This window comes from Xenopus laevis, chromosome 3S, assembly GCF_017654675.1.
Source record: "Xenopus laevis strain J_2021 chromosome 3S, Xenopus_laevis_v10.1, whole genome shotgun sequence".
NCBI lineage: Eukaryota > Metazoa > Chordata > Amphibia > Anura > Pipidae > Xenopus > Xenopus laevis.
In genome coordinates this window covers 15,448,280-15,592,458 of record NC_054376.1, presented here as the reverse complement: position 1 = coordinate 15,592,458, position 144,179 = coordinate 15,448,280, and the positions used below count along the sequence as shown (strand labels likewise).

The 144,179-nt window shown below is 41.6% G+C and overlaps 2 protein-coding genes across 8 annotated transcripts; both read right to left on the bottom strand.

The window, feature by feature from the left end:
* Positions 1 to 6,339: 6,339 nt before the first annotated feature.
* On the bottom strand, positions 6,340 to 21,542 carry rps14.S (ribosomal protein S14 S homeolog). Of its 6 annotated transcripts, none has more exons than XM_041588032.1 (5): positions 21,524 to 21,542; positions 11,245 to 11,395; positions 10,916 to 11,077; positions 7,181 to 7,257; positions 6,340 to 6,451 (listed from the first exon to the last, which is right to left on the bottom strand). In XM_041588032.1, exons 2-5 carry the CDS (start codon positions 11,391 to 11,393, stop codon positions 6,384 to 6,386), a joined length of 456 nt encoding a protein of 151 aa, XP_041443966.1. In that variant the 5' UTR covers positions 11,394 to 11,395; positions 21,524 to 21,542; the 3' UTR covers positions 6,340 to 6,383. The 6 variants fall into 6 exon arrangements, with proteins under 6 accessions (XP_041443966.1, XP_041443965.1, XP_041443961.1 ...); XM_041588031.1 differs by having other exon boundaries at positions 21,517 to 21,535; XM_041588027.1 differs by lacking the exon at positions 21,524 to 21,542 and adding an exon at positions 12,578 to 12,730.
* Positions 21,543 to 41,583: 20,041 nt separating this feature from the next.
* Positions 41,584 to 109,401, bottom strand: ndst1.S (N-deacetylase/N-sulfotransferase (heparan glucosaminyl) 1 S homeolog). 2 transcript variants are annotated; one of them, XM_018254240.2, is made up of 15 exons: positions 109,209 to 109,401; positions 89,181 to 89,974; positions 70,345 to 70,827; positions 69,587 to 69,674; positions 68,803 to 68,957; positions 67,591 to 67,776; positions 65,791 to 65,919; positions 61,982 to 62,164; positions 61,157 to 61,253; positions 55,417 to 55,540; positions 47,271 to 47,445; positions 46,505 to 46,675; positions 45,032 to 45,141; positions 43,592 to 43,694; positions 41,584 to 43,260 (listed from the first exon to the last, which is right to left on the bottom strand). In XM_018254240.2, the coding sequence occupies exons 2-15, from the start codon at positions 89,691 to 89,693 to the stop codon at positions 43,141 to 43,143; spliced, it is 2,637 nt and encodes an 878-aa protein (XP_018109729.1). In that variant the 5' UTR covers positions 89,694 to 89,974; positions 109,209 to 109,401; the 3' UTR covers positions 41,584 to 43,140.
* Between the last annotated feature and the right edge of the window lie 34,778 nt (positions 109,402 to 144,179).

Sequence of the window (144,179 nt, the reverse complement as noted above, 5' to 3'; positions counted from 1 at the left end):
TTGTGTTGTAGGATTTGGTTGTCTTTTCAAGGCAACCTGGTCATATCTTTTCTGTCTATGTATGGATGTGCATAGTCTGGAATTTCTTGTGTGTACATGCTCCCTCTTGTTCCGCTGGCTTCTACAAGTTCTATGATACATTTCAAGCCCCCTAACCCCCTCGATGATGCACACCTTTCTCTTAGCCTGGATAGCTGTTCCTGTAATGATTTCCATTATATACACATACTATATAAAAGCATTTCAGTGTTGTTTTGCGGTTATATATACTTATGGACCCAGGGATTTGTCTTATTGCAATATAATTTATATATAATTTATTTTAGCTTTAGTCCAAAAATGATAATGTATATGTTTTTAATTACTTAAATGACTCTGAGAGATCTGGCCAAGTCTCCAAATAGCTTTGCCAATTGTCTATTAACCCAATAAGGGGATTGGTATTATAACTCTCATAAGGCTACTGTAGCTCTGCCTTACAAATACTTCTTTGGAAATTAGTTTTCCCACTAGGAACTAAACTTACACCAGGCGATCAGTAAAAGGTGCCATTCCCAGGAGCTGGTATACTGATAATTTTACATCATAAAAATAAATAATGTATCGGTAATTTATTCCTATTTATCAATTTCTAGGATTTTTTTTCTTTTTATTTCAGAGTTCCACCAGAAAGATCTTCGGGAACTATATTGTCATTTATCCACCTCTGCTCCTTGAACCCCTTTCTGTCCTCCTTCCCAATTCTTGCAAGCATCTGTTGTCTACCTACCCTTGCTCCCACCCCCCCTACTCTTGCGACCCAATCTCACACCCCACCTACCTTTTCACCCACCCAACCTTCCCTTGTAACCACTTCAATTCCACCAACCCTTGCACCCACCTACCCTTGTAACCTCCCTCCCCATATACCCTTGCACCTACCCAATCTACTGTTGCAACCACACTCCCTTCTCTTACAAGCCCCACCTACCCTTGCACCAACCCACCCCACCTACCTTTTTACCCATCCTTCCACACTCCTTTCCCTTGCAACCATCAACCTTTCCATCCCACCAACCTACCCTTGCACCCGCCCCACCTACTCTTGCAAACCCCACCTTGCACCCACCCCAACTATGCTTGCACCAACCAACCCTGTCTGAACTGGTCTGCTGGAAGGGTTTCTTGATAATAATCCTAATCTTTTGTTTCTAAAATTAGGTGTATTGCTCACCTTCATCTATACTGACTGGAGTAACTGTTGGTCAGTCTGATAATGGTAATGTCCCAATGTTCTGTTCCCCAATAATCTTCATCTCTGACTGGTTTTGGATAGCTTTCTTTCCATCACCATCATTCTTTAAGATCCAGGCATGAATAAGCACATAATGTGGTGGGACCTCCAGTAACAGAGAAGGTGAACCCTCAAGTGCTCTGTTGCTGCTGACAGAGCTGTGGGGAGTCAACACAAGAGCCTCTAAATGTGTTTCTGACATGGAGTCAGAACTACAATAATCATTGACTCCATCTTTATCTGTGTGCATGCATTAAATAACATACAGAATGATACATATAGATTTACCTTTCCCGACACCAAGGACTTTACGTTTTATTCTGGGGCACATCGAACACATTCCAGACTTGATTACTTCTTTTTGGCTGAATCCCAAATTTCTAACATCTTAGACGTCGCAATAGGCAATATAGCTGTTACTGACCACGCCCCAGTCACTTTGACTTTGAAACAGGTAATTTCCAAAACGGCATCACATAACTGGCGGTTTCCTTCCTATCTGACTGAAAATACCGATTTCCAAATTTACCTTAAGCAGCATTGGGCGAACTACCTGGATGATAATTTGCCGCACTGGGACGATCATAACCTACTTTGGGCAGCTTCCAAGCCTGTTCTGAGAGGCCATATCACGGCATACTTAATAAAACAGAAAATATGCTTCAAAGACAGGTATACGTCTTTGCAGAAAGAACTTACCACACACTATAAAGCCTTCAAACGCACAAATTCCGAAGACGACAAGAAAAAATACACAGATACAAAGGCTTTGTTTAACACTTTATTACATGACAGTGCACACTACAAAATTTCTCATACAAATAACAGGTTTTATAGATGGGGAAACAAACCAGGCAGGCTTTTGGCTAGATTGACCAAGCTTAACACCACGTCCCATTTCATTAAGAAACTGAAGACAGGGGGGGTTGGGCCTGAGATAATGAAACCATTGTAGCGGAACTTGAATCTTACTTTAAACAGTTTTACGAAGAAAACCAGGATCATCCGGAGGAAGGTCTATCTTTCCTGCGTGATGCTCAACTCTCTAAGCTTTCAGTACAAGATAGGGAGATCCTAGACGCTCCTGTAACTGAACGAGAAATCATGTCTACAATAAAACATCTAAAAAATGGAAAATCCCCAGGCCCTGATGGTCTGAGTGCGGAATATTATAAAATCCTCCTGCCAGAGTTCGCCCCTTTACTCACCACGCTCTTTAATGATATTCTACAAGGCCATCCCCTATGGAATGAGGCGAATGAGGCGCGGATCATATTAATCCCAAAAGAGGGCAAGGACCCCACTCTCCCATCCTCATATAGACCCATATCTCTATTAAACCAGGACTTAAAAATTTTGACTAAAATCATGGCAGATAGGCTACAGCTCATTCTCCCACACATACTTACCACCCATCAAGTAGGATTCCCAGTCCAAGCTCTCCGGACGGCAATAGCTACTATGTATCAATGCAACCTGGAAAAGAGAAAACACGGCATACTGATCAATCTAGACGCTGACAAGGCTTTCGACAGAATAACTCACACTCACATCAAACAACTGCTTAAATTCCAACATTTTGGCATCCATATGCTCAACCTATTTAGAACCTTATATTCCCAATCCTACACTCATGTCACGGCAAATGGATTGAATTCGCATATATTTCTGATACGGAGAGGCACTAGACAGGGCTGCCCCCTTTCACCATTGCTCTTTAATTTAGCTCTGGACCCCTTACTGAGACACCTACTTAACACTGACACCTTTCAATGCATTCAAGTAGGCACACAACAGATAAAACTGATAGCGTACGCGGATGATATTCTCCTTTTTTTACATAAACCCCGTACTGAATTGCCAGTAACTTACAAAAGATCGATACCTTTGGCACTATAGCTGGATTCAAAATCAACCTGGGGAAATCTGAGGCCCTACGCCTACAACATACCACTCCGTCAGATTGGACTAGTCCGTTCCCATTTACAAAAGCCAAAAACCATATAAAATTCCTGGGCATCCATCTCACGCAACACCACAAAGACATGTACAAATCTAACATTAGACACACTATTGACCAAATTGAACAAGACACTCGGAAGTGGTTACACACGAACCTCACTTTTTCGGGACGGATTCATCTAATAAAGATGACTTTATTCCCTAAATTACTTTACAAGTTACAGATGTTACCCTATCGTATCTCCACGACTGATTGCAAAAGACTTCAACACATTTTAAGGACTTTTATATGGAATAAGAAACGTCCGCGTATAAAATTTACCACACTTCAATACCAGAAACATGACGGTGGCCTCAACCTCCCCAACATAATGGAATATAATGATGCTGCCCTTCTTAGATATGTCGGTGACTGGCTCCACCACCGGAATATTTATACCAAAATATCTTTAGATACTGCCCTGTCTGACGGATTGTCGCTTAACTCGCTTTTGCACACTCCACTCCCGGACATCCCCAAAAACATGCAGGAAAATCCTCTTTTCATCCACACATATAAAACCTGGCACTCCATTCGGAAAAAAGCGAACTTATCTCCTTTTAACTCTGTAAATCTCACCTGGCTTAAATCTCACCTGGCTCAACAATACAACGTTTTCTCCGGGCTTAAACAGCTTGGTTTTCCGAGTTTGGCAAACTGAAAGCTTACAAAATATTAAAGACGTGATTACCCCTACCAACACAGTCCTACCCGTTTCGGCCTTACTTCAAAAGTACCCATTCCTGCAGATGCACCAATTTTCACTGCTCCAGCTCTTACATTTCGTCACACGACAATGGGCCCAGCTAACGGACATTGATAAGAATAACACAATTGACTTGTTATGGCCAAAACATGATACTATCAGATCCACCGCACATATTTACAAACTAATCAGGACTGTCGATCCGGATAATACCACTATGGCCTTTACGAAATGGAAACTTATCATCCCACAGGCTGACAACACGGACATTCTTCGGCATCACACACGGATGATGAAACTTTTGCCGGCTAGTACATACCAGGAAATGTCCCTGCAATTGCTACACCATGCTTACCTTACACCCCTGAAAAGGTTTCATATAGGCACAACACACTCAGATAGCTGCCTGAAGTGCGAGGCACCCAGAGCCGATATGATACATTGTCTATGGTCATGCCCTCTTATACAACAGTTCTGGAAGGAAATCGCCAGTTATTGGGAAACCCTATCGGGGAAATCGTTTACCGTTAATGCCACGTGGGCTATATTTAGCAAATTGCAATCTACCCCAAACATCTCCAAGCCGGAGAGAGCCTTAGCGGAGAGACTGGCGGCGGCAGCCAGGAAGGCTATCTTGCATACCTGGCTGTCCCGACTTCCTCCGCCTCTATCTTTGGTGCGCCAGAAACTGCATCACATATTTCATTTAGACTGGATTGAAACCCTGACGAATAAGGAGAAAAACACTGAACGTTTTTTTTGACACTTGGTTGACTTACATTAACACCTTCACTCCATCCGCAAAACTGCTCACTATCCAAACTTTTCAAACCACCACGTGGTATGAGCGGGAGCTGTTGCTGGGGTCCGATCTTGTCCGTGGGAATTCCGCAACAATCAGCTGTTATGGGACCCCCCAGGAGTCATCATCTCAACCGACTGTTTACTGCCGCCCTATGCTCTGTCTCATGGTCTACAGGTAATACACAGTGCGTAACTTTCAATATCTACAACTAGGAGTGTACCTATCCATTTCCCCCTTTTCCTGATCACTTGACTAGTTTTTGGATTATTATTGTCTATCCTGCTTTATCACATTTAAATCTGTACTTGACTGTTTACCTTATTTTATTTTCCTTTCTGTTCCTTTTTTTTTTCCTTATATGCATATTAAAAAATAAATAAAAACATTTGTGGAAAAAAAAAAAAAAATAACATACAGAACCATTACAAAATGTTTGTTCATTACATAGGTGAAACAACCATGAATGGGAACATATTTATTCATGATACTGGGGAAGGCAGAGATATATACTCCAATATATACATTAGGTGCATTGGGTTTGAGTGAAACGTCTGCACTTGAGGAGACTCTCGAAAATGTTATAAACCAAGAGGAGAGGGGCAGCTAGCAGATTAGCCCTATGTCTGATTAGGGAGTGAGAAGTCCACCCACCTTATTTGAACTTAGTATGCACTTAGTAGCTTCAATTCGTCTAAGAATACCACTCCCTAAAGCAGGGGTCCCCGACCTATTTTACCCGTGAGCCACATTAAAATGTAAAAAGAGTTGGGGAGCAACGCAAGCGTGAAAAAGTCCTTTGGGGTGCCAAATGAGAGCTCTGATTGGCTACTTGGTAGCCCCTAAATGAACTGGCAGTCTACAGGAGGCTCTAATTTGCACTATACTTAGTTTTCATGCAACCAAAACTTGCTTCCAAGCCTGGCATTCAAAAATTGGCACCCGCTTTGAGGATACGGAGAGCAACATCTAAGGGGTTGGAGAGCAACATGTTGCTCACGAGCTACTGGTTGGGGATCACTGCCCTAAAGCATTAAATCTAGCACTGTGCAACAGGATAAGGCAGATGTACCTTAAGTATGCACATGTGGTCACAAAATATTTCAAAAACCATCTGGCTATCTAGCGACCAGCTAACTTCTCCCACTTGTATGAGATCAGTGGTGCCAAATCATGCAATATCCAACCCGTGGGTTGACTGGTCACCACATGGTTTGCTTTAATAGATTACAATGCATCTGCCATCTTACCAGGTTCTCTGTCTCACACTGTTCCCCAGGACAGTATAAGTTTTCTCGTTATAGGAGCACTAGCCTGGGGAACAGACCTTGTGATTCTATTCACTGGATGGTGCCCAACATTTTGGCACCCCCTCAATGAACAGAGTTGTCCAAAGTTATTTGTTGTCCTTTAAGGATGCTTTCTCCCAGAAAGGCTTTTTTAACAAAAAAATAAAAATAAAGCTTTTTTCCTTCAATGGATACTTCACGCACATCGATGCATCAACCCACAGCCTGCGCAGACTGGGCAACATTATGAACCACACAAAAAAGAAATTGGTCTGAAATTTTATTAACAACCGAAAGACAAAAGGTAGAATCTATAGACGACGACCACGGCGACCGCCCTTTCTGCGGGTACTGTCTGAAGGGATGGGGGTGACATCCTCTGTAAAATAAAATACATATTATATTGACTTCATCGAATCAAAACAATGTGTTCATCGGAAATCATATTACAGATGCCTAGAAGTGCATTATCGTTCAAGTTTAAGATACTCATCCATCAAGGTCTGTGTTTATTAGTGGGACTGTAGCCTAAGGAGGAGCTCTCTCTAAAAAGTTAAAGAACTAAACTCACCTCTCCAACATAGAAAAGCCCCATTCAACTGCCCTCTCCACACAGTCTATCACATGGAAAAGTATCAGTTTGTAAAACAGAGAAAAAGTGTCAGTTCACAGGTGCCATCTTAGTCCCTCTTCATTTCTTTTTAGTTGCATGGAACACGGAGAGCTGACTAGCTCTAAATAGGAACACTTTTCTATCCAATAGACTGTGTCGAGAGTGCAGTGAGGGGGCAATGGAGAGCAGTTAAGCAGGGGTTAATGCTTTCCCTGCAAGTTTTCTTCAATCTTGCCATTAAAAGTAAATTTGCCAACATTTTCGGAGCACCCTGTGCCTGCTGTTTGCACTTAGCTTCCAAGCAGTCCAATTTTGAAACAAAGACCACAGAAATACACTGAACCAGTGTATACCAGTGTATATTGGCTAAATAAAAAATCAGTTTGAGAAATGTATTGTACAGAGAATGTTGAAATTCAAGCAATAGTGGAATGCTGAGATTTCAGAAAACTTTGCTCAGTAAAATCTTCACAAATAAAGGAAAGTTCAACTTACCAATGCGACCAATTTTCATGCCTGAACGAGCCAGAGCTCTGAGGGCAGACTGGGCACCAGGTCCTGGTGTTTTAGTCCTAAAAGATAAGACATTGAGGAAAATAAGTTACAAAAGCTGGTACAGTAAAGTGGTAAAATAATACGGAAGTTTCAGGAAAAATTCAATGAGACGAGGGAAACCTTTTGTAGTATGGTTCTGATCCTCAAAAGGAAAAATGGATATTCTCTCTCCATACTGGGAATTCAGGTCGACACACTGGGCATTTTAACCAACATTGCACTACTAGGAAGACAACTGAACTCAATTCCTATGAAAAAAACGGTCTATAACAAAAACAGTACTGAGAGGGGCACTGCTTGGAAACACAGGGGAGTATAAAAGTAGTGCTAAACTGTCCACGCAAGTGCCTGCCAAAGGCAAAAGACTTGCAAGCTTCTACGGAAGTGACAACAGGGTATTTTATAAAAAGATATCTGGGAGTATTTTTCGGGAGAGATGAAGTGTTGACATGCGCAAACAACCCTGGTGTGAATGGTCACATGTTTACTGCAGCTAGAAATAAAAACTTATTAGATCGGTCGGCTAAATACATTTCTGAATTGCATACAAAGAGCAATGTAAAACGTGAAATTTGTTCCATCTCTATAAAGCAATCAGAAAGTCTCACTCACTGCCCTGCTGTTTGAAACAAAACATTCACAACTGTTATAGGTTATTAGCCCTGAAGTATACTGCCACAGTGCCTATTCACTATCTGAGTTTGTATCCTTCACCTTTAGATTTTAATCGCTACTGGGGCGGGCACTAATGTGAATAAAAATCTCTAATGCAATGCAGAACATACAGCCATTATATTAAGTTTTGTGATATTCCATTTACTTATATCCATATTGGATACACCTAAAATTGACTAGTCTCCCAGGCTCTTCAAGGAGAATTCAAGTTCCACAGCACAGATCTATAAACAAAAAGTTAAGCACGTTACTGTATCAGTACTGGGAGATGCATTCTTATAACAACACGTGGCAGTACCCATTTCAACCACCCAGTTTATGGGCAGCACAAGATATGTATTGCTCTACCTTCACAATGAATAAAGATGAAGATAATTTAGGGCTCATCTAAATAAGGATGCTGGAGGAGGGGAATAATCACACAGAAAACTAAACATAAACCAAACAGTCGTCAGTAATGAGGTTGAAATCTTGAAAACAGGTCTCGTGAACAAATCTACACATGGACTCAGGTCCGGACTGAGAATTAAAATAGGCCCTGGCATTTCAGGTACACAGAGGCACAATCAGCCCACATTTACGTCCAAACAACCTCCACCAGCCCTGACTTTCTATGGGACCTTATAGCAGTTCCTCTGGCATTTGCCAGAACTCACAGATTGCCAGTCCGGGCATGCATGGACTTCATTCATAGGGTTACAACCACCCATGCTCTGCTACATGATTTATGCTCCAACTTTCTTTAAAAGAAAAAGCTGATCCTAAAATGGACAGCAATACAACTGCATCAGCAGCCTAGACAAATCTCTTGGAGACACAGCAAGCAATCAAACCTTCCATTAGGACTAAACTACACAGGAGAATTTGTTGGGAGTAGGAGCAACTGATCTCATTCAACAAGTCAGACCTAGATCCTGAAAACTGAAAAATTTGGCATGCAAACTACAGAACGTGAATGCCAAACGGGGTTGCAAATCAGCAGGACGATGATCAACCCCTATGCTGGCATTAGCCTCCTGCCTGAATCCAGAACCATTGTCGGGCTGGGTGCAGACACACGCAGTGGTGATCAAAATCGTGTGTGGGTCAGGCCTTGGCTTCAAGGTTTATACAAACTTACGAAGTGAATTTTTTGTATTAAACAATAGAGCCTTAAAGAGATACTGACACCAGAAATTAAACCATTTTTACATCTATCATAATATTGTCTTTGCAAGTTTTTTGTAATTTTGCCATAAAAGTATTTGCCAGATGCTTTTACATTACCTTTCTTACCCCCATGTTCTTCTCTGAGGGGGCTGCCATATTTGAGCTTCAGCAGTCTGTTAGCATTAGAAGCTCTAACTGACATTGAGACAGGTTGGCAAAACAGTCAGGTTTAGGAACTTCAATTAACAATTACTTACAAAAGCAACCCTATCAGTGAAAAATGATCAACATGAACCATAAGTAACATTTGATGTACATTAATATTTTGAATAATAATTAGTGTCAGTATCACTTTAAAGGAACAGTTCAGTGTAAAAATAAAAACTGGGTAAATAGGCTGTGCAAAATAGAAAAGGTTTATAATATAGTTAGCCAAAAATGTAATCTATGGAGTGAGCGGATGTCTAACATAACGTCCTGCTTTGCAACTATGGGTTCGTCAGAAAGTTTAAAGGAACACTTCAGTTTGAAAATAAAAACTTTTTAAATAGGCTGTGCAAAATAAAAAATGTTTAATATAGTTAGCCAAAAATGTAATGTATAAAGACTGGAGTGACTGGATGTGTAACATAATAGCCAGAACACTACTTCCTGCTTTTCAGCTTTCTAACTCTGAGCTAGTCAGCAACTTGAAGGGGGGCCACATGGTACATATCTGTTCAGTAAGTTTGCAATTGATCCTCAGCATTCAGCTCAGATTCAAAAGCAACAGATATGATTCATGTGGCCCCCCTCAAGTCTCTGGTTACGGCCTGGTAACCAGTGTAAACCAAGAGCTGAAAAGCAGGAAGTAGTGTTCTGGCTATTATGTTACACATACAGTCACTCCAGCCTTTATACATTACTTTTTCGGCTAACTATATTAGAAACATTTTTTATTTTGCACAGCCTATTTACCCAGTTTTTATTTTTACACCTTTAGAGGGGCCCAGATGGGACATAACTGTTCAATAAGTTTACAATTGGTCCTAAGCATTCAGCTCAGATTCAAAATCAAACAGTTATGACCCATATGCCCCCCTCCCTCAAGTCACTGATAGGTAATCAGTAGAAACCAAGATATCTGCAAAGCAGGAAGTAGTGTTCTGGCTATTATGTTAGACATCCAGTTACATTTTTGGCAAACTATATTAACTATATTGAGAAATGTTTTTTATTTTGCACAGCCTATTTACCCAGTTTTTATAATGAACAATTCATTTAAAAGGGGGACAATCTCGAAAATGAAACTTTAATATTAGCTTCAGCATACTGAAAAACATTCAAGTTAAAAATTCTGTACCGTTTCTGAAATAATCAAGTTTATCTTTACTATCCCTCTCTCAGCATCTGTTTCTTCTTATTCTGTCTTAATTCAGGAGTTGGGTGTCAGATGAATTATCCAATGTAACTTATAGGGGGGGGCTCCTTTTGCCTTTATGTATTAGAGCTCACTCACCAGAAATACTGTACAGTCTCTGTACATGCAGGATTTGTGCAAAAGGCAATTATTTTGTTAGATTATGTTTGTACTGGAATCAGTTATTTGAGTGAGCTCTAATACATCTGCTAGGAAAGGAAGCTCCCCTATAAGACATATTGGATGATTCATCCGACACCCAACTGCTGCATGAAGATAGAATGAGGAGAAACAAATGTAGCGAAGGGAGGAATAGTGAACATAAACAAACTTGATTATTTCAGAAACAAAGCAGAATATTTATTTAGAAAGTTTCTTATTTCAGTATGAAGCTTATATGTTCCCCTTTAATTAAGTGTTTACAAGCAGAACCCAAACACACTGCATTATACCTGTTTCCACCAGTAGCACGCAGCTTGATATGAAGGGCTGTGATGCCCAACTCCTTGCACCTCTGGGCAACATCTTGTGCAGCCAACATAGCGGCATATGGAGAGGACTCATCTCTGTCGGCCTTCACCTTCATGCCACCGGTTACACGGCAGATGGTTTCTCTGAAAGAGGCAAGTTGTGGTTAGCAGTAGCAAAAATGGTCAAATCAGCTAGTACAATAATTTGAAGGAATCAAACATTAAAACTTCTGTTATACAAAGGCAATAACCCTCAGTCTAACCCACAAGCCAAAGCCTAGTACACAATTTGCCGGGGCAACATCACTTACTTGCCAGACAGGTCAGTCACATGGACAAAGGTGTCATTGAAGGAGGCAAAGATGTGGCAAACTCCAAATACATTTTCACCTTCAGCCACTTGAGGCCCCAAGCTGATGACCTGCTCTTCCTTCTTTTCCTTACCCTTACGTGGAGCCATTTCTGCAAGAAAAAAATACAAACATTTTAGGGACAAGCATAAGTAGCACCTCTAAACAGATCCGAACCACCCGATATTGATCGGGAAGGTTTAATTTTAACCCGACACGTCTGAACCCCTTGGCGTATCGTAATCCAATCGTTCGACCATACAGCCGAACGTTCGGATCACCCCCGATATAGCCATGCCGTTTTAGTGGCATATCGGGGGAAAATCCGCTTGTTTGACGACGGATCTTTGAGTCTATGGCCAGCTTTAGGCTGCTGGAGGGGGGGGGAAGATATCACTCCAACTTGCAGTACAGCAGTAAAGAGTGACTGAAGTTTATCAGAGCACAAGTCACATGACTAGGGGCAGCTGGGAAACTGACAATATATTTAGTCCCATGTCAGATTTCAAAATTGAATATAAAAAATATCTCTGCTCTTTTGAAAAATGGATTTCAGTTCAGAATTCTGCTGCAGCAGCACTATTAACTGATGTGTTTTGAAAAAAAAAAAAAAAAAGATTTTCCCTTTAAACACTGCTGCCAGCATCACAAATGACAAGCTGGAAGCCACTACACGTTATAATCCAAAATAAATCCAGTTATGCAGCAGGGCCCTGTCAATGCAAGCCTTCAGGGGTTCGTCTTCTCCATTAGTATTGCCACTTTAATTTATTTTTAAAATCCAGTTTATAAGATATGCAAAGCTCCTGAACTACAACACCCTTCACCCCCCTCCAGACACAATTAAACAGTAACACCAAAAACTGACACTGCATCAAAGTAATTAAAATATAACGTACTGTTGCTCTGCACATGGTAAAGCTGGGGTGTTTTGTTACAGAAAGACAATTATAGTTTATATCAGCTATAGTGTATTACCGTTTCTTTAAAAAGTAATGCAACACAGACAAGTCGCACGTACACACAATCGCACTGCAGCTCTACACGTCACACACTATAGGGTAAAAGTGCTACGCATATACCGAATAGTAGCGCTCTGGTTTCCGACTACTGCGCGCAAGGTCCGACCCCCAATCAAATATAACTTCAACTTCCACCTAATCGGTAAATATTCCGAGACCCAAATGCCGCTATTCAAACAGGAGAAACCCTCGTATACACCGGAGGGGAGCGCGGGGCAGCACGGTGGCAGATTTTGGAAGGATTACAACAGATTGATATCGGAGGCCCTTACCTACTTCTGTCTTTTCTCGTGGAGCCGCTACAGGAAAGGAAAGAGCATGCGCAGAAGGGGCATAGGTCACTGTCTCTACCGGAAGTAATACCCGAACCTTCAGGCACACCGTACTTATAATAAAGATTGCCTTGCGCCTGTAAGCAGTTTTAGGAGACGCTACGACTACGATTTACTTTATTTAGCGGCCTTTTAGTTGCCGCACGATTGTGTTTCGGAGATAGTAGCGAAGTGTCCGTGCTTAAACGTTCAATGTTGAAATGGTTTACCCACAACAAATATGGAGCCAATTGCGCAAGGTTGATTTTCGCTCTCAAACCATTTTACCGCTGTGATGAATGGTATTTGACCAAGGGATACTGTAATGTTGCTTGTTGAACGGGTACTTCAATATCAGATCTCGTTTGCTTTATTGAAGTCTAACTGTACCACTTATTCAATAGAATTAAAATGCTATAGGGATTGTTTTCTTTTAAGTTAGCTTTTTTAACCTTTTCTGGAAAAAATACCGGCCTTCTTATCTTATATTTACCTTTTTTCCCTATTAATAACATTGGGATGAACCATCATTTTTACCGGCTAGGCTGGTAAAATACTGGCCAGGTGGCAACCCTACTTTTATCATAATGTAGAGATTGATAATCGGAGACAATTTGCAATTGGCTTTCATCTTTTATTATTTGTGGTTTTTGAGTTATTTACCTTTCCTGGTCATCCCTGGCAGCATATTACTAACGATCGGGTAATTGTCTCTACCGCTGGGTAATCAGAAGAAACAAACACGCCCCCTACACCATAAGTACCTCCTCTCCCATACCTCCTTGTCTTTTGTTTCTTCTGGGTAAGTAGAAATGCAGGCTCGGCCCTCACGGGTCATTGATCCGATTACCGGGTGCAGTTTTTTTGCGGCTCTCTCCACCTGAAGCTCTGCCGACTCTACAGTGCAGAGACCCTTACAGCCGGGGGGTTTTCTGGCGCTTTGCGCTTCCCTCAATGCGCTCCTCGATGACGTCAGTTGTGCGTCTGGTGCATATTAACCATGCGGTTTTGGCGTCCTATGCCCTATTCTGCCTGAATATTGGAATGGAGCCGGCTGCCAGTAAGCGTCCTGCTTCTAAGTCTGGGTGAGTGCCTTGCCAGCATTTAATGTTTTTATTTTTAGTGTGTCTTCGAAAAGAGCTGCTAATATTGGGTACTCTCAATTTTTTAGTGACCCTGTGCCTGTGGAAGAATCTGCTTCTAAGAAGCGTCATAGGAGAGAAGAGAGTACTGATTTGAAATCATGTAAAGCATGTGACAACCCTGCAGTTAGACACAAGAGGCTGTGTCAAGCCTGTCTTCAGGATTGTGCTGTTCGTGATAGTGGAAGGGAACCTTCATTGGCTTCTACCTCAGCCTTTAATCAAGAGTCAGTTATGCAATGGATTAAGGAAGCAGTTGCTGATTCTTTTAGGCAGACTGAGGGTTCTAGGGATCCACTTCCAAGTACATCTGTTGTATTACATTCTTCATCTTCAGATTCTGATGGATCTCATTCTTCTGAGGACGAATTGGAGAATGCTGAAGTTTTTGACTCTAAGATGATTCCTTCACTTATCAAGGCGGTTAGACGCACCCTGAGTCTGGAAGAGAGTCGGCCTGAGCCATCTTCTTCCTCCTTATTTTCTAAAAAGAAGAAAAACTTTTTTCCTGTGCATGCTGAAATTAAAGATATATTAGATCAAGAGTGGGCTAAGGGTCCTAGAAAGGTTCCAGTGGAGAATAAGTTTGAGAATCTATATCCTTTTTCTCAGGATTATTTGGAAATTTGGGAGAACCCACCTACAGTTGATGCCCCAGTAGCCCGTCTGTCAAAAAAGACTGCTCTACCAATTGACGATATTTCGGCTCTTAAACATCCTATGGATAGGCGAATGGAGACAGAATTGAAGAAAGCTTATTTGACAGCAGGAGCTGCTTGTAAACCAGCGATTGCTGCTGTTTCTGTCTCAAAAGCTATGACGGTCTGGGCAGATAATATTGAGGAAGCTTTTTTGGAGAACTCTCCTAAGGAAGCAATTTGTGAAGCTATTACAGATTTAAAAAGAGCAGCAGAGTTTTGCTTGGAGGCTACTGTGGATTTATCAAGAATGGCAGCACGCAATATGGCATATACTACGGCTGCCAGGAGGGCCTTGTGGCTGCGTACTTGGTATGCGGATACAGCCTCAAAAAATACACTGTGTAAGCTGCCCATTGAGGGCAGGAGGCTTTTTGGAAAGTCCTTGGATGACATTATTGCCAAGTCTTCTGGTGGTAAGAGCACCTTTCTGCCTCAAACTAAGCGGCCCCAAGAAAGGAGGCAGTGGGATAGATTTGCCTATAGACGCAAAGAAGAGGCTAAAGCCTACAGACCGGGTAAAGACTTTAGAAGTTCTTGGCGGTCTGGTCAGTCTGGGTTTTTTCGGGCCACAAAGGCTAGAAACCCCAAATCCCCAAGGAATCAGCAAAGACCTCAATGATATGAGGCTGGCCCTGCCAATTCCTGTAGGAGCAAGGCTTCTGGAGTTTCGAGAGGTATGGGCCAGAGAGATCCAAGATCAATGGGTCCTTTCGGTAGTCACCAGAGGATACCGCTTAGAATTTCTACAAAAACCTCAAAAGAATTTTTTCATTTCCTCAAAGATGACGGGGAAAAAAGAAGACCATTTAATCTTTCAGGGCTACATTTCCCAGCTGAGGGCAAAAAAGGCGATAGTGGCAGTTTCGCCTCAGGAGCGAGGTCTAGGGTTTTATTCTCCATTGTTCCTGGTTCCAAAAGCCTCAGGAGAGCTTCGCCCAATCCTAGACCTAAGAAGATTGAACAAGTGTTTAAAGTACCAGAGATTCAAAATGGAGTCTCTCTCCACTATAAAGTCAGTGATACACACAGGAGATTGGCTAGCCTCCCTCGATCTAAAAGATGCGTATCTGCACGTCCCAGTGGCGGAAGAGCATCAACGTTTTCTAAGATTTGCATGGGGAGATCTCCATTTTCAATTTCGCTGCCTGCCTTTCGGCCTCTCTACCTCACCAAGAACCTTCACCAAGATGCTGGTAGTGCTTATCGCCAATTTGAGAAGGGAAGGAGTGGAAGTCTATCATTATTTAGACGATCTTCTAATTGTTGGAAGAAATCCACAATCCCTCAGGGATCAAGTACAGTTGGTGAGGAGGACGCTTATGCGTTTCGGCTGGATTCTAAACGAAGAGAAGAGTCAGCCAGTTCCAACACAAAGAATGATATATCTCGGGGCACTCTTCGATACCAGGCTGGGGTTAGTTTCCTTGCCCCTTCAGAAGATTTCACGTATTACGGAGGAAGCGAGACTTCTTCAGAACCGCAGCAGTCTACCAGCCAGGGAACTCATGAGCTTTCTGGGCCTCCTAACTTCTTCTATCGAGTTAGTGAAATGGGCGAGGTGGAGAATGAGACCAGTGCAGAGTTGGTTTCTGACTCATTGGAATCGTCATTACAGATGTTGGTCGCAGATTATCAATCTGTCTCCAGCCTTCAAAACTCACCTCTCTTGGTGGCAGAAACCGGTGAATCTTCGCATAGGGTTTGCTCTAGAGGAGCCTCAGTGGACAGAAGTTTTTACCGATGCATCCGGCACAGGTTGGGGAGCCCATGTGGGCAGTATAGAGGTCCACGGAAAGTGGAACAAAGATCTGTCGCATCTACCTTCGAATGTGTTGGAGTTGAGGGCGATCCAGAAGGCGCTGTCAGCTCTCAAGCCAGTCCTTTTAGGCCTGTCTGTGAAGATCAGATCGGACAATGCTTCAGCAGTATCGTATGTGAGGAGACAGGGGGGCACAGGGAGTTTCAAACTCATGAGGGAGACCATCCCAATCATGACCTGGGCACAGACCTATTTACAGAACATCACAGCCATTCATATCCTGGGCAGTCTGAATCATCGAGCAGATGCCTTGAGTCGCTATTCGGTAGACAAAACAGAATGGGGATTGAATCCGAAGATTTTCCTGTGGGTGGTGGCTCAGTGGGGCCTTCCCCAAATAGATCTAATGGCCTCGGAGAGCAATGCCAAGATCAAGACTTTCTTCTCCAAAATTCCCTCAGCGACAGCAGTGGCAGTGGATGCACTGGCACAAGATTGGGAGAATCTTTGGGCGTACATTTTTCCTCCATTTCCGTTAATCTTCAGAGTGCTGAGGAAGATCTTAGTTTCACGTATGGATGTAATAGCTGTTCTTCCAGATTGGCCACGCAGGCCATGGTATCCCCTGCTGAGACGCCTGTCGATTCAATTACCCCTGAGACTGCCGCTGTTGGAAGATCTATTAATTCAGGGTCCCTTTCTACATCCGAATCCAGGGGCCCTCAATTTAGCGGTCTGGAGGTTGAGAAGCTACGATTAAAACAGCAAGGTTGTTCAGATCAGGTGGTTGAAACGCTCATTAAGGCCAGAAAACCTGGGACGATTTCTACGTACCATAAGATCTGGGATCGTTTTTCTGTCTGGTCAGAGTCCCAGGGATATAACCCCTTGAACCCGTCAACTTCTGAAATTTTAGGGTTCCTACAATCTGGTCTAGATTACGGATTGAGCCTCAGCTCATTGAAAGTGCAGGTGTCTGCCTTGTCTGCAGTGTTGGGTAAAAGATAGGCTGAGGAGCCATTAGTGGATCAGTTCTTTCAAGCAGTCTTAAGGATTAAGCCTCCGCTGAGGAAGTTGGCGCCGCCGTGGGATCTGCCGTTAGTCCTTCGTGCCTTATCTACTCCCCCATTTGAGCCTATTTTGGAGATTCCTTTATGGCCTTTGTCTTTAAAAACCGTCCTTTTAGTGGCCCTTACATCGGCTAGAAGGGTGAGTGAACTGCAGGCGTTGTCTATTGACCCACCTTATACAGTCTTCCATGAGGAAAAAGTTATTTTGAGGCCAGTTCCATCATTTCTGCCCAAGGTGGTTTCTAACTTCCATTTGAATGAACCAATTATACTTCCTTCTATGCCGTCAGATGACGGAGACAGTCCTTTGGATGTTCGGAGATGTCTGAAGGCCTATATTCAAAAGACTGAAGGAATTAGGAAGTCTAGAATGCTTTTTGTTGTTCCAGCCGGTGCAAGAAAAGGAGAATCTGCATCAAAGAGAACACTGGGTAGCTGGATTGCCAAAGCTATTTCCAAAGCCTATTCGGTACAGGGCAGGCCATCACCACCGGTTTTGAGAGCACATTCGACTCGGAGTGTGGCAACTTCATGGGCAGCAGAAGCAGGAGTTCCGCCAGAGTCTATTTGCAAGGCAGCAACTTGGGCTTCGTCTAATACTTTTGTCAAGCATTATAAATTAGATTTATTGTTTTCTTCAGACGTTCATTTTGGGCAGTCGGTCCTCGCTGCCTCTGTCTATTAAAATTATCAGCATATATTTCCCTCCCTGGTTTTATTGCTTGGGTATTACCCGATCGTTAGTAATATGCTGCCAGGGATGACCAGGAAAGGGGAAAATTGTTTCATACTTACCGTAATTTTCCTTTCCTGGTCATCCCTAGGGCAGCATACCCTCCCTATGTTTTTGTATGTGCTTAGTACAAAGACAAGGAGGTATGGGAGAGGAGGTACTTATGGTGTAGGGGGCGTGTTTGTTTCTTCTGATTACCCAGCGGTAGAGACAATTACCCGATCGTTAGTAATATGCTGCCCTAGGGATGACCAGGAAAGGAAAATTACGGTAAGTATGAAACAATTTTCCCCTTTTCATTCAACAGATCTCTAGTTTGCAATTTCAGCATTCTGGTTGCTAGGCAATCAGGGTTGCCAGGTCTCCTCTTCAAAACCGGCCAAAGTCAGCTACAAAACCAGCCTAAAACTTGCCAAGAGGCACTTCAAATGTAGCCCAAAGTAACACATGTGCAATCAAAAAATACTAAAAAAATAAATGAATATATGTGAAAATGCGCCTTTTTCAATTTTCACTCATTTGCAAATTATTCTGTGAAGCAAAAAGGGAAAGATTTCCCTCCTTCACCAGAGGCATAAGTACAGAGGGGGCCCAGGAGGTATAGGGGCCCCATGAGGCTAGGGTTGCCACCTTTTCCGGAAAAAAATACCGGCCTTCCTATATAATTTTTCCTATTAATAACAGTGGGATCAACCATCATTTTTTTGTGGTCCCACCAATATTTAATGCATAATACATTTCACTGACTTTACACAATTTTTCTGGTCCATTTTCTTACATATGACAAGAGAATATCCTCTATTATGAAGTGTGTGAGAGAGGTAGTGTGGGGGTGTGTGTGAGAGAGAGAGTGTGTGTGTGAGAGAGAGGGAGTGTGTGTGAGAGAGAGGGAGTGTGTGTGAGTGTGTGTGAGAGTGTGTGTGTGTGAGAGGGAGTGTGTGTGAGAGGGACTGTGAGAGAGAGGGAGGGAGTGTGTGTTTGTGAGAGAGGGAGAGTGTGTGTGAGAGGGAGTGTGTGTGTTTGTGAGAGGGAGTGTGTGTGGAAATATGCAACAAACAATTTGTTTTTCTCTCAGTCCTCATTAAAGGAAGCACTGCATGCAAACACTGTCCTTGTCAGATTTAATTAGAAGGAGAATGCCTTCCTCAGCACCTGCTACAGTATTGTACATACAAAATATCTGCGTTTTCCAGAAACTGCTTCTACTGTAGGAGCCGTGTTATCTCTTGGAGAGGACAGGGGCGTATTTATATTAAGGCACCCGAGGGCCTGTGCCTAAGGCGGCAGGTTTTGGGGGGCGGCCTTTGGGTGCCTATGAATTTATTTTCTAAATTAAAAAAATAAAAAATATTCCCCAGCCTCTGCCACGGATTTCCATGTGACGGAGCTGCGGGGGGGATGGTGAGGGATTAGGGTGCATGGCATAGGGGAATGTTTAGGCCCTTGCTGGGTCTGCTGCACCCTACTAAAGCATATTTGTTGGGTGCAGCTCTAGTCTCAGTCTCTATAGACAAGTGACAATAGGCTGCAAGCTTCAAGGGATACTATACCTTTCTACAGGGCTGATCCTGTCAAATGTGGGGCCCAATTGGGACCATGTTGGCGGCAGGGCCGGACTGGGATTAAAAAGCAGCCCGGGCAAAAAAATCAAAGCAGCCCACATGTAAACATGCATTGGTCTTGTACTCATCCACTCATATATTGGGGTAAAACTGCAAAAAATTATGTGCATAAAGAGCTGCCTTTCTCACACACTTAAGTTTAATTAAGTGTAATTAATGTAAAGTATGTTAAAGATTCTACAGCCTTGAGCCTTTATATGGTCACGGAAACCCCTCAGTGACTTCTAATATCCTTATCATTTACTGTAGGGGGTACATTATCCCTTATAATACATCAGCGATACTCAGAGTTCCCTGTATAACGCAGCCTGCAGCCTTGTGCCTTTATATGGTCACAGAACAACCCCTCAGTGACTTCTAATATCCTTATCATTTACAGTAGGGGGTACATTATCCCTTATAATGCATCAGCGATACTCAGAGTTCCCTGTATAACACAGCCTGCAGCCTTGTGCCTTTATATGGTCACAGAACAACCCCTCAGTGACTTCTAATATCCTTATCATTTACAGTAGGGGGTACATTATCCCTTATAATACATGAGTGATACTCAGAGTTCCCTGTATAACTCAGCCTGCAGCCTTGTGCCTTTATATGGTCACAGAACCCTCAGTGACTTCTAATATCCTTATCATTTACAGTAGGGGGTACATTATCCCTTATAATACATGAGTGATACTCAGAGTTCCCTGTATAACTCAGCCTGTAGCCCTGTGTTTCTATATGGTACACTGTAGTAGTTAAGTACATATTCTCAGCATCCAAAAGGGCACTCAGAATAATAAAAACAGCAGTACTTACATATTAATGTATGTGCTAAAATGGATCAGTGCAGTTGCTTATAAAAATCAGTCAACAGTTTGAAAATTAAAGTGAAGGTCTAAGTGGCTGTTATGGGGAACTGCTCCGGAGCAATTTAGCATTATTTAGTAAATCACCCCCAGTTTATTTATTAAAGGCAAGATGCCAAAGACAATTCCAACAATAAGGTACAGTATGTCCATAATTCCATAGAGAATAATTCATGAGTAATCATACAGAATAATTCATTAAAAAATCAACTGGTCATTATTCATTATTTGTGGTTTTTCAGTTATATATTTTTTTTGTTCAGCAGCTGGTTGCTAGGGTCTTATTTACCCTAGAAACCAGGCAGTGGCTTGAAAGTTGCTATAGGATTTTTAAAGGCATATTTATCAAAGGGTGAACTTACGAATCCCATAGAAATGAATCGAGAGAGGCGGAATTTCACACTAGTGGACTGTGGTGATCTCTAACTTCACTCTTTGATAAATATACCCCTATGAATAGCAATACATGAGTTACTTAATAACAATTCATTTGTAGCCTTTCAGAGCAATAGTAAGTGACCACCATTTGAATGCAGAAATAGGTAGCAAATAATTAAAAATAAAACATGAAGACCAATTGCAAAGTTGCTATAAATAGGACATTCTATAACACACTCCACCAAAACTGTGCAGCCTCCATGTCACACTTATGACTACAACATTAGGCTAATATCATGTTTATCACAGCTTCTTCCTGATAATAAAACCGAGCTCCCAACCTCTCCGTCTAAATTACAGTCAAACCATAATTTTACATATCTGCTTTACATTTTCTTTTTTTGCTTTTTTCTGTTCCACTGGAAAATGAAAAATCAAGCTTTGTCTGTATGGCAAAAGCTGTGGCCACAACACAAGTGAACAGTATAATTCAATGCACCCCCTACCCACCAAATAATTTGAAATACTGGTCACTTGAGAGACTTTGCTGCTGTTTTTTCAGACTGCTGAGACACTGCTGGCCCACTCTCCAATCCACAGGCCCACTTTCAGCACCAGCTCTGCTTTGCCCCAGAAATAAATACCTCTCACCAGCTTCCCAGAAGAATAATTCAGCTCTCCTGTTTGTTTGTAAAGAAAGCAGCCTGTCGTGACATCACACAGGTGTCCTGTCCACTAATTCAAAGTTTCTGCAGTCCTCCTCCCTCTCTCTCTCTGCTCTGTTACATTACACTGCTATATGGAGGTGGGAGGAGGCTGCAAACTTGAGCGTCTTGCTGCCATTCCAGAGAGTGGGGGAGGAACACGGAGACAGAGCAGAGGGATGATTACATGAAGCAGACGCTGCTCACGGATTAGTAAACTAATTAGGTGGCCGCGCTGGACAGATCAGGTACTGACGCTGGCGGCTTTGATTAATAGCATAGTGAAGCAGTGCGCCCCCGCATCTTGTCAGACAGCGAGCGGCCCACTAAAACACACAACAGAGCAGCCCCTCGGGCAAATGCCCGAGTAGACAGATTATCAGTCCGGGCCTGGTTGGCGGGGCCCCTAGACAAAGTGTTGCTGGCTACTGACACACCAAGTATTTAGGAAAATAAGGGCATACAGACACAAAATAGAAAGAAAAGGGGCAGACAAGGTAAGAGAGTGAGAGGGATGAAATAGGGGCACATAATAGGGGCAGACAGGGTAAGAGAGAGAGGGAGGAAATAGGAGAGTGGACTGGGCCAATTAGTTTGGGGCAGGCTGGGCCGATTCAGCTTGGAAGCAGGCTTGGTTGGATTGGGGGCAGGCAGGGCCTATCAAGGTTGGAGGAAAGCTGGGCCTATGAGAGTTGGGGGCAGGCTAGACCTATGGAGTTGGGGGATAGGCTGGTTTAGCAGAGTTGGGGGTAGGCTGGACCTATGGATTTGGGGATGGGCTGGACTCTCAAAGTTGGGGGCAGGCCAGGCAGCAGCATGTGCTGAGGGAAATATTATCTGTGGTGCGGGGCCCCCACAGGTGCGGGGCCCTATTGGGCCCAATTGGTCCAATAGGCCTAAGGCCGGCCCTGCCTTTCTATATCTATTTAAGCCTCTGCCTGGTTGCTAGGGAGGTAGAACATTTGAAACAAGAAAACCATTCCAATTCAAACATAAAGAGCTGCAAAAGAGTAAAGTGAAAAAACATATTCCCGACAGAATACTACAGTCTGCCTCAGTGATCCCATACCAGTATCTCTCTAGCCACTGCTAAACTACAATTCCCAACATTCAAAGCCAGAACCAGTAGCAGACTTGTAGCTGATGTGCTAAGAGAGGAGATCTAAGCAGGACCTTCATTCATTGGGCATGGGAGAGTCCAGTCAGGGACCAGTGAGTTCTGATGGTGGCCCTGGTTCTATGACTGCTTATGTTTGATGTCTATTTGTTGTATTTTCATAAATGCACATGTGTGTGACTGATGTGATTGGCTGGCAATTACTGGTATATCATGCCTTACTTGAGGATGACATCACTCCCAGCTCAGCACTGAAGGTGACTTAAAGGAAAAATATACCCCCAAAATGAACACTTAAGCAACAGATAGTTCATATCATATTAAGTGGCATATTAAAGAATCTTACCAAACTGGAATATATATTTAAGTAAATATTGCCCTTTTACATCTCTTGCCTTGAGCCACCATTTTGTGATGGTCTCTGTGCTGTCTCAGAGATCACCTGACCAGAAATACTACAACTCTAACTGTAACAGGAAGAAGTGTGGAAGCAAAAGACACAACTCTGTCTGTTAATTGGCTCATGTGACCTAACATGTATGGTTTGTTGGTATGTTTGTGAGTACAGTGAATCCTATGATCCCAGGGGGCGGCCCTTATTTTTTAAAATGGCAATTTTCTATTTATGATTACCCAATGGCACATACTACTAGAAAAGTATATTATTATGAAAATGGTTTATTTACATGAAGCAGGATTTTACATATTAGCTGTTTTATGCAATTTTTTTTTATATAGACCTAGATTGTTTGGGGGGTATAGTTTTCCTTTAACGGCTCAAGCACAAGTGACAGGTATTTCATTTCTGGATTCAGAGGTTAGTGGAGCAGACTTTATGATACAATGGGATAGTTTGGGCAGTGTGGCTTCCATGAGTTATAGTAGTTCAGGGACTAGAGCCAGGCCCGGACTGGCAATCTGTGGGTTCTGGCAAATGCCAAAGGGAGTGCAGTGAGGGCCTCTGTGTGTCTCAAATGTCTTTAAATCCCAGTCCGGACTTTAGTCTAGAGCCAAAGCTCCCAAAATTGCCCCACCATTGCCTGCTATTGTAATTGTCTGGGAAGGTGCTTGTCATGAAATTGTCCATTGGAGATATCAGTTTGTCTTTACAGTTCCATCTTTTCCAATTTCATTGGAAAAGGCGGGGGGGGGCCATAAAGTGAAATACGAGCAATTCCTAGTGATTCTCAGCGATTCCTAGTGACTCAGCGATTCTCAGTGATTCCCAGGAGCAGAAGGAGATAAAGAAGAAACAAAAGACTATCAACTTTCATCAGGAGCAGAAGAAAAACTTGCCCAACCCATTGTGGGTTATTTGGAGGAAGGTAAGGGTCCTGCATTTTCCCATCCAGGGCTGTCATCAGGGGGAGACAGGGGGGACAAGTGTCCTGGGCCCGGGCATGAAGGGGCGCCCAGCATTGCTGCACTTTTGAAAGAGCCGGGACCCCCTTGATAGCGCCCGAGCCGTGCAGCCATTTTTCAAGTCCCGAACAGCCGAAAAGCCGACCCGCCAAAGGACCCGAAGTCACGAAAACAGCCGAAGCCGAACTCCCGAAGCGCTGAAAAGACCTGAAGTCTACCGAACACCAATTTGTGTGTGTGTGTGTTTTTTTTAATCCCCTGGCCACCAATGTATTATTTTAATATTCTATAGGCCCCTGCCACCAATGTTTTTTTTTAACAATTTTTTTTAACTTGTAAGGGGGCCCTGGAGCCAATGTTTTTTTTAAAAAAAATATTCTTTGGGGCCCCAATTTTTTTTTACTTGTAAGGGGGGCCCTGACACCAATGCTTTTAAAAAAACTTTTATGGGGGGCCCTGGCGCCAATGTTACTTATAAGGGGGCCCTGACCATCAATAGCTTTTTATAACTTGTGTGTGGGGGGGTTACTTTTTTAGCACTGATGTCTGTGTGGTCTTTTAACTGTGATGAGTGGGTGAGGCTCGGGCCCAAGTGTGGGCAGTGCCCACGGGGCCCCGAAAATTTTGTTCTATGCGGCCCTGTGATTTCTAATGGCGGCCCTGTTCCCATCTGTAATATGTATTACACCAGGAGTGCCATACTCTATTACGCGAGGTCTGCTTTTAGTGATGTTGTCCCATTATGATCTACATCCATAAAAGCATTGTAAGCATTATTTTCCATGGACAATATTACTTATTAATATTGATTTATGAGAAAATGATTATTGCTATATTTAACAAACAACTATTTCTAATGTAACCTTAACATATAAATAAATATCTGAATGAAAAGAATGAAACAAGAAGGTGATATAGACAAGCTGTTTGTTGACAGTGTCTTGAGATCTACTGATCACCAGCTAAAGGTCTACTGGTAGATACCGATCTACCTTTTGGGCAACCCTGTAATACACAGTAGATGAGGCTGAAAAAAGACACACGTCCATCAAGCATACCTCCCAACTGTCCCTTTTTCGGAGGGACAGTCCCTCTTTTGACAGCTCAACCCGCAGTCCCTCATTTGTACTGGAAAGTCCCTCTTTTCTCTGCACTGAAGAGCCAGAAAAAGAAACAAAGTTTCTCATTTAATTGGCTTTTAGCAGAGAGCACAGAACAGCTAACAGGTGCAAATAAGATACTTTGTAACAATTTTGAGACACAAAAACACAGTTTAGATAAGGAGAAATTTTTCAAACTTTCATAACCTGCCAAATTTTGTAAAACAAACATGGTAATTAGGGGGTGTGGCCACAGAAAGGGGTGTGGCCAAAAAAAATGGCTGCGCTATGTGCTGAAAAAATTTTTTGGCCCTCTTTTTACTTCCAAAATGTTGGGAGGTATGCATCAAGGTCTACCTTTTTGTGTAACTGCTGATCCAGAGGAAAGTAGGGCCCTGACAGAAATAATGGGCTGATTTGTGGACCAAATAAAATGGGATGATATTGTCTTAAAATGAGGACATGAGGAGCTGGTGGGGAGGGGTATTCTATATACATAAGTAAGCATTTGTTTCTAATTGGAACCATATTAAAACCATAGTTTCTGAATGAAAAGGGTTCTTATTAAATAAGGTGTAAATGTGCTGCTGTTTTTACCTCTGCTCTTTATTGTGTTTATTTACAACTTTACGTTAACTCTAACCTTCCCTAATCTCTATTTTATATTACAGGAACATCAAAGATGGGCATGAGTGCAAGTAGCCGGCTTTACTACCAGTGGCGCTATGAAAAGGTAAAGGTGCTCACACCTAATTTCCTCATTTTATTTTCTGACTGCTGAGAAAGGTATCCAAGGGGTTAAAGGAGGGGCTAACCCAATGCTAAACATGGCATATCTTCTGTGTAAATACAATGAAACAGAAATTTGACAGGGTTTAGCATAGTGTGTGTCCTGATCTCAATGTTTTCTTGCTTCTTACATTTTTCTAGCACTCGTGGTGGATCTCGTCTGATCTGGACATCTTTGAGATCAGGGATTTTGAGGATCCACTCCCGGACCCTTATCTCGAGTGCATCAGGGACAAGATCACCTATGACATCAGGTTTGCACTCTATGATCTGTGGATGGGCAAGGACTGTGTGAAGATTACAAAATGGTGGAAATTACACCTTAAGAACGAGTTCTGGCAGGACTACAGATACATAGGCCCACGTAAAACACCTCTACAAAGAACTAGAGAAGATCAACAAGGCCATACTGATTAAGAACAATGAGAGATGTTCAGGTGCAGTATATAATCCATCCTTTTCTTTCCCACACTTGGTCAATAATTTCATTTTGCTTAATCACCTGATTTGTGCTTAATGTGCTCCTAAATATTACAGGTGTGGTTATCTGGAAACCCATTATCCAAGAAACTCAGAATTACGGAAAGTCCATCTCCCATAGACTTCATTTTATTCAACTAATCCAATTTTTTCAAAAATGATTTCCTTTTTCTCTGTAATACTAAAACAGTTTCATGTACTTGATTCAAACTAAGATATAGTTATTGGAAGCAAAACCACCCTATTGGGTTTATTTAATGTTTACATGATTTTCTAGTAGACGAGGTATGAAGATCCAAATTACAGAAAGATCCATTATCCAGAAAACCCCAGGTCCCAAGCATTCTGGATAATAGGTCCCATACCCGTATAAGGATTTTACAGGGATATCACTTGCTAAGGTAAAAAAATACATAGTCTTATCTTGTTTGGTTTTACAGGTGGTCCTCGGAACAACTCACAAATGGCACATGATACCAGCACCACCAGCAGTTTCCTCGGTACCAAATACCGATGCACCTCAGTCTAGGCACCACATCCTCAGGAAACAGCAGTAAGTATGGGGCATCTCAATTCCACCAGTGATGCCCCCCTTTCATCCACTGCACTTTCACCAGTGGTGCTTTCAGCCACCGTAGTTCCTCCAGTGGTTCCTCCCCTTTATCCAAAATATGGTGTTATACACAGGAACTCCTTTAAGCCACTTGATAGACCCTGCATTCCTTTTTATTCCATCCCTCAGACTGCAAATGCCGGGGTCTGCAGGCTGCCCGGGGTTCAATGGAATGGATAGGAATGCAGCATTCATCGTGCGGCTTAAATGTGCCCATGTTTATGCTGCCATATTCCCTTCTCTTTCTCATCCTTTCACCGCAGTCCTTTACCTCACCATATTCCCCCCTCCTCTTCCCTTGATTCAATGTGGCGCATTGATCTTGGGAGCAAATCCGGTCGCCTTTAAGGGGTCAGGAAGGAATTTTTCCCTCTAGTAAAGGAAATTCGCTTTTCAGAGGTTTTTTGCCTTCCTTGCGATCAAAAAGCGCAGTTGATCTAATTATTAATAAAGCTGTGGATTACACAGATTAACAACAAAGTCATTGTGTGTATCTTTATTGTGGGTATTGGGCTAGGGATTCGGCAGGGATAACATATTGAGGGGGAGGGAGAGAAGTTAGAATAAGGCTCTTATAGAGCAGGAAATGGTCGCATTGGTTATGTTTCTCCTTCGTTCCTAACAATGAAACTGAAACAACATATAACTGCTGTGTCAGTCCTACTATCCTCCATAGGACTTATAGGAACCTATGTAATACAGAGAGCCAATAGACATCCTTACCAAATCCCAAAACTGGCCTTTGGACAACTCTCCACTTTGGGCCTTTGGAAAAGGGCCGGCCCCACAGTTTAGAAGGGCCCTGATGGTCTGTGCTGGTTTAAGGAAGCCATGGAAATGGAATATTTAGAGAGAAAAACAGTTACATGCAGATCTGCAACCAAATTCTGTTTTAGAATCATCATCTCATACTCTTTTACCTTAGTTGTCTAAAATTCCCTGGAATTAGGGAGGAATCTACTAATCTATCTTCTTCAGTAGATAATAACAAAGGCAAGTTATACTGGGTTACAGCTGGATTAAGTGGGATATTTATATAGATTTGACAATGCCCAGCCTTTATCACACCCATTTATTAGTGTAAGGTATCGTCTATAGAGGTTTTATGAAACATATGTTGAGAATCAGACTCCTGGAATGAACACAGGGTTGAACATAGCTAGCTGTACTGTATGGAGGAAGGTTATACAAGCTAAAAGTGCATTACACAATTCCCTCTGTAAAAAGCTGATAAAGCAACAGGGTAATACTGAGACTGTGGGTGGTTAAATGACAGCAAGAGCAGCAGTTTAGACATACAGTATGAATGAGGGTATTATAGATAAAGGGATCATGCAGGCAATTGGTTGGCGGAAGTGATGTCATGCGCACAGTGTAGGGGGCGTGTTTAGGTCAGGTGTCTAGGGTGGCATCAGACTTATATACAGCCCTAGGAGAGAAATAAATTACCTGAAATTAAATGTTAGTACCTTAAAATATTCAATATCATGAAATCTTTATGAGTAGTAAAGGGAACCAACAGCACTGCTTGTGGTATTTATTTCAGAACATGGAATAGTATATTAGCTCTGATCTCTGTTTGCAAGTGATATCTATTGTTAATGTGGTTACACTTTCGAACAAGTTAAGCCTATTGTGTGTGTATGTCAGAGCACTGAAATGAAATACCTGTACTTGGATCCTTTCCTGGCACATCTAGATAAGTACACCAAAAGGGATTCTATACAATTACATATTACAGCAGAGTTCTGGTAAGCCCAGAGGAATGCCCAAGATGACAGTTTTATGGTATTCCTCATCACCAAAATGCACCAATTCAGGGGCCCCTAACTACTCAAAAGTGCTGCACATTATACTTCATGTTTGTAACTTAACACAATACCTACGTTATATAAATACGTGAAGTCATATGGTGTCTGAGCAGCAAATAACATTTTCACAGGCAACACAAAGACAAAGGAGGTATGATATGTAGAAACTGGGGGGGATATATTGTAGATGACCGGTATATATCCCCATTCTTTAGGTTTTAAAACTACCTCTTTAAGAGACACCATGGGGTTAACCAGCCAGAGGTGGGCTGGACATCCAAGGGGTGTTTAATGGAGGTGAGCAGCAGGTGAAAGTGTGTGGAAGTTTTTCACAAGTGGTAACTCACTGCTGAGTTGAACAGAGAATGCTGTCTCTCTAAAGACTGGATGTTATATGTTTGGCAAGTAAGCTATTCTTATTTTGGCCTTATATACTGCTGAAGTGAAGCTGTTTTGTTTTCTGTACCACTGCTTACTGCTGAAAGCTTAACTTGAGTTGAGAAAAATAAACAAGACTGTTTACCTTCAATCTGGAGTGGCCTGCATGTCTGGTGGAAAACCCCTCTGTGATCCCCCAAACTTCACAGATAATAAAAATGTTTTCACCAGGTGTAATTACCTAGAGTCAGTGTCGACTGGCCCAACGGAATACCAGGAGAACTCTTGGTGGCCCAGGTGTCAGTGGGCCCTCATGCTGCTAAACATTTGGCATATTTCATGGTCATTCCCTATTTCTATGAAAACAAAAAGACTAAATAGATGGAATAATAGTTGATATTATATTATGTAAAGAAAAAAGACTAGGAGAATAGCGGTTGAGCGAGGAGAGGAAGAATAATAGTACTGAGAGTGGGCCCCTGATCTAAGGTTTTTGGTTTGGTCCCTGGTGTCCCAGTCTGATACCGATGATCGTGTGGCAGGGCAAGTGCCTTCTCCCTCAGGGTCCTGGGCTGTGCCATTACAGATGCACATGGGCAAGATAGGCATGAAGTACAAGTCCAGGGGGGTCCCTATATGTGGACGCTCATGCCAATTCTGTACATTAGCTAGTTTGTACTTTCAAAACCCACCTGGACTTTACATTAGTAGCCCAATTTGGCTGGAATCAAGCCAACCTGGCAAACCTGTAGGCAATGTTCCCTCTAAACTGTGAGCTTGAGCGCGCACACAAATTTTTAGGCCAGCGCACAAAAAATTGTGGTGCGCATGAATTTTTGTGTGAAAATACCAAATTTTGCATTTATTCTGTGCGCACTAATTTTTTAAACAAATGCACACACAAGTTTAAAATGTGCGCACCAAATAATTTTTTGTGCACATAGCCTAGCAGGCATTAGAGGGAACATTGTTGCTAGGGTCCAAATTACCATAACAACCATGCATTGCTTTAAATAAGAGACTGGAATGTGAGCAGGAGAGGGCTTGAAGATCATTCATTAAAAGTATCAATAACGATACATTTGTAGAATTATCATTTGAAAGCTGGAAAAAGTCAGAATACAAAGGCAAATAATTAAAAAACTATAAAGTTGAAAAAATGAGGGCCATTTAAAAGGTTACTTAGAATTAGCCATTTTATAACATACTAAAAGTTAACTTAAAGGGATTCTGTCATGATTTTTATGGTGTAGTTTTTATTTCTAAATTACACTGTTTACACTGCAAATAATTCACTCTACAATGTAAAATTTCATTAATAACCCAGCAAATGTATTTTTTTTAGTTATAATATTGTGCTTTCAGAAAGAACTAGCACTTTAGGATGGAACTGCTTTCTGACAGGCTATTATTTCTCCTACTCAATGTAAATGAAGGAGTTGCAGTGGGACATGGATTTTTACCTTTTGAGTGCAGTTCTTATATCTACCAGGGAGCTGAGGGAGAAGGGAGGGGGTGATATCACTCCAACTTGCAGTGCAGCAGTAAAGATTGACCGAAGTTTATCAGAGCACAAATCAAAAATCACTTAACTGGGGGCACCTGGGAAACTGACAATATGTCAAGCCCCATGTCAGATAAAAAAAATGATAATAATAAAAGGTAGCAATAACTATAAATTTGTAGCCTTATAGGGCATTTGTATTCTAGATAGGGTCAGTGACCCCCCCCCCCCCATTACAGAGCTGGAAAGAGTCAGAAGAAGAAGAATGCAAATAATTCAAAAACTATAAAAACAAATAAATAATAAAGACCAATTAAAATGTTGCTTAGAATTAGCTATTCTATAACTAAAAGTAAACTTAAAGGTGAACCACTCCTTTAATCAAGAAAATCCAAGGGCTGAACTGATTGCATGTTTTACAGAGTTATGCTGCTTTTGGCTCCCTATCTCCTTCAGCCTAGCTACCTGCTCTTTGTAATTTGCACCCAAATTACCTTAACACCTACTCTAAAAAGGCATACCATGTACCCAGGCATACCATGTACCCAGTTACCTTAGACAGCAGTGATGTATTGGTGTATGCCACTGCCACCATGTGTTTTACTAAAACCGTACTGTGCATGTGCCAAGCCAGCACCAGCAGCAAAATCCAATGGTGGGCTGAGGGCACATTTATAAAAAAAGAAAAGCAAAATATTTTTTTTATATAGCATACATGTGCTGCACCTGAAGCTGTCTTTCAAGGTATTTATATATATATATATATATATATATATATATATATATATATATATATATATATATATATATATATATATATATATATATATATATATATATATAGCACTACTTATCGACGCAGCACTGTACAGCAGAATAATACATCAATAGAACAAACAGGGGGTCAGAGTCAAATAAATACAATAATAAATAATTCTACAATAATTCTGTTAAAGCAGGAGAGTGTTCGGTCAAGAGTGTTTAAAGGGGCAGTATATTTCCATGTTGAATAGAGATTATAATTAGATAATCACTGCATAAAAATATCTACAGTTCTACACCAATGGGTAGAGGGAATGGGATACATACTGGTGTAGGGAACTTATAAATGCATCCCAACTCATAGTTCATAGTGCAATCCCCTAAGGATTGGTCACCAAAGGGACCCTTAATTAATACAGGGAGTAATTCCTCCCTTCCTGGGTGTTTAACATGACTCACAGCTATCCCGCATTTGGCCACATGGTGGCAGAGAGCCCTAACATAAAAAGGTGAGCCATGCAGCTCTAGGGACTTTTTGCCAGTAGCTTCCCCAAGGGAGAAGAGGGAAGGAGTGGAACAGGAGAAAATAGGGTTAAGTGAACAGGGTCGGACTGGGCTGGCAGGACACCAGGAAAAAAACCCGGTAGGCCCCTGGCTCTTGTGGGCCCGCTGGCCCAGATCCCAGTTCCGATGGCTTCTTTCCTGCTGTGACCTCCCTTTTTCAAGCTTTCGTGGCAAAAACATAGTGCGTGCGCACATGTGCGGTGGCTAGGGCTGCCACGTCTGAAAACTGGGAAAGCCTGTTACCTGCTTCCCAGGTGTTGTGGCCAATCACGGGCTGCCACATCACATGCTCACATCACTGGCCGTTGCCCTGATTCCGATTGTAGGAAAAGTAGCAACCCTATCTGCGGCATGGAGGTGCAGTGGAGGGGGCCCTGGGACAGCAGTCCCAGTGGGCCCCGGGCCCCCTAGTCCGACAATGTAAGTGAGTGTCAGTTAGACCCTTTAATAGTCTCCCTAGGAGAACCAGTCAGGAGTAAGGCTTCCTAGATGGAGCAGCTCTGGGCTCCACCGAGGGTACGATCGGGCATTTGAGTCCCAAGGGCATTGCGGCCTAGATAGGGAACAAGAGACGGTTATAGGGATTTAGCTAGATTCCCACTTGGGTTCCACATTAGAGGTAGAGTTGCTACGTTTTCTGAAAAAAATACTGACCTTCCTATATATTTATCTTTTTTCACAGATTTGTACATCTGAATTTATTAATCACTGTAATGACATGCACACAGCATCTCAATGAGCTCATTATATGATAGAACTAGAGTTAATTATTTTTTGTATTGTATCCTTCACCTGTATGTCTATTCTTTTGCTACATTGTGCATTGTATTCTTTTTAAGTCTAATAATCTTGTTACATATACAGGTACCATACAATCGCCTTGCAAATACAAAATGAAGGTTGGCGCAAGACCTAAATCACATTCCCAGGCACTGAGTGCTGCAATGAAGAGAAAGGGGGTGCAAATGTGATGAAAATCTATTCTAAGTCAAGTAAGTCAACTAAACATTTATTCACCAAATCTTTATTAGCAAAAACATAGGTGGATTTTGTTGTATAGAACTAGCCAGTTTCCATAGTCCATTAAGAACAACATTTCAAAAAATATGACCAGGTTCTGCCTGTTTCTAATTATGTAAAACAATGGAACAATATACTAAAATGTAGTAGGGAAAGGTTACTGTCAGCACCAAAAATCAACACATTTATGTCATAGAATGATGTAGGGCTCAAAGACATCACATTGATATCTATACAGATTATATACTTTGCATTTACTGTAAGTGCAGCATCTTTAGTTAACACTGTAAACTGGATTTATAATAGAAGTATAGGATCCATTATTCGGAAACCGGTTATCCAGAAAGTTCCAAATTACAGGAAGGCAGACTCCCATAGGGTAGGACTTCACAGACGATTTCCGCATCATCCAACACGCTGCGCAAAAACGCAGGCGTCATGTCGGATGCGACAGAAATAAGGTAAGTAATGGAAATGTCGGATGAAGTTGCAGCATCTGCATCCGACATACGCGTCGCTTTGGATCAATGCTGCGACACCATCCGACAATACTATTACTTACCTTATTTCTGTCGCATCCGACGTGACACCTGCGTTTTTGCGCAGCGCGTCAGATCATGCAGAAATTGTCCGTGAAGTCCATAGACTCTATTTATCCAAATTTGTTAAAATTATTTCCTTTTTCTCTGTAATAATAAAGCAGTACCTTGTACAAGTATGGGACCTGTTATCCAGAATGCTCGGGACCTGGGGTTTTCCGAAAAACAGATCTTTCCATAATATGGATCTTCATACCTTTAGGGGCACATTTACTAGGCTCGAGTGAAGGATTCAAGGTAAAAAAAACGTTGAATTTCAAAGTATTTTTTTGGGTACTTCGACCATCGAATAGGCTACTACGACCTTTGACTACGACTGATTCGAACTAAAAATCGTTCGACTATTCGACCATTCGATAGTCGAAGTATTGTCTCTTTAAAAAATACTTCCACTACATACTTAGCCAGTTTAAACCTATCGAGGTACAATGTTAGCCTATGGGGACCTTCCCCATCAGTTTTCTAAGGTTTTTTTGATCGAAGAAAAATCCTTCGAATCGTTCAATTCGAAGGATTTTTCCTTAGATTGATCGATCGATCGTGGGATTTGCGGTACGGTTTTACTTCGAGGGTCGAATTCGAGGGTTTATTAACCCTCAATATTCGACCCTTAGTAAATGTGCCCCCACGTCTACTGTCTACTAGAAAATCATGTACACATTAAATAAACCAAATATGCTGGTTCATCTTCCAATAAGGATCAATTATATTATAGTTTGGATCAAGTACAAACTACTGTTTTATTATTATTACAGAGAAAAAGGAAATCATATTTAAAAATTTTGATTATTTGATTATAAAGGAGTCTATGGGAGACGGCCTTTCCGTAATTTGAAGCTATCTGAATAACACGTTTCCTGATAATGGATCCCATACCTGTACTTGATCCAAAATAAGATATTAACCCTTATTGGAGGCAAAACCAGCCTATTGCGTTTATTTAATATTTAAATGACTTTTTAGTAGACTTAAGGTAGGAAGATCCAAATTACAAGATTACATTAAGATCTGTTGTCTGGAAAACCCCATGTGTCTAGCATTCTGGATAACAGATCACATTCATGTAGTCATTATTGCTGTGCCATCAGATTGTTCTGTTATTAGCATATTGGCCCCTTTCCTTTTATTGCAGCCCATTGTCATCAATATGGCCTATTCTTTAAAGTTTTTTTAAATACATTGTGAGATTGTTGACAGCGCTGTTTACTTATGTCTATTTGTTATATATAGGTACATATAAGTACAACCATGTTTGCTAAAAAATCGGGGCACGGTATAGAATAGGGTTATATGCAAATAATTTAAATCCCATATTTAATTGCAAATATTGCAAAGACAACATATGAAATTTTAAAAGTGAGAAATTGTATTGCTTTCTAAAAACTATATGCTCATTTCAAATTTAAAGCGGACCTGTCACCCATTGTATTGTATTGTATAATAAAAGTCCTTTTCAAATTACACATGAAATTCAAATTCTTTTTTTATTAAAGCATTCATGCATTAATAACAGTGCCCACAAAATGGCTCCTGCCTGCTTGCTATAATTATGAATTCTCAGATCAAAGGAAACAAGATTCAAATAATTTATATACTGTAATTAAAGTTCATTTTGCTTGATTAATGTGATAAAATAGGATTTGGTAAAATTGTTTTGGGTGACAGGTCATCTTTCATGGCTGAAACACATTTAAAAAAGCCAGGATGGGGCAAAAAAAACTTGCAAAGTTGCTTAATGGCAAAAAAACACCCAGTGGAACATCTCGTGGGTTTAGTAGCAAACGCAGGCAGGTAGGCTGTTGTGTTGCGGGTCTGCTTCAGTGCTGCCAGGAGGTTTCTCATTGGTGGTTCAGCAGCAGCAGCAAGGAAACCGAGTAGCGTAATTTTCTCAGCAGCGCAGGCTTACACTCTTTCCTCATCAAGCCGGTAGAGCAGTGATCCCCAACCAGTAGCTCGCGAGCAACATATTACTCACCAACCCTTTGGATGTTGCTGTCATTGGCCTCAAAGCAGGTGCTTATTTTTAAATTCCTGGCTTGAAATAACTTACAGAAACTCCGCTTGTGCTCCTCTTCAGAAAAGGCGACACTGTGTCAATCCATCATGATCCATCATCTCCTATAAGGAAAGCATGGTGGAGAAACCTAGTGCCGCATGATGGCTCACCGGATCGCCGGAAGAGGAGCGCAAGCGGAGTTTCGGTAAGTTATTTCTTAATAAAGACTTAAAAAGTTTAATATGTCTGTTTTTTTTTCATTCTATACTAACGAATTTTTTTTAAAATAAATTGATGTTACTGGTCCTTTAAGAAATAACTTACTGAAACTCAGCTTGCGCTCCTCTTCAGAAAGCGATCAGGCCTTCCTTAATAGCAAGGGAGGATTAATTGAGCGCCACACAATGGATCGTCGCCTTTTCTGAAGAGGAGCGAAGCAGAGTTTCGTTAAGTTATTTCTTATTAAAGGCTTTGCAATTTTAAAGTTTAATTTGTCTTGGTGTTTTTTTTCCGATGTATACCAACAAATTTTTTTTAAAAACCTTTTTTTTTTGATGTTACTGGTCCTTTAAGTGCTGCATGTTACAGTGGATAACACTGGGAAATAAATGGCAGTTCTAAATTCAGGTTTTATTAAGCAAGTTATTTCAGTGGCAAATGCACTGGGGCAGGTTTATTAGATGGTATGTTATCTCAGACAGGTCCTCTTTACCTCTTGTATCAGTAATTGGTTGCTTTGTATGTAAATCTATATGTTCAAAATATATGCCCAATTATTGTACAGCTGTGAAAATTATGTTGGTGCTTTGTAAATACCTGTTAATAATAATATTATTAAGAGAGATTGGTGCCTATAGTAGCAGTGGGGATAATAGTCTCTGGGAAGGGAGTGTGACTGTGGGATAGCAGGTATAGTAGGGAGAGATGGTGCCTATAGTAACAGTGGGATAATAGTCTATGGGAAGGGAGTGTGACTGTGGGATAGCAGGTATAGTAGGGAGAGATGGTGCCTATAGTAACAGTGGGATAATAGTCTCTGGGAAGGGAGTGTGACTGTGTGATAGTAGGTATAGTAGGGAGAGATGGTGCCTATAGTAACAGTGGGGATAATAGTCTCTGGGAAGGGAGTGTGACTGTTGCATAGCAGGTATAATAGGGAGAGATGGTGTCTATAGTAACAGTGGATAATAGTCTCTGGGAAGGGACTGTGGCTGTGGGATAACAAGTATAGTAGGGAGAGATGGTGCCTATAGTAACAGTGGAATAGTTGTTTATGGGAAGGGAGTGTGACTGTGGTATAGCAGGTATATTAGGGAGAGATGGTGTTTATAGTAGCAGTGTGATAGTCTCTGTAAAGGGAGTGTGACTGTGGGATAGCAGGTATAGTAGGGAGAGATGGTGCCTATAGTAACAGTGGGATAATAGTCTCTGGGAAGGGAGTGTGGCTGTGGTATAGCAGGTATAGTAGAGAGATGGTGCCTATAGTAACAGTGGATAATAGTCTCTGGGAAGGTAGTGTGGCTGTTGGATAGCAGGAAAGCAAAACTTGACAGACTGGAAAACAATGCTGTATATAGAAGATATTATATACAATATCCTTGTTGTATAAAGTGACCAAGGTACAGAGAAACTAGAGCCTTGAGATGAAAAAATGTCCCAGTTTATTAGTAATGACTTTAACAATGTATTATATCCAAATTGATGGGTTCCCACTTTACAGAACTTAAAAACAAGCACTGGTAAAAAAAAAAAATATATACTGTATATATATGTGTAGCATAAAAAAGGAACCAGGACTGGGTATTGTAGCTTTCTCTCTCTCTTACCGTCCTCTCCCACCCCCAACTTATACATTTACACATATACAGACTTGTTGGGTTATGGAACCTGGACAATTGCTTTTACCATCAAAATCTATTTTACAGACTTACTGCTTCAGTGGATTTTATTAAGGAAGGGCATTTGTGGTTAATTAGACCAAAGAGTACAAGGTACTGGGAGGAAGTAGTCACATATATCCCGACATTGTGACTTTCCCTTAATGCTCCGGGAAACTGTTGCTGTGTTATGCCACAAGTACAGATTTTGCATCCACTTACCCACCATTTCTGCTGTGATGCATGGTATAGCGTTAGTAGGCAAATAAACCGAGATCTACTTGTAAAAACTAATAGGCAAACACTTCCAATTTGTCCCTAGTTTGGTGCAAAATCTTGACTCCTGGCCCCAAAATAGAAAAAGATTGTAAATAACATTGATGAGAGTGTGGCAGATCAAGGGTGTCTTTGCATGGTGTGAAAATACTGGGGCGAAGCCTAAATGTTTATGTATGTGGGGAGGTATGTATGGGAGGAAATCCCACCCAGAGGCCTTTAGGCTCATGTTTTGTGCCAAGGTATTTATTTTTGTCAATTTGTATAAAAATACCAACAGACCAGCCATATGCTGATATTCACTAATTGGCAATCGTTCTGGAGCATCTTGCTGCCTGCTATGAAATGGATAAATGCCAGGTACCATCTCTGCCCAATTTCAGGATCCAGTGCAGTGGTTTGATAATCTGCTGTCAAAAAGACTCAAATAAATGGCATTGCCCAAAAGAACCAAAACCCAAAGAACTTTCTGGATATGAGTACTATAACCACCATGAATTAATGGCATGCACCGTGTAGCTAACATCACAGCAACAGCATAGACTTTTCAATTGCCTTTAGATTTCTGCAACAATTGCGGTTATTGTAGTGACTTGCACATCCATTTGACCTGTGTGTTGTGTTTGTTCTGGGCAAACATCAGCTGGGGGTGGTAGTTAATATTCTACATAGAAAAGACCTACTGGGTCATTCTGCAGTATTATAAGATTTTATAGGGTGGAACAAATGTTTGGCTTTTTTTTTTCTTTGACCAGGAAAAAGTATATTCATAGAAGCCTAAAATCTCCCTGCTGGCCATTGCCCTAGCAATTAGGGTAAGGGCACATCTGGCGATTCGGGGAGATTTAGTCGCCCGGGCTTCCCCCTGTCATCCGCCAGCTGTAATGAAAAATCGTCTGTGTCATGGCACACTCAGCGCCTTGTTTTCCGAAGTCGTCTGAAGTGGATTTCTCATTGTAGCCGGCGGAAGCCGTTCGGGGAGATTAGTGGCCCCAAAGAAGAGCCGATAAGTCGCCAGGCAACTAAATCTCCCAGAATCGCCAGATGTACCCTTACCCTAAGCAGCTTTAATGATTAGTACTGTAATGTGCAATAACTAGTACCTGGCTCTTTATACTAGGGATCCATAGAATTCAGGATTAAAATCATGTGACTTTTCGTCACACAAACAAGTGAAAAAATGGCACCCGTTAGCCCTTCCTGGCATAAATTTGCACATGCAAATTATGGTTCGGATTCGGTTTTGGGATTTGGCTGAACCTTACATGATGGATTCAGCTGAATCCCCAAACAATAGATTCGGTGCATCCCTATTTTATATCATTGGAAAAAAACAACAAAAAAAAAGACTCTAAACCAACAAATATAATTTCTGCAGGAAAGCTGGCAAATGTTTCCTGATACAAACTCTGGCACACTGGCAAACACAAGGATCGTAACAGAGACTTGGAGTTGCCCTAAGTAGGATTGAAGCACAGCGATGGGGGCTATACAATTTTGGCGCATTGTTTTCTGGAATTTACCAGTTTGCATAAAAAGTCTGCAGATTTTTATATGGAGGATAAAAAAAAATTACCTTTCAGCTCCAAAAAGAATATCATGTATATTTTTCATGCACACAGCTTTACACCAGACCCGATACACCAAAGGGCTTTGTGACACACATATCAGCGGTGCACTGTGCAAACATTTGTAGCATGCAGCAATATTCTAAATACACCCACCCCATATTATTTCAGAGCTTGTATCTGATGCATGGCATGAAGAGAGCACAGTAAGGCTAATGTCACACTGGCAACTCAACTTTGGTTCCATGCTCAAAACAACAGGTCCTAAGGCAGCAACCAATTGCACTCGGCCTTTGTTGTAGTTTATATAGTGAATAAAGTACCCCCTCTTGTAAAATATAAGGATATTATAAGTTACCGAGGAGTTTCATGACCATATAAAAACACGAGGCCGAAGGCCGAGTGTTTTTATACAGGTCATGGAACTCCGAGGTAACTTATAATATCCTCATATTTTACAATTGGGGGTACTTTATTTATTATAATACACAAATTTTAGTGAGTCATGTGACAGAAATTACATCACTACTCACCGTTTATAACTGATGACATCACTACTCACCGTTTATAAGGATATAATTTACAGGATATTCATGGCTTTTGTGTATTATATCTTTGTTTAGTAGTTGTCCAGTAAGGCATTTAAGGGTCAGTGCCCTAGTGAAAGGTTAGAGGTTGAGTTAACAAACTGGACAATACACAGGAGAGAGCCAGGCTAGATTCACAAAGACCATGCCTTTTGGTTACTAACGAGAGCAAGTGACCATAGCAACTGCAAAATTTAATTTCTGGATGAAAGAAACAGGAATTAAAAGGTAAAGAAAAACATCAAATAAAAATGATTAAAAAGTGATTGTAAAGTTGCTTAGACTACTTTAACAAGTGACAACAAAAAGTATAACATGGAAATATATATGCCATATTTAGGCACGTATATATATTTAGATATTCAGAAGGATTGTTTACATTCACCAGTCGAAGCAGGCAGGGCCGGAACTAGGGGTAGGCAGAAAAAGCAGCACTTGCCTAGGGCGAAACAACGAGAGGGTGATGGGCAAGTTCCTGCTGAAGGACCTACCCCAAGTCCAGGTTTGTGTTGTTCATGGGTTGACTGCTCTTGCCTCTTCTGCTTGTCCCCCCTCTGCGTGCACCGTCATTGCACACACACGTTCAAGTATGTTCACGAAGGGGAGCAAGGTGACCGGCCATGTTGCCTAGGGTGCCTGGTCAGCATGCCCTACCCCTAAAGGCAGGACTTGCCCCTGAGCAATCATGGCACCTCTACTATGCTAAAACCTGTCCTCCAGTGGTCACATCATCATGAAAAGAGTAGGCTGTCCAGGCTAAAACTATTGATGTCTTAGGGCAAGGGCACATGTTGCTATTGAAAGGCTTCTCTCTGCCAGCAAATTTTAATGAGACGAGAAGCTGATCTCTTCAGGCCTGAGTGCAGCTACACAGAGTGGATATTGGCCTGAAAATGGCTTAGCTCCGTGTAGCTGCACTCAGGCTAAGGCTGTGCAGTTTACAGAAAACCGCTAAATGGATCCACTTCTCTCCGCCTCATTAAAATCTGCATGCGAGAGAAACCTGTCAAACACATGTGCCCTTGACTTGTTATCACGTAGTCCAATGTGTCACAAAAGTGTTGCATTCTTATGGAGGCAACTCTGAAGCCTGGGAATGTTCTACTCAATACTTGCCTGTAGTATGCCACCAGTGTGGCATTAGCCTTACAACAGATGATAGCAAAGATGCTTACACAGTTTTAGAAAGATTTTCTAAAGCAGCAAAACTATTTGATCAAAGCTCCACTTAAAGTGTCAGTATAGCAAGACCCATGTATAGACATGATCAACTTGAAAAAATGAGAGACCGTGACTGGTTTGTTCACATGAGAGTAGTACTTGTTTGTTATGTAGTGGTCAATTATTCAAAGGCCTATGGTCTTTTACACTCTGGGACCTTTCCTAGTATAACAAGAACATTATTGCTTAAGTGCGACCCATGAAGTAGGCAAAACAGTAACGCAGGCACAGCCTTTAAAAAGGTGCAATTCCACTTGAATAAAATGTACTGTTCTAAATCCCCACAATTTGTTATGAAGTCATTCAGCCCATTTACAAATGGGGAAAAACCCTACAAGGGTGCAATAAAACTGCCATAAATGAAATCAAAGAGGTGAAGTTCATTTGGAAGGACATTGTGGAACACTTCTTTATTTTCTGGCTATTAGGAAATTTAAGGTAAACAAAAAAAAGGCCAGTTACACAAGCCAATAAGGCAACCTCAACTTGTGGGAGTGCACCTTTCTAGTAATGATCATTGTGTAGAAGGGTTTCCCAGCACAAAGTTACTGGGTGCACTAAATGAAGATACCTTTAGACCTGGAGAGTAATATGTGATATGAGCATTATTTTTGTAACGGAATCCCAACAATTTATTGCTTGAATGCATATGTTCCCAAAGGTAGACGTCAGAACTCAACAACAAATCATGCTGGACCCTTTAGGACCAGCACTGATTGGGAGCCGATTAGAATCTTGTTGAGAACTCATGCTAGAAGGCACTGAAAATGATGCAGACACCTCTAAACTAATGTTGGATCCACTTGAACATACCCCTAAGGTGTACCTCTGTTGTATCATATATCCAGTGTGTATGGGGTAGTTTAATTGTGTGCACTGCCTGTGAGTAGTGCTTGGCTTTATAAGGCAAGGAACAGAGTCATAACAATAGAGGGAGCAGAAATTGGGGGGAGGCGGCAAGTCACTTGTGTGGGGACTTAAATTTACCCCTCTAGCAGGAGTTCTCAAAAATGAATCCTACACGTCAGTGTTCACCACCAACCACAGGCAGTGCACAGACAGGACACTCAGTTAGCACACTGTAAGGAACATAGAGATTTGAAATGCATCTTTTAATCCATTGTTGATCTTCATTTAGAGGTGCCCGTATCACTGTAAGAGTCACGCTGTAGAGCTTTTAGCATCACCCAAAAAAGGGTGCCATGACTCCTTAGTGACCTTTATCTCTTTAGCAATTGAAAAGGGGCAGTATTTTTTTTTTATTTAATTTAGAATACAGTATACTCGGTGCCAACCATCTGTCAAGTGCAGCAAATACCCTAGAGCTTTCTAGCACCGACATTAAAGCCTTTAACTCCAAAAGGCATAGACTGAAGGAAAAAGAAAGATTCCTTGTTTGTGACAAAGCCTATTAACATTGGGATCCAACAGAGTTGTAACCGCTGCAGGAGGTGCAGTATTTGGGGCTTAGGAAGACTGGGGCATCACTATGAAATACATAGTATTCCTAGCTTTGTGGTTCTTCCATTCCCTACAGTGCAAGGGATGAGGATTGCCATTATTCCAGCCCTGCATACGAACCGTCACTACACCATTCATAAAATTCACCATTGCCAGTTTCATTCAGGATCAGTAGGCCAAATTTCATAATACTTAATCAGTGGTTGAGTCCAAGAACAATAGTCAGACAGGTATGTGGGGCCCTATATAGCAGAGAGTCCCACAAAAATAAACGAGGCCTCTAAAACAGGCCTTTCAGGATGCAATCATTGACTGATGTCTTCAGTGGAGACAAGGACACCCCAAGTCTTTCCAAAAGAGACCCACAGAGTTCATCTACACTTGCCAAATGTACCATGTAGGATTAATTATGTCACAATTGTGACACCACTGAAGCGTTTTCAGAGGCAAACCCATCTTCTTTAATTCATCAGTAACAGCTACCTAGTGTTCTGAAGCTCCTCTCTCAGCCAGGTGGGGAGTGTCTGCCCCATCTTGTAAAGCAGTTTGGAGAGCTCGATGTTATGGTCCCTATAATAGTCCATCAGGAAGGATCTTGACTGAAGAGAAAAAAAACATCAACAAAGTAAGAAGTCAATTAAAGGAAAACCCAAAATGACATTTAAGAACCTTGGAATTTAAAATAACTAAAGCCTTTTCATGACTGTGGCTAGAAATGCTTCTTTATAGGGCTCATCCGGTTCCTTTGCTGTCAGCAGCCCACAGGATAGGGAACTACTAGAGGCATATATTGAAATACAGTTCTTTTAAAAGGCTAGGTTCACCTTGGGATGGTCAAGATGCCTAAAAGGTAACATGTAGCTTTTGTGCAACTTCTTTTTTATGCAAAGTATAAACAAATAATAAAAAAAAAAAAAAAAAAAAACTTACATCTGAATCCATGTCTGGGTATTTTCTTCCCTTGCTTTTCCCCAAGCATTTGGTTTTCCCACCATCCAGAAGTTGGCACCAAAATCCTTTCTTGGGATCAAATCTTAAGAGGGAGAAAAAGATGATAAATTAGCATGAAATGCATTGAATAGAAAGCTTGTACTTCATTAGTATTATCTTGTAGAAAAGAAAAAAATGATGTTAGTGATTGCCATAACATCATGAGACTACCTTTATACAACAGGTTATTATGTATGACAGCCCCTTTATTAAAATAGTCTTTTTTAGTGATTGTGTTTACCTACCAGACACACCAGGCCGGTGCTCCTACCAGTAGAAAACTTCACTGGCCCGGGGTTCTTCCAGCGAGCACAATGGAGTGATCCTCTTCCTGATTCTTCTTTCTTCTCGTGGCCGCACATGTGCAGAAGAGTGAAAAGCTGAACTTTAACGAAACATCCGGCTATCTCATTCTACTGCGCATGCGTTTGCCCGGGAAATTTGAAGAATTAAGAAGCAAAAATGAAGACGATCTTTCCGTGGTGCTCACTGGCGGAACCCCAACCCCTGGGACAGCGCTGAGAGGAGCACTGGCCAGGGGGTCAGGTAAGAAAATACATCCACTTGGGGTGCATAACTTTTGGCACTACAAATTTAAATATAATTATAGGTATTATTGCTTGCCATGGGAGCCAAAAAAAACCCATTTGCCCTACAGGAAACAAAAAATATTAAATAAATATCACTTACCAATTAAAGATGAGCTATAGGCCATGTGAAAGTAATAAATGTATGTAGTAGCTCCTTAGAGACACCTTGTGGCCAACTTCTAGTGCTACAACCTATATTTCTGTAAATATTACCCTGCTGACAGTGATACAAAGTACTGTATTCTCTTAAAAATGTTTCGTTTTAATGAAAAGAATAGGCAAAATGTTTTTTTTCAGCTTAAGTATTACAAAAGGTGTGAAAATAGGTGTATACTGCCACTTTCTGTTTTCAACTTCCTTCGGTTGTTGTGGAGCACATGTATTTACAGTGGGAGTACATGTATATAAAAACACTATATATATATATATATATATATATATATATATATATATATATATATATATATATATATATATATATATATATATATATATATATATATATATATATATATATATAATTTATTTTTCCCCATAGAGAAACCACAGCAGCATTATTGGGAACTTTTAGCTAAGGGAAATAATTTATTTCACTTAGAAAGTCCTGAGAGTGCTCCTATCTTTGCTGCACGGATATGCCTATATCTATTATTAACTTGAGACAGCTTTAGCCTCCCTATTAATATATTATGTTTAGCAACAGAATCAGTCATGCCCACCCACCTAGGCTGGGGCTTTGCTGCTACTCAAGTAATAAAACAAGACAATGAAGAGCAATCTGGGTACTTACGCCAGAGTTTTGTGATAATCCATGGCATTTGTGACTCCTAAAAATTTCTGCACAGTTTCCATCACATTAGCAGGCTCAGTGCGCAGCAATTTACCATCTAAAACCAATATCTATAGAAAAAAAATGAAAGGTTAGAGCCACGATTGGTGCCACAAAATGAACAGCAGCCCAGTTCTTTGTAAAGTTTTAAAACTTAATTGTGGCATTAGGAAGAGAGCAGTTAAAGCTGGCTACATTGACATATATGAACTTTGTAGACAAAGCAAGGAGCCAATTGATCCCTGTATTTGCTTAAAATTATCAATATCTGTTCAACAATCATTCTTATTCTGTTGAAATTCCCCTGGGTTGTGGTCTAAATCAGGTTGCGAATGTGGTGAATGTCGGAATGCAGTTCTATATGGGCCCCTGTGTGAGCCAATTCCTAATGTGTGCATTGCTCACTCCTTTTCTCAGTCTCCACTATGAACCTTTCCTCGGGCAAATGAATCCAGATTGCCTCAAGCACTGTTCTCCTTTCCTTTGTCTCTACTACTTGCCCCTAGCCGTATTTTTTTACATTTTGAAGCAGATTGCAAAAACCCAATTTAGAGACAATTGGAGTGTACAAAAACATAAGGGGGATTGATCAATGCACATTCCCTGGTCCAGTCTCAGTATTTAGTATCTGTGCAAATTCATAGATACATATTTTTCCATATGTTGGCATTTCCCTGCATGGTTGCAATTCTTGGTGAAAATTTGTTTCCTGACCTGGGCATTAGGCTTATTTCTCCCCTACTTGTGGCTTTTACAGGAGAGATTCCGAGACCAACACCCATTTATAAAACTAGTATATGGAATTCTTCATACTGAGTAAACTCCTTATGTTTTGTCACAGTCCGTACAATAATGACACCAAAATATCTCTGCCAGCTTATTTATACCACTGTACTGAGCACATTACTTCAGGGATGTTTTGGTGGAGACACACAGAGCTACTAGTAGCAGCTACTTGTCACGGTGACAAAATAGACAATAGTGATAACTGGCTTTGCTACATGTGGTTTAGCAGAGGCAATTCTCAGTATTGTCTATGGCAGGGTATTTTTTGGGCATTTTGGGTTGCCTAGGGCGCCCGGTGGGCTTGGCCCAGCCCTGTTTTGTAGCCAAAAATTAGCTGCTATTAGTAGCTATGTGTGTCTCTCTAAATTGGCCCTTCAAATGTGGCTTTAAACCATATATATTATTCTATTACAATGTACCCTTTATTATTTAGCCATTAAATTATGAGTTATGATGTTTACTGGTTATTGAAACTGTTGTTAAAAGATGGCAGTTTGCATTACCTGCACATATGAATCAATATTTTTATTATTTTGTATCCCAAAGTGTATTTAGTGTACACAAGGGGTGCCTAAACTGTTAAATCCTGTTTGACTTAGGGCATGTGTTTTTTTATTTTGTTGCTGGTTAAGCATATGTGATCCCCACCTGGTTAGCATGAAAGTGGTTCATCCAGCGCTCTATATGGGTTGAGTACCAGCCTGGGACAAGGCACCTATTCTGAAGGGCTCGGAGTCTCTGGGGAGCTTCAGGCCCAGCTTTGATCACCTCCTGAAAAGTGTACTTTATGGCTACAGGGTCATCATGAGCCCTCTGATGCTGAGAGAGGGAAACACAGGGTTAAACACAACATGGCAAATGTATGGTGCATCTTTTTGCATGATATTACACAGCACCCTGTAATGATTCTCTTGTGGTTTCTTGTTTTGCAGTCTCCATGCTATGCCAATACTTAGGAAAAGAGCTCTTTTTGTCTGTCTTACTTGCTTCTGGGTGCATCACATAAGGAGTATAGTCTGTTCAGCGTTTATTAGCGAGGAGGGAAATGCTCAATGGATGCCGATCAGATCCTGGTTTCCGGTGAGCATGTTCCTGGCTCACAATCAGTGTCGCAACAAATAGTCCCCCATTGGATTGCCTAGCTAAATTGTTTGATTGTGATCCTGCAGGTGCAGTATGTGATACGGCCAGACATTGTGATCACCAATTTAGCTAGGCGATCCAATGGGGGACTATTTGTTGTGATTGGTGCTGACTGGGGGGCATTTTGGGCACATAGCAATGTTATTCTACAATACTCTACAATACTTCTACAATACTATTATCGAATGTTTTGGCATCTAACAGGAAACGGTAGTATTTATAGATATACACAGATATCATATACACAGAAGGTTATACTTCTGACATGTACCTGGTACCAGGAGTAGGCTCTGTCTGCAGGGTTGATGAGAATAGTGATTATTTTAGCTTTTGGCAGCAAGGCTGCCACCCGCCGGGGAGCCAATTCTGAATCAAAGTAGTTGGCGCTCTTTTCAAAGTAGAAATCAGATGTAGTGTTAGATGGAATGGGAAAAAACTCCATGTACCTAGACGGATAAAGAAATGCATTACAATTTTATTAGGTTTTTGTCATAACAATGTAGCCACTAGAGGACACTTTCAATTTAATAAAACATGACCTTACAGTTATCTCTTTGTATTGGTCTAAAGCAGTGATCCCCAACCAGTAGCTCATGAGTAACATATTGCTCTCCAACCCCTTGGATGTTGCTCACAGTGGTTTCAAAGCAGGTGATTATTTTTGAATTCCAGGCTTGGAGGCAAGTTTTTGTTGTATAAAAACCAGGTGCACTGCCAAACAGAGCCTCAATGTCGGTTGACAATCCAGATAGGGGCTACTAAATGTCCAATCAAAGCCCTTATTTGGCACTCCAAGAACATTTTTCATGCTAGTGTTGCTCCCCAACTCCTTTTACTTCTGAATGTTGCTCATGGGTTCTAAAGGTTGGGGATCCCTGGTCTAAAGGAATTATTTTTTAAAGGTAAATATACAGGATTTTGCAAAAGCTTCACCAGGCAAGGTGCTATGAAGGCATTATTGGCTCAGCTTACAGTTTTAGACAGTGTCTGCACTTCCCATATTTCTCTGACAGACAGAGGTACATTCTTTATTACCTTCCATAGCTGCCCTACTGTTTTATGATCCAATTTAAAAGATTCATAAGGGAACGTGGTCTAGCAGGTTCAGATTCATTAGGAGCATTCACAACAGTATACTGGGCTATAAATGACACTCTCCAGCAAAAATAAGTCTTTGCTTCCCTATACATACTGTACCATAAAGCCAACCTTTGCACTCACTTTAATATCACTCTAAGTATCTATATACTGTAGTGACCTGGATCTTGCAATACTCCAATTAAAAGCTTACTCTTTACAATGCCTGTTGCTTTGTTTTTGTTTTGTTTTTTATATATTGTGCATTCAACTGGGCCACCATAGGGTATAGTATAGTGCAATATACTATTTATATATCCAGTGACATGACCTGTAGTAAGCACAATTTTTCAAGGAAGTTGGGTTTCCCTACAACCTATCACTGTTAACATCGAAATATATGTAAACTATAAAAAGAAGCTATAATTCGTCAGGGTGCTTTTCAAAAGAGCCTTTGAAGTTTTTATTCATTCTTTTTCTTCTTTTAAAGCTATTAAGAGGTTTACTATCTGCTAACATAGGGGTCCATTTACTAAAGCGCTGTAAAAATATGCGCACAAAATTTATCACCGAATATATTTTTGCCAGTTTACTAACCTGCAGTAAATATGAATGCACAAAAATATGTTTGCCAGTTATCACATTCGCTGAAAATAACACTACGCACACATTAATGCCTGGTTTACTAAACAGCAAAATTTGCGAAAGACTAAATTAACGCCAGAATATTCGCAAAATTTTACTGCAGTAAATTATTTTTTCGCCAGAAAATTCTCAAGGGGACAGGAAATATCCCATAACACCCTGTTTTACCCATCATTCTTGTTCCTGTTGCCATTCCTGACAGGAGAAGAGAGAAGTGATCAAATATGTTTTGGATTATTCTTTTGTCTGCTGCTACAGCAGCTTTTTCAGCTGAAAGATGAATTTTGGCTAGGAGGGACCAAAGGCTTTGTCAGCCTAGATTAAACTACATTTATATGATGCACACAGATTGATTGGTAAAACTTGTTTATTAATTTTATTTATATGATTCTATTGGCAGGGGGTAAGTCTTGTGACTGGATGTATTGAAATGTGGATTTATATGATGCCTACATGTTTGATTGGGTGAAATCTGTTTACTGTGTTGATGATAATATCTATAAAGTTTAGCAGTTTTGAAGATACATATCTGGCCATAAATCATGCCATAATAAACGCCATAAAACAAGACTATTTTATAGCATAAATATTCGCAAACTTAATTTGTTGCCAGAAAATTCGCCACTCGCAGAAATTACCACTGATGTAAGCTGGTTCGTTAACGTAGTTACTGCCAGCGATCACAATGACTTCTGAGCGTGTAAGGAGGTGAACAAAATATGTGTGCAGAATGATAAGTGTAATGTGGGTACATGGCCAAACGTAACAAAAGTACAAGTGAAATTATTTCCCCTGCCACTAGAGGGAGTTGGTTTCTTCCTAGTGGTATAAAAGGGAGCCACACCCAGGGTTAAAGGAGAAGGAAAGGTTAAAACTAAGTAAGCCTTATCAGAAAGGTTCATCTACATATACCAGTAAACCCCCAAAGTAATGCTGCTCTGAGTCCCCTGTCAAAAGAAACACAGGATTTCTTTCCTTCTATTGTGTACTCATGGGCTTCTGTATCAGACTTCCTGCCTTCAGCTTAAACCTCATTGCCCTGGGCAAGAGCATGCTCAGTTTGCTCCTCTCCCCCCACCCTCCCTTCTCTGCTGTAATCTGAGCCCAGAGCAGGGAGAGACTCAGGCAGGAAGTGATGTCACACCACATTAATACTGCAGCTCCTATCCTAAACAAACAGAGAGTTTCTAGAGCTTTTTACTCAGGTATGGTAAAACATTCTACAGAATAAATATAGCATTCTAGCTTGCACTATTGCAGCTAATCTATTGGCAATAAAATGGCTCCATAGCTTTCCTTCTCCTTTAAGTGTCTTGTGATCGGAAAGAACTGTCAAGAAAGAAGGTCCAGATAGAGAGGCCCGGTAAGAACAAAAGACCGACAGTAGTGACAGGCTAAGGTAGTAAGATTTAAGTTGAGCAGGCACTAGGTGCGTGAGACAGGAAATTTAGTAAGGGCCACTCAATGCCCCAATGAGGAGGTCAGAGGGGAGAGTGCCCCCGTGGATACCCCACGAGTTAGGAATTCTAGAAGTTAGAATAGGAGAAGAGAGGGTATGAGGGCCTTGGGCCAGAAAGCTGCCAGCAAAGAAGCCCAACTGGAATAGCAAAGGGGTGCTGACGGGGTACCGGATTGCTGAAGTGGTTGAGCCTGTGAGAGTGGCAAAGGGGTGCTGTGTGAGCACCGGATTGTCGAAGAAGGTAGGCTGGAGCTGTTTGTGAATGCCCTTCTCCAGTATTCCGGGTGGAAGAAAGAAACCCGTGATGAAAGTGGGCCCGACAGAGTGGAATGCCTGATTGTATGTAAATTTGCCTGGCTGTGAGAAATTGGATGAAATAAAAGTTGGAGTCATTGCACCAAGAAAACTCTGGATTGTGTTTAAATGTGAGGGGATAGACAGTTGCTAATTCCCCCTTACAAGCGCATCACTGTTTAGTAAATGTAGTCGCTGCAAATAATTTGGCGGAAACATATTCGCAGCAATAACATGCGGAATTATTTAGTCAAATTTACCTCGCTTTAGTAAATGGACCCCATAGTGCCTTTTGTAACAACATTGCCACCTGCTGGGAGAATAAAGGAAAGAAATAAAAGCGATTGTTCTGATGTTGATCTGCACAGGTAAGAGATCAGAAATCTCAGAGGACCTTTCTCGTCTTTCCTTAGCAGAGTAACATCAGAACAATTCTCTCATGTTGGAGCATGTAAAGGTAAATCTCCACTCAAAAACAGCTTATTGCATAGTGAAAGAAAATGTAATCCTAAACAACTTTCCAATACAGTGTACATTTATTAAAATAATCCAGTAATTGGTAAATATAACTGCTTCTGAAAGCGGTATATGTCTGTATTCAATAGGGATGCACCGAATCCAGGATTCGGCCTTTGTAAGAAGGATTTGGACCGAATCCTTCTACGAGGCCGAACTGAATTCTAATTTGCATATGCAAATTAGGGGCGGGTAGGGAAATAGCATGATTTTTTGTTACAAAACAAGAAAGTAAAATTTTTTTCCCCTTTCCACCCCTAATTTTCATATGCAAATTAAGGTTCTGATTCAGTTTGGTATTCGGCTGAATCTTTCAAGAAGGATTCAGAGGTTCGGCGGAATCCAAAATAGTGGATTCGTTACATCCCTAGTATTTAATCTATTTATTCTGACCTCTGACACAGTTTAGCAGCACCTGGCTAATTGACAAACATGAAGGAAAATGAAAGTCTGCTTTTACAACCATTTTTTTTTTTTTTTAAAGGGGTTGTTCAACATGGTTTTTTTTAGTTCAGTTGTTTTCAGATCTGTTACTAGAAATAAAGATTGTTTTTTTTATTACTTTCTATTTTCTATTTGTGACAATTTTTATAATATTTAAGCTGAATCTTTCATTTTTCACCTTTCTTAAGCAGCTCTGGGAGGGGGGTGTCGCACACACACATATTCTGAGACCATTGGATTTCATTTTTTATCATTTGTGGTTTTTCAGTTATTTAACTTTTTATTCAGCAGCTCTTCAGTTTGTGATTGCACGAGTCTGTTTGCTAGGTTCCCAATTACCCTAGCAACCATGTATTGATTTGAATAAGACACTTGAATAGGAGAGGCCTGAATAGAAAGATGAGTAATAAAAAGAAGCAACAACAATAAATGTGTAGTTTTTTTTTAGAAGGGTCTGTGACCCCCATTGGAACGTCAGAAGAAAAAGGCGAATAATTAAAAAACTATAAAAATGAAATAATTAAGACCGATTTAAAAGTTGCTTAGAATTAGCCATTCTATAACACACTAAAAGTTATCATAAAGGTGCAGGACCCCTTTAAATCTGTTCTGAATTGATTCTGCTGAGCAGAATCCCGGAGTGTCATTAAAGGCGGCTGTTAGAATTGTTACAATAGTTGTTAATGTGCCACAGATGCTACAGAGAAATGAGATGAACCGAGATGGAAGAGTAAATATGTTTTCAATAGCCAAAAATGTAATAAAAAAATGATTGAATGAATGGGTGTCTACCGTAATAGCCAGATTACAACAAGCTGTTAGTTACTTAGAGCCATAACTGTTTAGTTATTTGGCTTTTGATCCTCATTCCAGCCTTTATAAAATTACATTTTTGGCTAACTATATATTTTTGTTGCACAGCCTATTTATTTACCTAGTTTTTATTTTTACATTGAACTGTGAACAGATTTCAAAATTGAATATAAAAAAAATCTGTTTGCTCTTTTGAGAAATGGATTCAGTGCAGAATTCTGCTGGAGTAGCACTATTTACTATTTTATATTAAATTTTGAAATCTGACATGGGCCTAGACATTTTGTCAATTTCCCAGCTGCCCCTGGTCATGTGACTTGTGCCTGCACTTTAGGAGAGAAATGCTTTCTGGCAGGCTGCTGTTTTTCCTTCTCAATGTAACTGAATGTGTCTCAGTGGGACATGGGTTTTTACTATTGTGTTGTTCTTAGATCTACCAGGCAGCTGTTATCTTGTGTTAAAGGACCAGTAACATCAAAGATTTTTTTTAAAAAATTCATTAGTATAAATTGAAAAATAAGCACCAACACAAATTAAACTTTTAAATAGCAAGTCTTTATTAAAAAATAACTTACTGAAACTCCACTTCCGTTCTTCTTGAGAAAAGGTGAAAGGGCGACCATCCATTCTGCAGCAGTTGATTCCTCCTCCCTGGCTATCTCTCCTGGCCGCTCTGCTGGCAAGATGGGGCAGCACTTCTAAGCGATGTTGTATCCTCAAGCCGACGTCTCCATTGCTTGCCACTTGCTCCTCTGTCTCTCCCTGACTTTTTTTTTTCCACGCACCTTGCAGCTTCTTGCCTTGCTGCTCGACAAGCCCGGCTCCAGGAGAGAGCTGCAGTCATGCCCTGCACCTGCCCCCCTGACATTTGCTCGTCTGCCCGCAGAGGCTGCTGAAGGGAAAAGTCCTTGTTGCAAATTGCCAGTTTTGTCTTCTTCCCATGCTGCCTACACTGCTCCGGCGGGGCAGCGCAGTGCGGGCACTGGGGGTGCGGGGAGAAAATGAAACATAGTGCTCGAGTTCAATACATCGCAGTTACACTAATGCGCTTTCAACTTTCATTTATAGACTCTGTGTTCGCTCCCAAACCCTGTTTATTTACAACATAAAATACCCATTAATAGAAGGCATGGAATAGAGTTTGAATAAAGTTGCGCACACCCGTTTCAGTAGATACAATGCTGTGCACGCTCTTACCCTCACCCCCAGCGCCCGCACTGCGCTGCCCAGCCGGAGCAGTGTAGACAGCATGCGAAGAAGAAGACAAAACTGGCAATTTGCAACAAGGACTTTTCCCTTCAGCAGCCTCTGCGGGCAGACGAGCAAATGTCAGGGCGGCAGGTGCAGGGCATGACTGCAGCTCTCTCCTGGAGCCAGGCTTGTCGAGCAGCAAGGCAAGAAGCTGCAAGGTGCGGGGAAAAAAAAAAGTCAGGGAGAGACAGAGGAGCAATGTGGGAAGTGGGGAGCAAGTGGCAGGCAATGGCGATGTCGGCTGGAGGATACAACATCGCTTAGAAGTGCTGTCCCATCTTGCCAGCAGAGCAGAGCGGCCAGGAGAGATAGCCAGGGAGGAGGAATCAACTGCTGCAAAATGGATGGTCGCCCTTTCTCAAGAAGAACGGAAGTGGAGTTTCAGTAAGTTATTTTTTTAATAAAGACTTGCAATTTAAAAGTTTAATTTGTGTTGGTGTTTATTTTTCAATGTATACTAACGAATTTTTTTAAATTTTTTTTTGGATGTTTCTGGTCCTTTAAGGAGCTGCTATCTGGTTACCTTCCCATTGTTCTTTTGTTTGGCTGCTGGGGGGGTGGGAAAGGGAGGGGGTGATATCACTCCAACTTGCAGTACAGCAGTAAAGAATGATTGAAGTTTATCAGAGCACAAGTCACATGACCAGGGGCAGCTGGGAAATTGACAATATGTCTAGCCCCATGTCAGATTTCAAAATTGAATATAAAAAAATCTGTTTGCTCTTTTGAGAAATGGATTTCAGTGCAGAATTCTGCTGGAGCAACTCTATTAACTGATTCATTTTTCCCATGACAGTATCCCTTTAAATTTAAGGTGAACCACCCCTTTAACTTGTTTTTTCCAGGGTTACATTTCATTTAATGGATAGTAGAAACTTGCTTAGAATGACATTTTCTTTCAATTTGCAAAAAATAAAACATTGTGTACTGTGTGTACCTGATAGGTGGTGTACTTGTGTGTATATTTATGTGCAGACTATACCTTATTTTTAAGTAGGGTTAACATTTCCTTTCTTTCTCTCTGCATGTTCAGTAGTCAAAGGTTTTTCTGCTTATAAAGCCTTCTTTTGAAATAATCTGCATTTATTTCTATAAGTGTGAGTTCTAATAATGGACCCAGTCCAAAAAATGGTGGAATATTTGATCTGATTTACAAACCAATAACATTACAACTAATCATCTCTCAGACATGAAAGTACAAAGCCATACAAAACACATGTTGTGCTTTAAATCTATAGTTGTTTAAAACAAAATGACCCTTAAAAAGGATTCTGTCATTTTTGTGGTGTAGTTTTTATTTCTAAATTACACTGTTTACACTGCAAATAATTCCCTCTACAATATAAAATGTAATTCCTGGACCAACAAGAGTATTTTTTTTATTTGTAATATTGGTGTGTAGGTGCATCTCAGGTCATTTTGCCTGGTCATGTGCTTTCAGAAATAGCCAGCATTTTAGGATGGAACTGCTTTCTGGCAGGCTGTTGTTTCTCAATGTAACTGAATGTGACGCAGTGGGACCTGGATTTTACTATTAAGTGCTGTTCTTAGATCTACCAGGCAGCTGTTATCTTGTGTTAGGGAGCAGCTATCTGGTTACCTTCCCATTGTTCTGTTGTTAGGCTGCTGGTGGGGAAAGGGAGGGGGTGATATCACTCCAACTTGCAGTCAAAGACAATATATCTTTACCCGTGTCAGAATTCAAAATTAAATATAAAAAAAAATGTGTTTGCTCTTTTGAGAAACTGATTTCAGTGCAGAATTCTGCTGGATCAGCACTATTAACTGATGCGTTTTGAAAAAACATGACAGTATCCCTTTAACATACAACTTTAACACTATGACATGCCCTTCCAAAATCTGACCCTTCTACAGTTATGATGTGGAATGACAGCATCTTAGATCTATTAACTCGTACCAGTCAATGCCTTTATGGTAATTCTGTCCATTGTAAAACTGGATCTCTTCAAAGGTCTCAGAGCTGGGGTAATTGCTGCTCAGGTCTGAATGCATACCTAGGAAAAGGTACAATGCAGTGGTGCCTGAAAGAAACAGCAATTATACAAGAGTTAGATGAATAACAACTGCAGGGCTCTGGGCCTATATTCAAAGCACTTGGGAAAGCCCTAAATGGTTTCATCAGAGCAGCAGAAATTTTAAAAAGCATTGTGACTTCATCCTTGGGCAAATAATTTTTTCCTGGCACCTAAGGAGCAAAACCTCAGGCTGAGAGCTCAACAGGCAAGAGGCTAAGTGCATTGCAATAACAGAAGCGGTTCAGCGTTGAAATGGATATAAATGACGGCCCTTATAAAAATATATGAAATTCCATGCTGATGCACTCCCATTAATCACATTGCTCTTGTGCCACGACATTGCAGTTGAGTTTCTTCTTCAGAGATTTGTGTGAATCCCGGGGCAAAATCATCACATGCAGTGCAACAATACACACAAAGGACCAGAAAAAAAGGTACTGGACACGTGTGAATGGTACAAAACAGTATCCCAGAAGTGTGCAAGGACAATGTGTGATGCCACAGCAGTTGTTGCCTTTATGTGAATGCATAACTTCCCTGATAAATGAGCTCCCACTGTGTCTAAATAAATTCTGAGATAAAGGAGAAGGAAAGGCTAAAATGAAGTAAGCTTTATCAGAAAGGTCTATATAAATACACCAGTAAACCCTCAAACTAATGCTGCTCTGAGTCCTCTGTCAAAAAAACCACAGCATTTCTTTAATTTTATTGTGTACACATGGGCTTCTATATCAGACTTCCTGTTTTCAGCTTAAACCTCCAGGGCACAGCCTTGAGCATGCTCAGTTTGCTCCTCTACCCATCCCTCCTCCCATCCCTGCTGTAATCCAAGCCCAGAGCTATGAGCGAGCAGGGAGAAACTTATTCAGGAAGTGATGTCACACCAAGCCAATATGGCAGCTGCTATCCTAAACAAACAGAGAGAGCTTCTAGAGCTATGGTAAAGCATTCTGCAGAATAAATATAGTGTTATAGCTTGCACTATTGTGGCTTATTTATTGCCAATAAACTGCTTTAGTAGCTTTCCTTCTCCTTTAAGTGCTGCATGAAATTAGCGACCACATAATAATTAGAAGACGGTTGATTAGAGAAGCATTAGGCATTATGTCAACAGAGTAATAAGCACCTAAGTGTAAAAACTTTTGTTTCCTGATCTGACCCCCACTGCCTGTCATTCACACTAAAGCCCGCTACAAATTATATGTGCCCTATGTGGGAACACTGTAGATCAGATTTACATGAACTCATGGTTGATGTTCTGGTCGGCCTGATTATGACTGGCCTCTTGCCCAACATCAGTAAGAGCTGCCATGCTTACCTGTTCCCCCGGGAAAGCAAATGGATTAGTGCGTGTGTCTCTGGCGACACTTTCTTGTGTCTGGCCCTTATATTATTCCTTTGCAATGTTCTCAGCATTTAAAGGGGAAATAACGTCTAAAATAAAATAAGGCTAGAAATTCTGTATTTTGTATACTAAACATAGAGATAAACTTACTGCACCACAAGCCTAATAAGCAATTTATGATTTTAAAGTTGGCCAAAGGAGTCACCATCTTGTAACTTTGTTAAACATCTTTGCAAGAACAAGACTGTGCACATGCTCAGTGTGGTCTGGGCTGCTTGGGGATCGTCATAAATTATCAAAACAGCACAAGTCAAATAATATCTGCCAGAAGCCGATACAGCAAGACTGATCAATAATCAGAATATACAGACTGCACTGGGTCCTGTGTTGTCGTAATCTAATGTGGATTTTATAGTTTATTCTATTTTTTTAATACAAACTTTCTCCAACTCTGCAGAACCAGTGGCTGTAGCAAAATAATCCTCCAAATAGAATCCCAGTTTATCTGTTTAAATCTGGCTCCATGATCTTTGTCCCTGTAGCTGGAGTTGGAAACAGTAAAGGGGATTTAAAGGCAAAAATAAAACCCAATACAAATCGCTACACAGTCACCGACTGCTCTACAGGGAAACAAACAAAGCTGCTTGAGTTCTGCATGGCTGGGAAGGCGGGGGCTCCCTCTGCTGCTCATAAGTATTATTGTTTCCCTGCAGAGCAGTTAGGGAACGTCTGACAATTCCTGTCCACAGCAGTAAATGAAGGAAGAATTTCACTGCATACAGTCAGGTTTCTTATAAAAACGGTACACATTTTTAAATTAAAGTATATTGGAGATAGGTTTCTTTTACCTGCAAAAATAATATAATCTATCCTTCAGCAATCAGCCAATTTAAAGGTGAAGTAAAGCCTACAAAAAAGCCATGGCTAGAATTGCAGTATTTTAGCAAGAGAGAAAGATGGGAAAAAAGAAAATCAGCTAGAAGAAAAGAAGATCTGCTTTCAAACAGCTGGTACAGAAGCCAAAAATATATGGTTTAACCTGTCAAGACCAATTATTTTTTGAGATGTAGTTTTCCCATTAACCTCGCAAGAAGGTTAAACGAGGCCAAGCAGTAATTCCACAGCATTCTCCTGCCTGCTGGGACTTTCATGGTTAAGCCAGTTTTTCTCTTGAAATGGAGCTGGAATGGGTCAGAGCTGACTTATACAATCTGCCTTGGCTCTGAAACTCTTGAGTTGTCTCCAGACACTTACACAGTGCCGTGTGTGCATCCCTGAGCGGGAAGCCGGACTGTAGATTAAAGGACAAGTAAACCTTAAAAAATAAGTGAATGTAAAATTGATTAAGGGCGCTATTCTAATAACGTTTGCAATGTACATTCATTGTTTATTTTTTTCATTCCAAGATATTAAAGGATACATGTACTGTTAATATGAATATGAACAGCGGACAGTTTCCCACCAGTCTGACCACCAAGTAGTCAAGGAAGTTGTCAGGAGAAATAAAGAGGTTGCTCTGATGTTCTTCTGCTAAGGAAAGATGTGATAAAGCTATCCAATTTTGTTTCTAAGCAGAAGAACATCAGAGCAGCAGCCTCTTTCTTTCTCCTGACAACTTCCTTGACTACTTGGTGGTCAGACTGGTCAGAAAATTACCAGCAGGTGGTGCTGCTGTAACAAAATTCATTGATGTTAACAGTACAGGAATCCTTGGAATTAAAAAAAAAAAAAAAAAAAAGTTATTAATGTACATTGCAAAAGTTCTTAGCACTTAAGACTCCCACATTACTGGGTGCTCTTCTGGAAATCCATTAGAGGACACAATCTTTGTCTTTGAAAAGTGGCTTTAATATTGCACACACAGTGGTAAATATTTGTGCGATGGGTGTACTGGACTTACGCGTTTCTTGCCGTAATGCTCGGCACTTCTTGTGAGTCAGTAAAAATCACGTGGCTCAAGGTTTAAGTAATGTTTGCATCACTCATTAAGCATTCAATTGAGGTGAAATTCATTAACAAAGTGTTGTATGATCTGTACTAGTATGAAATAGTGAATATAAATAAAATACAATTTTATGTGCAAATATAAAAAATTTAATACGCTGATAAAATCATACCATTACTATGTAATATGCAATATGTTACTTTAGTGATAAAATGTGATATATAAAAATTGACTATTGTAGCATAAAATGTAAAATGTGAGGATACATATGAATTATATAAATGAGATTAAAAACATTAATTTGTTCAATATTAGATTAAAATCAATTTGATTTATAAGTTGCTAACTTTTCCTCTGGACGGACACAGGAACCGGGTGAGCTCTGATGCGGTCCTTTTTCACAAAAGTTCATAGAATAGCCCCCTAATCAATTTTACATTTACTTATTGTTATGGTTTACTTATCCTTTAACACAAGTACATAGAGTGCACAAGTAACAATAAACATACAGAAAACAATCACACACAGATCCCAAAGTGGAAAATACGTTTAATATATACAGTGATGTTATTCGTACAAGAGGATGTTGCCCATGTTAGCCTAGCCGTTCTCAGAAACAGTCAAGCAAGCTTGCAGCAAGTATAAAATATTTATAAGAAAATAATGGCACTTTCTATGCCTGTGTTAACTAGAAAGAAAAACAGCGCTAGCACTAAATGGAAAGAATGATGTCAGAATTTTTTTTTTAATGTTAATCAATCTTGGCATATTTCCCTTTAATTCAGTTTACAGCTAAAATCATGCAAGGCCTGTATTGTGCTTACTCAGTCACAAGTAGAACACTCTACACCAATTCAGTAAGAATCTCACATTTCCTAACACTGAGAGTATCAGGCAGAAATTGCAGCTGCCGTTCCCAGCGCTAAATGTTAGAAGAAAGCAAGCCATTAGAGACAGCAACATGCCCCTCAATGTTTTCGGCTTTCTTCTACACATCTGGTAGAGATTTCAGCCTCCCTTATGAATACCCTGTATCATTATCACTGTTTTTGCATTTTCATATACAGTACATTTATTGCCACCCGCATAACATCCTGTACTAATCCTAACTCCCTCTGTGTGTCTACCATATCCTGTACTAATCTGACTTTCCCCTATATTCACACACACAGGCAGTCATATCTGCTGCTCACATCAATAATCCCACCTCCGTTGTTCCAAACATCAGATTCAGGAGCTGACATTGTACTAGATTATGCCCATGGCACACTGGGCATTTGCTCCAGTTGTAAAGAAATGCCTGTCACCAGTTGTGCTGTCAGAAGGGTCTCCTATACAGGTATGGGATCCGTTATCCGGAAACCAATTATCCAGAAAGCTCCGAACTACAGAAAGACCATCTCCTATAGGCTCCATTTTACCCAAATAATCCAAATTCCTTTTTCTCAGTGATAATAAAACAATTCCTTATATTTCATCCAAATGAATATATAATTAATCCTTAATAGAAGTAAAAGCAGCCTATTTACATGATTTTCTAGTAGACTAGTAGAGGTATGAAGATCCAAATTAAGATCTGCTATCTGGAAAGCCCCAGGTCCAGAGCATTTTGGGTATCTGGTCTCATACCTGTATATGCTCTATCTATATATGTGTGTGTAAATAAATCCAACTCTTAATTTGCATATTCAAATTTGAGGAAAATAAAAAAAAATGCAATTAATTGTAAGCAATAAAATGTTGCATTCCATTGCCTAGAAATAAAATGTATACGAGTTCTGATTCAGTTCAGCTAAACTGTTGGTCTAATCTTACATTCTGTAAAAATGACTAGGACTATTTGGCCGAATTCTGTATTTATTGCATCTTTAGAATATACAGCACTTGGTATATTTTTCAGAGGCTAAAGGTGGCCATACACATAGAGATCCACTCGTTTGGCGATTTCGGCAAATGAGCAGATCTCTCTCCCCGATATGATCATATTGAGGTGGGCGATATCGGGCTGATTTGTTCATGGGCCCTAGGGCTCAACGATTAGATCATAACGTAGGCAATACGGGCGGTCAACGAACAGATGCGGCCGCAATCCGTCTAGATTTTTTACCCTGCCCGATCAAAATCTGGCCGACTTTCAGCCAGATATCGATCAGGGAAGTCCGTCGGAGACCCACAAAAACGGTTTGATAAGCTGACAGCTCGGTTTGTCAGCAGCTTTTATCGGCCCGTGTATGGCCAGCTTAAGTCTCCCTAAATTTTTATTATTCTCCTCCTATATGTGCTACTATAGACTTAAAGAGAATTATTGACACACTCAAAAAAGGACACATACCAGTTTTTTGAGGACCGATGATGAGAAGTTTAGGGAAACGATCACAAGTCTTTTCTTTTGACCAAATGTCTTTGTGTCTTTTATCCTCACATGGATCCTGCAAAAATCAATACACATTTTAGTTTTTTTTTCCGTTGTGTAAACTCGGACATATGATATGGTCGACCAGCAACAGAAGTTATCACTAAAAGCTAGAGTTCCCAGCAAATGATTTGGGGGATAGAATGAATTCTACAAATGTAGTCGCTGCAAGAATGAAGTACAGGAACCAGTGAGCTGAACACAATTGGCCACCCCATGTGTATGTGGTAAGTAATGTTACAACTACTTGGCCTATATCTATAGGTGCTATGCCATGGAACACATGTGAAAAGGTCACCAGGGATAGACATTCAATTTTTGGGGTGGGATAAAATTGGATTGAGCAGAGCAGTAGCTGGTGGGATAATTACAACATTTACAGACTGATCTTTTTGGGTGGTTGAGAAAGGCAAAGTGAATCTGTGGGGTTCAGAGAAGCTAAAGTAACTAACTGTATTAAGGCTTCAGAGAAATCATTGCAGATTAATGGTTGTTGAGAGTGATTGTGTTGCATATTGTTTTAATTTAGCTTTTATTCCTATGTCCTGCATTAGGGCAAAAGTGAAACTGAAAGTACTGTCATTTAGCAACTTCTTGGTTCTTCAGAGCAATAGTGGGAAGAGAAGATGGTAGTTAAAAAAATAACCCACATCCATGTTATGAAATTCACTTTTCTATGTAGAGGTACAAGGCAGCCAGACTTTCTCAAACCTGCCAAAGGATAGATAAATGTGAGATCAGAACCTGCCACAAAGGGTCCTTCTCCTCGGGGAAGATTTGGAAATATTTATGTGCGAGCTGTACAGGAGGCAGAGTCTCCAACTTCAGATTTGTCCAGGTGTTCAGAAACTGCACCAGTAGCTTGAAGGTGTAAAGTCCCAGTCGGTCGTTGCCGTAGTTAGACAAGTGGGTCATGAAAATGCTGATCTGAAACAACACAGCACAGTTAGTATGGGGGGAAAATCTGGGAACACAAACGTAGAGAGAAGAACTTCTCCTGCAGAGCAACAGCAGCAAATGAGATTTCACATTCATTATGGGGCCATGTTTATCATCAAGCAAAATCAGCAGAGATGGAAAACCTGTAGGTGCCTGCTATCCCAAAGTTTATTCTCGCTGTCCCCTAAATTGACAATTACAGTGCAAGCCAGTAAGGTTACAGTATATAAATAAATGATATGCATTATATAAAGGAGAAATGTAAAAATGTGCCAATATATCCTCGCCAGGCTGGTGTACAGGGGACTTAGTTCTAGAGCAGTGCTGTCCAAACTTCTTCTGGTGTTCTTTCTGGTGTACATGGTGGAGGGCCGATAATGGAGGCCAATTTTGACCACTCCCTGTTTAAACCACACCAATGTTACCACAAGAACCGTTAAGACTATATCAACATGGATGGTGGTAGCACACCATAAAACCAAATGGTTAGTGCTCACTGCAGGGATATCACTCGTATGTGAAACAAGTGTATTAAACCATATTAAGACATACCATTAAATTCATATGTTTCATCATCCTCTGTGGATAGCACAGCAACCCCCAGCACATGATTAAACACATTGGGGACCCCCTAACAAGTATTTCCAAATTATAACAAACCCAGGCCAGGTTCACTTCCTGCAGGCAAACCATGGCACAGACAGACAGAGTACAGCACACACACACAGGGAGCATAGGGCAGGCAGAGTATGGCTCATACATGGAGCATAGGGCAGACACATGGAGCCAGTGGTGTAACTAGATGTTATTGAGCCCCACAGCAAATTTATTTTAGGGCACCTGCAGATGTTGTCCTGTTTTATCAATACATAAATAAATGGCTCATTATTTGGGGTTCACTGGGCCCCTTTTACCTCCTTGGGCCACCCTGCAGCCACAGGGTCTGCCTCCTCTGTACATACGTCCCTGCAAAGAACACAGGGCAGGCAGAGTATGACACACACAGGGAACATAGGGCAGGCAGAGTATGGTACAAACAGGCAGATTAGGACAGGCAGAGTATGGCACACAGGGAGCATAGGGCAATCAGAGTATAGCACACAAAAGTAGAATATTGAACAAACAGGGAGCAAAGGAAAGGCAGAGAATGGAACACAGGGAGCATGGCGCAAGTAGAGTATGGCTCACACAGGGAGCATAGGGCAATCAGAGTATGGAACACAGGGAGCATAAGGCAGGCAGAGTATGGCACATAGGAAGCACTGGGCAGGCAGAGTATGGCACACCGGGAGCATTGGGCAGGCAGAGTTTGAGACACACACAGGGAGCATAGGGCAGGCCGACTATGGCTCACACAGGGAGCATAAGGCAGGAAGAGTACCAGCAGGAAACAACGAAATTTACCAGGACCTGGTCTGAAGTGTGAACAGGTGAACTATGTGGGCAGTTTCAGTCTGGCTTTGAGGTGTTAACAGTACAGGGCTTTAGGGGTGTGAACAATAGAGGTGTCACAGGTGTGAACAATGCGGGGGGGATTACAGGTGTGAACAATGCAGGAGTTTATTGTTTGAATTTGAGGTGTAAATACAGGGGCTGATTAATCTCAGTAGTAATACATTTCAAAGCTTACACAAGGTAAGGAATCACAGCAGGCAGACTTTCATGTGGGGGCCAAACAAGGGGGGGGGGGCGGCCTAAGGCCGCCATTTGGACACCATGCTTGATCTTTTCCTCATGCATCCCCTTTGATACCAGTATGCAGTATAGCAAAGTATTGTAGATTGCCAAAAAGGAAGGACACAACAAAAACATTTGCTACACTATCTATTCCTTTGCTTCCCTTTAACTACCTCTATTTACATGAAAAAATAATTTGAAGGTGAACCTTCAACCCTTTATAACTGTTTCAGAGACACCTAGTGGAAAGTCATGGAAAAAGCAGTAACAGTGAGGTATATGTAACACTTCTGATGTTTACAAATAAATAAGCAGTGACCAACACCTTCCAGGAGAAACTCTCACGAAGGGCAAAGAAACACATTATGGGAAGTTTTATCAATGGGACCCCATTTGAGCACTTTCGTGCAACACCGCAGTTCCTTGTTCCCCGGACACATTCAGTGCGGAAAAGCTTCAAGCACCAATTAGCCCTTAATTAAATATTGATACAGCATTTAATGGATCTTTTATTGTTCTCAGCGTGCCAGCAGTTTACTGAATTGATTGACTGTAACTGCCTGAGATATGCACCTGAGATTCATAACCGGGATCCAGTAGCCTCATATATTCCTGCATATGGCTTTTAAACAGAGTTTCAGGAAATACTTGAGCTCTGGCTCACTTTCTGAATTCCAAATAAATGTCTAGGGTGAATGATAAACAGTACAGAGTGATGTCTAGATGGGTCAGAAACACAAATCTCGGTAGAGACGGCAGATAACACAACATATGGCAGCCAGCTCCCAAGGGCTTTATGACAGGCTGAAAGGGAAATTCCAAAGGGGCCAAAATGCAAAGCAGGCCCCCTTATCTATCACATGTGCATATTGTGCCAACATTATCTTATGTCATGAAGCACCTTTACCAGTTACAGCCCTTTCCCCAGACACCATCCATCTTGTCTTACTTAAACATAATATTAGTAACGGTCTCTACACACTGTGCAATAACTTAGCCTGCTTGATCGAGATCTGCCTGATTTTTGGCCAGATATTGATTGGGAAGGCCTGTCAGAGGGCCCCTCTGAAGGCAGATAAGTTGCAGAATCAGACTAAAGAACCCGAATCAGCATCTTAAATTTGCCCATGTATGGCCACCTTTTACTAGGCAGATTTCACTCAATCCAACTACTGTTGCCAGCATGCACAACATTCTTTTTAACACTGTGTTTCACCAAGTTGCAAAATTAACAAAAATTTCCTCCAACAGGCCCACCTTGGGTGGGCGATAATAGTGGTAATGCAATCATTTGGCCCTAGGGGGGCCAAATGATTGCATTACCGAGGGGATACATAAAGTCGCTAGGAAGGATCCTTGCCCAATATTTTGGCCAGATAACGATTGTGGAGGTCTGTCGGAGGCCCCCCACACACGGGCAGATAAACTGCCGAATTGGTCTAGAGGACCCAAATCTGTATCTTAAATCTGCCTGTGTATGGCCACAGAGAGATCCGCTTGTTTGCCAATGTCGCTAAACGAGCAGATCTCTCCCCGATATGCCCACATTGAGGTGGGTGATATCGGACAGATCTGATCATGGGCCCTAGGGCCCAACAATTGAATTATAATGCAGGACTATGGGCGGTCGGATCGCGGGACCACATCAACGCACAGATGTCTGCCCGACTTTCAGCCAGATATCGATCGGGGAAGCCCGTCAGAGGGCCCCATACGCAGGTCAATAAGCTGCCAACTTGGTCGGTCGGCAGCTTTCATTGGCCCGTATATGGCCAGCCTTACTCTGTCTCAGGCTAAAGTCTGTCATGGGATCCTAGCTGTAGTACGGCAGGTTGAAAATCCCTGATACACATAGTATATTTTATTTTTCATTTAGGGCTCCCTGGCCCTTTTGCATTGTCCTTTGCTCCTGCCCCTTCCCATAAAGCCACACTTACAGGGTTGAGCAAGACAGTCAGAAAAAGTTCCCCTCCATTAATGATCTTGTCCAATTCCACAGGCCCCCCAGGATATTCATTATAGAATATGGTGTGCGTGAAGAGGCCACATGTTTGCCGGGGAAGGATCTGTAAATGGAAGGAAATAACAAATATAACATCATACAGTGCACTAGCAATTTAATGGGTGCTCCGTAAAAGTACGCTTCTGTGTCTTGCACATTACGGAACAAAAGGTTATAATTTGTTTTATTACTTTCTCTGCATGTAATTGCTACTAGAAAATAAGCCTTAGAAATAGTGGAGGAACCTGAAAAAAACATGTAAATAGAAATGTTATGCAGGAATAAGTGGTGTGCAGCAGGTCTTCATTGGGTGTTTCACATCGCACTGCACAGATATGCAGCAAAATATAAATGCCACTGTATGTATGATATGCTTAGTTTACCATGGGGAAATTTATTTTATTGCACCGAATAAATAGGGGAGCTTTTATTTTATTGAGTATTTAATAGTGGCTTGAAACCGGAGTATGTTTGTATATACGTTAAACTCCTCCATCATTTCATCTCCCCACACCCCAGGTAGTAAATGGTGCAGGGCACAGGTCATTATTACAGAGCTGACAGTCCCTTCAATGACACTGCACACTTTATTGGGAGAAAGAGGAGGCTGAAGCTCATTATACACAGCTCATATGTGTCCACACTGTTAAAAGAATACAAAATGTATCTAAGTTTTGCAATTAAAATGAAATGAAAACTTTTGCACGTTATACACGAGTGTAGAGTGCTGCTACAGTAGCAGTGCCTCATTCAGCAGGCATTTACTCATGATAGAACTACAGTACAAATAAACTAAATGAAAGATTGCTGCCAGAGAGAGAACCTTTATCAAAGCCTTAGTAGAAGCTAATCCTATGTGAACCCGTATTCATAACACTAGCAAGCATATGGAACAGCTCATATGCCTGGGCAGAGCTTAACCCCCTCCTGCCCACATGTAGAGTTACAATAGCACTTCTACAAAAAGAAACCTGGGACAAGACAGGTGGCTTATAGCAGAGACAAAGGGAAAATATATCATTTGATTTCTCCTTTCAGGGTGGTGGCAGACAGGGAGATGATTCGCCCAGTGACAAATATTCTCTACTTTGGGTAACTAATCTCCCTGAAATGCCTTCCCACCAGCAAGAAAACGAAATGCCGGCGGGATTACATAAGAGGCGCTTTGGATTTCCGGTACACTTCGGAAATCTGAAGTGTTTCTTATGCCAGCCCACCAGCAATTCGTATACTTGCTTGCGGGAAGGCATTTTGGGGAGATTAGTCACCCAAAGATTTTTCGCTGGGCGAATTATCTCCACGTCTGCCACCACCCTTAGAGTTGAACTGCAACTATAACAGTAAAAGGAATTCAACTGTTGTGGAAAAATCAGGTCCCCCCTATTAGGGTGGAACAACATACTGTGCAAACTTATGACCCATATGGTGCAAACAGTACTCTATTTAGTCCTGACAAAAAGTCAGTGGCTGTGTATATGCCAAATACTTCATTATAGTCTGATCCATGTGTATCACATCTGCAGTTTTAGCAAGCCTTGGAATTCTGCAGTTGTAATAAAACATTGACTACAACACAGCTTGTACTTTAGGATCTTGTACCTTTAAGAATATGCATATTTACCAATTTTTATATGGAAACTCTACATCACTAACAAAAACTAGATTGGAAAGTCCCCCCCCCCACCTGCCCCCAACTGCAAACCTCCTTTTGTATATGACAATATAGAAACCTCACCATAATTCCATTGTGAACAAAGCCCCTGCGGTACCGAGCTGGTTTCAGATGAGGGTATTCTTCCGTGCTTGTAACCTTGATCCCCCATATCTGTTTCCAAGCTTCATACAACTGTACATGAACTGGATACACACCAGAATGATGAGGGGCCACAGCGTACCCCATATCTGTAGGTATGCCATGATCCTAAATGGATAGGCAAGGACACAGAACACATTTTTGTTAAAGGCATTCTGTCAGGATTTTATGATGTAGATTTTATTTCTAAATTACACTGTTTACACTGCAAATAATTCACTCTACCATATAACATTTCATTCCTGAACCAGCAAGTGTATTTTTTTTTATATTTATAATATTGGTGTGTAGGCAGCCATCTCAGGTCATTTTGCCTGGTCATGTGCTTCCAGAAAGAGCCAGCACTTTAGGATGGAACTGCTTTCTGGCAGGCTGTTGTTTCTCCTACTCAATGTAACTGAATGTGTCCCAGTGGGACCTGGATTTTACTATTGAGTTGTTCTTAGATCTACCAGGCAGCTGTTATCTTGTGTTAGGGAACTGCTGTCTGGTTACCTTCCCATTGTTCTGTTGTTAGGTTGCTGGGGGGGAAAGGGAGGGGAATGATATTACTCCAACTTGCAGTACAACAGTAAAGAATGACTGAAGTTTCTCAGAGCACAAGTCACATGACTGGGGGCAGCTGGGAAACTGACAATATGTCTAGTCCCATGTCAGATTCAAAATGAAATATAAAAGATTCTGTTTGCTCTTTTGAGAAATGGATTTCAGTGCTAAATTCTGTTGGAGCAGCACTATTAACTGATGTGTTTTGAAAAATAAACCCAAAAAAACATTTTTCCCATGACAGGGGCATTGATTCACGGCAGGAAGGGGGTCATTCTTTCACTGTATAGAGCACTGGTAGGGCCGAATCTAAAATATGCCGTACAGTTTATCAGAGCACAAGTCACATGACTGGGGGCAGCTGGGAAACTGACAATATGTCTAGCCCCATGTCAGATTTCAACAAAAATCTGTATGCTCTTTTGAGAAATGGATTTCAGTGCAGAATTCTGTTGGAGCAGCAGTATTAACTGATGCGTTTTGAAAAAAAAAAAAATATTCCCATGACAGTATTCCTTTAATATAAAGCAGATAAATTCTAGTAATTGCAACAACATTGTACATTTTGTTTCATAAAATGTCACCTACCACAGCGAATTTCCTGTTTAAGGCCATTTGCTCGGCCAGCACTGATTGGTTGTGGAAGAGATGGGGTTGCATGTGACTCCACATGTGGGGAAACCACCAGAACTGTTTCACGTAGGAGAGCAGCAAGTCATCCCCTTCATCCTCAGCATCCGTACCTGAACCGATGATAGAAATGCTCAAAGCATGACGGAATTTGTGTCTTATGCTTAAGTAACTTAACAGCTTGTTACACAGATCATTCTTCCCATTGTTTCTTTTAAAGTCACACATCTTTACTGCATCCTTAATGTTCTATGGTTGCGACTGTATAAGATACTCTTGAACTTCAGATTTTTTGCAAGCTGCAGACTATGTATAACTGCCCATTAGGCCCCTTTAGCCTACGCAAATCTAAAACACGTGCAAAGAACATAGTACTTGGGGCAGCCATCATTGCTGTGATGAAGAAACCTCCTCCAAAGACTATAGTGAAAAATTCCTTCTGGTTGCTATAAACAGTGGGTGCTTGTGCTGCTTGAGGACTTCGATGAATAGTTAGATTTACTGCAGGTGAGGCAAGCAATATGGTAGCTCATATATTTATACATAATATATGGGCCTAGTTTATTGACCACATTATGAAAATACTATTATTCTGCATATTTAAGGTATACCTGGATATAAAACTGGATTGCGCTCTTTGTCTAATTTCCTATATTAGAGCACAATAGAGACAAATCTGTGACAGTTGGACATCTTTTAACGAGTGAGTGTGTATTTTCCTACAGCTTCTGCTATTGCTCACCTGTATGGAAAAACTTGCCAGAGAAGCCAAGATTGAAGGTAAAGTTGGGGATATGTGTCCGTAACTCCATCTGTGTGTCATACAGCGCCTGTATTAAATAACATACCAAACATATCATATTGGCAATGTAATGACAACGGTGCCATAAACAGAAAAACAGAACCTTTTAGCCATAAAATAACAATCCCTTCATATTTGTTTCTTTGCCTGTTTCAGGAATTATTACCCGACAATTGGGATTTAAAAAATGTTTGTTTGTTTTTTTTTAAGGTTGAGAAGCCTTTATTAAATGCACATTTTCCCATAATTGACAATAGTGATGAGATTAGTTGCATTCATTTTATTGTAAACCAATTCTCAGATGACTCACAGATTTTTAGTTCTTATGCTTTGAAAATGAAATTAGTTGCATCCATTTAATTGTAAACCAATTCTCAGATGACTCAGAGAATTTTTAGTCCTTATGCTTTGTTTCCCATGTTGTGATTCTGTTTACAAGTTTCAGTTTTTGAATAAGGACTCCATTGTTTTCCCAATTCTGTTTTCTCATCATCTCACACACAGGCTTCTTTTAGGAGTAGATTAGGGGCACATTTACTTGAATTCAATGGGGAATTCCTGCATGTCGATTTTTTGTCAATGTTACTGTATTACTTAATACTACTGACTGCTTTGAGCAGTAAAATGCCACTGTTCTATGAGGTCTTCGAGATACCCCCAATTCATAATCCTGGAAAATGAATAAAAACCCTTCTTACCTTCACATCTTCCACCTTCATCCGAGTTCCTTCTTTCCCAACAAAGATATCATCAATGTCTACTAGCACATAGCGGTTAAGGGGTAGGGACAATCGTTTTCCCGTAAGGAATGACACTGCATCAACAAACACTAGTTTGTGTAGCCAGAAGTTAAGATTGTTGCCAAACAGGACCCTCTGGATACCATCATGTAGTCCCAGGTCCTGGACCACAGTGGTGTGGAGGGCTGCGTCGACGCTGAGGTGAGGTATACTCTCTGCCGACTTGGTTTTAGCTAAAAGAACAGGTTCGTAGGTGGAATGATTGGATTGGAAGACGGTCCAGTCTTCCCCTGGAAGGTCCCCCTTTTCCACTTGGTTAGGCCGGGTTATGTAAAGGAGAGGGGATTTAGGATTGATGCTGCAATCTTTCAGACCAAGATTTGAGTGAAGGTACAGGGGGAATCCTTTAAGCTGGGCGCTCAGCAGACTGTTCTCGTTGGCCTGTGGTCAAGAGAAATGCAGTGTATGAAACTCATAAAAAAATATTTTTGGGCAAAAATGAACCAATGACACACACTTAGGATGCCAAAGACCAATGAACATGACTAAATACTCTACAGTACAAATATTTACCTATGGAATGTTTAAATGGAGTAAAGCACTGCGTATCTTGACAGCGCCGTATAAAAAAATGATGATATCACTTTTCTCACCTTTCCCTTATAGTTACATAGTCAAATCGGGTTAAAAAAAAAGACATCAAGTTCAACCCCTCCAAATGAAAACCCAGCATCCATACACACACCCCTCCTTACTTTCATATAAATTATTTATACCCATATCTATACTTACTATAGAGTTTAGTATCACAATAGGCTTTGATATTATGTCTGTCCAAGAAATCATCCAAGCCATTCTTAAAGGCATTAACAGAATCAGCCATCACAACATCACCCGGCAGTGCATTCCACAACCTCACTGTCCTCACTGTAAAGAACCACCCACGTTGCTTCAAATGAAAGTTCTTTTGTTCTAGTCTGAAGGGGTGTCTTCTGGTGTGACGATCCTCTTTATGGGTAAAAAGGTCCCCTGCTATTTGTCTATAATGTCCTCTAATGTACTTGTAAAATGTATTCGAGTCCCCTCGCAAGTGCCTTTTTTCCAGCGAAAACAACCCCAACCTTCAGTCTCCCCTCATAATTTAAGTCTTCCATCCCTCTAACCAATTTAGTTGCACTTAGTCTCAGCACTCTCTCCAGCTCATTTATATCCTTCTTAAGGACTGGAGTCCAAAACTGCACTGCATACTCCAGATGAGGCCTTACCAGGGACCTATAAAGAGGCATAATTATGTTTTCATCCCTTGATGCCCTTTTTTATGCAAGACAGAACTTGATTTAGTAGCCACAGAATGACACTGCCCAGAATTAGACAACTTGTTATCTACTAAAACCTCAAGATTCTTCTCATTTAAGGAAATTTCTAACACACTGCCATTTAGTGTATAACTTGCATTTATATTATTTTTGCCAAAGTGCATAACCTTGCATTTATCAGTATTGAACCTCATTTTCCAGTTTGCTGCACAGTTTCCCATCTTAGACAAATCACTCTGCAAAGTGGCAGCATCCTGCATGGAACCTATAGTTCTGCACAATTTCGTATCATCGGCAAAAATAGAAACAGTACTTTCAATGTCCATCTCTAGGTCATTAATAAACAAGTTGAATAGCAAGGGACCTAGTACAGAGCCCTGTGGTACTCCACTAACAACACTGGTCCAATTAGAAAATTTACCACCACTCTTTGTAGTCTATCTTTTAGCCAGTTCTCTATCCGGGTACAAATACTTTGTTCCAGGCCAACATTCCTTAATTTAACCAGTAACCTTTTGTGCGGCACTGTATCAAATGCTTTAGCAAAGTCTAAGTAAATCACATCCACTGGCATCCCAGAATCGAGGTCCCTGCTTACCTTCTCATAAAAAGAAATTATGTTAGTATGGCAAGATCTATTATGCATAAAACCATGCTGGCACAAACTCATAGTATTATGATTTGCTATGAAGCCCATTATCTTATCCTTTATTAACCCTTTGAAAAGCTTTCCTACCACTGACGTCGGACTAACTGGCCTATAGTTTTGAGGCTGAGAACGGGATACCTTTTTGAATAGCGGCACCACATTAGCAATTCGCCAGTCTCTCGGCACTATGCCAGACTTCAAAGAATCTGAAAAATTAACATTAAAAAAAAATAATACATAGGATTTATATTGAAAATGCATTCTGCCTACTTATTAATTTAAAACAAATTGTTTTAAAATCTGTATTACCCCCCTTCCTGCAATGAGGATAGTTTGTTTAAACAGAGAAATCTGTATAAACAAACCCCTTTTCTACCCAGTGCCAGACTTTGTGATAAGGAGAAGCTTATTATACAGAGGATATATTTGATCAACTACATTCTCTTCTATCCAAGAAGTCAGAAAGAGAAACTTTTTTTTAGTTTCATAGATAATTAAAACAAGGAAAAAACTTCAGTACAAGCCTTGGTCGCTGAATTTGTGTACTCCATATGGTGGTATGGTGGCCCCTTTAAAAAACATCTCATCTCTTGGAAGCAAAAGTACAACCAAAAAATTAAACAATGTTTTACATATTAAATGGCATAACAGACCTTACATAGGTTTCCAATAAATATGAGGACGATATACCAAGTCAAGTGTCACATTCAAACAGGAATTCAGCAGGCCCTACCTTCTCCAGGGAGTAACAGGCGTTCAATACCCAGTTTACGAGCCAACATTATTTATGAAGATGCAGTGTGGGAGCTTGTATATAAGCCTGGAGCATGCAACTATAGGCCCAGGTGTTACCATAAAACTAACACAAATGTGGAAAATAGTGTTAGCTTTAGAAATCATGAAATTGAGTGGAATATCCTTAAACCCGGTGTTGGAGGGAATATATATTTAAAATGGAATAATATTGTTGAAAAGTGGCAGCCATAAATGTTTTGTTCAGCAGCTCCTGTGGATGGCATACTTTAATTGCACTGATCTAGGTCATGGGGGGAAATTTGTCAAAATGCTAAGAGGGACCCTACAGTTCAAACCTAGTCAAAGACCCTATACAAGATCTTTATTGTATCATTGGCTGCAGTGGCTTTCCCTTTTTGTCAATGAACCCAAGTGCCACCACAATAACGTCCAAAACATGTATTTGTGAACCTATAATCATACAATTTTGTTAGAGATTGTCAAGCTGAATTAAACATGTGTGCCCACCTTTCACCTGCTTTAAGGGATGCTTTAAGGGATGGATCAAATTAACTTAATATGTTAATATCCTAATCCACGCAACTTTGCATTTGGTCTTTATTATTTATTTTTTACAATAGTTTATTTTGTCTTCTATATCTCTTGAGCTTTCAAATGGGGGCCACTGACCCCAGTAGCCAAAAAACTATTGCTCTGTGAGCTTACAATTGTAGTTATTGCTACTTCTATTCCTTATCTTTGTATTATTCCCTCTCCTGTTCATATTCCAGTTTCTCATTCAAAACACTGCCTGGTGGCTAACATAAACAAGACCCTAGCAACTAGACAGCTGCTAAATTTCCAGCAAAGCTGCAAAACAAAAAAAAAAAGTAATTGAAAACCACACGAAAAATATAAAATGAAAACCAGTTGCAAATTGACTCAGAATATTCTTGAACCAACAAGTATATATATTTTTTTTTACTTGTAATATTGGTGTGTAGGCAGCCATCTCAAGTCATTTTGCCTGATCCTACGCTTTCAGAAAAAGCCAGCACTTCAGGATGGAACTGCTTTCAGACAGGCTATTGTTCCTCTTGCTTAATGTAACTGGAGGAGTCGCAGTGGGACTTGGATTTTTAATATTGAGTGCTGTTCTTATATCTACCAGGGAGCTGTTATCTTGTGGCAGGGAGCTGTTATTCTCTTACCTTATTATTATTAGACATGACCTGGGAAACTGTCAACATGTCTAGCCCCATGTCAGATTTCAAAATTAAATTTAAAAAAATCTGTTTGCTTTTTTTTTTTTTTTTTGAAAAACTGATATCAGTGCAGAAGTCTGCTGGAGCAGCATTATTAACTGATGCATTTTGAATACAATAAACATGTTTTCCCATGACAGGGGCATTGATTCATGGCAGGAAGGGGGTCATTCTTCCACTGTATAGAGCACTGGTAAGGCTCCATCTAGAATATGACGTACAGTTTTGGACTCCATCGCTTAAACAGGACATTATTGAATTAGAGAGGATACAGAGAAGGGCAACTAAGCTGGTAAAAGGTAAAAATCTTAGCTATGAGGAAAGACTGGCCAAATAGGGGATCTTCATGCTGGAGAATAGGCGCCTAAGGGGGTGATACGATAACTATGTATAAATATATAAGGGTATTATATAATAATCTCTCTAATGCTTTATTGACACAAGGTCAGCTGGAAGAAAAGAGGTTCAGGCTAAATATTCAGAAGGGGGTTTTTACAGCGAGAGCTGTGAAGATGTGGAATTCTCTCCCTGAATCAGTGGTACAGGCTGATACATTAGATAGCTTTAAGAAGGGGTTGGATGGCTTTTTAGATAGCTCATAATATAAGTTGATCCAGGGACTAGTCTGAGTTAGTTGAGTTAAAAGGTTGAACTTGATGGACATATGTCTTTTTTCAACCTAATTTACTATGTTACTATGTGATTATGACAGAATCCCCTTAAAGACTAAATATTCAGGTTCTAAATTGGTCTTCATTGAATTGGTTCATTGAATGTTTTACATTTTTCTCATCAAGATTTTTTGTAATTTTGTCATTAAAATAAAATGGATTGTGAGTTGATTTGGTTATTATATAGGAGCCAAAAACTGCTTCTCTGTAGATGTGCAATTAAAGCTGCAAGTAGGAACTGCCACCACAGATCGAAAATCTACTTTTAATTCCACTGACTTGAGGGTCACTTGTCACCGCAGAATACCGAGAGCAGCTCAGCAGAGGCAAGCAATATGGCAGCCATCATATTTGTACAAAAATACATATATGCAGAGAAGCCTTGATCTGATTATGCCAATATACTGTGCTGTCTTTTTAATGGAAAAAGACATGAAAGATAAACCGTAATTATAAATTCTGTACATTTTTCCATTTCAATTGCCAGAAGTAGAAGAAAACAAAATAAGAATTCTTTATTATACAAAAAGTATACGGCCTGTAACAAAAGAATAATTATTTTAATTCTCAAGCTACTGGTGGGAAAATTAGGTTCCCGAAACACCCCACTGCAAGAGACCATATAGGTCATGGCCACTATTGTTCTGATAAGATATAGCCTACGACGACTGAAACAGGAGCAGATGAAGAGGGAGCTATGACTACAACAGGTGGTCTTCAGAAAATTCACAATTGCACAGGTTTTCATGCATCTAAATGACAGCCAACTCAGAGAGGTATGAAGCTTTTCTCTAGCAGCTGAAATACAATAGCCGAGAAATGTTATGTGCACAGTTGACCTTAGTGCACACTGCATTCATTCTAAGGTCACTTAATGATAACGGCCCTTTAAATGCGAGACAACATCAAATGTTTACAACAAAACCACAAACCAATTAATGTTTAGGTACAGTCTAAAGCCTGAAATCACATTACTGCAAGGCAAAATGCCTTTTAATAGATTTTTTTTCTTATTACCTTGTATTTGATTCATTTCCCAGTCTAGAATAAAAAGCCTACTCACAAAATAATCGGCATGGGATAAACAGGTTGCAGATGTACAATTACAGGTACTTTAAAGCTGGCCATAGACGCAACGATCCTATCGTACAAATCGAGGATTCATAAAATTTTCGGACCGCGTGGAGAGTCCCAACATTTTTCGTCCGGCTGAGATTGGTCGTTTGGTCGATCAGACAGGTTAGAAAATTTCTGTCAGCTGCCGATATCATCTCTGCTTGTATTGCCGATCGTACGATTTTCAGTGGGAGACTGTTACTAGCTTTGTCCGACATAACTATCGTACGATTGCTGTCAGGGGCAGAACATCGGCTGATCTGTTCTTTAACTACTTTATTTGATCAGAATGGTAAGACGTTGATCTGAATGGTTAGTGGCAGGTCGGGAGATGGGGAAGTCCGATCGATCGAGGATTCGAATGATCAGATCATTGCATCTATGGCCAGTTTAAGACTTTTGGTTTCAGAAACAAGGGATTTGGATTTTATTCAAGATAAGGGGGAGGTGGATAATGACTCATTAACATAATGGGCTCAAGCAATGGCATTTACATCTGTGCTAAATGAGTTAGCTTGGGCTCATGACACGGGGAAGGGGGGGGGAGAGATATTCTCTACTGACATTTCTCAGCTATTGTGCTAGACTCACATGGGCCTAGGTGCAGGATTTGCTCCCAGGCCCCCCTCATGGCCTCCACCTTCGTGCTTGCCCATGCGCACAGACATACTCATAACTTCAGTTTTCCATCCTCCTGCTGCAGTGTCCCTAAAGGGCCTCAGTCACACCATCTACCCCTCTAGCAGTTACACCACCATCTGCTACCTTGTTAAGAGCTTTGGAGGCCCTGTGTTGCCCAAACGTTGATAAAAATAGTGGAATGAATTGATGTGCCTAACCATCACCAAAGGTATGGGCCCATTAAAGCTTAGTTTCTACTGGTTCATGAGCGACATGTTGCTCACCAACCCCTTGGATGTTGCTCCGCGTGGAAGTGCTTATTTTTAATTCCTGGCTTAGGGACAAGTTTGGTGTACTGCCAAACAGAGCTTCCTCTAGGGTACCACTTTGCATAGGGGCTTCCAAATGGCCAGCCACAGTTCTTATTTGTTTCCCACACCCCCAGAAACATTTTTTCATGGTTGTGTTGCTCCCCAACTCTATTTACATATGAATGTGGCTCACTGGTAAAAAAAAAAAAAGTTTCGGGATCTCTGACCTAGAGAAGCACTGGCAAGCTTAAACTGTAAGCTCTGTATGGCAGTGATCGCCTTCCTTGTCTCTAAGGCTATGGACACACAGGCTGTTTTCAGCCTGTGTATTTTTGCAGGCTGCGATTGATTTGAATTCGATCAGCCTGTGTACAATCACATACAGTAGAGCTGAAGCTGAAATCAGTGTGTGACCACACACAGGCTGATCGGATTCAAATCAATGGAGCAGGGGCACAGAGCAGATCTGCTTCTCTCAGCCTGCAAAAAAATGCTGCATACACAAGTTTTGTTGCCTGAGCAATTTCCAGCTCTGTGAGTGGGCAACAAAATGCTTGAGACAAAACGGAAGAACAGGCCACTGCCCTGCAAGAAGGTTAAAAAGTTTATTTATAAAAAAAATCCACATTTATTTAAGGCTTTAGCTGAGGTGCGGCCTAGTCTTCAGTTATGTTGTGTGGATTCTATTGCGGCCAGCACTACTTTACCACCAAAACTGACAAGGGACTGTAAAGAATGGCTGGATCGGTAAAATGTTCCAAATAAAATGCTTGGAATTGACCCTCATTCATTTCAGTAATAAACTCCTGGACCCACTGCAACAGGCTACACCTTTTTGAGCAACACAAATGTGACCCGCTTTAGACAATTCCTATTATTTTGTTGCCCAATGAGCTGGAAATTGCTTAAAGAACAAGGATTTCTATTTCCGCAACTTGCACATTTTCACCTGTCTTTGCCGAGAGTATTCGTCTAAGGATTCAGACTTTCCTTGCAAACTGATTCTTTTCCACTAGGAGGGAACTGGACATAGCGCTCCTCACCTCCATTATCTGGGGAGAAAATCTATCCAGCAAAAACAGATGGAGAGACTCTGTCTTTATCAGATTTTAGTGGATTATAAGGACATTTAAGGAGGCTTTCTACATTACTAATCTACCAATAAGGCCATTAACAGAATGGATAGACAGGCGATGCATTTAACATACGACAAAGGATGCAAAGAAATGATTAAGAGGGGACAGAAAGAGCAATTAGGTACATTAAATATATGTGTAGCATGAGCAGTTTCCAAGTATATCAAGTTATTACAGAGAATCCCAAGAGTGATGGGCTACTTTCTCCATTGCTGTATTTTAGGTGCTTGAGAAACACCCAAAACACTTCAGGCGACTTTGTGGGTTTAATACTTATTTTGTTCAAGCCTCCTCCTGAGACCTAGGGTTCCCATTAGCTCCTAACAAAGTTAGAGACTGAAAATACTGTCATTTCACCGCAAATTGTGCTCTAATTGACCTTCTAGATGGCTTCCGGGAGAACATAGGAGAGCATCTCCTCCCATATGTCCCCAAGTGGCCTATAGACTGGGTCTCCCAGCTAAGGCTCTAGGTCCCCTTGTGGAGGGGGGGGGGCACTGCTGTAGAGTTTAATCCCCTTGTAAAAGTTGCAAGAGAAAGGGAAAAAGACAAAAAAAAGAGGTTTTCTTTGCATGGCAAGTGACCAAAAAGAATGTGAACACTCAGCGCTGCTTTATCTGCACTGTAGACATCTGGAGGGCACAGATTGTACGGATTTGCCAAGTTTAAGAGAGTAAATAAATGCTTCATTAATTAGCTCAATTTGAAGCTCTCTGTATTAAAATGACACTGTAATGGCAAGAAAACAGCAGGCTGTCAAAAGTGCAATGTTGAACTTGCTAAGATGAAGTTTTTTTCCTGTGATAAAGTTCTTTTCAAGACATCTTTGAATTAATTTCTTGAAAAATACGTGTATAAAATGTAAGGTAAACATTAGCAGTAAGGCTACACAGTGCAGACTATTTTTCCGATGTTAACTTTTCAGATAATAACCTTGTCATAACTTCTGACGCTGTTACAAGATGTTATACAATATGTGCCATACTCCCCCCCCCCCTTTGCTGAATGAAAACCTGAAAATAAAGAATGTTGAAAAAGACTTGGCTTACCAGCATGAAAGCCAAAATCGTTATCTTTTCACAGAAACATATTCTACGTTTTCTATGGTTAATCTAGAAATAAGCCTATGGTTTCTACATGGGCCGAGCTCGTCCTCCATGATTACTCATTAAAGGGATACTGTCATGGGAAACATTTTTTCAAAATGAATCAGTTAATAGTGCTGCTCCAGCAGAATTCTGCACTGAAATCCATTTCTCAAAAGAGCAAACAGATATTTTTTATATTCAATTTTGAAATCTGACATGGGGCTAGACATATTGTCAATTTCCCAGCTGTCCCAAGTCATGTGACTTGTGCTCTGATAAACTTCAATCACTCTTTACTGCTGTACTGCAAGTTGGAGTGATATCACCCCCTCCCTTCCCCCCCCCCAGCAGCCAAACAAAATAACAATGGGAAGGTAACCAGATAACAGCTCCCTAACACAAGATAACAGCTGCCTGGTAGATCTAAGAACAACACTCAATAGTAAAAACCCATGTCTCACTGGGACACATTCAGTTACATTGAGAAGGAAAAACAGCAGCCTGCCAGAAAGCATTTCTCTCCTAAAGTGCAGGCACAAGTCACATGACCAGGGGCAGCTGGGAAATTGACAAAATGTCTAGCCCCATGTCAGATTTCAAAATTGAATATAAAAGAATCTGTTCTTTTGAGAAATGTGTTTCAGTGCAGAATTCTGCTGGAGTAGCACTATTAACTGATGCGTTTTGAAAAAAACATGTTTTCCGATGACAGGATCCCTTTAAGGATGTCTCTGGAGGACTAGTCTGAGAAATGCAGTTTCTGCATGTCTGTATTTTGTGGCAGTTTATTACATGTTGGTCTGATAAAGGATTTTCTCTTCAACCTTGATTTTGTTTCCTTGGACATTTGTTATAAGTGGCCATTTCAAGAATTTTAACCAACATCACTAATATAGATGCCTATACGACCTATATATACCCACCCTATTCAAATTGACTGAAGCGTAAGAGTACTAACAAAGTTTCGCTAGGCAGAATTGAGCAACAGATCGCTGAGAAATACTTGCGATACGAATTATTAATGTTGACTGAGATGCAACTTTGCATTGTAGTGAATTAGCATAATGCTAACGAATTTACCCCTGGTGAAGTGGCGCGAAGTGTGGCAGAGCGTTTTCTTGGAAAAATTCACCCTATAGTGAATTTACCCCAATGACTCATTCAAGGGCAGCAGTATAGGATCATGAAAGCTTTGTGGCTGTCAGACTTCCTCAGTCCTTGGTTAGGGACCGACCCTTTAGTGTATAACATGGTTACAAATATATAGTGCTTAGGAAAAGGTGGTAAATACTTTTTTTTTTAAAGGCACTGTACAGAAATATAAGTGCATCAGTCATTCAGCCACAGTCCCTACAATATATAGGACATCAAATAAGTTTCCCCCCACAAATTTCTCCCTTGTTGACATTCAAAATGGGCTTTAGGTATAAAGCAAATAGGTGTTTTACCAAAATCTCATATTAACCGACCTTTAGGCTAAACCACAAAAAACCCCTAGTGGAGTAGCCCCACAGTTTTGGAACCACTGCTTTAAGGGGTCTACCAGTCTTTAGATTAAAAGAACTTAATGTGTTCTTTTAAAAACACATTAAAGTTTTAAAAACTTTTGTTGCTCCATTAAGGAGAAATCTGCTGAAGGAATACTGGATGTTGGGAGGGCTGGGCATGAACTCAGCAAAGGGTTATCTGCTGGTATTCCCAAATGAAAATTCAGACTATTTTGACTCCGCCTCTTTCCAGCCAGACCACACCCTGATCTTCTAAAAATGGCATGCACGCAGTTGCCCTTAGGCTGATGTAATGTGCTTTTTAAGAGGTGTCAAAATATTTAAAATAATCACCAATTGCATGATATGATATGACAGAACAGAAAAAGTATTTGAAGGTGAACCTCCCCTTTAATGGAATCCCTACAGTCCTGGGCCTCCTGCAACCACAAGGTCTGCTTCCACTGTAGTTGCACCCCTGCATACAAAAATACTAAAAGAGCGGACCTTTCCCCAACAGTACCAATAATATCAAACAAAATTAAACTCAATGCTATTACTTCTACAGGTACAGTGGCCCCTTAACTGGTATCCAAGTACAGGTATGGGACCTGTTATCCAGAATGCTTGGGACCTGGGGCTTTTCCAGATAATGGATCTTTCCATAATGTCTACTAGACAATCATAGAAGTCAAATAACCCCAATAGGCTGGTTCTGCTTCCAAAAATGATTAATTATCTTAATTCGGATCGTATACAATGTACAATATTATTATTACAGAGAAAAATGTCATGATTTGGAATATTAGGATAAAATGGAGTCTATTGGAGATAGCCTTTCTGTTATTTGGAGCTTTCTGGATAACGGATCCCATACCTGTAATATGAATGCAGGTTGGTTCAGAAGTTCATGGAGCACCCACAGATGAGGAATCACAGCTCCTTTAGTTTATAACAAAGAAAACATTGCTACATAGCCCATCTAGAAGAACAAATAGGTATTGTGCCCAATTCACATACTAAATGTTCTTCAGGTTTACCCACCCTGTGACCTCTCCAGGCACACCCTGGGTGGGCAGCCCCAGAGTGGGGAAACTACTCACTGCCTTAACATAAATCGGAGATCTATGGCCTAGAAGTCTGGTTGTTGTATGTGTGTGTGTGTCCTTCTGTAGGGTGCCATAAATGGAACAATAGGAAACCCTAAAGGAAATTCTCAAGATTTGAATATAGTATTCTAAGGGTATTATGTAATAAGAGGTGCTAAGTTAGCTAGAGGTCTTGTTTCCTATAGAAACCAATCAGGGGGTAGTATTTACTGGTCACCTGCTTAAAAGCAAACACCTTATTGTTTGCTATGGGTTACTGCACTGGGGCAAACATTGTGCCTTTTATCACATTCCTCCTTATGTATTCTATATTTTCTGCTACGTATAATAAGCTTGAAGCCCTGCTTGGCAGCCTCTGCAACAACAACCGAAAGCCAGGACCATATGTGTGCATCAGTAATCACTGCATGAAATTAGCCGCGTTCTGTATATGTTTATCAAGCACAGGAAAGAAACTTGTAAACAGAAACCACATCCTGGTCTTCTGGAAATCACGATCACAGCAAGAACATGCCTTCATGTTTATCTGGAGTTTGCATTTTACAAGTACAGGGACCCTCAGCCCCTTGCCAAATTATACCTTGCATGGTTTGTAAAGGGACCACAGTAACATCGATGTCACTGGCCAATAGTCAGGAGCAACCGGACTTGATGACAGTAAATGAGCCCTGACTATGCCACTAAGGCCTCTCCTATCTGAGAGGGGGGCTAATGTGTGTCAGGTGGAAATAATCCATGGAGGGGCACAGGGCAGCTATATGACATCATGTCCATGTATTCTGGAAAAGTAGATAAACACAGCTGCACGTATAGAGTTACACAGACAGGCAGCGCACTTTCCAGGCACAAATCAGAGTTTCAACCTTTTTACAAATGAAAGGGGATTGCGGGTTTGTTTGTTTTTTTACCATATGAAAATTTTAATTCATGTTTTTACCCAATGCATTTTTACCAAAAATAAATACTTAAACATGTTCACAGGGACTAACCACTACGCCTATATAAACCCCTGGCATCGCTTACCTTTATTTACTGCTTACTAAGTGGTGTTGATTCTATGCACAACATGGAGGAGCGCTGCTTCCTGAGTGATGATGTGCCTGGGGGCGGGGCAGATGGCGGACAGGCCCAAATTTGGCCCTAATTTGTGGTAAGGCCACCAAAGCTCAGAGTGGCAAATTTTTCAGTGGCGACTGCATTGCTAGTAATAGAAAGAAGGGAGCCACACAGTGGGCTAGACCAGCTGTCACATCTCATACTAACCCAAAGATGGCCTTACCCTCAAGGCTATAATCATCTGTTGCTTTCAGTCAATTGAAGAAATAAATATAACTGGATTCGACCCTCTGCATGTCATGACCTTTTAATCCTGCCTCAGACCGGGATTTGGGTCAGTACCACAGATTCCAAGTTGTGTGGTATATAAAGGGATAGAAAAAACCTCTGTTCAGAAACTCATGGTTTCCTTAACAATGGGGACTTTACTGACTTTACACACATTGGCCCAGCACCAAAGCCACCCTTAGGGAAGTCATCCAGTTAGTGAACAATTGCCCTTAGGCTGATGGAAGGGGTTTGATGGATCGGAGATTTCTCAGGGACAACATTAATCAAAACCTCCTTATCTGCCAGCAGCTACTTTCTTCCCAATGTCCATGTTTCTGAGCAACGAGGGCCTTGCAGTGTAGCATCAGCCATTGCAAAGTTTTACCATTTAAATGAAAGCAGCTGCCAGGAACAAGGGGGCTTTGGTTGTTGCCATTTCTCCCTAGATCAAATTACCCTTATGTGCCATTGGACTTATGGGACAGGTAGAGAAATCAGTGATAACCTATGCCCCCCATTGTAACTCCAACTGCACATGCAAAGCAGATCTTGAGGTGCTGTTACAATATATGTTCATACCAGGCCCCTATGTCCCATCTGCATGCACCCTCTACTGTTAGGCCGCTGGTTTTAGTGCTTGTCAGTAATAGTCTTGCTTGCTCTCACTGTTAATAGAACCAGATCTATTGGGCTAATATCACATGCAGTGGATTTGCCTCCAAATCAGTGGTTTCTCTGCCATCAGAAATTCACAGCGTGTAACATTAGCTGTTGAGATTGGCCACTAACATGAACTGAAGGGGAGCGTTGCCAACTTTTTTCTTTTTAGGTTAAAGTAATATACTCAGGTAAACTTAAAAAAAACCATTTACAAGTTACATACAAACACAGATAGTCAGTATTTACACACACTTTATCTACAGTCAATCTGCACTGAGAATATTATTTCCTACTTGTCATGCAGCTTCTTCCCTTCCTTCCTTTTAAAGTTGGCAAACGTTTTATTTTTATAATAGTAAAATTTAAAAAAACAATCACGTCTCCATTCAAAATATATGACATGGCTTATTTACAGCACAACTGCTTTGAAATCACACACTCTCCAGTGCACATTTGTGGCCTGTTTGAGCTTGTTGTGCACAGGCTAAAGATAAAATTACAGTTTAAAGGAGAATTCAACCCCCCCCCCAACTAATAAAAACCACTACCCCCTTAGTCTCCCCTCCCTGCTTCCCGCCGCACAGGTGATAACACCAGTAAATTCCCCTAAGCCTGTAATTATCCCTTGTTGAAAGAGTCAGCGGGGCTCACGGGCACCATCTTCCAGCGCTTCGGTAATCTTCGGGTCTTCCGGCACTTCTGTAACTTTCATCACTTTCGGGGCATGCGCAGTTACCAATAGCGGAAGACTGCTCCAACTGTGTACGTGCTGATACGGAGCTTACTTAGCGACGTTACCGAAGTACTGAAGATGGTGCCCGTGAGCTCCGCTGTGCTGACTCTGCAACGAGGGGTAATTGCAGGCTTAGGGGCATTTACAGGTGTTATCACCTGTGCAGGGGGAGCAGGGAGGGGAGACTATGGAGGGTAGGGTTTTTTATTAATTGGGGGGTTGAATTCCCCTTAAAACTGTAGTCAGTGTCATACACAAGTGCCTATTTTGCTGCGCACTGAGGCACAGTATCATGGTTTTGCGTTCCCATACTGGAATCTGTCTTGTGTGAGCATTTTCAGGCCAAAATTTTGTATATGTCACTGGCATAAGGCTAACAGGATACATTGGGTTTTCTTGGCTGGAATAACTTTCCCCACTCTATGTGCATGCAGTTACAGGACCGAAATTCACCTCTCAGTCGACACAATTTCAGTATAGGGCTAGACGTCAGGTATTCTCTGCAGGTGGAAATCTGCTGCCCTGCTGCTCCCCTTCTTTTCTGCAATCAGGGCAGATTTCAGAGTGAAAATGTCATGTTTGGGTGCCGAAATCCACCTGCACCAGGAAGCATTGTCCCTGCTCGGATGAGCAGAGCAGGAGCAGAGGATCAGATGAGAAGCAGAGATCTGCGATTGTCTGTTAAGTGTGCTGAAATCTATTTGAGAGGAAAAGTGATAGGAAACAGTAAACTTAAGCTCTACATAGATAGAAAGAGATGTTCAAGGCAGGGCCTGAACTAGGGGTAGGTAGATTAGGCACGTACCTAGGGTGCAAAGTTGGGGGGCACCAGGCACATACCTTCTCTGCCTTCTACCCGATGTCCTGTCCCCTCTTCTCTGCCTGGCCGTGAGGGGCTGTGTGTTCTCGCCTATTCGCATGCCCATTCAGTGCCATGACCGGCTAGGGTGCCTGGTCCGGCACTGGTTTGAGGGTCCGTTTGATAACCCGCATGGTGGAACTTTTGGCCTACACGGAGGTCTGTTGTGGGCCAGATTTTTAAAGATTGCTAATTCAAAATGCCCTTGTATCAGTCAGGAATGCTTAGAATTTTCATCCCATACACTGACTGTCAATGTTGTATTCAAATCAGCAAACAGGATGTGCATGGGCACCTACCATGCAGAGTTATTGTAGGGCAGTGTATTGTGGTCACGAATGCAACAATTGTAACTATGCTTTGATCCGGTCAGAAACGTTTCACTTCATCGGCATCCACCAAGCATTTGCTGTACAAATCCACGCACATCTATCTATCTATCTATCTATCTATCTATCGTGCTACAACTGGTGTTGAAAACACATTTTTCTTTTGTGTCTCTACAATAAATGTCCTTACAGTTTCCATTGTTTGTAGCGCTATAGTCAGAAGAGACCTTTAAAAGCTTGGGTCAAACAGGCAACTTTCCCACGGATATTAAACTGGGATCACTTGCCCCCTGTGGGGTGAGAGAGATGGAGAGTAAATTGAGGCAATAACTTATAAATGCGGCTGCCAGCAAATGTCCCGCTGTGCTAACTTGTCTCTAGTAAAATGCCAGTAACCCAGTACCAGAAAGGCATCTAAGCACTCATCTGAACTCCACACGGTCCAGTCACATCAATATAGGCCAGCACACAATTTTCATACAAATATTTCGGTGACAGGGGTCCATCCAAATGGGATAAAATAGCCACGGCAACAAACATAAGAGAAAATCCATTTCAAGTTTTTAGAATTAAGTAAGAACAATAGGAATTGTTTTTAGCCCCTACATAAAATGCATTTGCTGCAAACCCAGAATTATTGAAGACATGCAAATGTATGTTTTGAGGACGAGCCTATAAGGAGTTCATGGGAAGATTTACGGGGTTTTAGCTAATGCATTGTAAATTGAAATGGAATATGTGGGCATGAGCAGCACAATGCAGGGACTTCTCCCAAACTGCTGTGTGAATTAGGGAAGAGAAGACGGAATGTACTGAATGGAGATATGTCATCTGAAAGCGCTCTCCAATCAGTCCCCTGGTTTGAGAACAATGGCCCGTTTACAACTTTGTGAGAGGATTAATGCAACTCAATTGGCACTTTGACACTTTGTCCTGGTGTCACAGCAGAGACCAGAAAGATTGGGAAAACCTAATAAATTTTACTCTCCAGATTGCTGCCGCTTGAGACCTCCTTTTGTCTGGCCTTTAAGAGTTTTCTATTTTCATCCCTGCTGCTACATCCTATTGCTTCAACCTCTGCTTTCAGGTTGCTACATGCTCTCTAAAGGGACACTGTACTGACCGATTAGGATTAGGATTGTCTCACTGTACAAAAACAAGGCTATTCTGTTGTCTGAGCACTGCCTCATTCATAAAGTGATGGCTTAGCTAACTCAAAGAAGCTGCCATTTCTCTAGCTCTGCTACACTGGAGTCTGTGACGATCATAACGGCTCTATCTCTATTATTAAGCTGAGTTTGCGGTTCTCTCTTCTTCCATGTAGTGGCATGTGGACTCCTTGAGCAGGCTGTGGGAGGGCATAACCTTAACCCCTATCTTAAATATAGTGCAGTTATGGGACCCCTTATCCAGAATGCTCAGGGCCTGGGGTTTTTCACATTATGGATGTTTCAGTAATTTGGATCTTTTTAAGTCTGCTAGAAAATCGTGTAACCATGAAATAAACCCAATAGGCTGGTTTTGCCTCTAAAAAGCACTAATTATATCTTAGTTAGGATTAAGGTACGGTTTTATTATTACAGGGAAAAAGGAAATTATTTAAAAAAAAAAAATTAGATTATTGGGATAAATTGGGAGTCAATGGGAGGTGGCCTTTCTGTAATTTGGATCTGCACACACACTGTTCTCTGTATTTGGGGACATGGAAGTGAGGTTAAACCCCCCGAAACATTGATCTTGTTGGTGGTATTATAATAAAAAGAGGGGCCACGTCCCTGACTGCAGAGGAGAGTCTGTGTGCGGATCCGTGAATTTACTACTGTTGCTAAGGGCACCACCACCGCAGTAAAAGTGGATTTGCGAGAGTGCTGTAGATATGACACATTACTTTTTGTAATTTGGCGCTTTCTGGATAATAGGTTTTAAAGATAACATGTTTCGTATCTTTGTCCCTGCTGAGTAGAATCCCTGAGTGTCATTAAAGGACCAGTAACAATTTTTTTTTTAATTAGTGTACATAACGAAAAAAAACCCCACCAAGACACATTTAAAATTAAATTCGCAAAGTCTTTATTAAGAAATAAATTACTGATACTCCGCTTGCGCTCCTCTTCAGAAAAGGCATCAGGGCGACAATCCATTGTGCAGTGCTCGATTTCTCCTCTCTGCCTTCTATAGGAGATAGCCAGGGAGGAGAAATTGAGCGCCACACGATGGATCGTCGCCATGGTGCCTTTTCTGAAGAGGTAATTTATTTCTTGATAAAGATTTTGTGAATTCAAAGTTAAATGTGTTTTGGTGGGGTTTTTTTCGTTATGTACAAAAAAAAATTTTTACTGGTCCTTTAAGAGCAGAGCATGGCCAGAACTAGGTGTAGGAAGGGTAGGCACGTTCCTAGGGCGCAAAGCTGGGGAGCGGCAGGCACGTACCTTCTCTGTCGATAAATTGCCTCTTCTTTGGGTGACTTATCTCCCCTAAATGCCTTCCCACCAGCTAGAATGTAAATCGCCGGCGGGATGGCACTTGGATCGCTTCGGCTTTCCGAATGTCGATCCGAGTGCCATTAGGCCGATGATTTACATTCTAGCCGGTGGGAAGGCATTTAGAGGAGATTTGTCTGCCACCACCCTAAGGCTATGGGCACACAGGCTTATCTAATTCAAATCAATAGAGCAGATCTACTTCTCTCAGCCTTCAAAAATACGCAGGCTGACAATAGGCGCTGAAAATAGCCTGTGTCCATAGCCTAGAATTGAAACTATAGTTGTTAATATTCCACAGATGCTGCTGAAAAATGTTAACTAATGCAGCAAATTATAACAATTCAGACTCTGCACCTGGATCACTGAGCAGCCAGAGTTAGACTCTAACACTCAACTTTAAAAATCCATTTTTAAACAATGGCCAAAACAACTTAACTGAAAAAGGAAATGTTTGGAAGGTGAACAACCCCTTTTAAGAAGAGCTTCAAACTTACATAGAACATCAAATCGTCATGCACAGTCCAATAATCGTGGATGAACTAGCCTAACTGTGCAGTAACTATGGGTCAACATGATTGAAGATGTAAGGATAATGTAGCGATTAGCATTACTGCCTTGCATACTTGGGTCCTGGGTTTGATTCCACCCAGGGTATAATCTGGATGGAGTGCGCATCTTCAAACCGTGTTTGCATGGGGTATTGTTATACTAAGGTACATTTACAAAATCCACTATACAATCAACTGAAGCATGGGCAGAAACAGAAAAGCACTATGTAATACCCTGAATATGTAGCAAGGGATACTAATATCAACATTGGCCTATGTGCGACTGTGCTTAGTGTGCGGATGGTATCAATACAAGCTATTTAGTCTACTTTTATCTAAATATGAATCTTACCTTGAAAAAGCCAATGATCCCAACTCCATACTCTACACAGTACTTGTCAAGCAATTCACGGTTCCAAGCATCCAGGTTTACATACTTCAAGATGTTTTCATATACGATTAGCGCAAAACGTCCCCGGTCTTTGTCGGTGAGGGTAGGCATATCCCCTTTACCCGGAGCAATTTCAGTACGATATTTAAATCGACTTGATTCCAAGATGGCGACTATTTCCTGCCCAAGTTGGGAGTACAGGCTCTCCACAAAGACAAGTACTAAAGGATCTGTGCGAGAGGAGTCCACTGGCTTTAGAGGCTTCACTGGTAGCAAACGGGATGGGCTTATCTTGGGTTCATCACAGTCTGGAGATTGGGCCTCACTACCTGAGGGCTCCAATCCTCTTTTCCAGCCATACAGGTAATAGGCAGAGATGAAGACACTTAGAAGGCAGAGGGCAAACAGAAGCAAAAGCACCAGTTGTGGTCTTACAGGCCTCCCAAACCTGCGTGTCTTCAGGGACAAGCTCATGGTCTTGCTACCGTCCCAGAAGGAATGGCACAAGCTCACAAATGCTTTGTTTATGTTACAAGTTCCCCTGACTCAGCCTGTTCATGTCACCATGGCACGTCCATCCAAAGTCCAATTCTAGGATGAAACGGGAGCAAGGAGATGGCTGATGAAGATGCTTGCCGGCACGAGGAGATATCAAAGCCACTGGAGGGGGAAGCCTTAGATTTGAATGGCTGTGAAGCATGCTTTTTGTGATCAGGATTGTGATGTTGAGTGATAGGTCTTCTGAACATTACAAGCTGCAAGAGAAACATCAACAAGCTTTTAATGATACAAATATCCAGAATACCAGGCAAAATGATGAATGCAGAGCAGTCTTTTAATTAAATTATAGGGCATCAAAGGGATTCTGCAGGGAACCACATAGATCTCCTTTCATACAAATAAATAGAAAACAACTTTGCCTTTTACCATGAGCCTTAGAGGCAACGGGCTTGTGCAGAAAGGACAGCAGCATGCATACTTTCTCATCCATATGCTTCAGCGTCAACAGACAAGGCTAGTTCACATCTCTCTCACATACTGTTCCAAGTACAGCTGCAGCAAGATGGTGAATATAAGAAAATACCTAATGAAGACTCTTCGGTTATGCTAAGGACACTGGGTGAAAGCTCATCTAGCCAATTAGTACAGACTACCATCCCCCTGCCCCAGATAGTATTTAAATAGGAACACAAATAGCCTTGCTCACATTACTAAACCCTGGTTAATGCAACTCTATTTGCATTCTGCCTCTTATAACAATCCTCCTTGTATGTTTCCCAGTTTCCCAGTGCCTATTCTCTGCATGAATCAAACCTGCCTAATGACAAGTGGGGAGAATACTCCAAACTAGGTCACATTTCCACTGGAGAGCAGCCAAATCCTTCTACATGCCTTGCACCTAAACAGGTGCTCCCCAGCTATTCAAGGCAAACTGACTCCAGGCCACCCTAAAGCATTTCTAAAACTGGTCCTTTATGCATCGGAGATACATCAATAACATCCACTGCCAGAACATCCTTAGTGCTGGCCCACAGCTCTCCTTGTTACTATTATTATTCCACAACCATAGCTATGAACTGCACCCTAATCCTGTCCTTTAGTCACTATCTATCATGATGAAATCCCAACACACAGAACTGCTAATGCGCATCAATCTTTTCTTTAAGCATCTATTCCAGTGGGTGGATAAGCCATGGATAATCTTGCCACTTCACTTAATGACACTTTGTAGAACTATTAAAAATAAAAATGACAAATGCTCATCAGTCCATCTCTGCCTGTTCCCAGTACTGGGTATTTCTAATCCCCATGTTTATTTGTCAGACACACACAAATGCTTCTTCCGATTCACATGGGAAGCCTTTCCTACAGACACAGTAGAGATGGGAGAGGTGACACCACTAATTGGCCTCCTGGGGCAACTTTTCCTTCCGCAACGAGAGGAGCAGAGCTATATTGGCACATAACCCAATTTACAATTTAGACAGAACCAGGTCACAACAGTATAGGCTGTTTTCCCACCAGCTCAAGTCTTTAAAAGCACCTGGTCCACGCAGCAATTAATATTGCATGGTTGTTCTCATCTAGGTTTGGTAGATTACTGTGAAAATATTCAAGCATCTGCGTGAACTTCATTTATATGTTATTTCCTTTTTAAAAATATTTCCCGCTTGAGTTTTAGACGTTCTGTTATAATGCAATCTGCTGTTTAGATTATAATCTGTATATTTAAAACATAAAAACACAAAATGGGTGGCCTGTACTTGATTCTGTCTAGGTATCTTAATTTTGTTCTTCAATTGTCTTCTATATTTTGCATTCTATGCTCTTCAATTTTGAGGATATACAGGGGCGATCCTGGCCCCTCCGCTGAGGCAGCAGCAGTTGCTGCTGCCCCCCCTCCCCTGGAAATTCGCTCTTAAAGTACCAGGAGCAGCATTTTTTCTGCCCCTGGTACCTAGTGGGGCGCTGCTTCCTGAGGCGACAGCCTCAACTTGCCTCATTGGCGAAGCACCCCTGAGGATATATAAAAAAACATCTGCATAGCACGATCAAGAGAAAATCAACTATGAAGAAAGTTTATAAACCTGTGGATTGGAACCCTACCCACATACACTTTATGACAGAAAAAAAAAGTTCCTACAATAGATAATAGTAATAAAAAAAGGATGAATCTAAACCAGTCTGTAGGTTGATTTCCAAAATTAAAAGGGGACCCCCATTAAAGGTTGGAAGAGCAAAGGACCCCTGCTGTAAAAAGTCAATTAGGCATAAGTGCTTTGTCTACCTGTGCAAATAACTACATTGAAGATTGAGTTTCTGATGGTTGCTATGCTCGTGAGATCCAGCTAAAACTTCTGCAGTGGCTTAGGGTAAAGAAGGACTGCCATGGTACTGATATTCTGAGTAATCAGAATTTGCTGGATATAATACACTAAAGGACATACTACAGCCTCAGCCGTACTAGGAGATCTCCTGGTATCCTATTGGGTAGGCCCTACCTTATTTGCTGCAGCCATCTACAGTATCTATATGCAACAATAGTTCTGACATTTAATTTTTCTTCCTTCAAGCCACCCATCCTCTCTGTCGGTAGCTGGGTGGCTGTGCCCTGCTAAACCTGGTACATCTATGTCAGCAGGAGGTACGGAATATGTGGATATTGGGATACTTGGAAGGCAAGGACAGTGATGTAAAAATACTATAGCACAGTGCCAGTGAACATTGGATAGAGTATGGCAGATCTAAGCACTGGCACTAGGTGAGTGCCAAAGTGTTTGCCAGCTAACCAAGAACAGTCCTAACTAATGCAGCCTTGTTAGGTCAACTACATGTGAACAGAGACAGGCAGGAGAAGTGTTCACAGTAGAGGGTCAAGGCATGTTTCCTAATAATTTCTCAATGGCGCATTTAAGTGCTTTATGTACTTGTTCTTATGCCTCTTCTGCAGCTTGCAGTGGTGTGAACAATAGAAATACCAACCACTCTGAACTATGGCAGTTTTCCCAAGACACAGCTGCATGAAAGTGGAACGCAAGGAGCCCAATGTAAAAGCCAGTTGCATTTATACTAACTTAATGGGGACCCGTCACCCTAAAAAATTATTCTCAATCCTATTTTATCACATTAGTCAAGTAAAATGAACTTTAATTGCGCTATATAAATTATTTGAATCTGGTTTCCTTTGGTCTGGGAACCCTTATATAATTTTATTATACAGCTTTTTATTTCTGGGTGACAGCTCCCCTTTAAAAGATGTTTGGCATCTTTCCAGCTTCTAAAGCAAAAAGCAGCACTTGCAACAAATTGTATTGTAGAAATGCTTTCCCAGAGTGAGGGAAACACCGGCGTAGTATGGTACTTCCGTGCGTTCCAGGTCTGGAAATCAACTGTGCAAACTTTATTGTGAGAATGACAGCTTTTCCTTGTTTAGTGCCTTAAACACTCAAATCGGGAGAGATAAAAGTAATAAATCTCAGCGTAAGGCAGCTAGGGTGGGTCGATTGAACTTGCTGCATTTGCTGAAACAAAATGTTGTACTAGATGCTATTGATTGCCTGGTTACTCACAATTGTGTTGTTGTAGTAGATCTAGAACACCTTAAGCTGCATTGTGCTGTATTGTCTGAGGAGTTCATGGCACCTCACATCAGTAAGTGCCCAAAGTTTCCAAAAATGCCCATTAAGGTTCCCTTATGGCCGTAGGTCAAACAAACAGCACTAGGAACACTGTAATTGGCACTTGTTGTGGAGTTTCAAGTTGTAACAGAGACAGTGAAAATTCAATAAATGGATGCCGAGTTATAGTTATAAGCCACCGTGGAAGCCAGTCCAGGCCAGTAATGCCATTTAATTCATTGACAATATGTCTAGCCTGGACATCAGATATAATATAAAGGAATCTCTATGCAACATTCCCTCTCATTTCTATTGGACAGGGTGTTCAAAAAAAATAATCTTTTGCATGGAGAGCTTGGTGGGTCCAAAAACATTTTTTAAACAAAACTCTCAACACTTCTGTGGGCTCCTTGGTTTCACCCCAGCCAGGACACCACACTCTGCAAGAGGTTTGTATGTTCTCCTCAGGGTTGCATCGGTTACTTCCAGGTGCTCCAGTTTACTCAAAAAACACTCCTCCACTCCTGATGAAACCGGCCATATTGTGTGATAAGGACCTTAGATTGTAAACTTCACTGAATGATATAATCATGACATAATAATGTAATGCTATAATCAGTGTAAAGTGCTACTGCATGTCAGGGAGAATAATAATAATGTCAATAAGCAGCTCAGTGCTATACCTTTAATAACTACCACAACACTATAGTGCATGTCTACAAGTCCACAGCAACAAAATCAGGAGATTTGCTCCAGGTCTAGTAAACCCATAGCAACCAATCACACGGCTGCTGTTTGAAAGCAATCTTTGCTTCATGGCTCAAGGCCAGATGATAATGGCATATACAACTGCGCTATCCACACACTAGTTACAATATAAATAGAAAAATATTCAGAAATAGAAGAGCACCAAGTCAATATTGGTCAGAAACAAGCTAAGCAACATTTTTTTACACATCCACAGTTCTGCAAAGGTGTCAAAAGGTAGCGGATCCATAAGTATTACATAATATTTATCTATAGGAACGGCTTTCCGCTTATCTTTAACGCCTGAGAGAGTCACACTTAGGGAAGGTCAGGGTTTACACAACTCGGAGCTGGGCGTTTGCTTGTAAAGTCCATGTCAGCAGGTAAACACACATGATACTCTTATGGATTCAGCAGGCTGTATTTACACCGAGGAGCAGACGACAGGCTTTCACTTGTTACTTAGTGCACCCCTTAGACCTGCTTGTTAAAAAATGTATTTCCAGTTAAATTTTTTTTTTTTTGCACTCTTTTTTCTTCACACTGCACTGTGAAAACTGTCCCCTAGTCATGACTTTCAGAGATTTATGTTAAGTAATATGTGAAGGAACCTTCGACAAAGCCCGCCATTGTGTGTTCTCTCTCCAGTACCCCCTTTCTATAGTGCAGCCTGGTAGTGGCAATGCAGATCTGCACAGCGGAGGTTTGAATTCATGCATTTTAATCTCTTCATTGAGCTCCAATTATGGGTTTGGCAGATGCTAAAGGGGTTAAAAAAACATACACAAAAAATGTAGAAAAGCATGCTTCAGCAATTAGTTCTGGGCTTTTATCACATGGAGGAGATGGAAGCAACAATGCCTTGGGCTGATGAATTTTGTTATCGTGCGGCAGGGATACACAAAATGATTTCTCCCCCCCAACTTTATCATAAAGAAGACAGTCGCATGGGTATCTGCAAAGCCTGGAAATAAAAAATGCTGTTTCAACAGCGAGAATCTCAAGACCTTTAAGTTACAGTATTATCCTATACAGTGGAAATAAAGTGGTGAAACCATCAGAAGTGTGAACTCTTTGTGAACTTGCCTGAGGCGCGCAGCGTTGTACATGGAGGGGAAAAACTCAGACTGCGCCTCAAAAAACAAAGAATGTGCTTCATGCCGTCAATAATCCAAGGAGGAAAAAATTCGACCACCATTGTTCCATCTCTCCCACACAGTTCAATGAAGTATAAAAGAAACCTAATTTTGAATGTTTTTTTTTTTCTTGTTTACTGAAGGGGACTGTTAACGCTTTCCTCTCAATGATATCCACCAAAAAGAAAGCCAAGTCTTTAATTGTCTTGGTCTATATAGAATACATAGGTAGCAAACCTGTAGAGCTCAGATGCTTATTGTAGTGAGCCAAGTTCAACAACATTAAGGTTGTTGAGGTTAATCTCCTGACAATCCAACCAAAAATTTGTTCTGGGAAAGACATTTTTGCAAATCACAAATCACAAATGCTTTAGGCCAGTGCCAGATGTAGCAGACCTCAGCTTACAGAGAAACTCAGGCTGAGAATCCGCTACTCTTCCATATACACTACGTCAGCCCAGGTACAGGCAGATTTCGGTGCTGAGGGTTTGCATTTCTGTGGCAAAATCCATTGTGTCTGTCTGAACCCGGGCTGAGGTAATTTATCCGGGTACAGGCACATCACATGGTGGAGGAGCAGATTCTCAAAATATGCTCCTCAAAAGCAAAATGCATATCCCAAGCACCACCATGATGGATGTGGTCGGAATAGACTACTTTGATTTCTCCTGGGCATCTCATGATTGACGCCAAACGTCAGGCTAAATCAAGGGGACATATTTATGAATGGGCGAAAATATAACTCACAACAGTGTTCATTTTACATTGGTCTGTTCACTTTTACAGGATTTTTGAGGTGCATGCTTATCAAAGAGGGTACGCTCAGTTCCCTTTAAAAAAAAAGGTGAAATGACCCTCTAGATCAGGGGTCCTCCACTTTTTTTTTTTTTTTTTTACCTGTGAGCCACATTCAAATATAAAAAGAGTTGGGGAACAACACAAGCATTAAAATCCCTGGAGATGCTGAATAAGTGCTGTGATTTGCTATTTGGTAGCCGCTATGTTGGCTGGCAGCCTACAGGAGGATCTATCTTAGTATTTATGAAACCTAAAGTTTTCCCCTAAGCCTGGAATTTTAAAAATAAGCTTTGAGGCCACTGGGAGCAACTGCCAAGGGGTTGGTGAGCAACATGTTGCTCGTGAGCCAAAGGTTGGGGATCACTGCTCTAGAGAACTATGGAAAGCTCTGTTTCGCTGTTTGCTAAATATGACCCTACAAGCAGCAAAATGTAAGTTGTTTTTTTAAACCATGCAGCCCATTGCAATGAGTTATTCTCTAAGCAACTCTAAGAAAATAGCTCAACTTTTAAATGTTTGTCAGTCATCTTGTGCTGAACTAGATCTGTGTATGCTGACACATTTTGGTGACTTTTAGCGGCTTAAAGTGGACCTGTCACCCAGACACAAAAATCTGTATAATAAAAGTCCTTTTAAAATGAAACATGAAATCCAATTTCTATTTTTTATTAAAGCATTCATAGCTGCTGTAAGGTCATTTCAAAATCTCCGCTGTCAATCAAATATTGTCTGCACCTCCTCTATGCCAATGGCAGACAATTACTTTCACTTTCCATTCAGCACTTACTAGATGTCACAGCTCTCCCCACGTTCCCCCATTCTCTTAACCATTTAATTCTGTAGCCAGGGCATGGAAATGGACATTGGGTTCCCCATTTTGGTGCACAAACAAGATTCTGAGATGACACAAGGCTTGCCTTAATAGCAGTGTCCGCAAAATGGCTGCTGCCTGCTTGCTATTATTTTGAAATCCCAGACTGAAGGAAACAAGATTCAAATAATTTATATAGTGCTTGACTAATGTGATAAAATAGGATTTTGAATAATTTCTTTGGGTGACGGGTCCCCTTTAAGAAAGTAACAGGTTACTATAGGAATGCATTTACTATCTGAAACAGTCTAGTGAAGCTATGGAATCTATTATCCAGAATGTTCTGGATCTGGGGTTTTCCAGATATGGGTTATTTCTATAATCTTGATCTCCATACATTGTCTACTAAAAAATGACCTAAACATTAAATAAACCTAATAGGATTTTTTAAGGGTAACTAATAAGAATTAATTATATCTTAGTTAAACCAAGAACAAGGCGCTTCATAACTTTTGAGCACCAGAATTATAAATTAATATGTGTCGGAGTATATCATGATGTCACAAAAAGAAGCAGTTGAATGCCTCAAGCTATAAAAGTCCCAATCTATGTTTTTGCCACGTTAGCCAAATTAAAAATTTATAGGAAAATCAGAAATCTATTGGGCACCTTTTAAAATCCCATTAGGCACATTTAAAAATCCAGGCTATGTGCATCAATAGGCCTAAAGAGAAAGGCCTGTTGATAAAGTCTTCTTCTGGCAAGCCTGCATAGACTTGTGTTATGATGTGATCATATGCCTGGGAGCCAAAAAATTGACAGATTAGGCACAATGTGTGGGTGACTAAGAAACCATGGTACAGTAGATGAAGTGCTTGCTTCCATTATTTCCTGAATAATTTTAGCTCTCACAAGCTACGGTAGGTATTAAATGCTGATATTGTAGATGTACAGTACAAGTCAGTAGGAGCCATAATTTACTGTTTACCAGCATTATCTAGCATCCCAGGATTCAGAGAAAGCTTAGAGGTGTCTGAAAGAAACCTCAGACTCTATTGGGAAATAGCCAAAATAACACCCTACTGAGAGTCACAATCCTAGCGCTGCAGAGCTTTAAAACTGCTGAAAAAAATGCAAATCTTAGGCTACATACATACTGGGACTAAGGTGAACACATGCTCAACTCGGGGGATATTTTTGATTAGTGACAACGGTTGGGAGAATGGAGAACAGTGAGCAATCACTGCACCAAAAGCCATTCCAGAGTCATATAATCTAAAACAGGGATGCAGTTCACCAACATCATCAGATTGCCATCTTTGGTAGAGAAAAAGAATTTAGGACAGAATGCATAGCAATGCTGCAACAAGAGAGGGATTTGTCTATGACACGGCACGGACTATGGCACAGCAATATTATGTGACTAAATCTTGTTGCCTTTGTAGCCAACCATTAGAACACAATGCATGTTATCTTGTAACATATCCCCAATATATATTTGTGTGTTTTCTTTTCCCCACAGCACACCAACAGCAGTTTACATTTTTTTTCTCTTTGTGTCCACTCTCATAGCTACAGCCCCAAAAAGCGGAATGTGATCAACTAAGAAATGCATGTTTAAGTACACGTTGGTAGATACTCTCATAGTTAATGCTTTGCAACAGATTAAATATAATTTGAATTCTTCCCTTATAATGGAAAAATATGTATGTCAGGGCTGGATAACTGGAGGATTGCTGGCCAGATGTCGCCCTGCAGCAGATATGTTTGTCCCCCAGACAGCCTCAAACATATGCTATTGTGGCTTACCAGTCCACTGTATGAGAACGGCTGGATAGTACTCATGTATGTATGAATGTATGTAATACAGGTATTGGACCTGTTATGCAGAATGCTTGGGACCTGGGTTTTTTTGGATAAGGGGTCTCTCCTTAAAGGGATACTGTCATGTGCAAAAATATTTTTTTCAGTTAACAGTGCTGCTCCAGCATAATTTTGCACTGAAATCAGTTTCTGAAATGCGCAAACAGATTTTTTATTATTTAACTTTGAAATCTGACACGAGGCTAGACATATTGGCAGTTTCCCAGCTGCCCACAGTGATTTGACTTGTGCTCTGATAAACTTCAGTCATACTTTACTGCTGTACTGCAAGTTGGAGTAATATCACCCCCTCCCCCCCCCCCCTCCAGCAGCCTAACAACAGAACACTGGGAAGGTAACCTGATAACATAATGCTGGTTTTGCTTCCAATAGGGATTAATTTATATCTTAAGGTAGCTATACACGGCCAGATAAAAGCTGCCGATATCGGTCCTTTAGACCGATTCGGCAGCTTATCTGCCTGTGTGTGGGGGTCTATGACGAATCTTCACGATCGATATCAGGTCAAAAATCGGCCTGAAATCAATCGAGCAGGTTTGATTTTTCCTGGGATAGAGGACCGCATCAGGTAGTTGATGCAGTCCTATGACCTGTAGGCGACCATTCCCTGCATTGTATTCTGATCGTTTGGCCCTAAGGCCAAAACCTGTTGCTTGGACTGAAAATGGGCATCCACACATGGATCAGGTGTAGGTCAGCATGGCCCCCCAGTGCACCTGTCACAATTTTGCACAGAGGCTGGGCACCAGTCCCTGACTGCATCGTTGGTGGAATTTGGGGGGTGGATAGCAATGCCTCAAGGTTGATATTTTACCTGCCTGGCAGGTAAGAATTATGCTTAATGCCAATTTACTAACATGAAAGCATAATAAAAATATAGGCATGCTGGTAATTTCTTTTTCCGGAGAAGGAGGCAACCCAAGGGGTGGATTGAGATCAGGTTGTCAAGTCCCTTCCCAATTTTAGGCTGGGTTGAGAAGAGGAAGGTTGGAGCTGGTGAGGGCCAGGAACTTCTCAGCTTCTCAACAATGCAGTATATTATCTAGGGCATCTTCACATTTTTCACAGCATATATCGTTTTAAACAAATGAAGCAAACATTTGCAAAAACATATACAGTAAAAAAAAACCAGTTCAATATGAGGAACTTGTGTTTCAACTAGCACAGACAACAGACCCAGCAGATTAAATATGATGGGAAAGTTGTGCCTAAGGGCCTCACAGAGAAAGAAAATAGTTCCAAGTAAGAAGGACAAGCACCCACAGGATATTTTTCCATTAATAGAGTCAAGCCCTTTTATAAAGAATGAGAAACTGCATATTTCCACTTTCGTATCAGGGCCGGATGCACTATATATATATAAAATAAATCTTGTGTATTATTCTTTTTCCTACATGTTTTATAATTAAATAGATCTGCTTGTGGCACCCGGTGGCGTACTGTTGCCTCCCAGCTGACCACTACGGCTGCTATTGACTCACCTTGATTTTCCATCTGGTCTCTGTGATATCTGCACCGTCTATACATCTATAGCTCATACTCCCATAGGGAACGCTGCCTTGCTGTCTATTATTCTTCATAATAGCTAGTGCCAATGGCATACACATGCAGCGGAATGGTCACATTACTGCTGGACCAGCGAAAAGCTTTGCAAGTGAAAGGATTAAAATTCCATGATTGCCTTTGGGATGCAAAGTTTTAGGTTTCATGCAATGTAATTCTAAACACACTTCCTTTACGTCTGCTTTATGCACATGTCATTAAAAACTGGGCCACAGCCACAATATATTTTCTCTCTTTAGATTGAAAAACTGGGTTGGGTATTTTTTCAAGTCAACAAATGCACAGACAGAACAATAAACTTGCACAATATGTGCCGACTGTCTCCATATTAAAAATAGCAGATATTCCACAAAAACTCAAATACTGTCTGATATGTGTTCTTATTTTATGCAAAATATTATAGGTGGACTCCCCAAACTTCAGCTACCGGGGGGGGGGGGGGAATTTATGGTCCACCACATCCACCAGAACACCCCACATGGAGAGCCCACTAAATGCAGCTAAATGTAATAGGTGTCATATAGCCCTATGGTGGAAATAAGAAAGGTCTCATAGGAATTCGCCTTGGCTGGGGCCAAACAGGAGATTCTATGGTGCTTTGGCAGGCCTGTCATTAAAGGGGTTGTTCACTTTTCAAATACTTTTTTCAGTTCCGTTTTTTTCTGATTGTTGTCCATAAAAAAAAAACTTTTTCCAATTACAGTTTTTCTAATATTGAAGTATAACGTTTCATTTTCCACCTTCTAAAGCAGCTCTGGGAGGGGGTCGTCGACCCTGTAACCTGTTCTAACTTATACATTTAGTTGATACATTTCTTATCTTTGTCCCTGTTGAGCAGAATCCCTGAGTCTAACAGGCAGCTGTTAGAATTGATACAATAGTTGCTAATACTCCAGAGATGCTGATGAGAAATGTATCAACTAATTGTTGCAAAATTGTAACAGTTTAGAGTCTGCACCAGAATTACTGAGCTGCCAGACTCAAACACCAGAGACACAGACATCAAACTTTAAACTTAGATTATGGAAAAACAGAAAAAAATAAAAAATGGAAAGTAATTGAAAATCTTTAACTAATGGCTCAATGATCTTTTTGTGATTCTTGGTTACACTTACATTCCCTTGTAAGTGCACACCAGTGTTTCACTAGTGCAAAGAGAGTAATTGCGCTCTCTTTTCAGTGGAAGAGCCAAATTTGCGGTTTAAAAACTGGAAATTCATCTCTTAAAGTTACCAGGAGCGGCTTTTTGTCACCCATAGTAACTTGTTCAGTGCTGCTGCCTGAGGCGAGTGTTTCCACCCTTCTCATTGCATTGCCCCAGCCAAAGATAATTTTTGTGCAGATGACCAAAAGCATATTTAATCACGCACATAAAAATCATCCAGAAAGTCATGATGTGTTTCACACACAGCAATCCAAATGATCAAGTACCGGTAGTAATATTACCAGGAGACTTCGACTGTGGTAGCACAGATCAGGATCAGACTGGGAAAAGACCTGGCAGGCCCCGGCCCTCGACGGCCCAGATCCACTCCCACCTGCCTGGCGCTCCCTGATCTCGCCCGCCCTGACGATAGAAGAAAATTGCAGGCACGTGTTGGTCAGGGAGGAAGGCAGATGGACGAGGGTTGAGGGCGGCTCGCGAGGGGAGCCCTGATTTTGGCTAAGGGGGCAGCCCCGGTGGACCTGGACCCCACCTTTCGACACTGGCACAAATCTCCTGAACTGCTATGGCCCAAAAATGTCAGCAGACAGAACAATTAGGCCCCAGACCCTGTGCCACCTAGGCTTAGGGGTATATTTATCAAGGGTCGAATTTCAAATTGAAAAAGACCAACCGAAATTAAGTCAAAGTTTTTTTTTGGTCGAATAGGTCTGTATTCGATTTCCCCAAAACAACTTTGATTTTTCCACCCATTGACTCCAAATAGGTTCTAGGAGGTCCCCCATAGGCTAAAACAGCCTTAGCATTAGATGACATCACAAACAAAAGGGGCACAATTCAACTGAGACAACCCAGACATACCCTTCTATGACCAATTTACTTTTTGGAATGTTCAAGTGCACACCAGCTTAATAATATACACTTTAGAAGAGTTCCTGAAGCACACACATTTTACCGGTGAAGTGCAACAGTACATTATAGCATTACATGTAGCAAAAGCCAGTGGATTGATAGACCTGTAGAAGAACAAAGTTGCTACATTGTTTTAAGAAACAGAGAATAGAAAGGGATAAACAAATACTCAATATTTAAAACAGCATTTAAAAACTAGTCCACTTTTAATTAAAGCATGCTGAAAAGTATGTTTTTTGGTGGACATCCCTTGTACTGGAAAAAACACAAAAACTACTTTGACCATACCTCAATGATATAATAATATGTAGCAGAAATTCTAAACCCCTCCAATTCATTTTCAGTGTCAACATTTATTTCTGAGCTGCCATTTCCCATTCAAAAGGACTGCTTGGGAACACCAAAGGAGCAGTCGCTGCCTATCATAGGTGTCATAGGCAATGCATTTGCCAGTCTCTTTGTGCAGCTGTCAAGCCTGGAATTTTAACAGCCATAAGGTCATTGAGCCCTAATTACCAACCAAACAGCAAGAGGAATAGGAGAAGGACTCAATGGAAAGATAAGCAGTTCAAAATAAGAACTGTAATAAATCTGAAGCCTGCTAGTCTGCCTTTGTTTTGGTAACTTGGGTCAGTGACCCTGACAACCAGAAGCACTTTCAGTTTTAAACCAGGAACACCAGAACAGGAAGGCTCAAAATCAGCTGAAATGTTATGTCTACCTATACATGCTTAATAGTTGACTTGATGGTGAACTTCCCCTTTTGCCAAGCTCTATTACTTTTGGCTACAGCACCTCTTATAACTGAAATTACTATAAAGCAAGGAACAATGGGGCAAATTTACTTACCTCAGAATTTGCGCCAGCGTTGACCTCAACGCACTTTGGCAGGCGTAGATTTGCCAGGGCAAATCCAAAGTTGCATACAAGTTACTGATCATTTGCGAAGTTGCGCTAGTTAGACTACACATGTGCCCACAGTATAGTTTAGGTGCCATATGTTATCAAATGTAGGGGGGAAGGAGGGTACCCTAAAAAAAAAAAATTTGCTCTTTTTCAGCCTTTCACCCTATAAAATGTAAAAGACGCCAACGTTTTTTTGGGACTTAAAAAAAATCTCAACTTTTTTTGAACCATCCCTATCTATTGCACTTTGGCCTTGTCTGAGGTGGCGAAGTAAAGTCTGGCACAAGAGGTAACGTTCACGAAAATTTGCAAGTTAGTGAATTAGCGTAGTTACGTCCCTTCGCCATAGCGCAACTTCGCCTGACGTAAGGGTGCGAAGTAGCGGTAGAGTAGGTCCACCTCGCTAGCAAATTTACGCCAGCACCAATTAGTAAATCGGCAAAAGGACGTCACACTGGCGAATTCTCGCTAGCGTTAGCCACTTCGCCCTTTAGTAAATTTGCCCCAATCTATCAACATTTTACTGTTTACAAAATCTAACCTTTGTTTTACCCGGATCATAGCAGAAGAGCTAGCATTAGTGGAAGGATAGATTTCCATGTGCATGGTCAACATGTGTATGAAGTTTGGACAGACTGACACTGTCTTTCCCAGCTCAGCCCCCCCCCCCATAACATGCAGGCAGCAGATGTTACCCCTTGGATGCACTATGCTGTATCACAAGAACGACTGAACTTTCCTCCATTTACTTTAATGGTAGTTGACTGGACTGTGCTCTCTTGGGTAAGGCAACTGTAGCTTAGAAATGCAACCATGTTTCCCAGTGACAATCCCTGACCCAAAAGAGCATTGTGTGCTCCAGGCGACTGCCGTTTAAGCAAATGAAGGGGCAGTTCAGACCATTTGCACAGCTCCAAAATGCCAGAATCACCCCATGTGTTGTGTATGTATTTCCACTCGGATATTTCCCATAAAGGGCGATAAAAGAAAATAGTCAAGGGCACAGAACACAATACAGAACATGTAGATTTTCAACAAGTTTAGGGACGGAATTTTCCATTTCACACCTGTGCTCATGACTTAAGGCTGCAGCCTGCTATGCTAACCAGGGAAGCACATATATATGTATATAATACATAGAAAAATATACAGGATAACAAAACTAGCCAATATCCAGCATGCCCTGCTTGAAGGCCAATGTATTGCTGGTCATTTCTGTTCTATTCTCTTTACTGACCTGTTACAAAGGTTAAACTCCTTTGGCAGCGGTCCCAGGGCAGCAATTATTAGCCTGTGGTATACCTTCCACTTTTGCTAACTAGTCCCTAGGCTTATCTTTGTGCTCAGACTCCCCCTCTCACTCCAATGGTAATGCTCTGGATCTCATATTTACCAGACTCTGTTCAACCTCCAATTTTACTAACTCCCCATTTCCCCTCTCTGATCACAATATGCTCACATTTCAACTCTCACTAACTCCTAGGGATGTAGCGAACTGTTCTGCGGCGAACTTGTTCGCGCGAACATCGGCTGTTCGCGTCCGCCGCAAGTTCGCGAACGTCGCGCGACGTTCGCCAATAGGCGTTCGCGTCAAATTCGTTCGACCATTCGATCGCTAAAATTGAACGATTTTCGTTCGATTCGAACGAAAATCGTTCGATCGAACGATTAAAAATCCTACGATCGTTCGAATCGAACGATTTTCGGATGTTCGAAGTTCGCGAACTGTTCGCATTTTTTGCCGGTGTTCGCGAACGGCGTTCGCGAACACATACTCGGCGGTTCGCTACATCCCTACTAACTCCCTCCTCACCCCCTGCTATTCCCCAAACACGTACTTACCGTGACTTGCAAGCTGTAGACGTGTCACATCTCTCTTCTTCCTTTGACTCTCTTCACTCTCAGCCATCTCATGTCCTAATGTGGCTACCTCTGTCTACTATAGTACTCTCACCACTGCCCTAAATGAGCTTGCTCCTATAAAAACTAAACGTTCTCGACCCAAACCACTTCAACCTTGGCATACTGCTCATACAAAAGCGCTCCAAAGACACTCACGTGCACTTGAGCGTCGCTGGCGCAAATCCCGTTCAGAATCAGACTTTTGGAGCTACAAATCCGCCCTGCGCTCCTTTAACACCAGCCTCTTCCAAGCCAAACAAACATACTTTACTTCACTCATTAACTCCCTTTCTAAAAAACCAGCACAACTTTTCTCCACCTTTAACACTCTCCTTTCCCCTTCTCCACCCCCTCCATGCACATCTGTCTCTGCTCAAGATATTGCTGAGCACTTCAAAAACAAAATTGACACTATCAGAAGGGACATTACACTACTCAACCCCCCTAGACTTCCACCACCCTCCCTGCACACTGCCCAGTCTCTCCTGTGCTCCTTCACCCCTGTCACTGATGAGGAAGTCTCAAAGCTTCTGGCCTCTTCTCACCTTACCACCTGCCCGCTTGATCCAATTCCCTCGAAACTTCTCCGCAATACCAATCCTTGTCTAATCAAAGCCTTAACTCACCTATTTAATCTTTCGCTCTCAACTGGACTGTTTCCTTCTCAACTAAAACATGCTCTTGTCACCCCCATTCTGAAAAAACCCTCTCTTGATCCCTCCAATCTTGACAACCTCCGACCTATCTCTCTGCTACCTTTCATCTCTAAACTACTTGAGCGCCTAGTCTACAACCGACTTACCTCATTCCTCTCTGACAATAACCTGCTGGCTAAAGCCAACAATCATTTCTCACTACTAATACTGCTTGACCTCTCAGCCGCATTTGACACTGTAGATCACCCTCTCCTCCTCCAGTCCCTCCAGTCGTTTGGCCTTCGTGACACAGCCCTGTCCTGGTTCTCTTCTTACATCACCAATCGTTCCTTCAGTGTCTCCTACAATGGAGTATCATCTTCTCCCCTACCTCTTTCTGTTGGAGTTCCACAAGGCTCTGTCCTGGGACCATTACTATTCTCCCTCTATACTTCCTCCCTTGGCAAATTAATAAATTCGTATGGTTTCCACTACCACCTCTATGCTGACGATACTCAAATCTATCTCTCATCTCCTGATCTCAACCCAGAACTCCTAACTCGCGTCTCCTCCTGCCTGTCCGCTATCTCTACCTGGATGTCGCAACGCTACCTTAAATTAAACCTCTCTAAAACTGAAATGGTTCTCTTTCCTCCAAGAAACACCAGTAGCATCCCCGAAGTATCCATCATAGTTAACAATTCCACTATCACCCCCTCTCCCCAGGCCCGGTGCCTTGGGGTTATCCTAGATTCTGCCCTGTCATTCACTCCTCATATCCAGTCACTTATTAAATCATGTCACTTCCACCTAAGGAACATATCCAAAATACGATCATTTATTACCCAAGACGCTGCCAAAATTCTTATTCACTCTCTCATCATATCGCGTCTAGACTACTGTAACTCTCTTTTAATTGGCCTCCCCCTCCAGAGACTGTCACCTCTCCAGTCCATAATGAACACTGCTGCGAGGCTCATACACCTCAGCAACCGCTCATCCTCTGCCTCGCCATTCTGTGAATCCCTGCACTGGCTTCCGTTACCTTTCAGAATCAAATTCAAATTAATGACACTGACTTTCAAAGCACTTCACAACTCTGCTCCACCCTACATCTCTGAACTCATCTCTATATACTCACCCACTCGCTTACTTCGCTCCTCTACTGACCTGCTACTCAACTCTTCTCTCATTACCTCCTCACATGCTCGCATTCAAGACTTTGGAAGGGCTGCACCCCTCCTCTGGAACGCTCTCCCACGATCTGTCCGACTTTCTCCCAACCTTTCTGCTTTCAAAAAATCTCTGAAAACGCACTTCTTTCGAGAAGCCTACCCTCACTCTGCTTAACTACCAAACGCAACACCACATACAACACCACATTTCTCACCCACTTACTTCGATCTTGCCCACTCCCACACCTTGTGTATTACTCCCTTCCCTTTAGACTGTATGCCTATGCATAGGGCCTTCCTCACCTCTTTGTACCTGTATTGATTGTGATGTTTGTTACTCCATATATTCTATGTATGTAATTCATGTGATGTAGTTGTATAATCACAGTTACTTTACAGTGCTACGCAATATGTTGGCGCTATATAAATACATTTTGATGATGATGATGATAGTTCTTGAGTTATCCTTGACTGTTACCAGAAGGATTCTGGGACTTGTAGTTCAACAATGACTTTTCTGACCATTCAGCTAGCAAAAGACAGAGACAGCTACAAATAAGCAGGGTTAAGGTGGCCACACTATAAGATCCGCTCGTTTGGTGAGGTAGCCAACAGAGTGGATCTTTCTAATATGCCCACCAACGGCAGGGCAATATCGGGCTAATCCGATTGTTCAGCCCTAGGGCCAAACAATCTGATTACAACGATGGGAATGGGCGCAGAAGGGATGAGGACCGAATTAACTAGCCGATGTCTATTTTTGGCCAGATATCGGTCGGGGAGAACCCAAATTGGCATTTTAAATCTGACCGTGTAGGGCCACCTTTAGTTAAAAAAAAACAAAAAAACAACTTGTATCCCCAGGTGGTAAAGTATGACACAGGGGGCTGTTTTGCCCACTGTTGCCTATGGCTATATAGAAGTGGCAAACAAAACAGCCCTCTCTACTCTATATCAATAGGGTGCTTATCATTCAGAAGCCTCTGAACTGATGACAGGCAGAAAGGGGCGTCTTGTCTACTGCTGTTCTCTGCCTCAAAACAGTGGCAGTAAAACAACACCCCGTCTCCCATAAGCCTTCTTATAGATCAAATACAACACAACACAGTATAACTATTTGCAAATACACATTCCTGTATACATTTCATAAACACTGTGCATTTACACTTGCCAACAGGAAGTAACGAGTGCAAGAAGAAATACTTCCCCGCACCTTGTCATAGCATGATAATCTCGCCAGGACTTCAGAATGGTATTACAGCTAAGATTTATTTCAGCTTACTAAACATGCATCACAATTTCATTATGTATCGATTTATAAACCTTATATATAAATAACTCAAAATAGGGGAAAAACACTCTTTAAAAAAAAAAATACATGCGGGCAAATTTAAATTCAGTCAGGCTGACAGCACAGCCCTCCCTTAATTGCCTCTATAAATTATATTCTCTCCAGTGCAAGTCTTCCCATGTATCCCTGCAAGGCTCATTCCATGAACCTGCTGCTGCTAAAAATCTACCCCCAGGATCTGGCCTAGGGTCTTATTGATCCCACATTCAGCTGCTAGAACACGTCAGGCTTCCCCTTACACTACTGTACCCAGTGCTTCTCTATGCAACGGACTCACAGACATAATTATACATCCAGACACCCAAATAGAGACTCAATGCAGTCTCGTGGACGTTCTCGCTGTAGACGGCATGCATGCATATGGGTGTGCATATACATAAATTCCCATTACCCGATGGGTATACGACCTGTAGCCCTTCAAATGTTGTTGAACTGCACCCTCTGACACAGTGGTGCAAATCCTGAACAGACATGGGGTGCAATTGCACTAGGACAGCACTGTGGTGGCCCCAAGGAGATGTATTTTAAGAAGCAGTAAATAACGACGGGGACAGTAGTGGACAGGGGGAGCCCCAGTGTTAGTTTTGCATTGTGGCCTGCAATGCTTTACGTTAGTTCTCTGTCACCCAAGGGTGATTAAAGGTTGCTGGGAGTTGTAGTACAACAATAGCCAGAGGTACAGGGTAGGCTAGCCTTTCCCAACAACAGATGCACCCAGCTACTCAATTGTGGCCAGTGTATCCCTCTGTCTCTGCACTCAGCAGCCAGCCAGCTATTTATCTCACTCACAGTCATTCTCTGCCCTGGCTCATTGTGAAGCTGCCATGCAACATGTGTATTTCATAGGTGCTCTTAAAGGGACGACATGAAAAACCCCACCGCTTACCTGTTGTGTTCATGGCTATTCCCCCTCCAGTCTCCAGCTGGGCCAAGTCCTCAGTCTCCCCGTGCTCCCCGTCCCTGCCACAGTCAGTCTCTGTGCTGGGAACAGAGAGGCTCACACAGGCTGCAAGGGAAGCCCAGAGCCTGCAACACAGACAGAGAGAGAGAGGGGGGAGGGGACTGAGGGGGAGGGGGAGGAGAGAAGGGGCAGGATGGTACATCCTTCACAAAGGCAGTGCTAATGCCCGTTAACTAATTCACTGCCTCACAGGACAGGTAAGGGTGAAGACACACAGAGCTACTATTCCCAGCTACTTGTCATGGCTACAAAATAGACAATAGTAATAATTGGCTTTGATAAGACACTACGTGTCTATGTTTTAGCAGAGAATATTCTCCAAATTGTCTATTGCAGGGTATTTTTTTTTTGGCATTTTGTAGCTGTTACTAGTAGCTCTGTGTTTCTACTCTTCACCCTAAGGCTTGTGACACACGAACAGATTTGGGGAAATTTAGTCGACCAATTGCCTCTTCTTCTGGAAGTCAATATTTCCGAACTGCCTTTGCGTGTTTTCCCGTCTGCTATAATGAAAAGTCGCCTGCGCTAATGCACACGCGGTGCTTCGTTTTCCGAAAACGAAGTCGCCCGAAGTTGCCCCGAATCTGCCTGTGTGTCACAAGCGAGATTCGGGGAGATTAGTTGCCCAGCAACAAATTGCCTCTTATTCGAGCAAATAATCTCCCCGAACTGTCTTCCTGCCTGCTAGAATCTAAATCGCCGGCAGGATGGTACTCAGAGCACCTTGTTTTCCATAGTCGCCCAAAGTTTCCTCATGAGGCCACTTCGGGCGACTAAGAAATAAGAAGCGATTCGAGTGCCAAATTAGATAGCCCCGGAATCTCCCTGAATCTCCACATGTGTCTCTGCCCTAAAGGAACGTGACCAGCCTGTAACCTGGCCATAGACTTGCAGATTTTAGCCTCCTATCCGACGATTCACGATCGCCTGTCGCAATCTTCCGACCTGGAACTAACCATTCACATTAAATAATGTAGTTAAAAGAACAAATCAGACGATGTTCTGGCCGTGACATCAATCGTACAAAATGTCTGACAAATAGTGGTTACAGTCACCCATTGATAGTCATACATGCAAAGAAATTATCGTTAGCCGACAGAAATCTTTTGATCACTTAAACGACCAACCGCCATGGTTCAAAAAATGGCAGGACGATTCGCTTGTATAAATAAGAGAGTGAAGCTACTGCTGCTCCTTTCTTTGGGTCACCTATTATTTGCCATTAAATATTAAACTTGATTAAATGATTAGTAAAAGGGGAAGTAAGAAACTATTTTAGGAAGGCAATGTATGTTTTTTTCTAGAAAAAGTGACACCCTAAGAACAGAGACAAACATTCAGATTCGGGGAGGTTCAGTCGCCCGGCGATTAATCGCCTCCTCTTCGGGCGACTAATCTCCCAGAACTGCCTCCCCCTGCCTTCCCTCTGGCTAGAATGTAAATCGCAGGCGGGATGGCACTTGGATCACTTTGTTTTATGAAGTTGCCCTGAAGTTGCAAAGGAATTTCCAGCCTTCCCAATCACATATTGACCAGTAAGGTTAACAGTGTCACTATTGGATACAGGGACCCATAGCAAAGTCATTTTGTGACCCAGCAAAATTTGTGTATTAAGATTTTTTTTTTTTTATGTAACTGCTTGTTGGGCCCTCTGTACCTCCTCAGCCCCCCAATCATTCGCATGGCCTTCTCGCTCTATGATTATGCCCCTCTGACTGATCAATATTGTATCTCCACCCGGAACCAGTATGATTTTGTCTATGTCAACTGGCAATACCAGCAGGACAACAGGCAACTTTTGGGTGTAGACACCAAAGTCGCCCGAAGTTTCCTCGTGAGGCAACTTTGGAAAACAAAGTGCTCTGAGTGCCATCCCGCCGGCGATTTTTATTCTAGCTGGCGGGAAGGCAGTTCGGGGAAATTAGTCGCCCCGAAGAAGAGTAGATTTGTCGCCGGGTGACTAATCTCCCCAATCTACCCATGTGTCTCTGCCCTAAAAACACATAGAGACAATGATCAGTAAATTATCAGCATCGCCTATTTTTGTAGCCATGACAAGTAGCTGTGACAAGTAACTCAGTGTGTCTTCACCCTTAGAACTTCTTTTTTAGATCCATTGTCACTATGCTCCTGTAGACGAGGAGGACTGTGTTGGTCCCAGTAGAATCCAGAAGACTATTGGGTATTAGATATGGCATTTTACAAATGAAAGCTACACCCTGCATGACTAGTTACAGAATTTAGACATATGGTCCATGCTCCACTGTCTTTTGTGCCACCAATGCCTCTGAAATAATTACTAAAGCTGCCCATACAGGTAATTTTGAATGCCGACTGAAGTTGTGTAATCAATAGCCTCCAGGACTTATATCTGATTGTGGCTTGTTTAGATTGGGTAAATCCCACTGGGTAAGACTGGCCTGGCCTGTGGATATGGTCCTAGTCAAATGCTGACTGAACATACAGGGGTATAACAACAGCTAGCCTGGTCCCTCCAGTAGAAATTTTTTTGGAGGTCCTTGTGCACATCTAGACTACTGCCCGCAACCCTCCCCATGCTGCTCTCACTCACTAAGGTGCAAGCCCAGGCAGCAGGATTTTGGGGGGCTGCATCCTGCCCAACCACACCCACGTTGGTTCAGAAACACTTGGGATGCGCAGGAGATACGGTAATTTTTAAAACTTCCAGTGCAACAATCCCCAATTCTCCAAAATTTGTGCAAATAAAGGGGAGGGTACAGGGGGCGACAAATGACAGCAGGCCTAGGGATGCCCGCTATGTAAATCCTCCCCTGTGCGAGCCCGTCAATTTAAAGAATAAGAAAGCAGCGGGGAGGGGGATTTCAACGCTATGACGGAAACAGACCCTGTAGCCAAGGCCCCCCTTTTCCCCGAGCCCCCGCCCCATGACCGCGGGTTCTCCTTAGTCTATATATACTGATAAAATAATAATAATAATTTTCGGTATGAGTATGACTGCTTATCAATCCCAAATGAGGGACCATATTTTTGCTTTAAGGGTGAAGACACATGGAGTTAGAAGTAGCAGCTACTTGTCATGGCTACAAAATGCCAGAAAATACCCTGCCATAGACAAAACTGAGAATTGCCTCAAAAACAGAATTAGAGACAATTATCTGTAAATTATAAGCATTATCTATTTTTGTAGCCGTGACAAGTAGCTGCTTCTAGTAGCTTCATGTGTCTTCACCCTAATGGATCTGCTTAGTCCACTCCCCTGTGCACACCAATCGATGTCTCGTTGTATTAGCCCTATTTAATCCCCTATTTGGGTATTAAATATGTATTGCTTTACTTGCTCTTTAATGGTATAGTGCTGGGCTGTACTTGTTCCTTTGCATGGAAAAGTCTGCTCATCTCCAAAGCCTGTTTCTCCAGCTGTTGGCAAAATGCAACTCGTAGTATCCTCATGAGCCCTGACTGCATACTAATCACATCATCCCTTTAACTGATGAACACATGTAGCAGGGAATTACTGAGTAGAGCAGGGAAAGGCAACCAGCAGTCCAGAGACTGCAGAACTACAACTCATACTCAAGTAGAATGCCATAGCCCAGCAGCATTTGCTGCAACAAAGACAGCATATCTCTGGATTCAACTGATCTTTCAAGTGTTGACTACATGTAGATATTCTTACTTATTATTTGTTATCTAATTGAATGGGGAGTTAATTTTATATTCAGTATTTAGGGCCTCTCCTACTCACTTTTAATTCAGGCTTCAGTGAATCACTGCTGATGGCTTCCTGACTTTACACAGTGAGAATCTTTTACCTGAGTAGGTCGCACGAGATACAATATAACTCAAATTTGCTTTCATCTTCAATTGGTTATTGATTAGCGCCTTTAGTTCTGCGTGGATGATACAAGTAATAGAGTTTTTCTACCTGTCCTGCCTACTCCTGCTGTTCTGTGAGTCCCAGGGCTATTACATCTGCTGTACACCCAACAGGCAGCTGTTACTAGAAAAGACCAAAGCCTATAAAATCATTGCCACATGGGTAACCATCTTAATGCACCATTAACATAAGGGCTTTTGTGAGAGTATTATTGTATAAACATTCACTGTAAGGGATTTGCATAACAATGATGCAATTTGAGAGAAAGAATGCTGCCCAAAATTGCTGTGTAATAAGGCAAGGATTAAAGGCCTTTTGTTTGATTTAGACAACAGTGTGTTTCATCAACCACATTTCTACGGATATGAAACAGGAAGTATGCACACAAGGGCATACGGGCCAAGGACACTGCGGGCATATCATTAGTACAATGAAAAATGGCTGTGGCACATGGGGCAATTTTGAGAATTTTGTTCCTGAATCGATTAACTAATCAAGAGAGAAGTTTCCTATAGTAGCAGTGGGATAATAGTCTCTGGGAAGGGACTGTGGCTGTGGGATAGCAGGTATAGTAGGGAGAGATGGTGCCTAGAGTAACAGTGGAATAATAGTCTCTGGGAAGGGAGTGTGACTGTGGGATAGCAGGTATAGTAGGGAGAGATGGTGCCTAGAGTAACAGTGGGATAATAGTCTCTGGGAAGGGAGTGTGACTGTGGGATAGCAGGTATAGTAGGGAGAGATGGTGCCTATAGTAACAGTGGGATAATAGTCTCTGGGAAGAGACTGCGGCTGTGGGATAGCAGGTATAGTATGGAGAGATGGTGCCTATAGTAACAGTGGGATAATAGTCTCTGGGAAGGGAATGTGACTGTGGGATAGCAGGTATAGTAGGGAGAGATGGTGCCTATAGTAACAGTGGGATAATCATCCCAGTGTTATCCAGAAAACCCAATGGACCAGTCATTCTGGATAACAGGTCCCATACCTATACATTTATCTGGTTGCTAGGGTGCCACTTAGGAACCAGGCAGTTGTATGAATAGTAGACTGACATTATATAAGAGATGGATAAATAGAAAGATAAATTATTAAAAACAATAATAGCAATAAAAAGCAGAAAGACAGTATAGTTAGACAGGTAGTTCACTTACTTAATTGTTAATGTGTTTTAAGTGATCTGCATTTTAAATATTGTGCTGATTGTTTCTATTTCTCTATTAAAATTAAAAATTAAGGGTTCCCACACATTTTAAAATTCTGGTGGAAGGTTGTGAAATGCCTCAGTGATAACCTGGCGTTGCTTGTCTACTAGGTGTTGTGGATGACCTGATTCCACAAGCCCATGTTAGAATAAAGCTGGCCACAGACGCAAAGATCCGATCGTATGAATCAATGTACGATCAGACTTTCCCATCTCCCGACCTGCTACTAACCATTCAGATCAAAGTCTTACCATTCCGACCAAATAAAGTAGTAAAAGAACAGATCAGCCGATGTTCTGCCCCTGACAGCAATCGTACGATAGACAAAGCTAGAGACAGTCTCCCACTGAAAATTGTACGATCAGCAATACACGCAGAGATATAACCCGCAGCCGACAGAAATGTTCTAACCTGTCCGATCGCCCAAACGCCCGATCTCCTCCGGACGAAAAATGTCTGGACTCTCCACACACGGTCCGAATATCGTACAAATCCTCGATTCGTACGATGAGATCTTTGCGTTTATGGCCGTCGTCGTCTTACTCTCTTTTTTTATGCTAAAAAAGCCATTGTTTTACTCTGGCTTCAAACAAAACCCCCATCATTTAACCACTGGCTGAAGTTAGTTAATCGCATATTGCCACTTATTAAGCTCACGTATGAAGCACGGGGTTCTCCAGCTAAATTTGATAAGATATGGGAGAGTGGGCTTGAGGTATACCCAATTTCTACAACTATATAGATGTCTGATGTATGTATTACTCCAATGTGTTCTTATGTGTAATATCACGTATGAGCCTATTTCTAAGTATGTGTAGATTGTATATGCTTAACTGAAAAGTGTAATGTGCTTTGCCAACTTTAAAAATAAATAAATTAAGGGTTCCCCCCATTATAATAAACGAGGGATTTCTGTGAACTGAAATCCTTGGCAATGACCTTGTATTGGAATAAAGTGCATCCCAAAATTTTCCTTCATACCTTCTACTTATCAGTTAACCAAGGGGGATTACCTGCTCTCAACACTGATGATACGCAAACCCTCCCTTAAGACCATCCCAGTGTACAAACTAATTTATACAGTATAAGAAAGCAGTGGCGTAACTATAGAGAAAGCAGACCTCTACAGCTAACAAGAAACCCCCCATCCCCAGCCACTCTCTTACCTGCGAATGTGTATAGAAAACGGATCCGCACACACACTGATTAATGCAGTCAGGGAGTATCCCCTTTTATTCAGCCACCAAACATTCAACTCTCTTACCTGCGGCAGGGAAGCAGAGCGCAAGTAGGAACGGGGCGGAGAGTGGGCAGAGTCAGCGGGGAGTGGGCAGGGTCTGGATGGAGAGTGGGCAGGCAGTGGGTGGAGGCAGGAAGTGGGTGGGAGGATGGGGATTACAGTGGCGTAACTAGAGTGTGCAGGGGGACCTGGCACACTCTAGTTACGCCACTGTAAGAAATTGTTGTCCACAGTGTCGGACAGGCCCACTGAGATACCAGGAAAACACCATCATGCTGCTAAACATTTGGTCTATTTCATGGCCACTCCCTATTTCTATGAGAACAAAGAGGCTAAATAGATGGAATAATAGATTACAGTACGTAAAGAAAAGAGACTAGGAGAATAGAGGTTGAGTGAGGACAGGAAGAACAATAGTACTGAGAGTGGGCCCCTGGTCTAAGTTTTTGTGGTGGGTCCTGGTGTCCTAGTTCAACGCTGGTTGTCCGCAAGTATATGAAAAGATTTGGGGGTTATGGGTAGCATTTGAAGATATATTTAATTGTGCCTGCCCCTGACTAATGATGTCTGGATACTCCCTCCCTTGGCAGTTAGTGCACTTATGTGTATTTTCCAACCCTTTTGGATGGCTATTGGACAGCTCTGTTTATAATGACTTATATCAATAATCATTATGACACTACAACTAAGGTTACATTTACCTCTATGGTTTTCCATGTTGTAATAATTTCAAAAAGACAAATAATACCTGATGTTTACATTGTACTACTACTCTATTTTCAATAAAGAAATATTCTTAAAAAATAAGACTGTATTATTTCCCTCAAGTTCCCCTAGTTTCTGTGAAGGTGATACTAACTCTTCTTACATTTTCAACCTTGAATAATACTTCATCGTTTATTACTGTCAGGCCATAAATCGTTATCACCTTCTTTAGTCTTCCTGAAGTATTATATTTATAATAATCCCATCACAAGGGGCATGTCGTTGTGGAACAGGGACACGTTCCCATGTCACTGGGAGCAAGGTTAGTCAAAAACAGACTAATGGAAAATATTATTAGACCTGTATGGCACAATTTGTACGTTGACATTTGTCAAAACACTCCATATGCTAGTGGCTACTTCTCATACAGATTTATAGGAAAGAATGGAATTGGACATTGAGCATAACTGTGTCCGGGGAACAACCCATAATACCTACTGTTTTATTCTGACTTTGGTGCTAACATATTAAAACTGACCAAGTTTGCCTCCGGTCTTCCATAGTAATCCATATCAACCATAACTGCTACTTGGTGAATAGTCTTGATGCAAGTTTTACATTACTTCTTAGTAGTGATTGACCAATGTTCAACCCTAAACCAATGTCCATCCCTAAACGTCCTCCCCTAACCCTTTTCTGACTTGCCATGCCATTATGATTTAGAAACCTGCATCCAACCAGCTCACCTCTAACATCTCTGGGGAGTGGGGGAGTAAAACTGGGTCTCCTTGGCTGGGGTAGTGGTTTCAGCAGCGGGGAGGGCCCTGGCCAGAGTTAGGCCCACCACCCACACGTAATTTGTCAGCCTGTACCTGACTGCCCAGTAGTCCTGTGGGTTTTGTGACGTTCAGAACTTTGTTTCACATGTAGTTACTACTACATTTCATCCATGTGTGGTTCTCAAGGCAGAGGACTCCCAGCACTTTTGGCCAGTTTTCATTAGTTACATTAAAATCAGCAGGTTATACAGGTATGGGATCCTTTTTCCAGAAACACTTTATACAGAAAGCTCCAAATTACGGGAAAGACCATCTCTCATGGGGGCAGATTCACTAACTGGCAAAAATTTGACAGTGCTGGCTTCACGCACATCGTAAATTCGGCCAGACAACGCTAATTCACGGAGATCCGAAGATGCGCACAGGGTACCAAACACTGGCGAAGTTGCACTAGCGAAAATATGCTCAGCAGTTCGAAGTTATGCTAGCGTTGGCTAATTTGCATACGGTGTGTGGTTAAAGTACAATGCCCGTATATGGTGCAGCAAATACATTACACTACACAAGGCCAGGGAACCTTAATAAAATTATAGAGGTGTTATATTGCCCACAGTTTTGTTTAGGTGCCATATGTTATCAAATGTAGGGGGGAAGGAGGGTACCCCAAAAAATTTTTCTGATCTTTTTCAGCCTATCACCCTGTAAAAAGGAAAAGACGCCAGCATTTTTGGGGACTTAGAAAAATGTTCAACTTTTTTTGAGAAACTCCTGTCTACTCCATTGCACTTCGCCCTGGTCTGAGGTGGCAAAGGCAAGTCTGGCGATAGAGGTAACGGTCAGTAAAACGCTCTTTCACCAGAGCGAAAATTCGCCCGGCATTAGAGTGCGAAGTTGCGCCAGAGTCTATCTCCTTGGCGAAATTATGTCAGCGTTAGCCACTTCGCCCTTTAGTAAATTTCCCCCATGGACTCTGCTGTAACTAAATTTTTAAAAATGATTACCTTTTTCTCTGTAATAATAAAACATTACATTGTACTTGATCCCAACTAAGATATTATGTATCCTTATTGGAAGCAAAACAATCCTTTTGGGTATAATTAAAATGCTTTTTTTTAGTAGACTTAAGGTGTGGAAATAATGGGAAAACCCCTTATCTCTAGGTCCCAAGCATTCTGGATAACAATACCTGTACCTTTATAGGGCAATAGAGGGCATAATAGCCCACTTAGCCTGTAGAGACACTTTTGGACAGTATGGTTAAAGGGCAAGTAAACCCCACATAGCTGCTCAGGAAAACAACACGTATTCCTTCATCTGAAAGATGTTCTGTTTCAGTGGACTTTGTGGAAAAGATTGGAAAAGAAAGAGAAGTAGGGTAGTTCCCATGCATATGAATGAATACAATTATGCAAATAGTTAAGATCCCATTCCCTAACTAAATGACAGAAGACTTTTAGGTTATATTATCCCTTTAAATTTGGCGTATCAGGGTCTGTGATTGGGGTGACTCACTATGGTCTGTTATGTAGCTAACTGTTTTTTTTTATTTTATTAAACTTCCATTTCCTTTCCTACATTTTTGTGAATTCCCACATCCCCTACTTTCTCTCCCACTCCCCATTTCCCTTATTGTCATGATCTCCCTCCTCCTGCCTGCCACTCCTTTTAGAAAATGTAATTCCCTCTTCTAACCCCTCATTGTTCCAACTGAAAATCACTACTGCGCATCAACACATTCTCAATCTATCGATTATTTTGAGTTCTCCCTACCTCCCCATGAGACCCATGTGTGTGCCACTGCCCCATTCAGCCCAGAATTGTCTCCTGGACTGCACATTACAGCATCATTACTTCAGCCCTCTGCATAATTTGATTAGTGGTCAGAAACCCACAAACAGCAAGATATTGTAAAGGCAAAGTTGGACTACTGTTTTGCTGTTTAGACCTACAGCACTTACTTTTCTTTTTTTGTAAACCATATTCTCATAGAAAAGGCCCCCTAAGCTTCTTATGGACAAAAACTCCTTGCATTCCTCAACAACCAATCATACATGGGGACTAGTGATGGGCGAATAAATTCAGCAGGCATGGATTTGCAGCGAATCTCCGCATTCGTCGACCGCAAAACTGTAGACGAAAAATTTGCGACAAAAAAAATTGGTGCATGTCAGAATTGTTGTGAACATAAAATTTTTCATGCGTCAAAATGATTCAGACCCCCATTGACTTTATGCATTTGTACAAAATAGTTGTGCGTTTAAAAATTGTCGCTCGTGTCCAAAGGGTCCAAAGGGAGGTTGCGGCAAAAACATTGCATGTGTGCACGTATGTGTACAAATGCGGGGTCGCACGCATGTGCACAAATGCGGCGCCATGTATCGATGCAGCAGGGGGCCGGAGGAGGGCCCTGGAGCAGTAGCCCCTGCCCAGTCTAACCCTGCTAATGGGGCCCAGTCTAACCCTGCTAGTGGGTCCTGGGAAAGGCTGCTGCCCCAGTCTGAAAAAATTATTTTAATCAGGGATCTCCAGTTGTTGTTGAACACTAAGGGGGTTATTTATCAAAATCCGAACTTTTCCCCCATATTTGTTAACGGAACACCTTCCATTGACTTTTACATGTTCTCGGCAGGTCTGAGTTGGTGTACTTTTTTCATCTGACTTTTAACACCATCACACAATAATAAATCCAACAAAAAATCGAGTTTATTTTCTTCTGAAAAAATTATATTTTCCCCTTTAAAAGTCTGACTAGAAAAATCCGGAGCTTAATAAATAACCCCCTAAGTGGCCAATATACAATTTACTAACATTTGGATTTCTATTTTTTTCAGAAATCATATTTTTTCTCTATACATTCATGTTTTCTCTAAAACTAAAAATTCTAGATTTATTATGTGTACAAGTATATTGTACACCTCTGTGTAATATGTTGCTATTTAAATATGTATCAGCATTATTATTGTATATTTACACTCAGGAGGTAAATATACACAAATCATCACCATCAGATATACAAAAAGAAACACAGATCAAAGAAGAGAATCTTTTAAACTTAATGTTAAGATATTTGGAAGGTCATTAAAAATAATGACATAGTGACCAGCCAATCTCTGATCGCCACATCATCATCAGTCCCTCCCCTGATATCACACCCCATCCCCTATGTCACAGGTCCCCACCCACCTTCAATGTCATCTGCTCCGCCCCCTACCCATTTTCCGGCCCCAGCAAAGGTGGCAACCCTAGATGGTGGAGTGTGTAATAGTCAGTGCAAGTGTATCACACCGCATATCATAATACAGGTACGGGACCTGTTATCCAAAATGCTCGGAACTTGATGTTTTCCGGGTAATGGATCTTTCTGTAATTTGCATCTTCATATCTTAAGGCTACTAGAAAATCATGTAAACATAAAAAAAACCCCAATAGGCTGGTTTTGCTTGCAATAATGGTTAATTATATCTTAATTGGGATCTAGTACAAGGTACTGTTTTATTATTACAGAGAAAAGGAAAAATGTGGATTATTTGGATAAAATTGAGTCTCTAGAATAGATTTGGAACTTTCTGGATAACAGGTTTCAGGATAACGGATCCAATTTTACTTTACAGAGGGCACTCTAGTGTTTCATATGCTTAGGGTGTTGGAGAAATTACCTTCTAGGTGTAGCTGGGTGTGATTGAATGGACAAGGGTGTGGTGTTAAATAGTGATGGGCGAATTTGAGCCGTTTCGCTTCGCCGAAAAATTTGCGAAAAATTTGCGAAACGGCGCCGGTGTCGAAATCGCGCAAATTCGCACCTGCCGAATAAATTCGCCCATCACTAGTGTTAAATGGCAATACTGGAAAATATGCCACTGATGAGTTTAGTGGGATATTCCATCTGTGTGCCTCTAATTGCAACAAAACACCCCGTTATCAGATCTTTCTCAATATTGGTTCTTTTAGAAATATTTGTCTACTTTTCCATATACCAATAATACATATCCTGCAAAGCTGTACACATACGTTAAAACTGGGGCAGGTCCAAGGCTTTATTTCTGCTGCTGGAGGCCATTGAATATAATCCCAGTTTGTGTTTCTACTCCTTTTGATCCTTTTTTTAGAATCAGGGAGGGCTTTGAAATCCCTGATGTCCCTATGTGAAAAGGATGAACTGCCTCTACCCCATATGAAGAAATGAAGAATGTGACAGGTGTCCTTGGTGCTGGGAGAGAGCTGACCCCTTCCAATCCACTGCATGTTTGATCTATCAGCTTTCAGCTCTGATCAGTAAAGCTCACTGCTCTTTTGGGAATTGAAGGGCTGCACCTGTGGCTATTGTTGGTTAGATAAAGCAGAATGACTGCACAGTGTTGGTTTAGCAGCGGTTAATATTAGTTCTTTTATGGTTTAAGGGGAAAGTATCATACAATACAGTAACGTAAAAGAGCCTGGTTCAATAAACTCTTGGAAGCATGGCTAGGTTTAATGGGTAGAAACTGGCAATTTCCCAAATCCCACATATTAGAATTGTGGTTTCAAAGGGGTTGTTCACACTTAAATTAACTTTTAATTTGACATAGAGAGTGATATTCTGAGACAATTTCATTTGGTTTTCATTTTTTATTATTTGTAGTTTTTGAATTATATTGCTTTTTATGCAGCATCTCTCCGGTTTGCAATTTCAGTAATCTGGTCCATGCATTGATTTGAATAAGATACTGGAATATGAATAGGAGTATGAATAGAAAGATGAGTAATATAAAGTAGAAATAACAATACATTTGAAGCCTTACAGAGCTTTTCATTTTTAGATGGAGTCAGTGACCCCCATTTGAAATCTGGAAAGAGAATGAAAGGCAAATCATTCAAAAACTATAAAAAAAAATAAAAATAATGAAGACCACTTGAAAAGTTTTGTAGAATAGGCCATTCTATAACATATTAAAAGTTAACTTAAAGGTGAACCATCCCTTTCATAGCTCAGGCTATAAAAGACGGTTATAGACCCCACATGACATATAGGGGCAAATTTACTAAAGGGTGAAGTGACTAACGTTGGCGAAAATCCACATAACTTCGCTAGTGAAGGAGATGGACTCTAACACTACTTTGAACTCTTACGCCATCCGAAGGTTTCGCTCTGGCGAAAGAGTATTATTACTTCACAAATTCACTACGATGCGCATTTTACTGAGCGTTACCTGTTCCACCAGCTCAGACCAGGTGAAGTGCAATGGAATGTAAAGGGCTTCTTCAATTTTCAGTTAAAAATTTCTAAGTCCCAAAAAACACTGGCGTATGTTGCATTTTTCAGGGTGATAGGCTGCAAAAGTCAGTAAAAAATTTTTTGGGTACCCGGGCTCCCCCATACATTTCCTACCATATGGCACATAAACTATACACTGGGCACATAAACTGTACACTGGGCACATGTGCAGGGCAATATAACAAATCTATTTAATTTGGCCTTGTGTAGTGTAATGTATTTGCTACAACATATATGTCCATTCAACTTTAACTTCCCGCCGTATGCAAATTAGCCAACGTTAGTGCAACTTCGATTCGCTTGGCACAGTAACGCTAGCGCAAGTTCGCCAAAGTTTGTGGACCATGGACGCAACTTCGGACTTAGGATTTTAGTGAATTAGTGCTGTCCTGGCGAAGTGTTGCGATGTGAGCGAAGTCGTCGCTGACAAATTTTCGGAGGTTAGTGAATTTACCCCATAGACTGCAGATGGATACCCATAACACTTGTTATATGCTCTATGGGCTATACTGTTCAATGATAAAACCAGTCACGTAACATCTTCTTTGTGACTTTTCTGTGTTGGAATACATACCTTCCAAATGTTGTTTTGCAACTAAATAATAACTCCATCAGGCCACATGGCCAATAATCTGCTTTGTGGTTTTTGAGGTCTACGAGCATGACATTCAGACTTCACTTTAAAGGAATGCAGACAGTGGAAATGAAGACCAACTGCAAATTGCCTCCAAACATCACTGTCTTCGTCTAGCTAATATTTAAAATGAAGTAACCGCCGTATATACTCGAGTATAAGCCGAGTTTTTCAGCATCCAAAATGTGCTGAAAAAGTCTACCTCGGCTTATACTCGGGTCAGCGGTACCTGACCCGAGTAGCTGAGATTGCAGTCACTTTTAATCATTCCTATACCAACAGTTGACTTGGGGAGAGACTGCAATATCCCACAATGCCCTCTGTTGGTTATATGAAAGAATAACAGTGCGCCCTCTGTTGGTTATATGAAAGAATAACAGTGACTGCAATATCACACAGCGCCATCTGTTGGTTATATGAAAGAATAACAGTGACTGCAATATCACATAGCACCCTCTGTTGGTTATATGAACGAATAACAGTGACTGCAATATCACAGAGCACCCTCTGTTGGTTATATGAAATAATAACAGTGACTGCAATATCACACAGCACCCTCTGTTGGTTATATCAAAGAATAACAGTGACTGCAATATCACACAGCGCCCTCTGTTGGTTATATTAAAGAATAACCGTGACTGCAATATCACACAGCGCCCTCTGTTGGTTATATGAAGGATTAACAGTGATGGCAATATCACACAGCGCCCTCTGTTGGTTATATGAAGGATTAACAGTGATGGCAATATCACACAGCGCCCTCTGTTGTTTATATGAAAGAATAACAGTGACTGCAATATCACACAGCACCCTCTGTTGGTTATATGAAGGATTAACAGTGATGGCAATATCACACAGCGCCCTCTGTTGGTTATACGAAAGATTAACAGTGATGGCAATATCACACAGCGCCCTCTGCACATGGTAGTGGGACAGTGGGACAATGCACACAGTAATCAGTTTGGCAATTCTCTGTCACCATCAAATTTGCAAAGAAGTCCGGTTGATCGCTGGGGGGGTCGCTTTGCCAGAATGTGCGCTGCTGGGAGACAGGGCTGTAGTTGTGTCTAGGCTTATACTAGAGTCAATAAGTTTTCCCAGTTTTCTTAGGTAAAATTAGGTACCTCGGCTTATACTCGGGTCGGCTTATACTCGAGTATATACGGTATTTAAATAGAATGAAGTTCTCCTACCCTGACAGAACCTGACATGCTTTAAATTGTAGGCACAATCAGCTCTGTGATCATTCAAAACACTAATTCGAGGTGCCAAACATGGACTGACCTGGATGTCCAGGAGACTGCCTGTGGCCACTTTATAGACTGGGAGTCTGATGTACATAGTAATTTATCCCCCCCATGATTACATTCCCCATGGAGGATACCCTTTGAATGAGAACTTAAAGGGGAAGTAATCTCAAATAAAATAAGGCTAGAAATGCTGTATTTTGTATACTAAACCTTAACATGAACTTACTGCACCACAAGCCTAATAAAACAAAGTTGGTCACAGGGGGTCACAATCTTGTAACTTTGTTAAACATCTTTGCAAGACCAAGACTGTGCACATGCTTAGTGTGGTCTGGGCTGCTTAGGGATCGTATAATTTATCAAAACAGCACAAGTCAAATATCTGACATAGAAGCTGATACAGCAAGACTGATTAATAATCAGAATAGGCAGACGGCACTGGGTCCTGTGTTGTCATGTAATCTAATGTAGATTTTATAGTTTTTGTATTTTTTAATACAAACTTTCTCCAACTCTGCAGAACCAGTGGCTGTAGCAATATAATCCTCCAAATAGAATTCTAGTTTATCTGTTTACATTTGGCTCCATGATCTTTGTCCCTGCAGCTGGAGTTGGAAACAGTAAAGGGGATTTAAAGACAAAAATAACATCCAATACAGATCTCTACACAGTCACCGACTGCTCTACAGGGAAACAAACAAAGCTGCTTGAGTTCTGCATGGCTGGGAAGTAAGGCTCCCCCTGCTGTTCATAAGTATGATTGTTTCCCTGCAGAGCAGTTAGGGACCATCTGACAATTCCTATCCACAGCAAAAAATAAAGGGAGAATTTCACTGCATACAATCAGGTTTCTTATAAAAACTAGGGATGCACTGAATCCAAGATTCGGTTCCGGATTTGGCATTTTTCAGCAGGATTCGGATTCGGCCGAATCCTTCTACCCAGCCAAACCGAATCTGAATCCTAATTTGAATATGCAAATTAGGATTTGGATTCGGTTCGGTATTCAGCCAAATTTCTCGCGAAGTAATCGGGGGTTCGGCAGAATCCAAAATAGTGGATTCGGTGCATCCCTAATAAAAATGGTACACATTTTTTAATTAAAGTATATTGGACATAGGTAAAATGTGATTTCTATTTTTTTTGCCTTTACATGCCCTTTACATGAATCTTGTTAGGCCAGGTAATTGACAGCAGTTCAGATTATGAACTGTAATTCAGCTATAACAATAACAACAAAAAGAAGATGGGGCAGGTACAAACATCAATATCATAATGGGTACATTTCTGGCCTTGTTTGTTTAATCTTTAGTTTTCATTTTACACCTTTAATAATTCTTAAAATAGCTAGAAAAGTTTAATGCCAAAAAAATGGCCCATCACCTCTTAGCATGCCAGTGGGATTGTTGGACATGTAATACCTGTAATCCTGCAAGATTTACATTTACATTTCTGTGTAAAATTATAAAAAATCTGCTACATAATAGGTTCTTTGTGTATATTTTTTTCCCCAGTTAGCCCAAGTGGTGCTCAGAGCCAAGGACCTCCTTAGTTCCTGCTGTATCTAAATCTATACCCATCTTTAAAATCTAATTTTTTATGTACAAAATCACTTGTTGGTTGCACACTTAGGGGGATAAGTGGTTAACAGGGGACAGCTTGGGGATAGTGGGTTCTTGCCCCAACCTGCAGCTCAATTCTTTGCATTCTTTCTAGCGGATACTTTAAATATTCAGCTATCAAGGTGTCACCCCCCGAGGCTGAAATGGACTTTCAGGACTGTAGAGGAGAAAAGAAATAACTGCTACACTGGAACATAGATTATGTGACTGAGATGAGACCCAAAATGAGGTATTCCCTTCCACAGGCACCAGCTCATTACGCTTTAGCAGACAGAGACAGATGGGGCACTAGGCATGGTAGTGATTTTGGCGCCTCATCATTCCACTGCTGATGTATTTTTTCTGCCAGGAGCAGATCTGTCTTTAAGGGCAGTGGCACAAGTATTGGTAATGCAGGGATGTGCGGTGCATGGCACTGTGGTGGGAAGTCCAATGAGACCTGTGGTGGGAATCTCCCCGCATAGGCAGAAGAAAAGGAGGTGCCTGCTGCAAAGCCGGTGCCTTCATACAAATATAGCAACGTGGCTCAGCAGTCTTTTGTTTTGACACTGCTTAGGGGCCAAAGAGGTAGAACTGCCCTGAGCTCCACACAAGTTGTAGGCAGGAAAAGAGAGGTACAGGGGGTAGAGTAAGGATAGATGGCCACAGTAGGGAAATTATAGATTTGCAATAATATTACCCAGCATGTGGCCAGGGGCACTGCTGCCATGAGGCGAGTTAAGAAACAATTTACCCGCAAGTTACCAGGGGATGTCAAAAAAGATGCTCTTGGTAACTTTGGGAGAAATGTTATGCGCCGGGTGTGAGGGGGGTGGCATCAGAAAGGTGGTCAGGAGGCCCGAAACACCCCTGCCTGTGGCTCTGCAACTCATGTAATTCTATAACAACTTAAGCTGCCTATCTGGTGCCAACAAGCAAAATAGTCAAATGCGGGCGATGGTCAACTATAACTATCCATTTGTTGTAGCGTCAGGTGCAAGCTGCTTGTCCCCCTGCCAGGGACCCACATATAACACCAAGAAACACACACTGCAGCACTCCGAATCCTCTGACAGTGGTTTATTGTGCCAACAATGGGCCCACCACCACAGACAAGTCCATTCTGGAGTTTTAGTTCATAACAGCTGGATGGCTAGATGTTTTTTTCATTCGAATGACACCACACTAGCTCATTGGATACTTTAAGGGCAGAGACACACATGGAGATTCAGGGAGATTTAGTTGCCCGGGGACAAATCGGCTTTTCTTCGGACGACTAATCCCCCCGAACTGCCTTCCCGCCGTCAGGATGGCACTCGGAGCGCTTCGTTTTCTGAAGTCGCCTGAAATTGCCACAATAAAACTTCAGAAAACGAAGCATTCCGAGTGCCATACCACCAGTGATTTAGATTCTAGCCGGTGGTAAGGCATTGCGGTGAGATTAGTCGCTCGAAGAAGAGATGATTTGCCAGGTGGCTAATCTCCCCAAATCTCCACGTATTTCTCTGCCCTTAAGGTGAATTATAGATACAAATCATTAAAACAGCACTAACAACTCCTCAGACACATTCCAGGTGCTATCCACTTAATTTAGACAATCCCACAGTTTGGAAGCACTCATGGAGATAGGAAAACAATAATTATGTGAATTTGATTTCCCTATCTCTGTGAGTGCTTTTATAAAGGTCATGGAACTCTGAGGTGACTATTAATATATTAACATATACTACTAATCAATATTGGACTGGCCCACCGAACTCCTGGTGGGCTGAGGTGTCAGTGGGCCTCTTGCTTCTGACAATTTGGCCTAAAACATGTTTTTTTCAAAATTCATCAGTTAAAAGTGCTGTGCCAACAGAATTCTGCACTGAAATCCATTTTTCAAAAGAGCAAACAGATTTTTTTTTATATTCAATTTTGAAATGTGACATGGGGCCAGACATATTGCCAGTTTCCCAACTGTCCCCAGTCATTTGACTTGTGCTCTGATAAACTTTAGTCACTCTTTACTGCTGTACTGCAAGTTGGAGTGATATCACCCTCCTCCCTTCCCCCCCAGCAGCCTAAAAACAGAACAATGGGAAGGTAACCAGATAACAGCTCCCTAAGATAAGATAACAGCTCCGTGGTACATCTAAAAACAACACTCAATAGTAAAAGCCAAGTCCCACTGAGACTGATTCAGTTACATTAAAGGAACAGTAACACCAAAAAATGTAAGTGTTTTAAAGTAATGAAAATGTCATGTACTGTAGCCCTGCACTGGTAAAACTGATCTGTTTGCTTCAGAAATACTTCTATGGTTCATATAAACAAGCTGCTGTGGAGCAATGGCGGAAATTGAAAAATGGCTATATGGCACAGGTTAACAAATGGATAACAGATAACACCATTAGACAGTCAGAGCTTATTTGTTATCTACTGTGTAACCTGAGCCCTTTCTCCTTTGAATGGCTGCCCCCATACACAGCAGCTTATTTATATAAACAAAAGTGGTGTTTCTTAAGCAAACACAGCAGTTTTACCAGTGCAGGGCAACACCGCATTATATTTTCATTACTTTATGACTGGGGCAGCTGGGAAACTGACAATATGTCTGTCAGGACTGCCAGACGTACCCGACCCAGAAGTATCCGACGGCGCTGTTTACATTCCCGGCGGTCACAGTGAAGATCCAAGATGGCGGCGCCCATGCTGAACACATGGCTGCAGCGTCGCTGTATGATGATGTCATCTCTGGTGCCGGGATCTCATCATAAAAGGGTGCCCAAAACACTGTGACGGCGCCCAAGAATAGGATTTGCTGCCATTAATCCTGGGTTCCTGTTTGTATTTCCTGATTCCTGATTCCAGCTTTATTCCAGCCTGTTTCCAGCTCCCAGCCTGAATCCTGCTCCCAGTCTGTTTCTAGCTCCTACCCTGGTTCTGACCCCCTGCCTGAACTCTTGATATTTGCATCTGATCTGCCTGCCCTCGTTAACTCCTGCCTGTGACCACTACTACTGATTCTTCTGCCTTTACAGATCCGTCTGTCCACTAAGACCATTGTTGGCTCAGCTTTTATTGACTCTGGAGCTGCCGGAAATTTCATGGACGCTCTCTTTGCCAAGCATATGAATGTTCCCCTGTTTCCATTGACTCCTCCACTTCGAGTAACCGCCATTGATGACCGACCCCTTGAATCCGAGTTTATCTCTATGACGACTGGGGAATTGCCTGTGCAGGTTGGGACTTTACACAAAGAAAAGTTATCGTTCCTGATTATTTCCTGTCCTTCTGTTCCAGTCGTCTTGGGGCTTCCCTGGTTACGCCTGCATAACCCTATCATTGATTGGTCCTCGGGGCAGGTTTCCCGTTGGAGTCCATACTGCCAACAGCATTGCCTTCCTGCTGAACCCATCCAGAGGGTGAATATTTCTACGTCAGATTTGAAGACGCTTCCCTCCTTCTACAAGGAATTCTCTGATGTCTTCTGTAAAAAGTCTGCAGAATTTCTCCCTCCTCATCGTCACTATGATTGTCCAGTTGAACTCCTGCCTGGAACCATGCCTCCTAGAGGTCGCACTTATCCTCTCTCCCCAGCAGAGACCGCTTCCATGAAGGAATATATCCAAGAAAATCTCCAGCGGGGGTTTATTCGCCCTTCTACTTCTCCTGCAGGGGCTGGATTCTTCTTCGTGGAGAAGAAGGATGGAGGCCTACGTCCTTGTATTGACTACCGGGGTCTTAATAAAATCACCGTTAAGAACCGGTATCCCTTGCCTCTGATCGCAGAACTTTTTGACCAACTGAAGGGGGCTAAAATCTTCACTAAGTTGGATCTCCGTGGGGCGTATAACCTCATCCGCATCCGTGAAGGTGACGAATGGAAGACAGCATTCAACACTCGTGATGGGCACTATGAGTACCTCGTAATGCCCTTTGGTCTCTGCAATGCCCCCGCTGTCTTTCAAGAATTCGTGAACGACATTTTCCGGGATCTCTTGGGAAAGTTTGTGGTCGTGTATCTAGATGACATCCTGATTTTCTCCAAGGACCTTGCAAGCCATCGCTCCCAGGTGAAGGAAGTACTCTCTCGTTTGAGGAAGAACTCTCTCTTTGCCAAACTGGAGAAATGTGTGTTTGAAGTGTCCAAGATTCCTTTTCTGGGCTATATCATCTCCCCAGAGGGTTTCGAGATGGATCCTGTGAAAGTGTCTGCAATCCAAGAGTGGCCCCTACCGCTGAGCACTAAGGCAATCCAGAGATTCATTGGTTTTGCCAATTACTACCGGCAATTCATTAAGGGGTTCTCTTCTCGCATTGCTCCTATCCTGGCCCTCATCCGAAAAGGGGGTAAACCCAGCTTGTGGCCCCCGTCTGCTATTGAAGCCTTTCAATCCCTGAAGGATGCCTTCACTTCCGCTTTGGTTCTCCGCCATCCTGATCCGGAGTTACCTTTCTTCATCGAGGTGGATGCTTCTGAAGTTGGAGCTGGAGCTATCTTGTCCCAAAGACATCCCTCTGATGGAAAGTTGCACCCATGTGCATATTTCTCTAAGAAGTTCTCTCCTGCCGAACATAATTATGATGTAGGAAATCGAGAACTCCTGGCTGTCAAGCTTGCCTTAGAAGAGTGGCGTCACCTCCTTGAAGGTTCCTTGATCCCAGTCACGATCTACACAGATCATAAGAATCTTGAGTTCATTCAATCTCTCAAGAGGCTGAATCCCAGACAAGCAAGGTGGGCTCTCTTCTTCTCTCAATTTAACTTTGTCTTGACTTATCGCCCTGGCTCCAAGAATCGGAAAGCCGATGCTCTGTCTCGAAGTTTCACTCCGGTGGATCGTACTCCTGAAAGACAAGAGCCAATTATTCCTCCTGTCAAGATCATCGCTTCTTTATACCCTCAATTTGCTGATCAAATTCTGGCTGGTCAATCTTCTGCTCCTCCTGATACTCCCATCGGAATGGCATTCGTACCTCCTGAACTTCGTCTGCCTATCCTGCAACAGACTCATAGCTCCAAGCAAGCGGGACACCCTGGTCCTGCTAAGACTCTAGAACTTTTACGGCGTCTAGTCTGGTGGCCGACTATTCGTAAAGATGTCAAAGACTTTGTTGCTGCTTGTACCGTTTGTGCCACTTCCAAACCTAGCCATTCTCGCCCTAGCGGGTTACTACAGCCTTTGCCTGTCCCCTCTCGTCCTTGGACGCATTTGGCAATGGACTTCATAGTCGAACTTCCTCCCTCCAATGGGAACACCGTGATCTGGGTCGTCATAGATCGTTTTAGCAAGATGGCCCACTTCATCCCTTTACGGAAGCTTCCATCTGCAGTGGAGTTGTCACAGTTGTTTATTCAATTCATTTTCCGCCTGCATGGCTTCCCGGCTGAGATTGTCTCTGACAGAGGTTCCCAGTTCACGGCGAAGTTTTGGCGTTCCTTATGCAAGGTCTTGGGTATTGCTCTCCAATTCTCCTCTGCCTATCATCCCCAAACGAATGGGGCAGCGGAGCGAGTGAATCAAGCCTTAGAACAATTCCTGAGAAATCATGTCTCCCTCTGCCAAGATGATTGGTCTGACCTTCTCCCGTGGGCGGAATTTGCTCATAACAACGCCTGTCATTCATCCACTGGAAGATCTCCATTCATGTCTGTGTATGGCCAACATCCTCAAGCCTTTCCGCAAGACTTTGTTTTGACTGATGTCCCAGCCGCTGATGACCATGCGGCCCATATGTCCGCTATTTGGGCTGCAACCAAGTCTAATTTGGAGAAGAGTGCTCTTGTGCACAAGACCTTCGCGGATCGGAGACGTAGGTCCTCTCCTCTCTTCAAGGTTGGTGATAAAGTTTGTCTTTCTTCCCGAAACATTCGTCTGAAGGTGCCATCTCCCAAGTTGGGTCCGAAGTTTGTGGGTCCATTTCCCATCTTGGAGATTATCAATCCTGTGGCTGTCAGACTTCAGCTTCCCCCTGAGATGCGAATCCCCAACGTGTTTCATGTCTCCTTGGTGAAACCCGCTACCTCCAACCGCTTTTCTATTGACCAGTCTCCCTCTCCTACTATCTCTGTGGATGGTCAACAAGAATATGAGGTGGAAAAGATCCTTGACTCCAGAATCTCCAGGGGTTCTCTTCAGTACCTCATCAAGTGGAAGGGCTTTGGCCCTGAAGAATGCTCCTGGGAAGGACACTCTGATGTTCATGCTCCTCGTCTTGTGAGGGATTTCCACGCCAGGTTTCCCCAAAAGCCTTGTCCTGGTGGTCCAGAGGCCCCCCGTGGGGGAGGGGGTACTGTCAGGACTGCCAGACGTACCCGACCCAGAAGTATCCGACGGCGCTGTTTACATTCCCGGCGGTCACAGTGAAGATCCAAGATGGCGGCGCCCATGCTGAACACATGGCTGCAGCGTCGCTGTATGATGATGTCATCTCTGGTGCCGGGATCTCATCATAAAAGGGCGCCCAAAACACTGTGACGGCGCCCAAGAATAGGATTTGCTGCCATTAATCCTGGGTTCCTGTTTGTATTTCCTGATTCCTGATTCCAGCTTTATTCCAGCCTGTTTCCAGCTCCCAGCCTGAATCCTGCTCCCAGTCTGTTTCTAGCTCCTACCTTGGTTCTGACCCCCTGCCTGAACTCTTGATATTTGCATCTGATCTGCCTGCCCTCGTTAACTCCTGCCTGTGACCACTACTACTGATTCTGCTTAACCCTTTGGATACCGCGACCTTGCTCCCTCAAGAGGGCTTCCTCCTTGATCCAGACTACCTCCCTGGAGGGAGCTCCTGGCTCCCTGACAATGTCTAGCCCCATGTCAGATTTCAAAATTGAATATAAAAAAATCAGTTGAGAATTGAATTTCAGTGCAGAAGTCTGCTGGAGCTCCATTATTAACTGATTTGTTTTGAAAAAAAACACATTTTCCCATGGCAGTATACCTTTAAGTACCATCTCTTTCTTTTTCTCTGGCTGTTTCTTATTGTTTTCTTAATGTGGGCAGATAATTTGACACAGAGCTGTAAGTGGTGATCAGGAAGTTAGGCTGCTAGAGAAGGAATTACCCTGCAGGTATGTTAGATTCTTGATTAACAAAGAGCCTTTGGGGGATAATTGGGAAATGTCCAAGAGTATGCATGACTGCTGACTGCCTTCATGTCCTTGCATGCTACCAATATCTCTGAATTGTTGGACACAGGGCATCAGAAAGTATCACTGCTGAAGCCAGTTTGAACCAAAGACCTATCTGAAAGGTGTATGATCTCCCTGTATTTCCTTCCACTCAAGTGAACTTACTTGTTTTCCTTATCCCTGGCAGCCAGCCCACCAATCCACATCTCTAACCTTGCCATACTACAAATAAACTAGTAATGGGACATGACAAGTAGCTCAAATTCATCTCCAAAACTCTCACCTATCACATTGCAGCAGTTGATTGAAGCCATAAGAGCCACCATATTATACATATGCAATATAATTTAATCAAATAAATCACACAAAAAAATCCACTATACACTAAAACAGCAACAGACAATCATTTTCATTGTAATGGAGTGATTATACATATTAGAGGCTGTAATAAAAAACCTAATTGAGGACCATATGTGGCCACTTCGCCTCTAATTAGAAAGCCCTGTACTAATATTTCCTTTCAGAATTGTGCTTAGCACCCAGTTATACAAGTGTGGGCAGAGAGTGTTGGTATCCTCTGTACAAGATAGGGCCTATAAAACACTATATATTTTCTATGCCAATCATCAGACTGGGACAGTGGCGACCCACCAGGGTCGCAACTTGAAGGGCCTCCCTCACAATCTCAATGGCCCCCCTCCCAACATATGTACCCCCAGCATCCCCAAGTGAGCATGCATGCGTCTATGTGTAACTTCTGGCTCCTAATCTTTGATGCAGCGGCGCAGGCAGAGGAGTGAGTCTGGATCGGCAGGGGCCCATGAAGACCAGGGCCCACTGGGTTTTTTCCCAGTGTCCTGCCAGCCCAATCCAACCCTGTCTGTGCCAGTGAAAAACACCAATGGAGAAAAGGCAAATATGGGCCAAAATCACCCACTGTGGAATATGCTCATGCTATATAAATGAGTTGATAATAATACTAATAATAATTCTCCTCATGTTACTGTGAACACATATATGCGACTGTAAATGCATTCACAAGCACAAATACACCTGCAAAAAGCCTCCTCATTTGGCATAGACTGAAATGTGACATGAAGCAGCGTGACTGTATTTTGTTCTTCTTTGGTGAATGCCAACAAAATGATAATGTTAAGATATGTATTAATGGGTGTGGTCTCATACAGATCCCATAGTAATCTGATACTGACACAGTGTGATGTAACATGATCTTTGTCTGCTAATGCAGAAGTGTTAATAAAGTTATGTCTTCTTGAAGCCAGGCCCCAAAATGTGGACAGGCCACATAGGCCCAGGCCTAGGGCGGCAAACTGCTGGGGCGGCATGCCGCCCGCTGGCCGCAACTGAACCTGTCCCCACCTGGTACTCTGAACCCATCCTCCATCGTATCTCAACCCGCCATCTCAATTGGGAGAATTGCGAAGGAGGGGGGGAGACGAGCGGGTCTGGGTGGCGTAGGTATATTACCGGCCTGGCTGGTAAAAATGTTGCTTGATGCCAATGCTATTTATAGGGAAAAACCATAAAGATATAGGAATGCTGGTATTTTTTTCCAGAAAAGATGGCAACCCTAGCGTGGGGGATGAGTGGGTGTCAAATGGGGCTGTACTCACACAGGCGCATGTAGGCGCGGAACGCAGGAAAAATGCAGCATGTTGCGTCTCAACCTGCGTTCGGCGCCTACATGCGCCTGTGTGAGTACAGCCCCATTTGAAATAATGAAATGCGTCTATTCCTGCGCTCCCCTGCGGCTGAACGCCGAAAAACGGAACGCAGGGGAGCGCAGGTAAAAACGCTCATGAGTAAGAGCCCTTAGTGTAATTGTTAACAATTCCTGGCTTTCTACTTTGTGGCAATAAACTGTGGGATTAACTGGTTTACCAACACCTGCAGGATAAACTGAATTACCAACACCCGTGGGATAAGGGCTCTTACAGACGGGGCTGTACTCACACAGGCCCGTGTAGGCACCGTACGCAGGTTCAGACGCAACATGCTGCATTTTTCCTGTACAGCCCCATTGGAAAAAATGTAATGCGTCTATTCCTGCGCAGGTAAAAACGCTCGTCTGTAAGAGCCCTAAACTGGATTACAAACTGCAAACCTGGTCTAATCCCCAACTTCAGTGCCCAATTTACTTATGCTTATGCTTATGGAGGACCAATGTCATATTTGGCTTCAAAACTAAATGTTAGCAAGCAGGTGTCCAGATACGCTAATGATGAGCAAATTTAAGTTGTTTCACTTTGTGTAATGGTTTGAAAAACAGTGAAAAATTTTATGAAATTTTACATATACACATATATACATGCATTAGAGTTAAGGTGTTTCATAGCTCTGTAATAGCATACTGTATATATTGGCTTATTTAAGAAGCTCCATTCTACTATCTACAACTGTTCTGCCATGAGGCAAATTAAAAGCCTTAAAGGGGTTGTTCACCTTTGAGATAACTTTTAGTATGCTGTAGAGAGTGATATTCTGAGACCATTTGCAATTGGTTTTATATTATTGAAGCTTTTTGAGTTATTTAGCTTTTTATTCAGCAGCTCTTCCTTTTGCATCTTAAGCAATCTGGTAACTAGGGTCCAAATGACCCTAGCAACCATGCATTGATTTGAATAAGAGACAGAATAGTAGATGGCCTGAATAGGAGGATCAGTAACAATAACTATACATTTGTAGCCTTACAGAAGAAAAAGGCAAATAACTGTACAACTATAAAAATGAATAATGAAAACCAATTGAAAGTTGCTTAGCATTGGCCATTCTATAACATATTAAAAGTTACCTTAAAGGTGAACCACCCCTGGATCAGAAGCATAAATACTGATAAATATGCTTAAGAATTAGGGTAGGACTACAGGGCCGAATTTGATGCGTTTCCGTTGGATCCTTCGCTGGGCGACAAAACGCACGTGTCAAGTCGAATGCGACAGGAACAAGGTAAGTAGTAATATAAAGTCGGATGGTGTCGCAACGGTGATCCGACGTGACGCGACTGTCAGATGCAAATGCTGCGTAGTCCTACCCTTAGAAAAACATTTTTTGAAAACATATCTATAATACACAATATTTTCCTATAGTTTGAGTGTATAAGTAGATCTAGAAATTTGTTTTAATGCCTGATATTATAACTGGTTATATAATGGAAAACTACAAGATGAAACAATGGTAAATTATATTGCATTAAAAAAATTCCCTCTTTGCAAAATTAAGCACATTCAAAAAAAAAAAAAAATAGAGTTCTATATTTCAGTCAAGTCAACTGTTTTGTAAAGCATTCTATATTCGCTTGGCTTCATGTGGTTTTGTCATTTTAATCTTTAGGTCCTTCAGGGACTCACAACTAAATAATTGAATTTTTAGTGCCAGTGGTACTAAGACTGCCAGACAAGTCAGGCTTGGCAGCGATGCCAGGGTTATTTTTACTTCTTTCTACATAATTCATGTTTATTGGTCTTAAACCCACGGGCTTGTTAACAGCAGGGCACATCACACAGTTGCAAGACTTGAAAGCAAAGTGGTTTGCATCTGTGTGTGCTACTGCACATATGGCAGTTATAATAACGTGATTTAGTAATGGCTACAGTTCAAGGTGTCATTGTACTTCTATTCCTAGTTTCCCCTGAAGAATCCTGACACATATGTGGGCCTATCAAGAAAACATGAAAATAGCACAACTGGATGTTGTAGTCTAGTCTAATTTTTCTATTTTCCAAATCCCATTTTGGGGAAAAGTTTAAAATAACGTCTTTGTTTTTGGTTGCCAATATACCTGACATGTCATGAAATCGTGTCTAATATGGATTAAAGGGATACTGTCATGGTAAAAAATGTTGTTTTCAAAACACATCAGTTAATAGTGCTGCTCCAGCAGAATTCTGCACTGAAATCCCTTTCTCAAAAGAGCAAACACATTTTTTTTATATTTAATTTTGAAATCTGACATGGGGCTAGACATATTGTCAGGTTCCCAGCTGTCCCCAGTCATGTGACTGTGCTCTGATAAACTTCAGTCACTCTTTACTGCTGTACTGCAAGTTGGAGTGATATCACCCCTCCCTTCCCTCCCCCCAACCAGCAGCCTAACAACAGAACAATGGGAAGATAACCAGATAACAGCTCCCTAAAGCTGGCCATAGACGCAAAGATCTGATCGCACAAATCGAGGATTCGTACGATTTTCGGACAGTGTGTGGAGAGTCCCGACATTTTTCGTCCCACGAAGATCGGTTGTTTGGTTGATCGGCCAGGTTAAAAGATTTCTGTCGGCTGCTGCTAATTTCTCTGCATGTATTGCCAATCAGACGATTTTTAGTGGGAAACTGTCAACAGATTTGTCGGACATAACTTTCGTACGATTGCTGGGGCAGAACATCGGCTGATCTGTTCTTTTGTACTTTATTTGATCGGAATGGTTAGTGACAGGTCGGGAGATGGGGAAGTTCGGTCGTTTGAGGATTTGAACTATTGGCTATTTGCATCTATGGCCAGCTTAACACAAGATGACAGCTGCTTGGTAGATCTAAGAACAGAACTAGTAAAAGCCAGGTCCCACTGCATCTCATTCAGTTTCATTGAGTAGGATAAACAACAGCCTGCCAGAAAGTAGTTCCATCCTAAAGTGCTGGCTCTTTCTGAAAGCACATGACCAAGCAAAATTACTTGATATGGCTGTCTACACACCAATATTACAAATGAAAAAAAAATACACTTGCTGGTTCAGGGATGAAATTTTATATGGTAGAGTGAATTATGTGCAAAAATTATGTGTAAAAAAACACAAAGCAGGGTATCAACTAGTGATGTGCAGGCTGATCTGATAACCGTGGGACCCATGGGTCGGGCGGGTTTGGGATGAATTTTGGGCATCCATTGCGGGTAGGGTTGCCACCTGGCCGGTATTTTACTGATGGTTGATCCCAATGTTATTAATAGAGAAAAAAGATAAATATATAGGAAGGCTGGTGTTTTTTTTCCAGAAAAGGTGGCAACCCTAATTGCGGGTCACACTGGGGTACAATACTGAAACATGGCTTGGGTGCAGGTGCAGATCCTTCAATGGAAACATTTTGCAGGTTAGGGTTGGATGCGGGTTATGATTTTGCGGGTTAGGGTCGGTGTGCAGGTTGAGTTTTTACTGACCCACACATTACGCACATCACATCAGTCTCAACCTTTTGAATAAAAGGGATTAGAGTAATAAACGTTCCCCTTATGGGTGAGATGACTCCAAAGGGGTAAGTGAAGTCCCATATAGGGGTAAAACAAGTCTTTCTACAAATTGAATAATCCCAATCAAAGCATATCTTTTTTGAGTACAAAAGTACAACACCCCAAACAATTAAAGTACCTGGATATATATTCCACACCAAAATGAAATTATAAACACAAATTGTCATCAACCCCAAAAGATCAAATCTCAAAACTGCAAACACATTCCATAAAATTAGTATGCATATATCAAAGTTCCACCCATCAGCCCAATGCAAATTATGACAGTGTAAATCAAATCTTCACAAATGCGCTGGATAAAGTATGGAATTCAAGTCTGAACTATTGGCATCCCTGTACTCAATACCTTGATAGTCTTTCAAACTGATCTATATTTACAATTCAAATTCCAATGCCTTTTCCTTTCACACTACGATTCTGTTTAATATTGTTTACAGGTTGTTTATTTGCTATATTGGGAGTTGGACCAAAAAAAAAAAGACAGGGATGTATAAAATAATTTGGGGTATGGTCGGCTAAATGGGGATAAAAATTTGTGAAATTCAAGAAGCCATTATGTTTTCTGATAGCCTGAACAGAAACATACCAATACCATAAACCGTCCCAAACCTTTTTTTATCCGTGAGCAACTCAAGCATGAAAATTGTTCCTGGGTGCTGCAAAATAAATGCCATTTGGTGGTTCCTATGTGGACTGGAAACCTACAGGAGGCTCTGTTTTCAACCAAAACTTGCCTCCAAGCCAGGAATTCAAAAATAAGCACCTGCTTTGAGGGCAATGGGAGCAACAGCCAAGGACTTGGTGAGCATGTTGCTCCTGAGCCACTAGTTGGGGATCACTGGGGTATAGGGTGGTTGGCCAGGATAAATCAGAGTAATACCAGTGACCAGGTAAAAAGGGGCAGACAGTGCCCCCTACATTTTAAGATTGCCAGTGTTAAGATATATAACCATGTGGAGAATTTACACCTCACCCATACTAGGTACAAATGAGAAAAGAAAATGTTATGGTTATTGTGCATTTTAGCAAGCTAAATAAAGAATAGAAAGTTGCACTTCAGAAAGTAAAGAAGAAAGAATGTACTTTCTTTATTCATTGACAGTTCCCATTATTCTCCATGTAATAGTCCCTTCATACAAAATAAGAGACAAATCTGAGAGGGACTATCACAATCTACTTTTTGTTGCAGTGTTCCATGACTTATTTTTTGGATTTAGTAGGTTTTAGGGAATGTGTGTAATGTCAGATATTTCCTCCTTGAGGAAAAAAAGTGTTTTCTCTGGGATTAACAATTAAGCACTTGTTTTGCAGCAGAAAGGAGAATGTATAGCCTGGTTAAATATTCAAGCAATGTCCCATACCTGCTTCATACATGTAATACTGATTATATCCATTCAATGGAGAAACGAGTAGGAAATAACTTTTGGCACTTGGGAGTGCCAAAAGTTAGGCACCCCCAAGTGATTGTAGTTACTTACCTGACACCCCGGGCCGGTGCTCCTATTAGCAGAAAACTGCACCGGCCCAGGGTTCTGCAAGAGAGCACCACAGAATGATCGTCTTCTTCACTTATTCTCTTTTAAAATTTCCTGGGGCAGACGCATGAGCAGTAGAACAAAATAGCCGGCTTCAGCTCTCCGCTCTACTGCGCATGCACACCCACAAGAAGGCCGAAGAAGCAGGAAGAGGATTGCTTCATGGTGCTCGCTGGAAGAACCCTAGGCTGGTACAGTTTTCTGCTGATAGGAGCAGCAGCCCGGGTGTCAGGGAAGTATATACAATCATTTGGGGGTGCCTAACTTCTCCTAAGTGCAGGGACGATCCTGCCATGAGGCAAGGTGAGAACCTTGCCTTAGGTGGCAGTGAGTGGCCAGTTACAAGGGGCGGCAAAAAGCTGCCTCTTGTAACTTTAAGAGCCGAATCTCCGGGTGCAGAATTTTCTACTCCACTAGTGCAGAGAGCAATATTGCCAGGGCCGCACGCATGGGCGCCCTAGGCAAGCCGGGCCGGCTCAGTGCAAGTGCGCATGCGCAAATTGGCGGTCCCCTCTCTGCCCGACCGTTCTGCCCTTTTCTTCTTTCTGCGCTACTGCGCATGAGCTCAAACTTGTGTTCGCGCATGCACAGAAAGAAGAAAAGGGCAGAAACGATCTGGCAGACAGGGGTCTGCACGCAGGAGTGCAGAAAGAAGAAAAGGCCAGAGAGAATCAGGCAGAGATGGGAATGGACTGGGGGTAGGTGACAGAGGAGGTACGTGCCTGGCTCCCCCCCAGTTTTGCGCCCTAGGCATGTGCCTACTCTGCCTTCCCCTTGTCCCGGCCCTGGATATTGCACTAGCGATGCTGCCCCCCTTTGACCCACTCCAACATTAATTTTTAAGTGCTGAGGGGGGGCAGCATCTGGGCCTCAGACGGCAGCAGCCCCAGAATCACCACTGCCTAAGTATAAGAACACTTTTCTTCTCCTTTACAAATTTGGAGTATTTAGATAAAATGGAGTCTATGGGAGATGGCCTTCCCATAATTTGGAGCTTTTTGGACAACGGGTTTCTGGATAATGGATCCCATACTCATATATGGCCTGTGGGCAACAAATCTCCCAAAAATGCTTCTCCATTGGCAATAACTGAAATTGCCGATGGTAGCACCCACAGTTTCCTCCTGAGGCAACTTCAGAAGAACGAAGTGATTCATTGGTGTTACCATTGGTGATTTCAGTTATTGCTGATGGAGAAGCATTCTTGGGTGATTTGTTGTCTGCAGTCGTACATTTTAGCACGGGCAACAAATCTCCCTGTCAGCCATGGCCCTAAATCAGCTTGGGATGGGGGGGTCACTGATTCTGTAACTGTTCTAAATTGATACATTAGTTGATGGATTTCTTATCTTTGTCTCAGCAGAATCCGTGGGTTTCATTAAAGGCAGTTGTTAGAATTGATACAATAGTTGCTAATGTCACAAAGATGCTGCTGAGAAATGTATCAACTAATGCAGCAAATTGTAACAATTTACAGTCTGCACCAGGTTTACTGAGCTGCTATTCTGAGACACAAGAGACACGAACATTCAACTTTAAACTTCAATTTTGGAAAAGGGTCAAAAATAAAAAATGCAAAGCAATTGAAAAAAAATCTTTATTTCTCCTGAACAATCTGAAAATAACTGAACTGGAAAAAAAATTTGTAAGGTGAACAACCCCTTAATCGCTGCTACAAGTAGGTTGGTGGTGATCGGCATGACCTGGGTGCTTTTACGCTATAGGTTTTATGTTAATATTAGTATTATATAGCTGTGTACAAAGATATTAGACTAATTAACAAGATGACTTTAGGATATTTCTAGGAATCATATTGCTTGGGCAATTGTTTGCAATGCATTCATGACAACACTTAGGCATCATTCTTACTTGCTCATTCAAGAAAATGCTAGCCTGTTGAGTTTGGGGAAATAGAACTACATATTGCCATCTGTTGGCAGTCAATGGTATTGTATCAAAGGTGCTCCCTATTTTGGCAGTCAATAGTTATTTTTATTACTATTATTAACATGTATTTATATAGCGCCAACATATTGCGTAGCACTGTAAAGTAAATGTGATTATACAACTAAATCACATGAATTATATACATAGAACATATGGAGTTACATACATCACAATCAATTCACATAAAAAAAGGTGAGGAAGGCCCTATGCCCCATACACGAGGTGTGGGAGTGGGCAAGATCAAATTAAGTGGGTGAGAAAAGTGGTATTGTATGTGGTGTTGCGTTTGGTAGTTAAGCGGAGTGAGGGTAGGCTTCTCGAAAGAAGTGCGTTTTAAGAGATTTCTTGAAAGCAGAAAGGTTGGGAGAAAGTCGGACAGACCAGGGGAGAGAGTTCCAGAGGAGGGGTGCAGCCCTTGAATGCGAGCATGTGAGGAGGTAATGAGAGAAGAGTTGAGTAGCAGGTCAGTAGAGGAGTGTAGTAAGCGATTGGGTGAGTATATAGAGATGAGTTCAGAGATGTAGGGTATAATTCCTATAAACAATGTGAAATTCAAGGCACCTGCACAGTTCCTTATGCTAAAGCCAATTTTTTTAGTAAAATCAGTGATACTATAAGCATATCTAATGATTCGTTTCCCTGCTTTCAGCCTCTGCAATAATTATTTATTAGATTCACTGAAACAATGATAACAGGAATGAACTCACCCCAATACATTGTTTGATAGACAAACTTCACTTACTTAAGCCAACTTGTAAATTTTGTGCCACGTTATACCAACATGGTTGCAGACATAAGGGAGGGTGCCAGGGCAATGCATGTTATTTTGGATTCCCCTTTCCCCCAGGTTCCCCCTGCTGACAGGTATCAGAATATGTGAGTGCTTCATCTATGCCTTGCTTTTGACATTTCATATTATCCCTACTTTACTGTCCCCCAAAAAAATGCATTGCTGAGTCTATACAGGACCTATACTAAATCCCCAAAATGTAGAACTGTGTATTCAAAATGGTCACTGATCAAACACATTTGGGACACTGACCTTTGAAAATTGGATAGTGGAGCTGGTTTACTAATGCAGGTATTAAATTGGACTAGTTCAGTTACCCATGGCAACAGAAAAGCAATTTTTTTTAACCAGTCTACAACAAATTAGAGGATAACATTGACGATTTGTTTGGCTGCTAGGGAAACTATACTATTTCATTTTATTATTTGCAGTAGTAGATCATACCCAGTGTTTCCAAAATCAGTTAGCCCCTGCCAAAACCATACTTGTATGTTATTTATAGTGGGCCTAGGTTCAATATCCCACTCAGGTCCTGGGAGATCTAATTTACCTTTAAGTTACCAGCACTTAGTGTGTTAGCACTATGTATATAACTCAATAAGCCAAATAATTCTACCAATCAACAAAATCAGCAGCACCACAATAACAGACATGAGAGAAATGGGTAAATATGCGCTATTTATACAGTGCTACGCAATATGTTGGCGCTATATAAATACATGTTAATAATAATAATTAATAATATTTATCAATTCCTATTTTTTTTTAGTATCCTTTTGTGTATAGAGAGCTGTCTAAGGCTGTATCCAGATGAGATACAGCCCCATGCTCAGTTCTAGACTGGGATTCAAAACAGGCCCTGGCATTTCAAGTAGAGTCCCAAATAGTTTTAAAAAGGAGAACCCTCTCTGACATTTTCCAGAATCCACAGATTGCCAGTCTAGGCCTGCCCATACTTATAAAACTTACATTCCAAGAGGCACAGCCAAACAACCCCCTTTTCTCTGTTCAAGACACACAGGGGGTCATTTATCAACACTGGGCAGATTTGCCCATGGGCAGTTACCTATAGCAACCAATCAGTGATTAGCTTTTTAATGCCAGCTGCAAGTAGAACAATGAGTGCAGCAATCTTATTGGTTGCCATGGGTTACTGCCGATGGGCAAATTTGCCCAGTGTTGATAAATGACCCCCTGTGTATTTGATATGCTTAGCTTAAGCAGGAAGTGAAGGTTCAAAAGATGTTTTTGGGGCTGTATATTATTTTGCATATAGTGACTGTGGGAAGCATCATAGCAGCTCTTAACCATCTAAGATATACTATTTTGAATATAATATTTCTGTATGAATGTCTTAAAATGTGATTTGTTTTTTCATGTGCTAGGTTATGCGAAACTAAATAAAGAATAATGCTTGTTCATTTATAGAGGCATTTTGTATGGCAAAAGTATATTAAAAACTGGTGCGCCACCCTTGATCATCCATACAGAATAGATTCAACTCCATGCATGCTAGTGGGCCTCATGACCTGCCAGCTTCAGGTTCTGCCTCAACAAGCCATTGTTTGAGTGTCACTAACCTATTTAGGCAGGATAGTGATATAGGCTTACCCTGTTCTGAGGTTCCTGTGTCTAACCCTAGTGCTATCAGTTACACTCAGATGTTCTGAATTAAATGGCAGGTACAACCAAACCCTAATAAATTCCAGCAGAGAGCCCTTACTGTA

Coding starts and splice junctions, on each gene's coding strand:
- ndst1.S (XM_018254240.2), bottom strand. CDS start 89,693: ATGAGCTTGTCCCTGAAGACACGCAGGTTTGGGAGGCCTGTAAGACCA. Junction 68,958..69,586: donor TGGCAAGTTTTTCCATACAG/GTGAGCAATAGC, acceptor TCATCGGTTCAG/GTACGGATGCTGAGGATGAA. Junction 61,254..61,981: donor AGAAGGACCCTTTGTGGCAG/GTTCTGATCTCA, acceptor TGATTTTTGCAG/GATCCATGTGAGGATAAAAG.
- rps14.S (XM_041588032.1), bottom strand. CDS start 11,393: ATGGCTCCACGTAAGGGTAAGGAAAAGAAGGAAGAGCAGGTCATCAGC. Junction 11,078..11,244: donor GTGACTGACCTGTCTGGCAA/GTAAGTGATGTT, acceptor TGCCTCTTTCAG/AGAAACCATCTGCCGTGTAA. Junction 7,258..10,915: donor CGTGCTACTGGTGGAAACAG/GTATAATGCAGT, acceptor CTTATCTTTTAG/GACTAAAACACCAGGACCTG.